The sequence below is a fragment of the Bombyx mandarina genome, chromosome 18 (assembly GCF_030267445.1).
Source record: "Bombyx mandarina strain Sakado chromosome 18, ASM3026744v2".
Taxonomy (NCBI): Eukaryota; Metazoa; Arthropoda; class Insecta; order Lepidoptera; family Bombycidae; genus Bombyx; species Bombyx mandarina.
The window spans coordinates 4,627,266-4,752,384 of record NC_143224.1 but is presented as its reverse complement, the minus strand read 5'-3'; the positions used below and the strand labels follow the sequence as shown (position 1 = coordinate 4,752,384).

The 125,119-nt window shown below is 36.3% G+C and overlaps 1 long non-coding RNA gene across 2 annotated transcripts; it reads right to left on the bottom strand.

Moving 5' to 3' along the window:
• Positions 1 to 22,177: 22,177 nt before the first annotated feature.
• Positions 22,178 to 112,021, bottom strand: LOC149500950 (uncharacterized). Of its 2 annotated transcripts, XR_016324609.1 has the most exons (5): positions 111,959 to 112,020; positions 83,030 to 83,089; positions 82,375 to 82,568; positions 50,757 to 50,905; positions 22,178 to 25,272 (listed from the first exon to the last, which is right to left on the bottom strand). It is a non-coding gene; the product is annotated as an uncharacterized LOC149500950 (long non-coding RNA). The 2 variants fall into 2 exon arrangements; XR_016324610.1 differs by lacking the exon at positions 83,030 to 83,089 and having other exon boundaries at positions 111,959 to 112,021.
• Between the last annotated feature and the right edge of the window lie 13,098 nt (positions 112,022 to 125,119).

Sequence of the window (125,119 nt, the reverse complement as noted above, 5' to 3'; positions counted from 1 at the left end):
CGATATCGAAGAAGAGGGCGCCGGTTGGGATTTGTTTACGCCTATTTAGCCCTATTAAGATGTGCTCCGTGAGGCGGTGCACTTGTTGTACGCACGAGTGCTTAGCGCGGAATCCAAACTGCTCGTCTATTAGAATTTTATTCGCGGTAACGAAGTCCCAGAGGCGTTTCCGAAGGAGCCGTTCGTAAATTTTTCCTATCGTCGGGAGGAGACTAATCGGACGGTAACTAGCGGTTTCGTTTTTCGGTTTGCCCGGCTTATGTATACCGATAACGTCCGCTTCTTTCCACACCGCGGGAAAGATGCAGTGCGTCATAGCGGCATTTAAAATGGTAGCCAACATTGCTATCAGTTGGACTGGTAAGAGTTTAAGCGCGCGGTTACGGATGCCGTCGGAGCCGGGTGCCTTCTTAGGTTGGAGGTTGTGGATCGCTTCTCTAACTTCGTCAGTGGTAATGGGGGGTAACGCGTCCGAGGGCGGTAGGGATGCTCTGCGCTCGACCTCCCTGTCGACTAACTCGGTGTGTTCGGGGTCCCCGTATTGAGTGCTGGTGGTGCACTGCTCTTGCAGTGCATCGGCCAGCAGCTCAGCCTTGTCATCGTCATCGAAAGCCGGTGGTTGGCCTGAAGGGCGTACGAGGGGAGGCATAGTAGCGGTAGTTTCGGATTTGAGAGTCCTAGCTAGTCGCCAGTATGCTTGGTGGGAGGGCGCGAGTTGTTCTAAATAACTATGCCAATTTTCGTTACGGGCGTCGCTTAGGCGGGAGTGGACTTCGCGTTGTAGACGACGCATCCGAATCCGGTTTGAATGCGTGGGAAGGCGATCGTAGGCCCGGATTGCCGCGTTCCTAACTCTTAAGAGATTCCTAAGTTCGGAGGATAGTCTGATGTCTGCTATCCTCCACATCGACTTCTTTAGAAGATCTAATGATCGCGGAAGAGATGTGATCGGTAATGATGTTTATGGATTCGACGGTGTCCTCGGGGGATAGATTCGAATACGGGCCGTAAGGGAGGATTGGCGGAGCGGCTTCGGCTAAGCACGTGCCCAGCTTATTCCAATCCACCATGGTCCTCGTAACAGTGACTGGGTTGTGAGGGCGACCGAGCTGCATAACGACAGGTCGGTGGTCTGAGTCGAGCTCTGACAGTGCTTCGATGGAATGCAAGCGCAGAGTTATGTTCCTAAGCAATGCCAGGTCTATAGTGCTCGGACGGAGCGCGATGTTATACGGATAACATGTTGGAGTTGGGGGGCCGACTACTTCGAAGGTGAGATCGTCTATAAACGCGTCGAGACGCCTACCGTTGACGTTAGTACGATGGCAGTTCCACCTAGTGTGGTAGCAATTTAAATCGCCTGCCAGGATGACAGAGTCTCCCATGCCGAACAGTGACTCGATGTCACTGCTCAGGAGGGGCTTGTCCGGGGGGAGATAAACGGATGCGATGACGATCGGCTGGTGTCCCGTCAGCGAGATACGGCACACTGACGCCTCGATATGTGAGAGGGGGAATCTGTCATGAATAGTTCATAAACACAAGTCGCTATACCCGAAATTGGCGCTATATCCAATCCCGCTATTACCGAATGAATTTCTTACGAAAGTACATATTATGCTTTAAATTCAAGGGACGTAAGTTTGACGTCGCTATAAGCAAAAAGTCGTTACAATCGATTAATGAAATCCACTGTGATTGAAATAGCCAAATATAAAACTTTTAAGGGAAATTGTAGTGCCCGCCACCTGTGTAGTTCATTCCTGCTACCTAGAACCACTGCGTTCATCCACAGTGCGCTTCTAGAGATTATTTTTGGCACGTACCATCCGGCTTTGGAATGAGCTCCTCTCTAGCGCGCTTCCCGAGCGCTATGACATGTCCTTCTTCAAACGAGGCTTGTGTACGGTAGGTTGCGGCTTGGCTCTGCCCCTGGCACTGCTGACGTCCATGAGCGACGGTAACCACTCACCATCAAGTGGGCCATATGTTAGTCTGACCACAGAGGCAATAAAATTTTTTTTTAACCTCATCTATCAGAATATTCAAGCCAGTTGAAACTGAGTCTTAAGCTTAACAAAATGCTGTATGCTAGTCTGACTAAAAAGGCAATAAAAAGAACATTTAAGCGGATCTATCAGAATATTCAAGCTGAATCTAATATTTAGTTTAATAAAATTCAATGCGTTCTCAAAGTGTTTCGAAAAAACCTGTCGATACTGTAATACCCAAAAACTGACCTGAATGAGATGGAATAGATTGATCTGCCTCTAACATCCTAAAACTAGGAGTACTAGAGGTCCCGGAGTAGTCGAAATTCGACTATAATTAATTGGAATTGTAAGTTTGTACACTATCATGATTGTATATTATACTTTTATAATCACAAATTTCGCCAAGACTATACTATAAAAAATGTTAATAAAGACAAACAATATTTAATCTATTCTCAATTTGACCACAGATGTCAAGAACAAAATTTTGACAATAAATATTATGCATGCGTGTGTGCGTCAAATACATGGTATGTAGTGTGTGTAATGTTTTCTTTATTGATTTAATGTATCTTTTATTCATTATTTTAAGAAAATATTAGCATTGTGCACTTCTTCTCTATATTCTCTATAAGTGTGGAAAATTTCATACTCCTCCGTCCGCGCAATTTCCGTAAAAAGGGATACAAAGTTGTTGCTTCACGTATTAATATATAGATGCCGTCAATCGCGTGATAAGATAATATAATAAGTAATCTGTCAGTACAGAGCGAATAATGCAGAGTCTGTTATTAGGGTGTGTTAATTAGACTAATATAAGTAGCATTAAAAAGTATTCCTATAATAATAGTAAATTTAACGTGAGCGACGTTGTTAACTCGCTAAGAATATCTGAAAGTATATTTTAATTATTTTAAATTTTTTATTTGTATTATTAACTAAAAATAGAGTTAAAAAACAGACGATTAATTCTTTTTAATAGTTAAATTTTAGGTAAATTTCGCCGAAGCAGTGGTGGTTAAAAAATTATATGTTTGTTTGTTGAAAGATGTAGGTACTAAAATGAGAAAATTTTATAAGAAACTACCTACCAATACGTACCAACAATGAATTGGTGTCATTCGGAACTTGAAAGAATATAATAATGATACATCGTTGATATGATAATTCAAATGATGGTCTATTTATTTGTCCTTTTAAGACAAATGGTCATATGGCCCACCTGATGTTAAGTGATTACCGTAGCCCATAGACGTCAGTAATGCCAGGGCCATAGCCAAACCGCTGTCATTAGAAAGGTTTGGTTAGAAAGGTTAAAGTCTTAAGTAATTCTAAACGCGTTCAATTTTTTTTAAAGACAACTTGTGGTTTCTTTCGAATAGATAGAATAAACTCATCCGTTGAAGCTATACGTGCGCCCCCTATCGTGCGTTGGTAATGCTGTAAGAAAAACTTCCCCGAAGTACCAAAAATAACGATACCAAGTGGCATCACAATCGGATGAATGGTTTAGAAACGCATAGAGGACAAACAAAAAAAACATACATAATTAATATGTATTATTTGGATTAATTCCTGATGTTTGCTAAGTTTTTAATGAAGTACGATTTTCAATTGGCGTCTACAAGAAGAAGAAGAAGTTGGTAATTTATTAAAAAATTAGTTATTGACCTAGGTATTGATGAATCTTGGAAAAAAAGGTAAATTCGTTACGTTTCAAATCCGTAACTGCAAATCGCTAAAAATCTCGAGCCCAATTAAAACCGTTGTTTCCATAAATACCTTTAAAGCACATTATACATGTGCAAAAAAATTATTACAAAGAAAACCCCATTTTTTATTTACTGAGCATACCTAAAACAAATTCAATAGCGTTCGACACGTTAGTTCAATGTAGGGCTCAAATTAAAAACAAATTGTGAAGTAGCGCCATCTAGCGCCGAGTAGCAAAACAGCTGAGAATTTGTTTTGGTGCTTGGTACAAGTTTAAGCAATTTTCATTTATAATCCCACTACATTTGTATTTAGTAAAATAAGTGAATGATCACAGTAATTTAAAGAGAAGTTTCGTTACATAAGTAAAGAAATGTAGGTGTTAAATTTAAGCCAGAGTGAAATTATATGCTCCATATTACATTGATATTTATAATAAAGTCGATGACAAATAGATACCGCTTATTTTCAAGAATGTTTTTCATGTTGTGCAATTAAGTCTTCCAGTTCTATATAAAATATTATATGAATTTAAAAAAGCTAATTTTATATTATAAAATAAAGTCACGAACTATAGATTGATTCTTATAAGAAAATATATAAATTTAATCTCATTATTTCATGGTTGGTTTGAAGAATAAGATTTTGTTGTATCGATTTATTGCAGTTGGTTTCGTAGTGGTTCGCTAGATGGCGTTAAAATGTTAGTATTTGTGTAACCACTTGTGATTTTACATTGACAATACTCCAATCACTGGGTATTTAGACAAAAAATGGCAGGTAAAAATCATAAATAAAAATACATTGTATTTACTCCATACAAAGCTACCAGAATTAGTACATATTTAAAAAAATTAAATAATAAATTAATTAACAAAGTTACGTAATAATGTTACTAAGTAAGAACTGACATTTTTTGTTTGACCAAAGCGTTTAGTCGATGTCAGTGCCTATTCGATACGTCACCTCATATCTCTTGTGTTCACGCTTTAGAAGAAGCTGACGGATACGTCAAATTTTAGGTATCCTACGAACGATATATGCGCTGAATCTATTAGGCTCTATGTCAGCAGTCGACTCAACTCTTTCTATCCATATAGCGTAGACTGACGAAATTTACTCAATATACAAAATCAGACTGCTTTTATTTTATTTTGTACTTACATGATGTTTTTTCCCTACCTAAACACTGGTAGCGGTAGCTGAGAAAAATCTTTAACACCAGTTCTAGCAAGATCAGTGCCTCTCTGAATCGGTGAGAATTAATAGTATAAAGCGCTAGGCAGCGGCTTGGCTCTGTCCCTGGCATTGCTGAAGTCCATGGGCGACGGTACCCACTCACCATCAGGTGGGCCGTATGCTCGTCTGCCTACAAGAGCAATAAAAAAAAAACCACCACCAGATCGGAATCGGTGAGAACTTCAGTGGATTGTATCTGTGGACTTGCGAATTGACGCGATCCACTGCGACTTATTAGTTTATTGACGTGTGTCGCCATCTGCCTTCTGATGAAGGCGACGCCCTACGAATAAATAATTATTTACTCGTCACCTTTTGTTTTCTAAGATGTGTACTTATAGATTAAATTTAACTGGATGTATTAGTAAAGATTTAATGCGTTAATTTTTATTTATCTCAATTGAAATAAAGTTATATAAAGTAGTACATATTCGAGAGGAACACAAATTCCAATTAGAAACTCCTTTTCGTCCATGTTTTAGATTCATTATTAAAATGTATTCATTCAGCAACATCATACATAAATAGCATACTAAACAGTTATCAAAACGAGCGAGAAATCAAAATATCAATATCAATATTAATACTCCAACTCATTTAAGATGAATGTAAAATATGTGGTGTTTTTATTTTAAAAAAATCAATTGGCTTAAACGTTTCGTTACCAGGGCATAAAATCTTCAAAAAAACATAATTTGATTTAATTTCAATTTTAAATGTTTAATTTTTAAAATTAGAACGATCTAGTTTCGAATAAGAATAGTCAGTGGGAGTCAATAATGAAAGCGCTCAGTCAACCGAATCCCCATAGTACGGTATAGTTGACTGACCAATGGACAGTGAGTGGCACGTGTGACCACGCCTACAGCTTGGACCGTGGTCACGTCGAATGTTAATCCGAGATTTGTTTAAATTTCGATCGCGTTCTAATTTTGAATTTTTTAAACTTTTGTTATTGATTTAATTTGAAAAATCACTAGGTATTATTATTATATTTGAGGAAATACAATGAAGTCTATTCGAATTTCAAATTTGTTTGACATCAAAATTTTTTTTATTGAAAATTATTTTGTTGTTGCACTTTTGATAATAAGCTATTATGTTTTTCTGAACATTATATGAGTGAAGTATGCTCACAAGTACTCACAGTTAGCGTTTGCTGCCACAATGTAGGTACGCCGCTTGCTACTTCACGTTTGATAGCACATTGCAAAAAAAAAATAAAAAAAAATATTACTGAACGAAATTGACCGTTATTTATGTCCATATGGATATTAATGTTACCATTATAATGTTTGACCATCTGCCTATATTTGACAATGCATATTTTTTTGCGAATGCATTTCGCATTTCCGAAAAGGGGTACTGAAAAAACTGGTTCTTGATTGAAATATTCTCTATACAGTTTAATAATAGAGATGTTCTAAACTTATTTAAGTAAAAACTGCCGTGCTTACGATAAATACAGTAAGTCACATTTTTGTCGATATTGAGTTAAGTATATATTTGGAATGTAGAGATTGAGATCTACATTTCTGTATATTTAAAATTTCAAAATGTCGTATAGAAACTTAAATAAGCTTAAGCATAGCTACAGTAAGAAACATTTTGCGCCAAAACATACTTATTATAATTGCAGTATGGGCACATACGGTTGATTTTTTCATAAAGTTTAAACCATTTCCTATGTATTGATACAGTAAGTAATTTTGCTGTTATTATTTTTAAGATATGAGTATTTTTCATCAAGTATCACTGAAACATATTAGCAGTAAGTACCACATACTATTATTATATTAATTGTTGAAAATAAAGCATTAGTTACTAAACTTTAACATATCTACAGTAAGTTGAACTTACTGTGTATATGATAAGTCAGCAAATTAAAATATTTATTTTTATGCATAGTGGTAACAACAGCAAGATTCACTACTGTAATTATATTAAGGAATACTTCATATTATGCGTAGACTTGCCCGGAACATGTTAAGCAAACACGTTACTTACTGCAAATATTATAAGGTGTTTAGTTAAAGTTCAGAGGGCTTATTTCATACTAATGTATAAAACAGATCATAATGAGATGTTGCAATCATTGGACTTTTTACAAGCTTAAATTGTGAAAACCCAAAAGTTTCCTGAGGTGAAGTTTAAAAATAGTCCCAGAGGAATCACTGCAGATCGTGAAGTAGATATTATACAGAAGCTTGTACCTCTGATGCCTGAGAATAGAAGAGATTTTTGGTTAAACATTTCGAATTCTGCAACAAATCTATTAACCGAAGAGTTTTGAGTTCAGATATATTTTTTTAAATAACAGGGGTTATTTAAATTGCCGTTTTGTTGTAATAGGTACCTACTTCGAATTGACATAGAACCTTCATGGCTTGAGATTTTTTAGTGAACATGTGTCGTTCGATTATCGACTTTCAGTTTTTTTTTATTATTCAGCTTAGACAAGAAAGATGGATACTTCGAAAATTCGAGTGATTTTTTTAATAAGAGTTCCGACGCGGAACTAACGCTACAAAAGCAGCAGGCAACATCAATGTTGCGTTTGGAGAAGGGACTACTAATGAACGCAGCGTGCGTTTTAGTTTAAACGCTTTCGTGATGGAAATTTTGATTTGAAGAACGAACCACGTGGAAGACTGCCCACACATGTGAATAACAATGAATTAAAGAGATGGTGAGAGCTGATCCGAGCCAAACTACCCAGGAATTAGCGATATGGTTTAATGTTACCTTATCAACAATATTGACTCATTTGCACCAAATCAATAAAATTTAAAAAAATTGGGAAAAATGGGTGCATTATGATTTGACTGATCTGCAGAAAGAAACGCGTGTTGCCTTGTTGAATCGATACAGAAATGAAGTAATATCATGTGATGAAAAGCGTTTCTTTACGATAACCGTAAGCGAAAAATGCAATGGCTGACCCCAGGTCAAACGCCGCAACAGTGTCCTGAAGCAAAGCTTACCAATATATGTATAGTAATGGTAACTGTTTGGGGATCTCAGCATGGTGTTATTCACTATAGGTTTCTCCGATCTGGTCAAGAAATAACGGTAAATGTCTACTATGCCGTACTCCGAGCAATGATAGTAAAACTTGTAGTGAAACAGCCCTGAATCCTGAATCGATCTTCACCATTATTGCTCTATTATGACGCGAGACCTCACACAGCACGAGAAACCGTTTTAACTCTACAGGAACCGCAATTAGAAACCATTGGTCACCCCCCGTATTTGCTAGACCTTGCTCCAACGGAATACCATTTTTTTCGGATTTGGACCATTTTCTACGTGATAAAAACTTTTCTTCCCAGGAGGCAGTACAAAATGCTTTCACACAGTTTGTAGAATCTAGATCACCAGAGTTCTATCGCAAAGGTATAAATGACCTTACTATGAGATGGTAGCAATGTATAGATAATAACTGTAGATATTTTGATTAAATAAATATGTTAAATGAAAAAAAAACTAATTTCAATTTTTCAGGTCAAATCGGCAATTTCATACTTTAACCCCTAATATGCCTATATTATATAAGTAAGCCTACATATTATTAGTCAATTAAAGGACATTTACTATTTTACCATAAACTGTTACACAGGTGCTAATATTATTGATTTGTAAGATTGACTGATTTGATAATTTATTGTATCGAGGATTTCATAATCTACATAATAGTTTAGTAGTACATAATAACCGCCTTAAGAGTTTAAATGACTTATTAAAGATTATAAAGTACCTTATTAGATCAGGGTTGTGCAGCTGCGTTCTGTCAATCTACGTATTATTATTTTTATTATAAAGATTCCAAAAAGAACTGTATTAGTTTTTTTAGAAACAAAGTGTTTATTTTTGGTGGTTTTTTTATTCTCAATGCATAAAAAATTCAATAAATGGAACTGATTTTAAAATTTTATAGTAATAACAAAGTTGTGTAATTAGCTGTGATTTCATAAGATCTCTTTTGTTTCTTTTATCTACAAATAATATCAAGGAAGAGTAATTAATTATGGTTCCAGTGCTTTATGGTAGGTGCCATAAGTTTACATATTGCTCCTAGCTATAATTACAGTAAGTGATTAAGTTTCATTAGGCAAATTGTGCAATTTTTGTTATTCTATTTAAACATTCACCTCATTCCGTAATCATAATTGCAGTATGTAGTTCAAACTAAAGATTGTTACAGTAAGTCACACATTTACTGTACCAATGCTAAAAAAATGTTTTTTTTTTAATTATTAATTCCTTAATATAAATATTTTTTCAAGCTTTATAATTTAAATATTATTTCTGAATAAAAATAATAATAGGCAAATTGTTACAAAAGCCTATATTTATCTTAAAAAATTATAAAAACTTAGGTATGCTTTATACTTCGCGAGAAACGTCAAAAGTAAAATTGAAATCTTTAACCGCATTTTTCTCAAAAGTGTCTCCAAGGCACTTACTGTATATATCACAAGCACGGCAGAAAAGTTGTTTGTATATTTTTTTTGGCATTTTGCCATAAAACTTACTGGTGGTAGGACCTCTTGTGAGTCCGCGTGGGTAGGTACCCTGCCTATTTCTGCCGTAAAGCAGTAATGCGTTTTGGTTTGCAGGGGGGTGCAGCCGTTGTAACTATACTGAGATCTTAGAACTTTTTTTTTTTTTATAGCTTAGATGTGTGGACGAGCTCACAGTCCACTTGGTGTTAAGTGGTTACTGGAGCCCATAGACATCTACAACGTAAATGCGCCACATACCTTGAGATATAGTTCTAAGGTCTCAGTATAGTCACAACGGCTGCCCCACCCTTCAAACCGAAACGCGTTACTGCTTCACGGCAGAAATAGGCGGGGCGGTGGTACCTACCCGTGCGGACTCACAAGAGGTCCTACCACCAGTAATTACGCAAATTATAATTTTGCGGGTTTGATTTTTATTGCACGATGTTATTCCTTCACCGTGGAAGTCAATCGTGAACATTTGTTGAGTACGTATTTCATTAGAAAAATTGGTACCCGCCAGCGAGATTCGAACACCAGTGCATCGCTCGATACGAATGCACCGGACGTCTTATCCTTTAGGCCACGACGACTTCACCTACCCGTCCGGGCGTAGTTGGAATAGTCCCTTAGGCTACCATCGAATAGGTAGGGAAAAAAGTACAAGTATACTAACTACTATACTACATTTGCACGTAACAAAAAGAGTAGTTTTTTTTTACCTATACTGATAGCCTTGAGAGGCTATTTCGGCGTTACCCTAAGATGTAGGTGAGCTCACGGGGCTCCAACCCAAACTAGAATTCCAATCACAATCACTACACCAAAACTAATAAGTCATCACACAACCAAAATTATTAGTGACATGTTTGTTACCTAAACAATATTTTTATTTATCACGAAAATACATTTTTCACCCCATAGATAGGTACTTGCTTGGGGTTTTAACAGAGAAACGTTGAAACGGGTCGGCGAGGTCACTCGGAGGGTTGTAATAAAGGGTTAAAACTGCCCTAATAACTGTCCGCTAGGGTTCCATTCAATGTGTTATGTACTTTCGTAGCTTTTTTTTTTAACGTCCATAGCGTTTATCAACTCTCCATCGGGTAAGCCGTACGTACGCTAGTTTGCATACAAAGACAGGAAAAAATTAACTAAGTCTATTTAAGCGGGAAAAAGGTAGGTTTTTTTAATTTTTTATTGCTTATATGCTGCCCCACCCTTTAAACCGAAACGCATTACTCCTTCACGGCAGAAATAGGCGGTGTGGTGGTACCTACCCGCGCGGACTCTCAAGGTGTCCTACCACCAGTGATATCACAAGAGGTCCTACCACCAGTAAGCTTCTGTATTCGTTTTGTACTTTATTACTATTTAAGCTCAATGCTTTAAGCGTAATGTCGGTTCTGGATAACACTCTAGATTTTTTTCAAGGTACACCTATTATGAGTTGATAAAAAATAATATCTATGAAATATATTTACTCTATTGATTTTTTAAAACAGTAGTTTAGTTAAAAAAATATTTAAAATGTAGGTGATTTTAAAATGGAAAATCTGTGTCTAAGATGCTAAAATAGACAAAACTTTACACTAACAACAATGGCACTTAAAGTCTCCAAACATCAAACACCACGTCTTAAACATTCAAAATCTTCATTTAAAGACCACTTTGCTGAATGTAATCAAAGCAATAGCCAGAATAGGTGTGCATAGTTACAATATAACTAACGGATCCTGGTCCCCGTACCAGTAACTCGATCAACCAACTAAACAGCCAACGGGGGGTCTAAATTAAACGGCCGAGTTGTTACTCGACAATTCGAATCAGAATTCAAAACCGCGTCTCTCTTAATCCGTGTTGGGGTTCACAATAAAAGGTAATACATTTCGACTTTTGTCTTTGTTTTGGGATTCTCGATCTTATTGTCTGCTCGATTATACCTAAAACACCTCGACGGGGTCAAAAATAAGATTATCCGAGCGAAAGTAGAAGGTGAAAGGGAGACATTTCGTTTTTAAGGCTCGACATACAGCTGCCAGATTAATTCTTGTTTTATATTTAATTTATAGGGAGTTGTAATGTATTCTTCTAATATATTTTCAGTGAAGTAACTTTAATCTTAGATTGAAGGTTATAATAAAAAATGTCATAGAAGATTAGATTTTTTGTAAAGTAAATAAAATAAACCAATATATCTAATTTAAAACGACGTGCGTCTCCCCGTTTTTGGCATTATTTTACAACAGATTAAAAAAAATTATTCAAGTTCGAGTTAATGATTTAAGGATTCACTTTTATACTTTTAATCCCTAGTTCACCTTTTTAAACAATAAACATTTTTGAAACGCCCCAAGTTACGTGCTTTTTTAATTATAACCAGATCTTCCGTCTTACTTTTTTTACCTTATTGCTTCATTTTAGAAATCGTTTGTGACTAAGTTTTGAATGTGTATTTACTAAAAAATTTTTTTAGCTACCGTTAGATTTGATCTCTGGCATAGTCGCATCAATCACCCCAAAACGAATACACCGGGCGTTTTATCCAATGGGCCACAGATTTTTGCCTCGTACCATCCGGCTATGGAATGAGCTCCCCTCCACGATGTTTCCCGAGCGCTATGACATGTCTGTCCTTCTTCAAACGAGGCTTGTGAAGAGTATTAAGCGGTGGGCAGCGGCTTGGCTCTGCCTCTGGCATTGCTGAAGTCCATGGGCGACGGTCCACCATCAGGTGGGTCGTATGCTCGTCTGCCTACAAGGGCAATAAAAAAAATTGTGTGTGTCGTAGGACACTGGATAAGAATGAAGTTCCTTATTATAAAAATATAGATTTTTAGTTCTATTCGAGGTATAAAGAAAATAATTATTCGGGTATACATTTTTTATTATGATTTTTTTATTGATAAAAATAAAAATAATCGCAAGGGTCAACCACTCCGCAGTGCAATGGAGCAGCCTCGCCCTTGGTGAACCGCCTGCGTGATCACGGTATCCCTGCGCCAGGTAAGTATAATTTATCCAGTTTTTTTTTTCATTTTTCCTACCTCCGCTGATAGCCTTGAGAGGCTATATCAGCGTAAGCTTAACTAGTAGGTGAGCTCACGGGGCTCAGACCTGACGACGTTGCTAACACGAACCCTAGCAAGAGCCGTGCTTCGCAGAATCTATCACCGGATCGGAAACGCGACCCACTGAGAAGATCCGGCGAGAAACTCAGTGGGCTGTGTCTGAGTGTTAATTTACTCGTCGAGCCCTTCGTCGCAAGCGACGAGTTCGAGGAGGACGATGACCGGTGCTTGAGGTACCTAAAAGCACCGTTAGTGGATCGGGAGGTTTATCCAGAGAAATACGAGAACGTCAATCAACTGTGTAACATCTCGTCAGCGCGATTCAGGAATTGTTGAATTTACGTGCAGCGATATCTGTTGATAACAAACTAAATAGAAAAAATCTTACGTTACGGACGTTTTTTCCCGGTTAGAGTAACTTTCATAACTTAAGGAACTTCGTTCCAAAAAAAAAAAATATTTCCTTACTTCAATTCATACCTTTCTATTTAAAGTGCAAGTATATGGCGAGCCTAAGCCCAGGTGTCGGTCGGCTATAAGCGGTGTAGATGGCGCCCGCTCATTTGTGCTCAGCAATTAACTCGTAGATTCGCGAGTCGAGCCCGCAAACACTTGGATCTTATCTTTGTTACACTACAAAGTTGTTGTTGCAATCAAAATATTTTGCGGACAACAAACTCCGTTGAATTATTCCGTTTGTTATAAATGTTAAAATATTTCTGAGCCGGTCCATGTTTGTTGTTATTTTTTTGTTCAAATTAAACGCAATGTTTATTTGTATACTAGCTGATCCGGCAGAATTCGTAGTGCCTCAATCGATAAATAAAAGTCCTAAGCTTTTGTATAAAATAAACATAAAACAAACAAAAGGATTCCGTCCGACGGGGGACACATCAAAGGAAAAACGAAGTTGTTATTTTTATTAAATTCCGATCATTTTCATATTATTTTACCTTTTACCTTTTAAGCCTTCTCTGGACTTCCACAAATAATTCAAGACCAAAATCAGCCAAATCGGTCCAGCCGTTCTTGAGTTTTAGCGAGACTAACCAACAGCAATTCATTTATATATATTTTAAAAATATATATATAGATAAGTTAATCTAGAACTGCCTATAAATTTATTTAAGCTTTGTACCACAAAGTACGTACTATATTAGGCAACGATCTCCATTACAAACGTCTATAATAATTTTGTTCAGCTCTTGCAAGCCTTGCAGCCGACGAGAATCGACGATGAAGCACCATTAAAACCGTTACCTACTAGTAACGTTTTAACCAAATTGAAGATGGTGTGAATCCCAGCGAATACAACATTACAAGTCTTAAACAATTACCAACGTTTTGAAAAACCTAAAAAGATTTTAACACATTCCCCAAACTTGCAGATTGTGAATACTTGAAAGCCAAACATTGACTTGTGTTATTAAGAAAACGAAGGAGAACAATTATTTTTCACAACGTTATTTATGTGTGCATCAATTCGACATACTTAATACATTATTAATCTGACGATTGTACTGGTGGTAGGACCTCTTGTGAGTCCGCACGGGTAGGTACCACCGCCCCGCCTGTTTCTGTCGTGAAGCAGTAATGCGTTTCGGTTTGAAGGGTGGGGCAGCCGTTGTAACTATACTGAGACCTTAGAACTGATATCTCAAGGTGTGTGGCGCATTTACGTTGTAGATGTCTATGGGTTCCGGTAACCACTTAACACCAGGTGGGCTGTGAGATCGTCCACACATCTAGGCAATAAAAAAAATAAAAAGATTTATTACATACAGAGATTTTTAAAAGACAAGCTGACAGTAGGTATAAGATTTGATTAAGAGGTTTAAATTTTGATATCTCCCGCCAATTTGTTCGATAACCTCACAACCAACCGATTGCGATACTAGCGCCACGCACTACAGCAGAGTGGGCAAAGCAAAAAACAAACTGCGATACTTTAAGACAAATAATTTTCTGTATGGAAACTAGCGACATCTTGTTGCGGATGCCCCTAAACTTATATGTTGTTAAAGTTAAGGCATTTAATTAGTGTATAACTAAACACAGAAAATAATAAAATAATAAATCATACAAGCTTTAATTTGTTATAGAAAAATTGATTAAATTTTATCAATTTGTGGTTTCTGAAAATTTACAAAATCCTTCATTATAAATAAAATATAGGATAGGTAATATGTTTATGCCGTCTACAGGAGCAACTGGAAACTAATCGAAGCGAAGACATCTAATGGCCGACGCCCGTAATCATTTTTGTTGAGTGCTTGAGTTGCTTATCTATAACTAATTTATATGTATTAGCTATGGTATGGCGGTGATTTTCTTAATTATATATAACTTTAAAATACATTAATACTGAGCTAACGTACAGTATTCATATTTCGATAAGTACATAGTACATTAAATGAACTATTAAAATAAACAATTTTGGAGCTCAATGAAATCACGCCAGGACAAAAAAGGATTATAAAATGCTATCAAGCCGCATGAACTATAACCGGCATATGTCGTTTGCCGTCATCAAAACAAGGAAGTACATTACAATGAGGTAAATAACAAAGAAATATATAACAAAAGGCTTTCACGGAGGGAATGTGGACAATTTTACACGAGTATTTACAGCCCGCTGTCCAACGGTCTGGGGGAATTGTCGTGTAGAGCATGCAACAACCATCGATATGTTTGTCGATGAAAAAAACGAATTAATACAAAAATATATTTTGAAAGATATTATTCTAGAAAATTCTTTTTACGTATGATTGGGTAATACAAAAGATAGTTTTATTTATTTATTGTATTCATGGAATTGTAATTTGAGAGCGTTAGATATTGTGTTTTTGATCTGTACATGGTATGTACTTATATACAGGAAGTTAATTTTTCAGTTGCAAAAAGTAATGATTATATTGCAGTGTTTATGCACTAAATTCATACCTTAAAGAAACAATGAAGAAGAAGAAGCAATGGCCTTTATTGAAAAAGATCTATGTAAATACACTAGTTCCATAACGATTTCTTCGAAAAAGACCTGATATTTTGATATTCTGATGTTTTGTTTATCGACATTGTTTTATTTCATCGATAAACAAAATTGTAGCTCTAGCAAGCCGTCATCAACACCGCATTCAGAAAATCTACACTTAACCAGAAGAGCTAGCCCTCCCATTTATCCTTACACTCGCATTGTCCGGAGAGGGGGCAGACTCGGTGGGGAAACGGGTGCCTAATTCGGGGAGAAAGGGCAGTCAGCATTTAGTGCAATTTACCGACAATTTTTATATAATTCACAACGAATTACTTTGACGTTTTTCCGTTTGATGTTTCAAATGTATTCAAGTCAGTGAAGTTGAATTAAGTATTATGTTACAAAATAACATAGCCTAACAACCAATAGTGGAATAGATAATCACAATAAATTGTGTTTTTTTTATATAGCTATAAAGTTACAATAAAAGTTTTATACAGATAATTATATACATGCATGATCTAACAAGTATTAAATTAAGGACGCTCCAAACAATTCCGCCATTTTAAGGACACACGAAAAAAAAGCAATTGCACACGAGATACGTATGAGATCTTAACTTCATAAAATACGTACGCAAAATAACCCATCAAAAACAAAACATAATTAAAACCCCACACGGAGGGCGCCCCCTCCTCCCTCGGAGGGAGAACGTTCCGGCCCATCAGTCTGGCCACGGCAATTCAGATGATGAATTAATCCAACAAATGTGACGCTATCACTTAGCCCTAATGTACGGGTGTAATGTTACACCGAAAATTCGGAGGCTGCGTCGGAAAATCTTGAGTTAATGCTCGACTTGTGTTTTGGCAGATTATCTCCGGTTTTTCTGTAGACCGCAGGACCTACTCGCAGAGTTTTTATTTTAAGAAAACATATTATAATATAACCTTCTTTATCTGGGTATAGATACATTTGTAGGTATACTCTAAAATATATCATAGTTAAGTAACTGAGTCGACTAGTATCAAAGCCGGCAATGTGACTTGTGGATAATTATTGGTAAATCAGAAAAACGAATTATTGACTTGGTATTCCATTGGCAGTCACAAAACTCTTCTGAACGACATTTTAGATAAGTAACAGGTTAAGTATTAACCTTTATTTAATGCAGGTTTTGAACCGTATTCTTTGAAGGAGACGATTATATTCAAATCAATCTGTATTGAAATATCAATAAAATTTTTTTGTCCTAATGCACAGATTGCCACCTTTGATAATAGACGACTCAACTATAATTTAACGCAAATTTATCTTCTGAGCCCATTAATGAATGTGATTTTTGACAACCGTTTACTTACGCATTTAAATTACGTTGTAGTAAATACTACTCGTAGGTACCATCAAACTAACTTATTATCTCTTTTCATACATTATTCGCCATGGCACCAATAGTCCTTTTACTGGCCTCTTCTTTGTTGTCGTTATTGTATGGTTGTGTGAACGAACTTATAGCCCATCTGATGGTTACGAGAACCCATAGGTACCACAACATGACCTCCACCATACCACAACCTTAAGAGATGTGATCGATGTCTCAGTTATCATTCAAATCGGAAAGCAAGACTGTTACACGGTGGGAATATGCAGGATGATAGTACAAACCGTACGAGCTTATTAATCGCCCTACCACCAAATTTGAATTAGCTTTTAGATCACAAGATCAGAAAAAAAATCAATGTTATACAGAAAAGAATAAAACACTAATAAGCTATACAATATAGTTTAAACAAGAACAAAAAATACAAGACAATAATTTTGAATATAATAATAGGAGTAAGTTATATGATAACAAAGATTATCCATTTCCGTACAAGAAATTAGGGTAATCACACAAAACGCGATCTGCTCATGAGATTCTCTCGTCCGCAGATATCAAACTAAAACTCGTTAGAAAATGTGACTGCTCTGAATAAAGGTGTTGTTTTAATTACATTATCAGGCGGGCACACGCGCCCCGGTTTAAGATGGGGGACATTTGCGATTGGAGATGCCAGGGCGAGTGTTTTGAGAAAATTTCCCGAATTTTAGGGAATTTCGGTATTTTAGTTTTGTTCTTATTTTAGCTGGTCGACAAGTTTACAGTGCATCTGGCAATAGGTAGTTACTACAGCCTGAAACATTATGACGTGGATACCGGTTGCTACCGGTGGTCAAAATGTCACTAAACGCTATTGGTTATCCCACTCTTAAAACCAGAATATATGACAGGTTTACCATAAGAATAGGCAAGACGATGTTATAATCGTGTGGGCTTGTAGTGTAATGGATTATAAATGGTAACCGGCCTGTAATGGTAAGATAACAAATAATCTACAATTATTTTTATTCAAATTATAGTCTCATACCAAAAATTAGTATCTGCGGTCTAATAGTTGAGATATTTGCGTTCTGGTGAGCTTGAACTTCTATCTCCAGCTATAAATATATATATATATATACACATCAAACAATCTGTTATCGAAAGATGTGAGTTCAGTAGCGAACATGTGGCTAGTTACGTTATTTTAAATGGTAACGAAATAATGCTTTATTTTCTATGTCTATTTTTTTATTAAATTATTTGGCATTCTCCAGTTATTGATGAAGAGGATTCTTGATAGTTTTTTTCGTATGGTAGAGGGTAGAGTAGGGAAGATAGAGATAGGGTAGACAACATCTTTATTACAAAGTGACCATAAAAAGCATTAAATTTAGACTACCTTCATGCTGGTGAAGAAACTACCCGAAAACTATTGGGAACTCTTTTTTTTACGATTGAAGGATTACTGGTGGCCCGGAGGCCTTTCCAGTTTCACCAGGACAGATGGGCGAGCAAAGGCTCAGCCAGAATATTGGGACTCACGTACGTTTCCTAAATATGCAAAGTCATTAAATTTTTTTTTTTTTTTCAAAAAGTTCTTTTTTTTATTTTACATTTAAAAATTTTGATATGTTTGCTATAACAATTAGGTAATGGTCCCAAAATTAGTTACACTTAACAAGCTCAGTTGTCCTTAAGCAATATAGATGAATTCCCACCGCGCAATTGTGGTCTCTCCGAATTGACCACGTTTTGATGAGCACTGTTTCGACCAACCATACGAGGCTGTCTACCTATTTACCCTTTAGTTTATGCTTTATTTTTTTTTCAAATGGCAACACAACGCTAGACCCTTCTCACGGTTTGAAGACATCCAAATAATGGTCTTTGAGAAAAGTGGGGCGTGTAGGCGTTAGGACAATGTTACCAGGGTTGGGAAGTTTTGATTGCGACTCCCCGTCATGGTTGACGCGTTCGATGAATTGTCCTCGGCCTATATACTTATGGGAACGTGTCTTGTGAATTTGACAGTCGTAGATGCAGCTCTGATGATATTCTGGTCATTCTATAAACTTATAAGTACTTTTCTCTTTCTTCTTGAATGTGGGTAGTTCTCAGGAATTCGACAACATAGCGCCTCCTACGTTGTGTTAAGAGACTTTCTGGCGGAAACGCGAGGAGTGATGTTGTGTGATTTGTTTTATTTTGTCTATTTAGTGTTTCTTCAGGCTTAAATGTGTAATAGCGGTGGCTTACTAACTGTCTAATATCTGTGTAATTACACAAATGTGGGAAAATGAAACAAAGTCGCTGGACGTAACATCTCGGGATCCTCCAAAAAGCCCACTGAAAAATTTTCAGTAAATGACCATCATTTTACTGAGATTATATTTCATCCCATACCATCTCTCAATATTTCATTTCATTTCACTCCATATTATAATTTTTCATAAAAATAAGAATATAAATCAAAATAAGACATGACTTCAAGGTCTTAGTAACCAGGTCATAAAATCCCTCAAAAAAAAAAAGTTGTGATTTAAGACTTATTTCACTTCTAAACTGTCCAGAAATTGTATAAACGTTTAAATTTTAAACACCAAATCAATTCATTTAAAACACACCTAAGAGCTTGGCTCAGCATCCGAACGAAGCTCTCACTACTACATAGACAAACTTCGCGACACTCACACCAACACAAATATGAACAAAAGTTTTACAAGGGGGTACGGTTGACCAATAGCATGCATTTAACCCTTTACGAGGATTAGAGGCATTGTTTCAAATCCGGCAGTTTCGCTTTTGAATTTGGAACGCGGCGCCATTTTGTTCATTTAAAATGGACGGTGTAACAATGGTGACCCATTGTTCACGAGAAAGCTAGACGGACTGACTCCGCATTGCAGTGAGTGAATACCGGCCATTGTTTTATCATTTTACATTCGCATTTTTTTTCATATGTGGACAGTTTTTCTCGGATATTTTAGATTGTTTCTTAGTTTTGTGATATTTAAGCGTTATTAGTTGTAATAGCCAAAATCATAACATATTTTTTTAATAATGAAACATTATTAATTTTTTTTATTGAAGCACTTAATTACCTGGTTAGTTTTGAAATTAATTTAAACTCATTATGACCGATTTTCACAATAATGACTTCGAGAGATGAAGCCGTGTAAAAAAATTTTTGAAACCGCATTTAGAGCTCTTGAAAGTATCGTTACCAGACTAGAGCTCAAAATCTGTCCGTCATTGAATAGTTGTTGTAATCGATGCATCCAGCAGTTACTGAAAGAGCCTTGTGAAGTGTCATTTATAAGGCCAGAAAAAAATGGAGTTGATCACCCCGTTCTTATTTTGCTACTTTTCTTTCTTTCATTTGTAATCGCTGTGCCCTGATCACATTTTCGCGATGTAGTGTTTTTTTGTCCTACCTAAGCTGGTAGCTTTTAGAGGCTATGCCAGCGTAACCTAACAAGTAGGTGAGCTCACGAGGCTCAAACGTGACGACGGTGCTAACACTAACACAAGCAAGGGCAGTGCTTCGCAGAATCTACCACCGGATCAGAAACGCGACTCACTGAGAAGATCCGGCGAGGAACTCAGTGGGCTGTGTCTGTGGGCTAATTTTCTTGTTAAGCCCTTCGTCGCAAGCGACGGGTTCGACGAAAACGATAAACGGTGCGAAAGAGGAACGATGATGATGTGCTTGAGGTACCTAAAAGCACCGTTAGTGGATCGGGAGGATCCGAAATGACGTGCTTAGGGCGACGTCGACTGTTGTTTACCATAGGATGCAATGGTGAAACTTACATAGATATCTTAACTCTGAAACATTATAAGCAATAATGTATAACGTTTTAGGCTACGTAAATCAAAGCAAATCTAGTAGGTGTATTGCGATTTTCGATAACATAAATGTTATTTCGAATACATAATCAATGTAGAAACTACGTAAACTGAGGAATCCAAGTATTGAAGATTGATTACAAATTCTTCTATATTTCGATTACAATATTACTCAGTATACCACCCTAGTATATTATCCTAGTATCTAATAAAATACAATGATTGAACATTATTTAAAATAAAATACTTCTTCGCACCGGGCACGTACCAAATCCACAAAAACAGGATATTCGTGTTTCCATTGTTGCGCAAACCCAATTTTGGGGTCACAGAACTAGATCATTTCTATTCAATGGCTATTCGGCCAACTGCATTTTGTTACGGAAAAAAAGCTGATTTGAGCCAATATTGTCTAATATTCGGTAATAAAGTTTTGTCAACAGGAGGCGCGTTAGACCACCACCATTCGGGTAGGGTTAATGTTGACAAATTATCGTGATAAAAATAATTTTCGTTGATGTTTCAATGACGCTGTTCGCTTTAGGGGTTACGTTTTGATGTATTTACGGGTTTTTGATTATGTTTTTTTTTTTTTTCTCGTGAATTAATGTGAAAAATATTCGTTGCCTATTCATAACGTTACCCGGTAACTGTACCGTGTTGTGGTTGCGTTTTGCGTGTTACAACTTAACAATAAATCTACAAAACGTTTCCAAGATCTTGCATCAGTGTAAGTCTTTTTTTTTATAGCTTAGATGGGTAGACGCTCCCCGCCCACCTGGTATTAAGTGGTTACTGGAGTCCATAGACATCTACAACGTAAATGCGCCACCCACCTTGAGATATAAGTTCTAAGGTCTCAAGTATAGTTACAACGACTGCCCTACCCTTCAAACCGAAACGCATTACTGCTTCACGGCAGAAATAGGCAGGGTGGTGGTGGTACATACCCGCGCGGACTCACATGAATTCATGTATTAAGATGATAAAGAACTAATTACACAAAACTGAATTTTCACAAATAAAATAATAAAAAGGAAATTTTCTAATCAAACTCATACGTCAATTAGTCAACTCGAGCGCTTTAATTACAAACTAAATGGTCTCAAAGGGCCGATCAGTAACTAAAGGACTAAACTGTGCGATCGTCTAGATTACGCCGTATTCGATTTCGAGCCTCTTAGAAAGCTCTTTGTCCGATTTGTAGGCTTCAACGCACTTTGGTTAGCACCTGGTCCACACTATAACGAGTTAGATGTTGCCAAGACAGCTACTATACAGTGGTCCAATGGTCAGAGGAATTTGGATACTCTATTTGGTTTTATTGCATATTGCATTAGTGTAGGATAGGGAACGTGGCACATAAAATAAATAATTCCATGGTTGTACTTTTAATCTTTTTTTTCTCCAAAATAATCTTTACCAAAGTAATTAAAAATTAATTGACACCTTATTACACTCTGCTCTTTTTTTTCCTACCTAAGCTGATGGTCTTGAGATACCACTTGCATACGTGATGACAGAAAGTCGCTTGCATACGTGTAGTCAACAATTGATGGAATGAATAATTCATGAAACATATCAGAAATTTTGTCAGCAATTATTATTATTGTATTTCAAATAAATTTACCATGGATTTTTACTAACGGCCAATACAGTTATCCACGTTATTTGTTGAAAACAAAAATAATTTAACCATTTAAATATAAATTTCTACTATAAAACTATATTATGTTGCTAAAATAACAATATTGTAAAATTATTTGTAATTTATAAATATAATTTACTGGAGGTTAATCTGAAAAATTATAGGAGTTTGTACCACAGGATTGTATAATTAATTATCCTTAAAACATTTTGGCCCCCGCAATTGCCCATAAGTAACGGGATGTATTTTGATCGAAATGCTGCTTGGATCCAATTTGTTTTAGATCCAATACTAGCACTAAAAATAACACCCAGATCTACCTACCCAAAATACAAATAAACGTAATATTTATCACCTTTACAACGTGTTGTTTGGAGCATTCAAAACATATTGTACAGGCGATGATGAAGTAAAAAATAAAAACAAATCAAAATAAAACTGCAAGTTTAATTGCATCGGCACAATGACTTAATTGGCATATCGACGCCGCACGTGACACTATATCGGGAAAAGGGGGGAAAGTGGATACAAAGAGGCGACAATTGGCAAAAAGTGGCAATTCCCGGCCACTCTGGGTTGCTTGTGTAGTAGCTCTAATTAAAGTGTTTCTATCGCACCGGTCGTGGCGCAATCCAGGCTGCTATCTGTAATAATATCGATATTTATATTCTCTGTTTTTATCACTTTTGTTATTCAAATTCAATTAGGGCTTACCAAATTAAAATCCAAGTAAAAAAATCTTGATTCTTACAAAGTTATCATTAGTTTAAAGATATCCACAAGGTAGATTTATAGTTTTTTACGAATAAATCGAATTATGTGGGAGTTTATAGAGACAATCTCCAAAAGCACTGTCTAGGTAGATGAGAGATAAAAACAAAAAATACATACTTTTATTTATTTATTACATAGATGGGTGGACAAGCTCACAGCCCACCTGGTGTTAAGTGAGAGTCGGGAGAGATAGACGTCTACAACGTAAATGCCTACACCCACCTTGAGATATGACTTCTAAGGTCTCAGTATAGTTACATGCCTCACCCTTCAAACCGAAACGCATGTATCCATCCAGAGCTCTTTAAAAGGTTGGTAATTTACTTAACAACATTTTAAGATTTGTGTGAGATATGCACTCTTAAAGCTGTAAATTTGTAATGTCGAATATGTAAAAATAGTTCATTACAACGTAATTATTATTCATATTACAAAATGCTTTTTGAGCGTTGGGATAATTTTCATTTTTGTTTTCTAAAATATTAAAGTGCCTTTGAATTGTAAACATTCATTACAACCATGGAACTCTTTCTTGTAATGACCAGGCTCTATATTTTCTGAACAATGACATTTTTAAATCTACGCCACATTGTTTATCACTTTTAAAAGACAATAAAGATGGAAAAAGAAAATCCATAAGCTTTCACGGTTCACCAGATTGGAAGTACGTCAGATAGAAATAATAAGAAGCATATTTATTGGAGCGATCAGTAAGCGGAAAGTAAAAATGTTGGTCGTATCCCTGTAGCAACGAACATTTCCGATAAAACCACGTATGGTTTTTAAGAAACGGGCGGCACTTAGAATGGCATGGTTTTATGTAACATTCATAAAACATCCCCATTCATAGCATAGCATCTGCTTACATAGAATGTCTAAACAGAAAAAAAACAAATCTAAAAAAAAATTATGTTAAAAAAAATTCTCTTTTTTTTTGGTTAGATCGATGCACAAACTCGCGGCCCAACTGATGTTAGTTAAGTGGCCACCGGAGCCCATAGACACCTACAACGTAAATCTTGCCACCCAACCTGAGACAAGAGTTTTAAGGTCTCAGTTTTAACAGTACAACGGCTACCCCGCCCCTCATGCCGAAATGCATTACAGCTTCACAGCAGAAATAGGCAGAGTAGTGGTACACAAGGGTCACAACACGACCACCAGTAAAGTATCTGCGAAAACAGCACGTTACGTAGTAAATGTATTATTATAAATGTGTTTTTGTTTTATTTTGTAGGCCCATCCAATGGTAAGTAGTCACTATAGCTCTACATTAGCAATGCCAGGACACAAAAAAGCCGCTACCCACTAAAGTTGCTTTGCGACAAAAAGAGGCCTCTATTCAAAGTAGATTTAAGAGAATTGTTTCATGGTAACTAGGAATGATGTCTATTTTATTCCACATTTATATCTTCACGCTGCTTCAGTGTATGTACGGATCTGAAACAATAGTTGATTTTACAATTAAATATAGTGTAGCTGTACTAATAGTAAATGTAATCAAAAGCAACTCTCATTAATATTGGGAATGCAAGAATAGTAAATAGAGAATTAATCAACAATTTAAAACCTTGAAGACAAGAACTGAAGACATATATATGCATGTATAAAAAATAATATTTTACAAATAACTTCGAAACATTAAAAATAAAAATTGAAATAAGCGAAACAATACGATACATAATTATTGTTCTGCGACACGATCAAACTAAATAATCTATATATATAAATAACAATGAATTGCTGTTCGTTAGTCTCGCTAAAAACTCGACAACGACTGGACCGATTCGGCTAATTTTGGTCTTGAATTATTTGTGGAAGTCCAGAGAAGGTTTAAAAGGTTAGATATATATGAAAATGCTCGGAATTAAATAAAAATAACAATTTTGTTTTTATATGATGTGTCCCCCGTCGGACGTATTCCTTTTATTTGTTTTAAGTTTATTTTATACAAAAGTTTAAGTCTTTTATTTATCAATTGAGGTACTACGAAGTCTGCCGGGTAAGCTAGTTCTGAAATATATATTTAAAACTGAAGTATTATTTTTCTTGGCTTCGTTTCGGTTGAAACCGTCCTCCCAAGCGGTCTGTTATTAAAAGGCTTTTAATTCTTGATGTTCCCGTTCGCTTCGATACATCGATCTGCAAAAAACATAAAATCGCTTTAGTATTTAACATCACGTATTTTGTAAATGGAGAATTTAGTGGAATGGAACATACTGCCTTTATGTGAAAATATTTGAGAATCTTTACGCTTGTGTTTATTTTAATTGAAACTTGGTTATTTAGTGAATAAGCTCCTCATCTCGATAAACAAACTAATAAAATATTTTTGAAGTATTGTTTTACAACGAAGGAAGGAACAGAAGTTAATTTTAATTGTAACAAAATTGTGTAATCCTAATTTTGTTCATGCATCTATGGCAAGTTTGTTCATATTATTACGTCAATTTCGAAACAATCCTAACAAGCCCCATACTAATACATTTCTAAGTCAGAGCGCGTTATTTTCCTTTGATGGAGATACTGTAAGAAAATCTTTTGTTAGGCAATATAAAGCTTAGTGTTCGATGATAAACTAAAATATATAATATAATAATATATATGTGGGAATAAATAGGTTTAACCATTGGCCCCAACGACCTGACAGATGAAAGACAGACTTATTAAGACGAAATAAGAAAATACGTAAATTTTTGTGACTTTTGAATAAAATTTAAAGAAATCGCTAATTTTATTAATACACCGCGATCCCACATATAATTATTCGGTCACTGGAGTATTAGTCACCTTTGGACGTGAGGTCGAAGATTCAGTTTTGTCTCATTCCTCAATGCACGACTGTTTCTTGGCAAAAACTTGTAACGCGAATTTACAAACTATTTTTAACCCAACATTATTGCTTCATCGTAGAATCTTCTAATGAAAATTTTACTTTTAGAACAATAACGAAAATCTACGTCATTAGTGTTTAGATAATTATTTTTATTTTATTTTTAACTTCATGCAGGTTGGTACACTGTATCTAGTCTATGTGTGTTTCTTGGTAGCCATCTTTGTATTCTATTCTAATGCTTAAGACATTGTCTACCATTAATATATTATAACATGACAATAACATATTATAACATAGTATCTCTTATCAACACTAATGATGGAATATGGCCCTCACTGTTGACACTCCGACTCCTGGTGTGCGTTGACAATGCTATGACATAAATATTCCCTGAAATTCCATTATCAATTGTATGAAACTTGAATAGTATCAGTATTACGCGAATAGATACATAGATCACGAAAATAAAACACCCTACTAATATAATAAATGTGAAAGTTTATAAGAATTTATGGATGTAAGTTTGTTACTCTTTCACGCAAAAACCACTGAATTTTGATTTTGATTTTGATGAAACTCTACAATAATGTAGCTTAAACATCAGAATAACATATAAGCAATACTTTATAAAGAAATATAAACAGATACAAAGAAGTACAAACATATTTTTTATATCTTCTACAAACCATTTTTCACAACCTACGTCGTCATATAATCAGCTCAATTTCTGGTACCTCTAACTTATTATAACTTATATATACTAAACATTATAAATCAATCATGACCAACCCTGATACTCAAATTATGTTCAGTCACCACTAAAGAATAGGAGGGTTATCAAATTGACTATTTAATTTTAAATCTTAAAAATAAATTACCGATATACGTTTTCGTGCGTGGCTGTGTATATAGCCTTATGTCGCATTCAATGCACTACAGTTCAGCTCATTAAAGTCTTTCCTGCATCATTTCCTCGAGAGATGGTGTTCTCAGTATGAAAACTAGCAACGACATCATCTATTGCACGAGTCCTTATTATGATACTCTTTATACATTTTATGTTGGGTTCACCCATATTTTACAGCGAGCGAGTTTACATCGATTTCCATGTAACAAAAAAAACTGTTTTAATCTGATGTATTTAATCTTTGTTAATGGGTGCGTTTGTATGTATATGCCAATGAAAGGAAAACGCAATGAAATCTTTACTTCCTTGCAATTATTGAAATTCGGTGCCGAGAAATCCAACCGGAGACATTCACTTCGTCGATTCGCGCGTTTTTAGACAACTACTCAGATGTAGGTCTTCTGCTATGCTATATTTTATAAGTTGGATTGGACATGATCATAAAAAATATATTGTCTCGTTCGTACATAAATTCAAAGCTTTACTACACTTTGTTACATTTTTTTTCGTACCTATGCTGATAGCCTTGAGAGGCTATTTCAGCTTCGCCCTAACGTTTGTAGGTGAGCTCACGGGGCTCAAACCGGAGAGTTGCTAACACTGACCCTAGCAAGAGCAGTGCTTCGCAGAATCTACCACCGGATCGGAAACGCGACCCACTGAGAAGATCCGGCGAGAAACTTAGTGGGCTGTGTTTATAGGTTAATTCGCTCGTCGAGCCCTTCGTCGCAAGCGACGGGTTCGACGAGGACGGTGACCGGGTTTGTTACAGTTACTTTGCTTTGCTTGTCCACTTTGTATCCGTGCTTTTTTGGCTGATGTAATGTGTGCTCAGTAGTTGCGGAGCTGCTCTCTCTCTCTTTCTCTCTCTCTGTCTCTTACTGTTCAAGCCCGAACTTTGAAGTCAGTCCTACTTAGGTCTTGCGTGCACTATTTGACTGAATTCGACGTTCTCCTAATAATATTTGATTTTATATTCTCGTAATTCACACTTTTTATAGTGTACGAACAGAAGCCGAGGTATGAACAGTTGAGTCGTTAATAGCAAACAGGTCGGGTATTTCTCAACAATTACTATTCATTAGTATATTCTTGCTTTTTTTAAACCTATCCACTGCTAGTTACCGCGAGGTGTTATACTAGCTTTTTTTTATTGTTACTGGAGCCCATAGACATCTATAATGTAAATGCGCCACCCACCTTGAGATATAAATTCTAAGACCTCAGTATAGCTACAACGGTTGCCCTACCCTTCAAACCGAAACGCATTACTGCTTCACGGCAGGAATAGGCAGGGTGATGGTACCTACCCGCGCCTACTTACAAGAGGTCCTACCACCAGTAACCGAACGTTCACCGAACGTGTAGCGAGCTCACGGGGCTCACTGGGAGACTTTGTTAACGTCTGTCCTAACAAGAGCATTGCTTGGCTGTTATATATTACAACATCAGTTTCAAGATTTATTTTATTTTATTCTAAATTTTATCTGTAATTTAACCATCATATCGTAGACTATCTTATATTCATTTATTTATAATAAAAAAGATGGGTGGTATCGTGGAACACCGGATAGGAACGAAGTTCCTTATTATAAAAACATTAATTTAAAGTTATATTCGAGGTATGAAGAAAATAAAACTGGAGGTTTCGCAACAACCCACGGTCATTCGGTAACGTACGAACTTATTGTGGTACACTTCATTCACGGTTGTTTGTATAAGAGTTAGTGTATTGCGCAAACGAACGCTCTGAGATCGTGGACAATGAATGATAAAAAATATGTTATTTTCTGTACGTTATTACAAAGTTAAGTCGTACACTGTGTGCATTACTAATAAAAATCTTACGTTACGGACGCTTTTTCCCGGTTAGGGTATCCCTCCGCATCGTTCCATAAGGAACTTCGTTCCAAAAAGTTTTTTTTTTTTTAATTGGGCGTATTGTTATTTTTATCCTAGTTTAGTGCACCTAAGTGTACCTAAAGGAAATAAATTATCCATATACTAAAAAAAACGAATGTATGGTTTTAAGGGCAACCTCATAGTTTCCAAACTTACAAATTACTATAGAGCACACGTGTTGAACTTTAATCTGTTATCAAAAGAACAAAACCGCACGTCGCGGTGCGTTCGTCTGCGGGCCCCGCTCGCTATGACACTTTGTGACGACTCAGTTTTTAATTAGCGCATTTTTCTTTGTGGTGGGCCGGTGTAAATTAGCCTGTGATGTCGAGTGAGCTTAGGGCTGTCAGATATTTATAAACAACAATAAATAAGAAAAGTAATAAAAAAACGCCTTAAAAAAAAAGTTCCAAAATAAAATAATATGCATTAAAAATTAAATTGCGTATTCTTTTATAACTTAATACTACGGTAATACATATAATGTACAATTATTGTTATTTTTGGAGTCGGTGAAATGGGACTACACGGAAAGCAATAGCTTCCTAATAAAAAAAGAATATTCAAAATCGGTTCACCCAGTCGAAAGTTTTGAGGTGCAAAAATAAAAAATACAGTCGAATTGAGAATCTACTCCTTTTTTGAAGTCGGTTAAAAAACTGCTTTAAATCCGTATATTTCTATATATGTGATACATACTCGTTTAATATACAATAATATCAAAATTAAAGTTAATCTTACATTGTAGTGTCTACGAACTTTTGTAAAGCTATATGATAAATAAAAATAACATGATAGTGAAAAAGCCGTCTACATTATTGACAAGTCCTTATTACAGGCAGAATAATTCACTATTTTAATACTGTAGTGTACCTATGTTATTGATTAAATCTCATAATGAACATTTTACTAACAAGCGGTATTTGATATCACGGTAAAAGCTGTAGTTTGTATGACTTGCATTGACTTGTAGTTTGCACGTTGACAAGTTTGCAAGTACGTGTAGATTTAAAGCCAATCTAATCTGCTAGGTACTAGGTGATTGTGTTACCAAAATGTTTTTTTTTTATTGCTTATATGGGTGGTCGAGCTCACAGTCCATCTGGTGTTAAGTGGTTATTGGAACCCATAGAAGTCTACAACGTAAATGCGCCACCCACCTTGAGATATAAGTTCTAAGGTTTCAAGTATAGTTACAACGGCTGCTCCACCCTTCAAACCGAAACGCATTACTGCTTCACGGCAGAAATAGGCAGGGTGGTGGTACCTACCCGCACGGACTCACAAGAGGTCCTACTACCAGTGATGATAACCACCAAAAATGATATGCGGTCATGTAGCCAATCTCAATACACGGGCAAACTATAGGCTATAAAATTTCATTTTCTGACAAGTTTTAGCGACAGTCTGCTCTGGGCAATGGGTTTAATAATGGTATCCTTATATTTCACACTATTTTCAATTTAAATTTATTAAAATTTATTTTCTAATTTTTAGTTGAATTTTGTATTATATAAAGCGTGTTTTTTATTTTTTTTAAACTATAATTTATTTTTCATTTTTTAGTTAAATATTCTATAAAAGCGTATTTTTAAAACTATTAAGTACTTTAACATCAATTCCTGCCTTATCGACTATAGATAAAAATTATATAAATTGGCAAAAATCTTATTTTGCAAATTGAATAATGGAATAATCTTATCAAATTAGGTTATTGTCATCGGTTCTCGATAAATCTAAAAAGTTTGAATGAAATCTGGCCGTTTAAAGTGGGTCAAAATCGCGTCTAAAGAAGTCAGTTACAAACATACAAACATACAAGTGAAGCTAATATAAAGCGTGTAAAAATCATTAAGTAAACTGTAAATTCCTTCGAGGTTGTGAGCCACACTGACCTAGTACCGAATATAAGATGGTACTATTATTTTTATTGATATTTTTAGGACGCATTTCAGTAATAAGGAGCAACCCTAGATGTACTAGGGTAAGCAAAGCCGCGGTTCAAAAGCGCGCTCAGAGGGACTACAACGCACGGCATCATTGCCCTCATTTTTATAGACGCCGCTTTTTGTACGCGGGCATTAGCGGATTGGTAGCTTTTGATTTTTCGTTTCTTTATAACGTAATGGAACGTACCGTATGTAAAATCGAATACGGTTCGAGAACCGTGTAAAAACTGAATTTGAAATTGGCACTGAAATAAAACTAAATTCTTAATATAATTTACATAGCATGCAAACGTGTACAGTTAAACAAATAATAATTGTTCGCACAGTTCATATTAAGTACACAGAGAAGCATAAAAATTAAATTTATTTTTTTATTTACGACGCTACATTGAAAACGATGACCAAAACTCCAATACAATGGAACGATGCTCGGACAAAAAGGTCCGCAAGCAGAAATACATTCCAATATGAAGGACGAGGCAGCCGTTGTACAATAGAACTGAGACTTCGAACTCTTGTCTCAAGCTAGCTGGCGGCTTTCACGTTTTTGATGGCTATGGACTCCAGTAACCACTTAATATCAGATTGGTTGTGACTTCGTTTGCCCGTCTAAGCAAAAAAAAACCCGTTGAATCCAGAATAATTAGAATATTCTTACGAATTCTATGAGCCTGAATAAGACATCAGAAGGCTTATATCACGCAGTTAAATACTTGATTGGGCACGCACGTTGCGAAATTAAACCATAATTCACAACTATAAAGTTCGTACTTATTCTCAAACAAACAAACAAACACTACCCGAAGGCATTGTAGCACATTAGGATTTTAACTTTAGCAGTTTCGCTGAGATTAACAAATCCCAATCACGGAGAGATTCGCGTATTCATACCAATGTTTTCCGCCCACGAGCGAGACGGCCGTTCGCAGAATGCTTGCGTGCGAGCAGGACAAAACATTCCTAGGGCTGGTACATGGGTCTGACATAATGATATATTAATTTCTGTCTTAAGCGCCCATTGTTTTGGGAGGTATTTTACGATGTGACGTATGGTCATTACGTTTTCATAGTTTCATAAAGACGTGAAAGGCGTGTGCCGTCGTCGGCATCGTTTCGTGCGTTTAATGACCGAGGCATAAACACGGCCGTGATAAATTATGTTGTTATTGCGTACCAGTATTTCAGAATTCAGAGGAAGTCTGAAAGTAGCCCCGCGTAATCAACAAATTAAAGAGCGGGCGGTTAGCGTGGCTTTTTTTTTATTGTTTAGATGGGTTGACGAGCTCACAGCCCACCTGGTGTTAAGTGGTTACTGGAGCCCATAGACATCCACAACGTAAATTCGCCACCCACCTTGAGACATAAGTTCTAAGGTCTCAAGTATAGTTACAACGGCTGCCCCACCCTTCAAACCGAAACGCATTTCTGCTACACGGCAAAAATAGGCAGGGCGTGGTATTGACATGTGATGCGTAGAGAGAAGATGCATTTGACTAGGAGATGTATGAAAATGGTAGTGCAAGGTAGAGGGGGAAGAGGTCGACCAAAGAAGACATAGATGGAGTGTGTGAATGACGATATGAGAGAGAGAGGAGTGAGTGTTGAGATGACGGCTGATAGAAGATAATGGAACAGAAAGATTATCTGTGCCGACCCCACCTAGTGGGATAAGGTGGAGAAAAAGAAGATTGCGTACCAGTATTTAAATCTTATATATTCGTATCCAATTCAAGGATACGAACTTGAAAGAAAAAATTGCGCGCGTGCCACCTGGTCCGCGTGAAAGAAATGAAACTTCTTTTGTGGTGTGTAGTATTGTGGTTTTCTTCATTTTTCATCCTTGAATCAAATTTCTCTTGTATCAGAGAATGCTGTGTATGAGAGAAACAACGTAGCTCGCTTTTTCCTTTCCCTCTTACCACGGTCGAGTGGTTCGCGAGACGCTCTATCTAATTTCTCACTCTCGCTCTTCCTAAATTGTATCTTTTCTCTCTGCTGTAACGAATCTGTCGCGAGTTAAATTTTACTCCCAAAGCGCCTCACTTCAAAAACTTAATTTTACGGTGGACTGTTTAATTTTTCTACGATCTCCTGACTATTGGGTGACGGTACACTGTGTGGGCTGGTACTATCGGTTCTCTCTGTTGTGATATAATCGCCGAAGTCGTCATGGCCTAAAGGATAAGACGTCCGGCGCACTCGTATCAAGCGATGCAACTGTGCCAATGTTCGAATCCAGCAGGGAGATATCTTTTTTTTTTACTCAACGAATGTTCTCAATTGCCTCGAATAACATCGTGTAATGAAAATCAAACTGTGGCAGTAGCCATCATTGAACACATCAAGATATTTGATAGATGACTGAATCTCGTGTACGACATTTTGAAGATATGCTTGCATATATACAAATTCTAAGCAACAAAACTTAGACCGTCGGTCTACCGAGCAATATCACCCGCTCGGCGAAAGATCTTCCCGGTGGAAGAAAATAATTGATCAAGAAATTATAATCACAACCGTTGATTATAGAACACGATACACGCCTATAATAATATTATAACTATATATCAATTACTCACTAAAACCTTTGAAATTGATATCATTATCAAATAATCATTTCATTAATAGCACGTTAGTCATTATAATGAAATAACAGGTACATATATTCCTAAATCTATATACTTAAATCAATACTAGTTTTTCACCCACACTTTGGTTTGACTCTTGGAGTCAGTGCTAATATATGTACATAGGTACATTACATACATATATATGTATGTATGTACATTAATTCTCACGGACATGCATTCACCTAGTATACATATACATGTATTGTATATAGCTTTTCTTCAATATACAGTTACATCGGATTAAAACTATTCTATCATATTCACTAATTGATGCTACTCTGACTAGGAAACAACTTTATGAAATAACCATAAAAAATTCAGCTCAAAAATGATTCAACTAGGGGATTCATAATGTCATAAAATAAAGTTATCAGCTTTTGTGCCGAGCACGCATCTACGCGAAATAATAATAACAATAGACAAAATTTAAAAAAAAAGTCTACACCGTCAAATCTATATATTAATACGTGAAGCAAAAACTTTGTATCCCTTTTGACGAAAATTGGGCGGACGGAGGAGTGTGAAATTTTCCACACTTATGGAGAATATAGAGAAGAAGTGCACAATGCTAATATTTTTTTAAAATAATGCATAACAGATAGAAAGATAATCAATAAAGAAAACATTACACACACTACATATCATATTGACGCACACACGCATGCGTACTATTTATTGTCAAACTTTTATTCTTGACGTCTGTTGTCAAATTGAGAATAGATTAAATATTGTTTGTCTTTGTTAATATTTTTAGTCTTGGGGAAATTTGTGATTGAAATATAATCATAATAGTGTAGAAACTTACAATTCCAATTAATTAAAGTCGAATTTCGACTACTGCGGGACCTCTAGTAATATAATCTATACTAATATTATAAATAGGAAAGATTTGTTTGTTTGTTTGTTTCGAATAGGCTCCGAAACTACTGGACCGATTTGAAAAATTATTTTACCATTAGAAGCCGACATTGTCCCTGATGAACATAGGCTACTTTTTTTTTTCTTTTTTATTATTTTTTATTTTTTGGTTTCATGTGTGTTTTAATGTTTCCGAAGCGAAGCGAGGGCGGGTCGCTAGTAATTTATAATCGAATAGAACAATTACGAATAATTGACATTTAAAAAAAGAACACAATAGTGATTAAATATTAAATTTAAAAATATAACTTAAAAATAACGTTGTTCCAAATTCAAACTCTTAGATTGATTATTGTGTACTTAGGGTTTGTGTACTCTAAGTTCATACCGACCGGTACCCGGAACTTAGTATAAACAATCACATTTATCCGAAAATCTATCAGAAATCTCATTTGCTATGTTTTTACCATCCCACTAGCTACCGAGAGCTGTATCCCCATAATGCGATCATCGTTATGACTTTTATGACCTTTATTGACATTCAGCTGAAGCTAGCCTGTACAGTTAATAGGGTTATTACTCTTTTAACCGTCTAAGTTTTTTGCTGGATATTCTCAGTGGGTTGCGATACCGATCCGGAGGTAGATTCTGCAAAGCACGGCTATATCAGCGTAGCGAGCTCACGGGGCTCAAACCTGACAACGTTGCTTACCCTAGAAGACCACTGAGAAGATCCGGCGAGAAACTCAGTGGGCTGTGTCTGTGGGTTAATCCACTCGCCGAGCCCTTCGTCGCAAGCGATGGGTTCAATGAGATCGATGACCAGGATTAGTCTTAACTGCATAGTGTGACGGCTGTTCCAACCCATCAACTCGGAAGGTATGAACGGATCGCGGCAGAAATATATATTGTTTTGGTACCCAGTCGCCGTATCATCATAAAAACCGTGTGCAATTTGAATGTAATATTTTAGTCTACGTAGCAAGATCATTGTCTAAGTTAATGCATGGTAGTGATCGCTTTCAGGGATAATATCGTACTTTTACGCAATCAATATTGTTTTGGTACCTATATAGCCTTACAGTATGCCGTATCACCATAAAAAAATCCATTAAAATACTAGAAATTACCTTACGCAATTTGAATGTAATATTTTAAGTACCTACCTTGTCTAAGAAGCAAGATCATTGTCTAAATTTATGCATAGTAGTGATCGATATCTATAGTTCTTTATTTATCATTTTTTTAACCTTATTTAGATCGAGTTCGATTGCTTGACAAACACAATAAATGTTTTCAGTCTCTTTTCGGCTCTTCTTCTTCTTTTCTTCTTACAGTGCCTCTTCAATCCTGAAGGTTGGCCGTTAGCTTTCTCTATTAATTTTTATCAGCAGCCAGCCGGAACAGTTGTTCGACGGAAGCAATACCGGTCCACTCCCGGATATTCCGGAGCCATGACTTCTTTCTTCGCCCAGCACGTCTCTTTCCTCTCTTTTCGGCTCACATTTTTTTTAACGAAAAACCATTCTAATTGGTTAATTTATCAGCTTCAAATTTCATTTAAGCCGTACGTTGTGATAAAATTAATGTATGAAGGGTTCGAAGTTGGATAATAACCGTGAATAATTCGTTTGCGTAGCATATGGCGTGATGCAAGTCATCGAAACATGAGCTTATGTTCTCGAAAAACGCGTTTTACTTGATAAACAAATAGATAAATTTTTAATAATATAATATATAATAAAAAATAAAAAATAATATAATATATAAAGCAATATATTGCTCATACCACACCGCATCATACCTGCTATATTTTTATCAGAATTTCAATACATTTAAATAATACCGTCTATTGTACAAATATATCTGCCTGTAAACTAATTTTTAATGTGAATTGTATTCTGGTGTGCATTAATTACATTACACTACATTCTCCCCCTCAAAAATCAATTTAAAAAAATGTTCTTACCAAATTTTTCTTGCTCTTTATTCATTATACTCATAGTTCGATTATTTAGTTAATAAGCTACTAATTAAATCCATATTCCAAAGCTAAATGTAATTTTAATTAAATTTTATTTTAATGTAATTCTTTATTTACTACCTATAAAGTTATCTTCTAATTACATTTAACTGTAAGTATTATTTTACAAACGCAACATAATTTGATTTCATGCTTATAAAAGATAATCTTACAAAAACCGTATTAAACTATATAAACTATTGATTAGCAATTACGCTCTGGTGCCAATTTAGTGTTAGCAGAAATATATTTTATTGTGTCTGAATTACTTTTTTTTTTATCCGTGGATACGGTATTTTCGTTGATTACAACTTTAATCAACGTTTAATTAAACAAAGCACAGCTCTAATTAACATGTGATAAATCAAAACGCAGATTATCCTCAAGCCGACCATCCAACGATACAAACTTTCCACAATAATTAAGTAAACAATACTGAAACAGGCTCACAAAGCGAAATATTTCACCGGAATATCCCACATTTCTTATCCCAACCCACTTAAAACATCCGAAGGGCAATGGGCCCTCCGAGTGTCATTCATCAACAACTCCAAACTTTATACTTATGTAGATACATACTTATTTGCACCCACACCCGACACTATAAAATTGGACCGAACGTAACTAAAAACAACAACTAACATCGGACCTTAATACTATGTTAATAAAGCTGTAAATTAAAATTTTCTTTCGTCGAAAACGGTCCTTTAAAAGGCATTAATTATCGCTCCCAGTTTAAGGGTAACCCCTTTAGGAAATTTTCGTCCCTGGCTGGTCACCCTTCGAGGTCCACGCGCGTGCCTTACAGTCATTAGAATGCGTTATATAAATAAGGTACGTAGACGGGTTCTCGTTTAAATTTGACAATGTTTGTTTTAGTTCGTGTCAAGCCTACAGTCAACAAAATCTTAAAAACCATTCAAATCCTTCTTTAAGTGTCACTGAAGTAAGTTTTTACGACTCTGCTAGAAATCGGAATCGGCGTTAATAATGATGTTTTGAAAATAGTTACTCTGAACAATTATCTAGTATATTTCGTTTGGTAAATCAAAGTAAGACAGTTAAAGAAAAAATGATAGTATAAAAAACTAAAAAAATTGGCTTTTAAGGAAAATCCAACTAAAAAATAATAAATAAATTATAATAAATTTGAATTAAAAATAGTGTAAGGAAAAAATGATTTTATTGTAAAAAAAGCGTGGGGTGCACGGTATCAGTAGTTATAAATATTTTATGAACAGATATGAGTAGAAGGGTTATTTTGATAATATCCTGAAAAGCACCCCACGCTTTTTTACAATAAAATCATTTTTTCTTAACCTATACATATTTAATTCAAATTTATTTTCTATTTTTTAGTTGAATTTCAATTTTCTCAATTTTATTTTATATTATATTGTATTTATATTATATGTTTTTTATTTTATATTATATAAAATATTGAATTGTCGGTTCTTAATAAGTATGCCAAATTTCAAGTTAATCCGACGTTTTGAAGGGGGTCAAAATCATGTTCAAAGATTCCGTTACATACTAACATACATACATCTGAAGCCTAATAAAATCGTATTAAAAAAGAACCTCAAAAGATGTCTTTCTACATAATATATAAAAAATAGCAGCTTTGTGTCGTTCTATTAAAGTTACTTATTATCACCTGTCATTATTAACGAGCCAGTACATTCGCTCACACAAGGGCTTATGCAAAATTAGTTTTCCAATACAGCACGCCCCTCGCTAAGCCGTATTAGCTTATCTTTCCACTTGGCACGCTATAAATTGGTCAAAATCTCGTTGGCTCCTCGACTCAGCCATGTTCACGTAAGTGTTGGTGTAGCCATAAATTCGGTGAATCCGTGTGGACATTAACTGCACTGTATGTGCGATGTCAACACTTTTTACGGCTTTTAAATTATTTTATAACGTGAAATATGGTGTTGTTAAAAATTTACGGACATTGGAGATGTTTTCTTCAACTACAACGTGGGTGGTATTAGGGATAAAGAAGTCATAATTCTAATGTTGTTACAAGACCTTTATAAATCTGGTAACAAGGCGTATCGTGAACCTAGCCTAGTTCACTATACATGTTATGCAGCGAAGCAAATAATCGTTCTGTTTTGAATGAAAAGAAAGTAGTTATACAATGCAAGTCAGATTATATTAACATATCAATCGCTTGGTAAACAGCTTACTAAGTGTGGGCCGTAAACTTGTCTATTTAGTTAGAGGAATAAAAATGTTCTACGTATCCAATTTGCCTCGTTATTCTTGAGACATACTTTAACTACGAATTTCTGAAATGAAATTTTTTACCGATAACTTTAATGCAAATTAATAAACAAAACTATGCTTATACAGCGCTACTTTAGTACAAAATATACACTGTAAATATAAACTACGTAGTAGGTAGTCAAATTATCCTGAGTATTCCTTTAATAATGTTTACCCTAATGCAAAGCTACCGAGCAATGGGTGCAGTATCGCGTACCACGTTCAGCGAGTAGAAAGATAACATCAGTGTATTCAAATTAACAATACGTTTCATTATTGTCACTTTAGAAAACAGTTTTGGCTTATGTACTTGACTGTACATGACCTGTCAGAAGTCGATTGGTTAAATTTGAAGAGGAATAATGATCATCCGAATTTAAAAATAGATCAGAGTTTACAATTCGTAACATATGAACGTTTAGTTCAATCATTACACACATAACATTTTATTAATATCAAGGATTCTCTTTGAAGTAACTGATGAAAAATATTCCAAATTATGTGCTAATGATAGTAACGTTTTTGGTATTATAACTAGTCTAAAGAATTAAGTGCTCAAATAGAACGGAAGATGTTGATTATAAATCTTTATAAATCATATTTAATAGGTCTCAAAACACTTTAATACCATCAACGCTAAAACAATAAAGATTAACAATTCGTAACATTCATAACACATTCTTAAAGCACAATACATTATCAAAAAGCAAACTAGACTGAGATAAGGGCCCCCATATAAAGTAATCTTTGCTACCCTAGAGCGGAGTTCGGAACAAAGTTGGAATAACTTTGGAAGACCAAGGGCTGTTTAGAAAGGACCCCAACTTATGCCCCGTCGCTGAAATATTAATGTAGTTTCGTAGAATCGTATATGAGAGGTGTGGTGTGAGGTACAGTTTCTTGATATTTGCTTAATGGTTTCTTGGGGTCAGATTTTGATATGAAACGCTCCTGTGTGTTTAGGTATGTAGATTTCCAAACTTTTGAATTTCGATTCAAACGAAGAATGTTGTATTAGACATACCTACATGTTTCCAAAATTGATACGGTAATTTCCTGTAATATTTCTGCGTCTACCAGTTTCGGTATAATCGGCTAACGCGGTAGTGCATTGCTGAATCTCTTTAAGTTTTTCGTCTTTTTAGTTAGTTTTAAAAAGTAAAAGAGAAATGTCCTAAGAGTCACTATCAAGAGAATCTTCTACAAAGTCTAAATTAAGAAACTAATTGCATTAAGCTGGAACAGATGCATTATAATGCATTAAATGGGCCAGATGCTGGAGAAGGACTACATAGACCAAATTCCAACACGATGGTGTAAAAAATTTACAGAGATAACAGGAGAAACTCTACAACAATCAACTCTACAACAACTGGTGTGGGACAGAATTAATTGGAGACAAATCGTCTAGGAGTGCCTTTTAAGATACCTACATTCAGCATGGAGTGGACACGGGTACAAGAAGAAATCGATTATGGTCACGATCCTTATTAGTCATGGAACGATAAAGAAGAAGAAGCATTGGTATCTTCAAAAAGTAGGTCCTTTCAATAAAAAGATAATGAATACAAATATATTGCGCTGACCACTGCTCTTAGGTGCTTAGTGAAATCCATAGTTAGGTAATGCCGTCATCCACATCGAGACATGACTTCAAAATCTCAAGTTTATTGCTTCATTGGACACATCAACTCCTGGTATCTTTTGCGTTAGGGAAATGCTATTCAAATTTAGAAACATTTAAAGTATATATTTGTATATCAATTAAAAAATACGAGAATAGTTGAATCAGCAGATCCAAACCAACATAAGTTTTATATTCTCTCATCACTCACCGACAAAACACTCGGAATATGCATGTGCAAAACACACATGCATAAAGCGGACACACATACGCAAGCGTCGGACAAATTTTCAACATGGCACACGAAGTTTGGGGTGGCCTCTCCTGTCCTTCCTTTTGATTGCAATTAATTCGGTGGGGAGGGGGTGTCGCCCGGGAAAGGAGAAAGGGTTTTCGGCCAATGCGCAGGGCCGAAGTTAGGAATGAATTGTCGGAGTTAGAAAGTTGGACAAGTCTTCAGTTTGGTTTGCGGTCGTTAGTGTTTTCGTGTGTGCGTCCCAATTTTGCCTTCGTTCTTGTAAATCAGGAATCTACATTGACTATGTACAATAAATATTAAATTGTTTTTTTAAATTATAGTTAATAAATGCAGCTTAGATATTGTATCTATAAGAATAATGTAATTGCGATAAATTAAGTGAAATAATTACGCAATTATGATTGATATTTAGCTACCCTGTTATCAGAAGAGTTTTGTCTACTAGCTTAGCGCACTAGTGTTGATTTAAATTCTCATTTTAAAATGAACTTTAATACAGGATATTCCTATGAAATCAGTTAAAAAAGAATATTATATAAATTTAAAACTACTTTTGCAGTTTATTCTCATATGTTTTACTAAAGAAAATTGTAAAAATAATTTTAATTAAGTTTATAGCTCGATTGTCAAACACGGCATGGAAATGGCAAATAATATTTGGCTGTTAATGTTTAAAAACCACGAAAACAGTAAAGTAATTTGTTATACGTCTCAAAATAAATAAAAAACATCCAAGATTAAACTATAACATTACTTATAATTTACGACTCTTGAAGTCGTCGTAGCCCAAAGGATAAGACGTCCGGTGGATTCGTATATAGCGATGCAACGGTGTTCGAATCTCGCAGGCGGGTAACCAGTTTTTCTAATGAAATACGTACTTAACAATTGTTTACGATTGACTTCCACGGTGAAGGAATAACATTGTGTAATAAAAATCAAACCCGCAAAATTATAATTTGCGTAATTACTGGTGGTAGGACCACTTGTGAGTCCGCACGGGTAGGTACCACCGCCCCGCCTATTTCTGCCGTGAAGCAGTAATGCGTTTCGGTTTGAAGGGGTGGCAGCCGTTGTAACTATACTGAGACCTTAGAACTTATATCTCAAGGCGTGTGGCGCATTTACGTTGTAGATGTCTATGGGTTCCAGTAACTACTTAACACTAGGTGGGCTGTGAGCTCGTCCACGCATCTAGGCAATAAAAATAAAAAAAGTTGACGAAAAAAACTAAATAAAGAAACGAGTAGGGTAAAAGTAAATAGAAAGAAAAAATAATACAAAAAATTACATTGAAAATATTTTTGTTAATTCGGCGCATGTAATAACTAATATGTTATATACACGTATAATGCAGAAGAACTGCAATACGCCCCTGTCTGTCAAACGCTAGGCCATTACCCCGTGAAAAATTTCCAGACATTTTTTATCCGGCACTTATAACCTGGTAGGAAGAAGCGGTCTCCTTTCAGCAATTAGTAACCTCAAAGATACGGGTTGAGAGATACGTTGGATTTTCATATTTAGAATACGGCAAAGCGAAATTGAATCTGGTGGATCCCAGGTCGGTTTTTAAGACCGGATAAGAATTATTGAAAAGTAACTTTGACCAAATGTCACAAAGTACATTCCACCAATTCACTTTTAGGTATCATCTTCGGAAGCCGGTAAAAATATAACCTCCAGACGAGGAGAGCTATCAACCACCCGTCTATACGCCCTAAACACGTCATTACGGATCTTCCCGATCCATTAACGGTGCTTTTAGGTACCTCAAGCACCGGTCACCGTCCTCGCCAAACCTGTCGATTCCGACGAAGGGCTCGACGAGTAAATTAACCCATAGACACAGCCCACTGAGTTTCTCGCCGGATCTTCTTATTGGGTCGCGTTTCCGATCCGGTGGTAGATTCTGCGAAGCACTGCTCTTGCTCTGGCCAGTGTTAGCAACACTTCTGGTTTGAGCCTCTCAAGGCTATCAGCATAGATAGAAAAAAAATCGACTATACTGTTAAGCATTCGACTCGCTAAAGCTTTAGGCTAAATATCACAAATAACTAATTCGTACTAAACACTTTCTCTTCGAGGTTTGAAAACAAAACCTTTAGTTGAAATAAGTCTATTTTAGTCTACGTGAATACTACACGCTATTACATGAGGAGTGTGTTCCCGGCGGCTCTTGCCAGCGTCGAATTAAGTCAGCTCATGCAATTAGCAACTTCCTTAGACATTCACATAAATGCATAAACACCACTGCACAATGTAATTTGTTCGTATTGTGTCATGAACATGTTTCTGTGTTAGTTTGTATAGCCGCTGGACTGTGTTCCCGGCATCGAGAATGTTCTTTAACTACGATTAACAATGACAATTAGCTAGCATGTACCTCATATCTTTCGTGATTTCGATGGATTTATTTTTAAATTTAATAATAAGCCAACTATTAAAAATAAAGTAATATTTCGGTGACGTTTCGTGTTTTGAAATTTTTATTTACTTGATTATATCAACTTATAAATAGGCGGACAAAACAAAACAGTTCAGACACTTTTTATCCTCAGCTCCTCACATATTTATTATTCAGTAAGTTAAAGTAAATATATATGTAAATGTTATTATCAATCGAATATAAATCATAGTACAAAAATTAATGAAGTAAGAGAAACACCAAAAGAAGAAACAGAAAAATCCTTCTCTATGGCACATTACGATGGATTTACCGCTAAAGATATAACTAAAGGAGGGTTGACTTCAGGCAGACTAGCGGAAAACTCCTAATCCCAATGCAGCATGATAAACAGGACGTATTACCACACACAATACGAGATAAATGCAAGAACTAAATCTAGCCCCTATTTCTTCTTCATTCCAAATGTAGCTCAACTTTTTCTTAATTACGCTAATTAAAACACCAGGGCTCAACCTGGACCTCTTCTATGGTTGTAGTCGGTAAGCCTATATACTGCACAAATAGATCCATTTTTATTTCCTCTCCAAAGTAATGCATGAATACAATATTATTTTGGCGACCGTTAATGTGGTAAATTCATTTTGAAGCCAATATTTTTACGGACTCATGAAAAAAAAGATTGTATGTAAGTACACGAAGAGTGTTAATATGAACACTAATTATATAAAAAAAATATCACCAAATATATTTGAATCGTTAGGTGAATAATTTATAAAATATCACCCTTCCTTGATTATATAAAAAACTTGCCCCCGGGTTCAGCATCCGTGTTTATAGGTATCATCACCATTACAAAGGTCAAGTGGTCAAGACCTTTCGATCGTGATATCTCAACAAAATATGACCTTTGACCTTCCGACAACACCTTTCCCATCTCATAATGACCCTTTGACAAGATCATCCCTATTCGAGATGAACCCTTTATTTACAGCATCCCCATGCCTGGAGTTATTCGAACAGGTCGACACAGTATTTTCAATTGAACCGGTTTTTATTTATAAAATAATTGAGATTAAAGTATGGAATGTTCGCCACACAAAACCATATATGAAAAACACAGAGTTCAAAATTTTCTTTATGAATATTTAAATGTAAAAAAGAATTAATAATTCTTGAAGTTTGAATGAATGAACGATCTCACGAAGCATCCGTTATTAACTGTTTACCGAATCCCATAGACATTACAACGTGTATACCGTCTATGTCTATATCTTGGTATATAAACCCGTAATCTAAAGCGCAGGAAACGCTTCCGTCTCAAACGATACGTGGACTTCTTTTCTTGGATTTATTTTCTTCGTTACATGATATCTTTTGAGTTACATTGCGTAGTATACTAACGCTACCAACTTGTATTATTCCAATCACAATTAATTGTATTGTTTCTGGAACTACCAGCGCCACCGCGTTTTGTCTTTATTTTCGAAAGCTGTACCTAAATATTCAGTACGTGAGAGTCACATCGCCTGCGGCGTCGCGTCTTGGCCGAAGCGAACTTACCAACATTCGTTACAATTATTGCTCAAACTTCCCTACGCTGGTGTTGTCTCGAACGTGATTCCAGTTTTGTTATTTGTTTCGAATTACGGTAATTTAGAGGACGTTTCATTCGAGTATTTAAGAATAAAACCGTTATATTAACATTTTAAACAACAATGAAGATTGGCATTGCAGTATTTCTTGAACTATTTGAACTTGAACTTGTTTTTGTAATTGTTACAGAATCACCCCAAAACGTCTGAAAAGATTTAGATAACTTTCGCAAAATAATAATTCATAGCCCTGATTGATAGTAGGATCTTTTTTCGTAGTAATTGACATGACCCAAGCGACGTCGGATATGTTTGCAATACTAAATAAAACAATGTGTTTCGATTAATTCCTGATGCAAAGTACGAATGAAACTTATACATCCACCAACATCGATCGAGCACAACGTGATTTTTGCTCTGAATTACAAATTAAAGGCTAGTTTTGAAGTCGTCGTGGCCTAAAAGATAAGCCGTCCGGTGCATTCGTATTGAAGCGATGCACCGATGTTCGAATCCCGCAGGCGGGTACCAATTTTTCTAATGAAATACGTACTCAATAAATGTTCACGATTGACTTCCACGGTGAAGAAATAACATCGTGTAATAAAAGTGAAACCCGCAAAATTATAATTTGCGTAATTACTGGACCTGTTGTGAGTCCGCGCGGGTAGGTACCACCGCCCTGCCTATTTCAGCCGTGAATCAGTAATGCGTTTCGGTTTGAAGGGTGGGGCAGCCGTTGTAACTATACTGAGACCTTACAACTTATATCTCAAGGTGGGTGGCGCATTTACGTTGTAGATGTTTATGGGCTCCAGTAACCACTTAACACCAGGTGTGAGACGAGCTGTGAGCTCGTCCACCCAACCAAAGCAATAAAAAAAAACTTCAGAGGTATCAAGGGACACCCGGGTGGAACGAAGTTCCTTTCGATTAATTAGTGAAGGAATTGTAATTTTTTTTTTAAGTCATAATAATAAATTACGGCATTCTGAAGAAGAAAAAAACAATACTATGAACTAAATTACTATTGTTGAAACGCTATCTCGAGAAACTGTACTCATTACGCGGACCAATCGGATACGAGCAATGTCACGCGATAAGCGCCTACATGTTGATTGGTCAGAATGACGGATCTAAAAAGTGTCATGACAACTTTTCGTAAGAATTTTTTCCGTCTAGCCCCCTTTCACAACGCGCGATAAGGAACTTTGTTCCAATAAATAAATAAAAGAGTGAAATCGCACCTACACGTTTAATATCGGTTTTCAGCTTTGTAGAAAGCGGACTTGCAATCCAAATAAATTCCAATGCGTCCTATTCGCATCCGATTAAAATCGCTGTGAAAACCAAGACAAATCAAATTTTCTTTGTGTAGCCTGACATGTTTAGTCCAAAGCCTTTTCGAGTATTCGCTTATGTGAATCCACAATGTTTTTACTGGCGATAGGAGGTCTTGTGCGTCCGCACGGGTGGGTACCAACACCCTGCTTATATTTCTGCCGTGAAGCAGTTATGCGTTGCGGTTTGAAAGGATGGAGCAGGCGTTGTACTGTAAAAACTGAGACGTTAGAACTTATATCTCAAGGTATGTAACGGCATTTACTTTGTAGATATCTATGGGCTCCATTAACCACTAAACATTAGGTGGGCCGTGAGCTCGTCCACGCACCTAAGCAAGAAAAATAATAATAATAATAATAATAATATATTCAAACGAACTCAAATAAAAATAATGCTCAAACAAAATTATCAATAGTCGAAACTTTTTAACGTCGGCACTAAATAACTAAACTCATAACGAGAACCGAAAAGCCAATATTGTTCTGATACTGAAGAAACTCTCATAAAACCAACACACAGTTTGTTAGTAAGTCGTCAGAGGAAGATAATTGCCGTCCCCGTTTATATTCGCTTCAAAGGTTCCCTTAGTAATTTTAAGCAGTTTGATAGCTTATGTTGTTGTATTGTTCTAGAATTCAAGTAAAAACTAATACAAATCGGTCAGTAGAATAGTATCACTACATAGTATAAAACAAAGTCGCTTTCTCTGTCCCTATATCCCTATGTATGCTTAAATCTTTAAAACTACGCAACGGATTTTGATGCGGTTTTTTCAATAGATAGAGTGATTGAAGAGGAAGGTTTATATGTATAATAACATCCATTAGATAGTGGAAAAATCAATAATAAATTACAGTTTCCGAAGCGAAGAGAGGGCGGATCGCTAGTATTCTATAAACGGACTTATTGGCGAGCCAGTGTTGACCACAGTGTAATAATACGGCTTTCTTTCTACTGAGTCTTTTCACAAGGTCATTTTTCCGATTCTCCTGATCAATCGATCTCATTTTTTAGCCAGTATATAAATAAATATTTAAAAAAATAATGTGACCTATTCAAATGCACATATACAAACTACACGATATACATAGTCCAGTTCAGACATATCTATGTATTCGCAGACCCTAACCACAATGCTGGGGATCCGCATGAATACGATCTAACCCTTCAGGTCCACGCGGCAATTATTCAAGCAGACTAGTTTAACAGAAAGGATTGTAAGGACCTTTCGTTAGTCCAATACGAAACGTCATAACTCACGAGCTTGGCGCACAAGTCTGGCTTTTAATCCTTCAGTATTAAAGATCACAACCGGTTGTTTTATTTTGTGTATTTATAAGATGTATGCTAGAAATTTAATTTAAAATATTCATTCATTCTCACTACACAAAATTGGAACTTAAAAGCTCGACGTTAAATACTACATTTCCATGCATGTGTAGGGACACAGAGAATGTGATGTAGTGGCGAAATCTCTGTGTATCTGTTATATTTGTACCTCGTCCGCGGTATAGATGAGACCTGGTATTAAATAATAGGTGCGGTGATTTAGTACGGTGTTCTGCCGGTGATTTTAATGTAATTAGTCTGGCCGCGTGTAGCTTCCGTTTCCTGTGTGATATGTGCGTGTGTATAATGTGTACATGCACAATAATATTGTGTTATCATATATATTTTTTAATTCAAATATATACTTTTTTAAATCTAGATTTGCATAGCGTGAATACTAAAACCAAAGCAGGTTGTGTTGGCAAAATAAATAAAAGCTTTTTAGAATAAAAAATACATTTCAGTCAGTTCATAGACTTAATCTTGACCTTATACTATAACCTAAGTCCGCTGAGTTTCTTTTATCATCCAAGCAATTCCGATCCAATGGTAAATGCACTCGCAAAGAAAATGCCTTTGATCTGCTAGACCTCTGGGGATGCTTAGGCAGTTGTTAGCAATCTCCACTCCTTGTTGAAACATTGAGTTCGCCCATCCACCTACCTCAGCGACAAGGTCATTGCACAAGCCGCGATACTTGAAAAAAAAAGATGTGTGGGGTCGTGGGGCACCGGATAGGAACGTATTATAAAAATATTAATTTTAAGTTCTATTCGAGGTATAAGGAAAATAAAACTGGAGGTTTCGCAACAACTCACGGTCATTCAGTAACGTGTGAACTTATTGTGGTATACACTTCATGCACGGTTGTTTGCTTAAGAGCTAGTGTATTGCGCAAACGAACGCTCTGAGATCGTGGTCAATAAATTATAAAAAAAATGTTATTTTTTGTACGTTATTACAAAGTTAAGTCGTACACTGTGTGCATTACTAATTTGTACGTTATTACAAAGTTAAGTCGTACACTGTGAGAATTGCTAATAAAAATCTTACGTTACGGACGTTTTTTCCCGGTTAGGGTACCCCTCCGCATCGTCCCATAAGGAACTTCGTTCCAAAAAGATTTAACAAATAAATCAAGGAATGTTTTTGTAACAAGACGTATTATAGCGTTAATGACTGCCAACTAGGAACTACTTAAGAACGAAGCGCGCGCTTACCGCCACTTCATCTATATTCAGTATCACAGTTATGTGTTCTTGTTTCGTTTTTTTATTTGTTATTAATTAATTTAGAAATAGAAGAAAATCCTTAAAAATAGATAAGCCATGTGACTTTCTTACTACGGTTCTACTTAAGACTGTGACTATTTTTTTAACCGATGGTAGAGTTTTATTTCCCTGTGTTGTTGGGTGGGTATAAGATGTTTGAAGGATGAAGAAGGTTTGAAAGGTGGGGCAGCCGTTGTAACTATACTTGAGACCTTAGAACTTATATCTTAAGGTGGGTGGTACATTTACGTCTATGGGCTCCAGTAACCACATAACAGCAAGTGGGCTGTGAGCTCGTCCACCCAATCCCTTCTAAGCGATATTAAACGTGTTATTATGCGTTAGCAGTAATTAGCAGTAATGCGTTTCGGTTTGAAAGGTGGGGCAGCTGTTGTAACTACACTGAGACCTTAGAACTTATATCACAAGGTGGGTGGCGCATTTATGTTGTCTATGGGCTTCAGTAACCGCTTAACACCAGACGGGCTGTGAGATCGTCCACACATCTAACCAATAAAAAAATTAGCTAATATAATATTTACGACAAAGCATGTATTGTTATTTGCTTTGTTGTTGGAATGATTTACGTAAATAAACAATGACCAAGCGAAAGTAAGCATCAAAATTCTAGAAGCGCACTATTAGTGAGAGAGTGCTCGAGTTGAACGGTTTCCGAAGCCCACCCCTTTCCCACCCTTTGTCTAATAAGATAATGGTCAGTCCGCTTGAACGGAATTTTCATTTTCTTGTAACATTGAGAATTTCAAAATTGAATTTAAATTGTTTAATTTTTTCAACGATATAGTTTCCTTAATTAAAGCTTTTTGTAATGTTTATTCTCGCGTTTTTTTATTGTCATTATATACCTATTATTTTGTTTTTTTTTTTTATTTATTGCCTACCTACGTTGATAGTCTTGAGAGGCTATGTCAGCGTAACCCTAACGTGTATGTGAGCTCTCGGGGATCAAACCAGGAGGTGTGGCTAGCACTGGCTTCTAGAAAGAGCAGTGCTTCGCAGAATATATCACCGGATCGGAAACGCGACCCACTGAGAAGATCCGGCGAGAAACTCGGTGGGCTTATATTTTGTCCGACGTTTTAAGTATTAGGTATATAGTTTTTGTGGGCATGGACAGGGGCTCGTTCTAAGGCTAACGAAATCATAAGAAAATACGATGAAGTTGTTACATATTATTGTAATATATAAATTCGTAACTTAATCCCAAAACTAAATTTGGTTCATTCACTGAACATTCGAAACGCATCGTGCCAGGATCAATGTCGATATATCTGTTTGTTGATGAATTTCATTAAAAAATACGTAATAACTAATATTACTAAGGACTATTACTTAATAGATTCACACAACATTTCGGCGCTGTTGTAAGCGCCATTACAACGCGTAGAATTGTCATTTATAATGTCTATAATACATATCGCCTTTTCGCATTAAAAATGTACAATTTCCTAAAATATTCGAAATAACTCATGCGTAAACATTTGGTATCACCAGTATTTTCCCCATAAATACTGTCAAAAGAACGTAGTTTTAGTTTTTTTTTTTAGTTTACCTATGTTTTGACTACTATTAAAAAAATTAATACATAATTTTATCTTACTTTAAAAGACAGATAATGTAACTGGTAAAAAATAAAAAGTAAATGTTGCAAAGCTGATTAGTATTAAAGATATTACATGTTAAACCTTTAAAACACTCTCCTGTAGAATTAGTAAGTTTTGAGATTATACAGTTTTAATGCGAGAAGACGATATATAATATCATTCTCATTAATTATAACTAGTGGCCCCGCAGTAGTCGAAATTCGACTATAATTAATTGGAAATGTATAATAAGTTTGTACACTATTATGATTGTATTTTATACTTCTATAATCACAAATTTCGCCAAGGCTACACTATAAAAGATATTAATAAAGACAAACAATATTTAATCTAATCTCGATTTAACCACAGACGTCAAAAATAAAAACTTGACAATAAATAGTATACATGCGTGTGTGCGTCAAATACATGGTATGTAGTGTTTGTAATGTTTTCTTTATTAATTTAATGTATCTTTTATGCATTATTTTAAAAAAATATTAGCATTGTGCACTTCTTCTCTATATTCTCTATAAGTGTCGAAAATTTCATACTCCTCCGTCCGCGCAATTTTCGTAAAAAGGGATACAAAGTTTTTGCTTCACGTATTAATATATAGATTTATAACTAGTAACTTTTACACAAATAGCTATATATACTACCTTTCAGGGTTAAACTGAGGGCAAGTTTAAGTTTGCACAACACGTACACTACTAAAATCTCAATTAAAACGTAGCTTTCCCGAATAAAATCTAACAGATTATGTGCCCGGACAAAATTCCTTTCAAGCAGGAGAGCTCAAGAAAACCATTACCTCCACATACCGAGTCGTGTGCCGTCTGAAAATTATGACTTCGAGAATGACCATGCGGAATGTAAGCCGCCGAAATACTCGAGGAGAATGGGGAGAACACGAACTCCCTCTGGCCGACGAGGCACCTCGACGTAGAGCCGGCGTAGAACCTAGAAAGGTATTTAAATTAGAAATGCAATCGTGCTCCGGAATTTTAGTTTCGTTCGTAATAGTTTTCTTAGTACAAGTAATTTCTTGTGTTATTATGATTACATTTTCCATTTAAAATAGTCAATTTCATTATATTTTTTTGAATAGTTTTTATTTTACGGCTTTAAAATGCTTTACTAAAACCTAATTGGTTCGACACAGAGTCGTTAACTTTTTCAGAGCGTTTAAATCTCTTCGGTTTTCTCTAGTCGTGGAAACTTGTTCACGGCTTATTCTCTAGTTTATGAATTTCATCAGGTGTACTGTTTAAGAGTCTGTGATCAGAAAAACTGTAAATTGTTCGAAGGGTCGTAAGTCGTACGTTGCATATAATATTAAGCGCGGTTTTAAACCATAAAAGTATTTTTAATTATACTAGAGGTCCCGCAGTAGTCGAAATTCGACTATAATTTATTGGTATTGTCAGTTTGCACACTATTATGATTGTATTTTATACTTCTATAATCACAAATTTCGCCAAGATTACACTATAAAAAAATATTAATAAAGACAAACAATATTTAATCTATTCTCAATTTGACCACAGACGTCAAGAACAAAAGTTTGACAATAAATAAATAGTATGCATGCGTGTGCGCGTCAAATACATGGTAGTGTGTGTAATGTTTTCTTTATTGATTTAATGTATCTTTTATGCATTATTTTAAAAAAACTTGTGCACTTCTTCTTTATATTCTCTATAAGTGTGGAAAATTTCATACTCCTCCGTCCGCGCAATTTTCGTAAAAAGGGATACAAAGTTTTTGCTTCACGTATTAATATAAAGATTCTTTGCCAATTGAGATCTGGCCTGATGAACAGTTTTGACGTACATGTATCCCTCCTATAACACTGTAAATACGTTCCTACAATTTCCCGTTTGTACAAAACCGTGCTATATACTTCTAGAAGCCAATACAAAAAGGACAGTAATTTTTCTGAATGCAACACCTCAACTATATCTTCATGTTATTTTTTTTACCTAAAATATACATAAAAAATAAACCGTAAAATTTCGGTTTTTCCAGTGTACTTGTATGTTCATAGTGCATAATTGTAATGTTCTAAATGATTTTCAACAGAAATATCATTATCGTGTTGTCGAATTACCGTGTTATAAGAGGATTGCGGGAAATTTTTCTTTTAGCGGAACCGTGTTGTAAAATACCGTGTTATAGAAGCGTTTCCTGATTTTCGCTTTTTTTTTTATTGCCTAGATGTGTGGCCGAGCTCACAGCCCACCTGATGTTAAGTGGTTACTGGAACCCATAGACATCTACAACGTAAATGCGCCACACACCTTGAGATATAAGTTCTAAGGTCTCAGTATACTTACAACGGCTACCCCACCCTTCTAACCGAAACGCATTACTGTTTCACGGCAGAAATAGGCGGGGCGGTGGTACCTACCCGCGCGGACTCACAAGAGGTCCTACCATCAGTAATTACGCAAATTATAATTTTGCGGGTTTGATTTTTATTACACGATGTTATTCCTTCACCGTGGAAGTCAATCGTGAACAATTGTTAAGTACGTAGGTATTTCATTAGAAAAATTGGTACCCGCCTGCGGGATTCGAACACCGGTGCATCGCTACACGTTTTTAGAACTAATACGGGATATTTCGACCGTCTTAGGTACATAATGGAGTAAATAAAAAAATCTAAATAACAAATTCGAAACGCTACTAACATCGCGGCAACAGCAAACAACTATGCTCTGCCATTGCCAACTAAACTCCTACAAGCATTTTTGCAGTTTACCTAATTTAGCTCTGATCGCAACCGGGTCCGCGCGTATATAACGTGATGATTTGATGCGTAAACCCTCACACGCAGGCGGCATGCTCGCGTATTAATCATTTGATACAACGCCGGAATGCGACAGTCGTTAATCATTGTGCGGACGGCCCGCCCGCAATCTGAACAGGGAGAGCGGGGCGATGCTTTTTGTTTAATTAATCTGTACTTTATTAATGTATGTGCTTCTATGTGTTCATATACACAACTGTCCTTAGAACGTGTGTCAGGTCGATTTATTTTATTCGTAAATTGTATGTAGTTTTTTTATTGGAATGAATTTCCTTATGGGATGCGGAGGGGTACCCTAACCGGGAAAAAACATAAGGTTTTTATCAAGATTTAATAAAAGAATCAAAAAAATGTATAGCCTAATAATTATTTTCTTTATACCTCGAATAGAACTTAAAATTTATATTTTTTTAATAAGGAACTTCGTTCCTATCCGGTGTCCCACGACACCACACATTTTTTGAAATTTTTGTATTCTATATGAAATGTTATTGTTAATGAATATAATATGGATGCAAAATTTTAAATTTACGCTTTTTATTTATTTAATCTGTACTTTATTAATGTATGTGTTTCTATGTGTTCATATACACAACTGCCCTTAGAACGTTTCAAGTCGATTTATTTTATTCCGAAATTGTATGTAGTTATTGTTTTTATTGGAACGAAGTTCCTTATGGGACGATACGGACCCTAACCGGGAAAAAAACGTCCGTAACGTAAGATTTTTATTATTTATGTATACTCTTAGTATGATGGCTATACAGTGTCTAATGTCTAGTCTACGTGATGACTGTTATTATTCTTATTCATATAAATAGCTGTTTCTTTGTATTTTAATAATAAATATTTTTATAAATAATTGTGAATAAAATAAAGTTGATAACTTTGTAAAGTTTTTTTTTTATCAATAAAAAAATCATAAAATTCATTTCATTTTCTTTATACCTCGAATAGAACTTAAAATTAATATTTTTATAATAAGTAGCTTCGTTCCTATCCGGAGTCCCACGACACCACACATATTTTTTTAATTTTTGTATTCTATATGAAATGTTATTGTTAATGAATACTAGATGATGACCGGTTTTTTGACAACGCCATCTTGTTGTGTCTTTAAAGCGGTTAGTTGCCCTCAATTAAGAAAAATTGTATTATTATTCGTCAATAGATGTCGGGAAGAGTTGATTATTGAAAACACGAATAAAACAACATTTTCTGAAAATAAATCGTAGCTAGATCGATTTATCGCCCCCGAAATCCCCTGTGTACTAAATTTTATGAAAATCGTTGGAGCCGTTTCCGAGATTCAGATTATATACATATATATGAATATACAAGAATTGCTCGTTTAAAGGTATAAGATAATATGGATGCAAAATCTAAAATTTACGCTTTTTATTTAATTAATCTGTACTTTATTAATGTATGTGCTTCTATGTGTTCATATACACAACTGTACTTAGAACGTGTGTCAGGTCGATTTATTTTATTCCGAAATTGTAGTTATTGTTTTTATTTAATTTTTGTATTCTATATGAAATGTTATTGTTAATAAATGTAATATGGAAGCACAATCTGAAGTAAATTAACCACGACAACAAATTTCCGACCAGCGGCAAAGAATCTTAAGAATCTTAGATAGAGACACATACCTATATAATAATATTATAAAGGGGAAGGATTTGTTTGTTTGTTTGTATTGAATAGGCTCCAAAACTACTGAACCGATTTGAAAAATTATTTTACTGTTTGGAAGCTACACTATTTCCGAGTGACATAGGCTATAATCTTTTTTGAAAAAAATTAGGGATCCTTACTAAAACTCCAATAATGTAACCCAAGGTGTAAAAAAATTACCTAAAATATTCTTTACATCGCGTGCCCTGCGAAAACTATTGATAATAGAAGAAAATAATGTATAACAACTTTGTAGAACACATTATTATTTACAAAAAGTGTCGCGACAGCATATGTCTAACTATTGTAGTTATTTTTATTTAAAATAAATAAAACAACGGCAAATATCGTTGAAATTTTTGTTAAAGACCCAAGCGGAGCCGGAGCGGGCCGCTAGTATATTTATATTTTTGTTTTACATTTTATTCTGTGTGGAGAGTCAGTTGAGCCTAGTCTTGTCTAAAAACAATCGCTGGATGTTTCTGTGTAACCAACATTAAGCTATGTCAGATTTATGGTGGAAGACGAACGTTGAGTAGAGTCCTTAGCTGTAAGCTATAGCCTAGCTAATCTCCAGGCAATGCTGATTAGATACTGATCTAGGATCGGTCACCACTCATCATCGAGGTGTCTTGACGTGTGATGAAAAAACTTCATCTATTACCATTAAGAGCAGTTAGTAGTGTAAAATCTGCTTGCTCCATAAATACATGTTTATCTTCTTCTTCATCATCGTTCCCTCACTGCTGAGGAACGTGACCACATGTGATTTTGCTCCATAGTGTTTTCCTCCAAGTTTTATCTATTGATCATTATTTATGAAGTACATATTCCACCTATTTTTTGACATTGATATTAATAATTACTGACATAGCAAAACTTAAATTCATTTTTAATGTTACGGTTTCCTCGTTTGTTTTCTGATTGAGATATTAAGAAAACCTGCTTTTTTATTTTAAATCACGTCAATAACTACTAACAAAAAAACAGTTGATGAACAGAAAAGAAAATGGTATTGAGTCGACTATGGCTTATACGATACGTAGATTATATTTATTCTAACTAGAAATATGTATTGTAAGTCGAATAAGAAAGGAGCGTCATTAAAAATAATGTTTTATGTACATTTAAATATATTTTTTACTGAAATATCATTCTTATTTAAAGTAGCGTAATTATCCGACATGTTGTATGTTTCATCCCTTTTAATGACCGGGGTTGGATGGGGGTGGCGATGTGTGAACGAGATAGAAATACTCTAATGAATGGACATCACAATGGCGTCACAGCCACAACGAATGTGCAAATGACTTTTGTTAAATCGGGTGTTCCATGAATACGATATGTAAGATTTTTTTCGCGTCAGGCCCAATAAAGTCGACACACAAACATAAAGGCGTGTCAAATCAAAACAGATTATAATTGCGAGTTCCATTTACTGTTTTTACGACTTTTTTCATTATTTTTTTATTGCTTGCTTGGGTGGACGACCTCACGGCCCACCTGATGTTAAGTGGTTACCGGAGCCCATAGACATCCACAACGTAAATGCCGCCACCTACCTGGGCATATGAGTTCTACGGTCTCCGTTTTTTTTACAGTTCAACGGCTACCCCATCCTTCAAACCGAAAAGCATTCCTGCCTCACAGCAGAAATAAGCAGGATCATGTTATCTCCTCGTGCGGGATTACAAGACACCCTACCATCTATGATTTTGATTACACGATATTATTCCTTCGCCGTGTAAGCCATAAAAAATTTCATTCAATAATTAAATCAAGATTACTTGTTTGTAATCAAAATGTTTTGTTACTACAGCGTGAATTTAGTCATACTATCAGACGCACGACAAAATTGCTAAGAACGCGTATATTTCAGTGGGCATACCCCGAATTCAATAACAAAAGTGACACTCAAAAAGAAATAACACGAAAGAAAGGCGGTTAAGCTCACAGCGAACTAAAGGAAACTTACAGTCGACAACACAGAACTAATGGGGTATTCGTTCTATTGTAGTAGTAAATTGGAAGCGTACTCCGCAAACCGACGGATAGTGTCCGTCTCTATGCGTCTAAAGCATATTTAACAAGTATACACCATCCGGGCCAAGCCAAAATCAGGGAATCGGCCATTTTTATTGGAATGTTGAGATTTTCATTAAATTTTTTATAAAATGCGATAATTTGCCCGAAAGATAAGAATTAGCCACGCACTTCACTGTGCCACTGACCGACATAAGTGGCTTCAAATTACATTCGGTTTGAAGGGTGGGACAGCCGTTGTAAATATACTTGAGACCTTAGAACTTATATCTCAAGGTGGGTGGCGCATTTACGTTGCAGATGTCTATGGGCTCCAATAACCACTTAACAACAGGTGGGCTGTGAGCTCGTCCACCCATTTAAGCAATAAAAAATAAATAAAAAAATTACAAAAAAAGGTCACAGGCGGGCGCATCACGATGCTCAACTATGAGCGATCGACTGAAGGAGGAGGACGACTAGTTTAGATATTTTAAAAGGCTCACGGGTGACCCTCATCACCCGAATGGATCAGTAAGATATTACACCCATCCACATACTTCCACATTAATCCATCCATTATCAGGCTCACCGGTGAGCACCGTGACCTGAATGAAAATACTCGATTTTCCATATGCCATTCAACGTGTCAACATCCGGTCTTCGGCTTCATTTCTTTAATTCAAAAGAAAAGAAAAAAAAAACGAACTAATAGCTCTATAACTCAATATTTAAGTTTCCGTAGAACCCCTCCGGGCTGTGGCTAAGCAGAGATTTAGTAATTTCCTAGTGCAGACAGCGGTTGTCGGCGAGTTAAAATAGGCGGCGACATCGAGCGGCCCATATCCGGAGGCCGACTCGCTTCCTGACTGATCGATTGATTGATTGCGAAATTGAAAGCATGTGGAGATTGCACGGAGCCATCAGGAAACGTTTCTAATCGATTAAAACAGCGTTTTTAAGGATGCCTATTTCTGCAGAGAAACACTGGTGATAGACCTCTTGTGAGTCCGCGCGGGTAGGTACCACCACCCTGCCTGTTTCTGCCGTGAAGCAGTAATGCGTTTCGGTTTGAAGGGTGGGGCAGCCGTTGTAACTATACTGAGATCTTAGAACTTATATCTCAAGGTGAGTGGCGGCATTTACGCTGTAGATATCTATAGGCTGCGGTAACCACTTAGCATCAGGTGGGCCGTGAGCTCGTCCACCCATCTAAGCAATAAAAATAAAAAGGTAAAGGTATTTAGGTTGTGTGGTCAATGGACTCCGATAACTATTATATACCGGGCGGCTACGTTCTTTAGTCTACGCAATAAATAACAAATGAAAATCAATCACGAACATTTGTTAAGTACGCATTTCATTAGAAAAATTGGTACCTACCAGCGGGATCGGTGCATCGCTCGATACTAATGCACCGGACGTCTTATCACGACGACTTCAACTTCTTCTTCAACTTCAACTAATTCATCTTGAGCTAATTGCTCGAAGTCTCAATTGTGTTGTATTTCGTTTCGACCAGAATGCATGACTGCTTGCTGCAGAAGTAGGCAGGTTTGTGGTAGCTACCCGTGTGCGTTCACAAGTCGCTCTACCACCAATATATGTAATAAAATTAAACATAAACTACGACTTTCTCTCTTCCAACCCTTTAATTTCCTGTCGTAAAGAGCTTAGTTAAAAGAGGCGTAGTACATTTGATGTTTGAATTAAGTTTTCTGCAGTAAATTCTGTTACTGTAGATGTTGGGTTGAAAAAAAAACCAAAATGTTTCGAATAAAATCAATATGGATTCAGTGTGGTTTCTTTAAAATTCAAACGCATTTTTACAAAGTGAGTGATTATTATCAAATAATATATTTAAATTTCGCGCGCTAAGTTTTTTAACGTTCTCGATAGCGTAAAAGTTAGCATAATTTTAAATGCAGTTGGAACAGCGCCCCCTAGCGGCAAACGTAGGCAAACGATCCCATTCCATACAAATATGAACTAACTTTTACGCTATCGAGAACGTTAAAAAACTCGCACTGAGCACACTGAATAAAATGTGAAAATGTCTTTGGGTATTTCGATGTAAAACTTACTGTTGTTACTAATTATCTCATATTCGATAAAATAGTGGTAGAATTACTAATAACGCCGTGTATATTTCGGTTAAATCAAACAAATCGTGCAAAATTTTGGCGAACGAATTTTGGAAAACGTTGGCGAAACTCATCAATTTGATACACCTCAAAACGCCGGCTGAAAGTGAGCCGTGAAACTATAAAGACATAGCTCACTCTCCCTCTCGACGGAACTTCGTTGCATTTTTCAGTTGGCGCGACCCGACAACTTTCACTGAGAACTTTGTAAATAAATATTTATTTTCTTTAAGAACTGAGTGTAGTTTTAATAACACAGATTTGTGTACTCTTTGTCTACGTAGGTATATTTGCGTGTGCATTGTGTGTCTAGGGACACGACGAACATGATTACAATCTCTTTTTGTTTTCCCTACCTATGCTAATAGCCTTGGGAGGTTATTTCAGCTTCGCCCTAACATGTAGATGAGCTCACGGGGCTCAAGCCGGAGTGCTGCTAACACTGGCCCTAGCAAGACTAGTGCTTCACAGAATCTACCACCGGATCAGAAACGCAACCCACTCAGAAGATCCGGCGTGAAACTTAGTGGGCTGTGTCTATGGGTTAATTCGCTCGTCCAGCCTTTCGTCACAAGCGACGGGTTCGGCGAGGGCGGTGACCAGTGCTTGTGGTACCTAAAAGCACCGTTAACGGATCGGGAAGATCGCAATGAAGTAGTCACAATTTTGACTCGTATCCCCCATGTCTAAGATCAAAATTAACTAGAAATTTAATATGAAAAATAAGTATTTTACTACTGGAACAAAAGCTCATAGGTTTAACTAATTGTTTTGACAACGTACTTATGACTAATTCAAGAAATGATTTTTTTATGAAACCTTACCTTAAAATTAAGCAATAAAAATTTTTGAAACGGAATAAAATGGTTTTGGTCACTTCGTGGTTAAATTATAATTGATTGAATAACACTTATCATTAAATGACAAGCTAAGAGGTCATCTTATTTATTTATTTTTATTGCCCTTTTAGACAGACGAGCATACGGCCCACCTGATGGTGAGTGGTTACCGTCGCCCATGGACTTCAGCAATGCCAGGGGCAGAGCCAAGCTGTTGCCTACCGCTTAATACTCTCCACGAGCCTCGGTTGGAAGGACGTGAAGGACATGTCATAGCGCTCGGGAAACACCGCGGAGGAGAGCTCATTCTATAGCCGGATGGTACGTGGCAAAAAAGACCTCTGAAAACGCACTGTGGATGACCGTAGTGGCTCCGGGTAGTATGGATGAACTCTACTCCGGTGACGGGCGGTGCGATGGCAAAAACGAGATGACAATATCAAAACGGTATCTCGTGTTAGATGTTTGCCAGCGCTCATGGACATCTCCAAGTCTCCATTGTTACATAGAACCAGAACGATTTACTGCAACGCTGCATAAATAACAAAGAAACTGTGAGACATAAGTGCGAACGAATTATTTGTCCTTTGAAGAGTACATTTAATTTTGTACTGTAAATTTGTACCAGTATCCTAATAAGAATATTTTTTTATCTTATTAAAGATTGCCCACGCGCTTAGTACCTGTATTTTGTTATAAAATTGAGACTCAAAGCTTAATAATTTGCTTTGTTAATAATGTAAGTACCTTTCAGATATTATAATTAAAGGATTTTGTATTCGTATCAAAATATAGTGGAATTATAATCTCAATTTATGTTGATTATTTAGATTAACTAGCCAATACACTAAATACCTGTTTTTAAAACATTATAAAACTTAATATCAGAAATACAAGTTCTCACATTACCGTTTCACAAGATAAACTAGCTCCCTCTATAAGCTATTCTGTTTTCGCTTTAGCTTCTTGCTACTCCGCAATAGATGGCGCTTAATTGAATTCTGATTGGAAACTATATTTTCCTATAAGGCGATTTTGTCCTTTTCCTTTACCCTTTTATCTTACTTAACAACATAAAATTATCATGAATATTTGATAGAAGACAATTGGAAGTGTTCGAAAAATTAAATATTAGTATATTAGTTTTTTCTTCCAAAACGTATGATCTACTAAAATTTAGTATGAATAGAGATTTTGTGAAACATTGCTTTTGCTAGGGCTAGTGTTAACAAATTCTCTGAGGTTGAGCCCGTGAGGCTTAGGCTACCAGCAAATAGGTAGGGGTAATATGAATACAACACGAGACAAAATCATTTAGTACTATCGAAAAAAAAAGATAATCAATTACTTCAATAAATTCACTAAGATCGATATTGAGATATTAAAAAACCAACATACAAAAAAAAAAAAACTCAAACCCTTTTTTGTTCTCACAGCCTTTTTTTTACCTTAGTCGATTTAACCTTATAGGCGTATGGCTCTAATAAAAAAAAAAAAACATTTTACCTTATAATATAATAGAAAAATTACAAAAATCATCAAACGCGACAGACATTTTCTGGAGCCGGCCGAATAGATAAGCGACTCGTGGAACGAAGCGAACCGCAATTTCGCAGAAACGGAGCCAAAAGCTACAGTCATGTACATAATTCGTTTAGAAATGCCACAAATAACGACGACAGCCGGCGAAATATCTATTTCGGACCGGGCCGGACCCGCGTCACGCTGTCACGGACGCCCCGGAGGCCCCAACGCCGCTCCAAGTCACAAGATACATTCCGAATAAGACAAAGCGATATTATAATGTTAAATTTTGCAAACGGTACTTGTTTGAGACGTGCTTTTAATTCATTAACATTGTTAGTTTTCCGTAGGCAGCGGTTTGGCTCTGCCGCTGGCATTGCTGAAGTCCATGGGCGACGGTAACCACTCATCATCAGGTGGGCCGTATGCTCGTCTGCTTACAAGGGCAATAAAAAAAAAGTCTGAATCAAGTTCACAAGATCTGGTATGAGAACTCCTCTAGTCTCTTCGTCATTAACTAATCATTTCCATTTAAGTTGCTATAAGAGTTCGTTTTCTGTAAAACGTAAAACGTTAGCACAATATTCTCTCTCTCTCTCTCTTCGTCGCTTCCTCATTATTGAGGGTCGTGACCACCTTGATCTAGTTTTTGTACAAGCTTCCTCCAATGTTGCCTGCATTCGGCCTGCTTAATGGCGCCCGGGACGCTGGTGTTTGTGACCTCTTTGACAATGTCCGTCCACCTGTTCTAGTGTCGACGAATAATACTTTAGCCATCCGTAACAAGAAAACTGTATAAAGTATTTGAAACCTTGAAAATAATATGATGAGCCCAAAAAAACACGCGTGATTAAATCGTAAAAATAATTTTAGTTATGCCCACGAATCGTGGAACCCAAAGAAAATACTAAACTGCTATGAGTCATTGACCCATTAAAATATCTCATCGGAACGTAATTTCGGATTGACGGATGGAACTGTGGTATTGAAACTTTGGCCCCTCGCTTACGTAAGACGACGAAAACAGCCAGATTCCCACCTTTGCACCACTAGCAAAGCAAAGTTAACATGTACACACGCGGGGGCATTCCTTCAACTTGCAGGTCTACGTGTGTAAACACTGGCGCTGTCATGTCCCGAAAAAAAAAAGAGGGTAAAATACAAAGCAATTCCGAATTTCGCGTTAGTGTAATTTAGTGAGACCCGTCAAGGAATACTGAGTATATTATACAGCGGCGTCGCCTATGACTGTGTGTAAACGAAATTTCCGAATAGATCAAAATTTAAATAGAAATAGCTCCGGTACTTTATTGTCAAAACATTCCTAAAAAGCGGACGTATTTTTTTTTCAATATGTTATGAAATAGAAAACGATTTCGAGGCATGAGGAAATGACGAGAAATTACATTTTAATCAATTACAAGTCGTTTAAATAACAAGTAATCAACTAAATTCGTATATTCAAAACGAATTAAAAATACAAAATGAATTTAGAAAATATCAAAACTACACAATCGCTCTACAGTAGCCACGGGTCGATTTGCGACCGTCCCCCCTTTGTTTGGGTACCACTGCCCACTAGCGCTGCCCCATTAAAACGTACACCGTAACTCTGCGGCGCAAGGTTCAGATTTCAACGTTAATGTATCGCAGTTATAATGTTTTTTGTCATCCAAGGTTGCTTGGAGGGTGTACTGCCCACAGTTAGGGAGAACTGCCCGCAAAGGGTCGGCCGGCGGTGCTGCGTTTACATGTGTACACCAACTTGACTGGTTCAAATTACTTATAAGTAAAATGGTTTACAACGTCTCAAAGTAATTATATAACGACTCGTAATAATAATTTTATAAAATTCTCCGAATTCAATATATGGTAATGATTAAAATTAAAGTGGATTTTCGTATTTTTATTTTCAAAAGTAGTCCAAATAAGTACTTGAAAAAAAAAGATTAAAGGTATTTTTACTCTTATCATATATTAAATAAAGCTAAAATGGAAAACTTTTTTTAACAAGAAACACAATGATGAAATACATGTAATACATATTTAATTTCTCTGAATTAAAGTTGATTTATAACTAAGACACAAGAAATCATCAGAAAGCAGTGAAAGCACAACACCATTCAATGTTTATAAAATAGACGAATTGTCTAGAACAAGCAAATCATTTTTTAGTGTTACAGTGAAATTTAGTCTGAAAATATAGATACCAGATACATTACTGAAATAAGCATTTTATATTTAGGTACCTACTTGATTAAGTGGGTAGTGACCTCATTGCTTACCTAGGCAATATTCAAAAATAAAATTAACATAGTCGACGATGATATTCCTATTATGATATAATTGAACTATACTGTGTCATTGAACTATACTGGTGGTAGGACCTCTTGTGAGTGCGCACTGGTAGGTACCCACCACCCCGCCTATAGCCTAGCAGTAATGCGTTTCGGCTTGAAGGGTGGGGTAGCCTTTGTAACTATACTGAGACCTTAGAACTTACATATCAAGGTGGGTGGCGCATTTACGTTGTAAATGTCTATGGGCTCCAGAACCGCTTAGCACCAGGTGGGCTGTGAGCTCGTCCACCCATCTAAGGCATAAAAAAAAAGTTCTATAACATTTTGTGTAATGTCACAGCTAAAACTAAAATACATGTTTTCCTGATTTTATTTTTATTACTTAGATCGACCTACGGCGCATCACATGACAAACAGATGGTACCTATTTGTGCAGACGTAGAGTATTTCCTACTAGATGCCCCACTATAAACTTATTTATTTCATTTTTTATAGCTTAGGCGGGTAAATAAAACACGGGTAAATAAATAAATAAATTATACCTCGTGTTAGGTTATCAATGTCCATGGGCTTCAACGACGATAATGCCGCCACCCATCTTGAGACATGAGTTCTAAATCTCAGTTCTGTAGTACAACAACTGCTCTCTTCAAAATGGAAGGCATTAATGGTTGACGGCAGAAATAGGCAAGGCTGTGTTACCTAGTCATTACGCAAATTATCATTTTGCGGGCATGAGTTTTCATTACACGACGCTCACCGTGAAAGTCTTTTCGTTCGGGAGCATGAGCTAAGTACGTATCGTCAGTAAAATTGGTACTTGTGTGCAGGATTCAAATACTGATACAGATACGAAAACCCTGACCGTCTTATGCTTAAGGCGACGACTACTTAAACCAATACGATCTTTCCCAACTGTGCCTAGCTTTTTACATGTGCAAACGAGGCACGAAGGGTATATCCGCTGTGCATACATTAGGCACAGATATCGCAAAGCTTTTCGGTGGGATTAAATTAGTTAACTTATTTGCTTAGTTGTTTTGTTATCAAAATGTTCAGGACGAAACAAATGTCTTATCCTATTAAATCGAAACGTGTTAATTATGTTAGTTAGCGTCGTTTTGAATTACGAAATAAAATTGTGAATAGATTGATCTAGTATTGTAAATGTGCGCTCGAAGTGTATAGAAAAGCAATCACTGTAATTGAATATGCAATTTCGGAAAGGGCAATAATATAATTAGCAAATATAATCCGAACAAAAACAGTTTCACTGTAAAAAATTGCGCCAAGTCCACGTTTATAAAACTCATCTCAATAACATTTGCACTTTACAAAAAAAAGAAGACTTCAATAGCTTTCATTCTCTACAAAAATATGTGAAATACAAAAAAATACCAAGAAACCGTCATAAAGATGAAAAAATTAAAAAAAAAATGTTGAAAATTTAAAAATAAAAAAATAAAAATTTTATCGTACTTGGCGCGCGTCATTGAGTACCCCAAATTTTTCAGGATAAATGAACATCCTTTCAATGTTTAGGAATTTATAAGTAGGTCAACCTATGAAATGCATAAATGTAATTAATGAATTATTATTTCATAATAAGTTTTACAAAAGTTAAGTAAAATCGACATCTCATACGTATGTATGTTATTTGAATTTTTTTCATTTCCCACTCATCTTTTATGATTTGAACTAAACACCCTCTCGTGTTCGCTTATACAAATACAAGCTACTTACGAGTCGATACGTATGTACACGTTGGCTTCAAAACATTTGAAAAAATTCTCAAAGATGTTTTTCAAAGGGTAGAAAAGAATAATAAAGTTTCAGCTGAATCTAAAGGGGTCGAACGCAAAAGTGGTCGATTTGGCATATAATAGCCCATAGGTATATAGTGAGAGCTGTTGAAAATTACCGTAGTTCTGTCTCAATTTCTCATAAAACGCTAACAAGAGCGAAAAAGACAACCTGGGTAACTTTTTCAGCTTTCACTGTATATTAAAGCAAAATGGTTTTTTTCTCGGGTTGAAATTCTTCCGAAAAATTTTGGGGTACTCAATGACGCGCGCCAAGTACGATAAAAATTTTATTTTTTTATTTTTAAATTTTCAACAATTTTTTTTTAATTTTTTCATCTTTATGACGGTTTCTTGGTATTTTTTTGTATTTCACATATTTTTGTAGAGAATGAAAGCTATTGAAGTCTTCTTTTTTTTGTAAAGTGCAAATGTTATTGAGATGAGTTTTATAAACGTGGACTTGGCGCAATTTTTTACAGTGAAACTGTTTTTGTTCGGATTTCATATCTTTTTGTTAAGTATTATTTTTTGCTCATTTATTACTTAATAAAAATAAATTATAAATACAGTCAAAATCTGTTATAACGACACCGAAGGGACTGCTCATATTCAGTCGTAAAAACCGATAGTCGTAACAACCGGTGATGTTTAATGTGTATCGTGCAAGTACAAACAAATCGATAGGGAATTATTGGAAAAATATATTTATTCAACTATGTGCATTTTGTTTATTAAACATAAGTACAATGCATATTATTTTTCTGTGAGCATAAAATCTGTAATTTTGGTGTATTTGGAGCACTTCTGCTGTGCATAGGTATTTTGTAATTCACGTTGGATTTTAATTAACGTATCGTCATAATTGCTGTGGATTTTGAACTGTTCATTAAAAAGAACAATCTTTCTTAATACACTAACAGCATTGATACCATCATTCAAAGTTGGCACAGTAAATTGTTCTTCAGAGTCTTCCTGTTAGTCATCTTCCTCTTGAACATCTCGTACAATATCTTCCGTAGCTCGTGCACAACTGTACTCTCTACTACATGCACATGTTTTGTTTCTAAGAAAAAAAAACCCTACACTAAACGAAATCCTATTGTTTTCTTTCCTGATTTTAATAGTCATTGAAGACAAATGTGGGTACCTATTCAAATTGTTTACAATACAGCTTAGCCGGTCGTTCTAACAGATCTAATTCTCCGAAATATTAGTTAAATGTGGTCGTTTTATGAGGTATGTCGTTATTACCAATGTCGTAGAAAGCAATATTTTTAATAAGGCGGTCATATGGCATTCAGCCGGGACCTTTGTTCTAGGTTATTATAACCGGCATGTTGTTCTAAACGATGTCGCAGTAAACGGTTTTGACTGTAGTCACTCAGCTTAAAAGCTAATGAAACGCTCAATTAATTAGTGTTTTAATGTTAGGTGCCCGACTGGCATGAGACTCTCGGGTTGTCAGTTCCGGTATCGACCGGGGACGCGTGTATTCCGCTTCAAAGTCTGGCGCGCACTAATTGGGGGTGCGAATGATGCAACAGATGCGTGGGCGCGGGTAGCGCGGGGTGGGTCGTCGCGGCACGGACCTGAGTCACATTCTCTTTGGCTGCTGTTGCCCCGCGAAACGGAACGTTGCGTTACATACTCCCCCTCCAAGTTGGGAACGCGTTCCGAGTCCAACTTGGGACTGTTAGTCTGAAGACGCGGCGGCCTTCCTCTTTGCCTCTTTGGCATAATTGGATCCGTACTTGAATTTGACGGAGAGTGGGTTAAATCCGTGGTGTGATACTTGCCGATGACATTGTTTGACAAGTCTGCTATGAAGTACGTTGTAGGACTAACTATTTTTACTACGCGATACGGGCCATCCCGTCGTGGCATGAACTTACGTGTTACACCCCTAGACGCATAAGCAAGCTATAACGAAGGAAATACTCTTCCAGTAGGACTCGGGAGCAAGCCACGGCGGTGGCATCAACAAGTGCGTAGAGTTCTACCCATCTTGTAGCTACATCCTCTACCAGGAGTACCCATCGCTCCCCCTGCTCTCCTTCTGGCAGTGGCCCGAACAAATCGATTGCGAGAACCTCTCCTCGCTGTTGAAGCACAGGAGTGAGCCTATACGGCGGTACCGATATAGGCGGATGATCACCGGTATCAATGTGGTGCTCGGCGTAAAGGGTTGGGGCTCCCCCCACCCTAAAGATGTCTCCATTCTGCTGCAATAAATGTGATAGCTGCTGCCGTTCATCGGAGCCAAGCATAGAACCCTTATCATCACGCAGGAAGTCAGCAGTAGAAGCAAACATGCATGGCTTAGGGCACTCATATTCAATTGGATAGGTAACCCGTTTTCCCGAAAAATGCCAAGTGGATGAAGCAAAGTCAAGCACAATACCTGCCGCCACCAAAAAATCCATGCCAAGCAAAGTTTCATTATTTTGAGCATCTGGAAAAACAGTAAATTCAAGGGTTTCTGACCTTTCGGGACTTATCCTTACTTCTAGAGTAGTGAGCAAAACTCGGCGGGTGCGCGCGGAACCGTCTGCAAGCCTCACCCGACGCCTGGTTTCCTCACACGGATGGTTATGCTTTAACAGCAATTCATAAAGCAACGCACCGGCAACGCTACTCTTAGCTCCCGTATCCAACAAAGCATTACCTCGTATACCTAAAATTTGAACACTTAAAATTGGTCTTAACCTAACCTGGTGCTCAGTAGAGTTACTCTGGGCAACACTTTTCACATTAGAATTAATCGTCGAAAAATGTCCGACGTTTTCCATGGTCACCCTATTTTCGTTCATCATGGTCACCCACCCTATCGCGGCCACTTGGTACCTCGGAATAACTATGTTTTGGTTCGGTACCACTCGAGTAACGCATCAGGGGCCTATTCCTAGAACTAATATTATTGTTTATATTATGATTAAGTCTAGAATAATTTTGAAGTCTAACCTTGTTATCAGTACCGAAAAAGCGCGGAGGAAGAATCGCCTTAAAATCGGTAGGATAATAATTATTTTCATTATCAACAAAACATTGTTTACGATTATTAATATAAATGGACGACTTTACGGTGTTTGAAGTGCAAGCTGTATGCAACGAGCTGTCGCGATGAATAGAGTTCACTGAACTTGACAGCTGTGTATTTACTTTACCAATAGGTAAATCGGATGTGACTGATCGGGTCCGTGCAGCGTCGACGGCGTAATAACTTGCGTTACACTTTGTACACTGAGACCGAGTACCACCTTTGGTACCACACCCGTAACACGAGGATACAGCTTGCGTATTTTCGTTGTCGAATTTCGTTTTTGACGCTTATTTTAAACACTCATCACGAATATGTCCGTACTTTTTGCAATAAACACAGAACAGTCTTTTAACAATCGACGTAGATGATACATTATCAGTGTTCGTGTAGCGAGGCGCGGGGACTCGAACGGTGCTCGGCGCAGCGCTGTCGTCGCGTGGCGGGCCGCCACCGGCGCCCGAGTTGAATATTTTCCGCGGCGTCATCCGCGCGTATGTATGCTGCGAAGTCGAAGTACCGGCGGGAACTTCGCCTACGGTACTACCCGATGAACGTGGCGTCGCTCGCTAAGGATGATGAATAAATTCAGGCGGACTGGTCTCGTAGATGGAGTCCTCGATATGGCGCGTTTTCTTTAATAACGTGTCGTATGAAGTTATTTCGTCTCTTCTTAATCTTTTACGAACACGACGGTGTAGAAGGCCGTAAAGCATATCAATTTGAACTTTCTCACTAAGGTCACCAGGTGGGAGTCGAGCTAGTAGAGCTCGTGCTCTGGCAACGAAGATCTCCGTCTTCTCTCTTTGTCCTTGCGACATTTTGAAGAGCTCTAAGTAGACTCGATGGGGCGGTCTGCAATCACCGAAAGCGCTTCGTAACGATGATAAAGCGTCGTCCCAGGAAGTGATGCTAGCTTTAACGCCTTGCCACCACACGGCTGCATTTCCGGTTAGTAACATCGATGGCGTGTCCTACGTCAGCACAATCTTTGTATGATTCGACCGCGTCAAGGAAACCGTCGAGTGAGTCGCCGGGCGCTCCGCTGAACCGCGCCGTGCATGACGCGAAGTTCCCAGAATGGTGAGCGGGCGTCGAGGAAGGCGGCGATGTCGGCTCCGACGTCGGTGTTGCTGATGATTCGAGTTGAGTTTTATGCTCAAAAACTCGGTCGAGTAGGCGTTCGAATGCTGCCATTTGACTTTCTTGTAATGACGCCATGTTGTTTGCGGTAAATGTTGGCGTCGGTCCCGCGGTTGAACCAATTTCTTCTTCAACGTCTTGAAAATCGGATTGACGCCGTGACTGACGACGAGTACGTGTCGTAATTACGTAGATTCACTCCGAAATACTAGTTAAAGGGCCCGCGCTTGGGCTGCCAGTTTAATGTTAGGTGCCCGACTGGCATGAGACTCTCGGGTTGTCAGTTCCGGTATCGACCGGGGACGCGTGTATTCCGCTTTAAAGTCTGGCGCGCACCATAGCATAGATTATACACTTAATATATATAGATTATACACTTAATTGGCGCGCACTAATTGGGGGTGCGAATGATGCAACAGATGCGCGGGCGCGGGTAGCGCGGGGTGGGTCGTCGCGGCACGGACCTGAGTCACATTCCCTTTGGCTGCTGTTGCCCCGCGAAACGGAACGCTGCGTTACAGTGTAATAATAATCAACATCAACTTTTACAAATTTAAACCGAATAAAATTTTGTTTCAAATGTGAAGGGTAGATGACGCTGTTCTTAATTATTTCAGAATTTAAAATTAAAATCTGAAAGCCTTGAAACATCAATCCGCATAAATGTAATTTAAAAACTACAGTAAGAGGCTTAAATAAAAAGCTGAACTTAACTCAGCCTTAATTAGAATTTTCTTCGGAATTCAATAGTAAAGTTCAAGTTATTTTGATGAAATCAAAACCGAAATATTCATAGCATCTTAAACAATCACCTACGAATAAATATTAGTTATTATATTATTTATTATTCGTAGACAATCACAACGGTTTTATAGTTTTGGGAAGGGATTTTTTGTAACGCCATCTCGTAAAGTATTTCGGTATTACATTACAAAACAAAATTGTTTCTCCAACAGTAACAACAGTACTTGCTTCGGCAGTACTTAAACTAAAATACTAACAGTAACAACATTAACGTTATTTATTGTATAAACCGTTCAATAAGAACTGCAAACTATCCCCTTGAAGCTACAGTTTATGTAGGAATAATGACTTTTTGGCGGGAACGCGAGGTGTGAAGTTGTGTGATTTGTTTTAATTTGTCTATTTAGTGTTTCTTCGGGTTTAAATGTGTAATAATAGTGGTTTATTAACTGTTTAATATCTGTGAAAGTGCACAAATGTGGGAAAATTAAACAAAGCCGCTGTACGTAACTTCTCGGTTTCCTCCAAAAAGTCCACTGAGATCTTAGTAAATGACCACCACCATTTTACTGAGATTATATTTCATTCCATATCATCTCATCTCATTTCATTTCATCCCATTTGATTAATGTCTCAAATTAATCATCTTCATTTCATTTCACTCCATAATATCACATTTCATTTCACTCCATAATATCATTTTTCATAAAAATATGAATATAAATTAAAATAAGACATGACTTAAAAGTCTCAGTTACCAGGTCATAAAATCCATTACAAATAGGAATAATTCCAGCGCACCCTGGCGGCCGTAGATTACCATTCTCGAATATTTATAGTCTGTGGCATGTCACTTTTTACATCGAAAAAAGTCAGGATCGAAATTTTTGAGCGAGCCATAGTTTGTGGCGATAAAATTAATAATTTCAAGTAGATTAATTGTTGTAATTGATATAACTAGTTAATATCAGTAAAATAAAGTTGTGAGTGATTGATATAATATACAATTTAGGAACCAGAAGTACCGTAGAATTAAATAAAATTTCGCAGCCTCAAAAAACTGTTCTGCTCACAGTAAACACAGTCGGTAGTCTGGCGCTCCGTTTACAACGTCAACGGGATTTTTGAACGGAACTTGGCGCCAGATTCTACCGAATCTGTGGATTAGCAATTGAAAATTACAGGAATTATTATAAAATGGGTGTAGGTAAGCCTCAAAACTACATGTATATGAAAAAACGTATTTGACCAAATATGCGACATGTGCCCTTTTCGAAATTGCATATTCAATTATATAAAGTATGACCAGAAACGATATTTTTGTATCACGACATCATCTAGGTGAGATCTGGTTGATAATTAAACAGAAAAATAATAGGTACTGTTCAAAAAAAAGTTCTGTTTCTGATTCTGTTTTCTCTTGAGTCCGGGCTTACACGATTAATACAAAGTGTTTGGAAATGACTCCAAGCACGAACCAATATTTCAAGATTAGCTGCATCTGTCCAGTACGTAATGTATTGTTATTAAAAGTCAACTTACATAAAGTTTAAATGAACATATAAAAAGTGCAAATATTTTTAATTTTAGACCACAGTTTATTTTCCGTGTTGTCTTCGCGAACATATTTGTAAGGTATTCAAAGTACTCCCAACCAACAAATAATTTTTCAAAACTATTGTTTTTTGCATAGCGCGCTATTTGACGCACGAGATCTAAGGTCGTAGGGGACGTGGGTACTTTGTGTTACATCGCTGGCCCACTAAATACGAAATTGTATGTAATTTTTCGGTTTCAATAATTAAGTTATTTTCAATTGCGATTCTTTGCGTCCCGTATATCTAATGCAAGGCTCTTTAGATGTTATTAAAAACACATGTATTATTCTTCCAACGAGGTTTGTAGCTTGTACCGAGTACCCAACGATAGGCAGCGACTTGGCTCCTCCCCTGGAATTGGTGACGTCCATGGGCGACGGTAACGACTCAAGATCAGGTTGGCCGTATACACGTCTGCCTACAAGGGCAATAAACAATAAATAAATAAAAAACTGGGAATTTCTTTCGCAAAATTTCTAACTCTAGGCGACACAGCATAATCCAAACGTTCAGCATAATAAAATCTGTCAGTGCCCGTTACGTTTTTCTTTTAATAAAAACAGCATGTTCTGTCAGGAAATGAAAAAGGTCCTCCGTCGTGGATACATTGGAAGCGGCTACCGTAAATAATACAAATGCAGGCTTCATCGGAGTTTATATTGCGAATTGAAAAGCCAATGCTGTTATATATATATATATATATATTTTACAAATTTTTTTTTTTTTGAAGCCATGTAGGTGAGTTCAGGTTGCACTGATATGGAATGCTTAATTGCTTTGTTACCACAATCACCACAGTTACCACAGTCTTACCAGACTGCTATGATGATGCTACCACGTCACGCCACAATACCACCAGTGCTTAGCAAACGCTTGACATAGAATTGCAACAAACATATATGCAAATTTAAAAAACCTAACCTAAAAAACCAATAGATAATTCTAGAATAAATGATTGATTTGTTAGTGAAATAATATTGTTCCGAATTTGAAACCATATAAATATTATGTGTGACTTCCACCTTATGACAACCCAAAAACTATTAAAACACGAATCGACGTTTATTTCAGTGAAATGAAGGGTCTATTTTAAACTACAAATTTAAATTTATGTTTTGGATCTTAGTTAAAATAGTATTTGATTGTAGAATTTCTGTTGAAAATCTCGACATTCCAACATTAATAACAGGTATCGTATAAAAGAAAATTCCGAGTCAAAAACTGCCTTATTGGTAAATCAATAGAACTCTGTCGAAGAACAACCCGTAACAAGAAGTCAATAAATTCAAAATCCGGCATAATAAGGGACAGACAAACGAAATTCGAAATACAATATTGCGTACAAACAAACGATTGGACAGTGCAATTTATAAGCGAGTCGGGTCCGACCCGTCCCAGTGAGGGTACGCCTGTTATTGTATCGGAAGGTAGCCTCGGCTTAACGGACTTCTAGCCTACAGGACTTAGAAGAAAACAGAAATGACATGGTTTTTCAATATATATATTTTTTACTGCAACCTGAATAACCCATAGTTATATGACAGGTTTAAACACGAAAAGCGTGACTGCTTCGTAACACGAATGGACAGAATGATGATACTTACACATGAGGACTTCGAATAGCCCCCTCACCAGTGTTTGTCAAATCTATAAAGTTTGCGGATTTAATTGAATTTATTCGAAGCTATTTATTATTTTATCTTGAAAGTTCTTCGTAAAGTATTCCGTAGAAGTTGCACGAAAACGTATAGTGAAGTTTCATCTCGATTCTAATGAATTATTTGGTTTTATTGGTTTTGATCTAAATTCGATAGTCGATAGCTCGATCGCTAAGGTAGGATAACTAGAATATATTATTATAACTCACAGCACATATACAACTACAACTTTTTTTTATGAATTCGGGATTATTAGTGACCCGGAGGCCTTACCGGCTTTACCAGGAAAGGTGGGCAGGCAAAGGCTCAGCCAGGAGGGGTGGGATTTGCCCGACAAGTCAAGGGCAGCTGTTTCGCGAATGAATCTACTACCCGATCGGAATCGCGACCCGCTGAGAAGATCCGGCGAGAAACTCAGCGGGCTGATGCTTAAGTTAGGTTGCACGTCGAATTCTTTGCCGAGTTCGACAAGTACAGTTACCGGGGTCCCTAAGTCTGTTCCTAGTGTTAGAGCTGACGGCGTCTAATGCAAGTATTATTGGATCTGATGGATCAGTAAGGACGTGAACTACAACTACATATAAAACTCGGTAAGCAGAAAATGCCCTCAAGAAAACCCAAAAAACGATTGTTAAATGTTTAAATTGTAATTATTTTTAAGCTATTGCATAGCTTCTATCGCGGGCCTTGAGCGCGGCGACTGAATCAAGAAATTCCGTAACGAAAATAACCTGACACCCCCACTACGCCTACTATGTAGCTCGCGTTCAACACATTCACACGTTGCGCTGGTGTAGTGTTTGTGATAAGCGCGCGGCGTGACGTCGCACTGCATGAGCATCATGAAAAGTCTGCCCATCTTTCTCTCACGCGATCTAGCTTATGAGTGTGAAGGGGACAGTTAATGTTTTGCTTTTGTTAATGTTTATAAATATAGCGTGGTCTTATTTTTATTATTGTTTTAATATTAAATTATTATTGTCTAATTGTAATTGCATAAGTTGATAAAAAATGCTTTGCAATAGCTTTACTGCGGCAGTCCCCGAGTGCCACACGTCTTTTTTTATATTAATTTCTCTATGCATTATTATTATTTTGATGCAAGTTAAATAATGTATTTTTATTGTATTGTAAAATTGCTGTAATTCAATTCTAGAACCCGCAAGATGTCAAGATCGATCGATTACTTTAATCTTAAATTTTGTATTAAAATTAAATCATTTGAAGTTTATTTAATAATTGCTTTTCTTATTACTGATCAAAGGTTAATAGTCCAACAGGTCTTATGTAATTACCGTATTGCCTAGACTGTCCCCTTCTTTTAAGCCGAATAGCTGTTTTGCAACATTTATCGTTACTAGCAAGAAAATAATAACGTAGATCTATTTCGTGTTAACTCTACCGAGCCCCATTTGCAAATATAGCCGTTGTGATAGTGTTAGTGTGTACTTATTGCAGTCCCTTACGCACACATCCAAGAAAGGGACAAAGGTCACCGGCCACAATGTTCTTATATTTGTTTAAGACGGGTATTGTAACGTAGTAACCCTGTTACAGACCTGTGTTTCGTAAATAGAAATCGGCAGGGCGCATCTGCGAGGTACGGATACAAATAAGAAATTTGAAAGTGTCGTTTCATTCGTACCCATTAATTAATAGACTAAAATTCTAAGTCATAATTTAAGATTAAAGATATCGTGAATTTTAAATTCACCTAACTAAAAATGTTTTAGAAGTTTACGTGATATTCGGTCGTAGTTTTCACTTTCATCACCATTCACCAATCACCAGCTTCAAGACATAACGCCGAGGCTTCGATGAACAGTACATCGGCTGAAAAGATGGATCTTCATATTCATTCTTCATACTGCTTTGTAAGAAGGTCGTATTCACCCGTGCGGGAATCCGTGCGGGCTTGCGCCTTGACAGCTGTAGGCTTCAGCCAACGATATCTTGAATCAATTACTTTATGACTCGCGAATAGGGAAGATATTACAATGACTTTAGTTTAGCCTGTACTTGAGAAATATTAAGGCTTTAACTTTTAAAATTATAAGTAACTAGCGACCCGCCCTCGCTTCGCTTCGGAAACCGTAATTTATTATTGATTTCTCCACTATTTAATGGATGTTATTATACATATAAACCTTCCTCTTTAATCACTCTATCTATTTTAAAAAAACCGCATCAAAATCCGTTGCGTAGTTTTAAAGATTTGAGCATACATAGGGATATAGGGACAAAGAAAGCGACTTTGTTTTATACTATGCGGTGATAAAGCTTGGATAAAACATAGCTTAGGCTTAACGACGTCGAAAACAACCTATAGCAATTTGCTCTATAACCAGCACTTAAGATAGAAATAAGCTTAGGGACTTATGAAGTTAGGAGAGAAGTTTTCATGATTCTTTGTCGTTATGAAATCCAAAATGTGTGTGATTATTTCTAGCTATATTTACTACAAAGCTTTCCAGCTTAAAGGGTAGTATAGTTATATAGCGTATACTGGCGTATAGTATAGTTATATATCTATAGCGATAGGCAGCGGCTTGGCTCTGCCCCTGGCATTGCTGAAGTCCATGGGCGCGACGGTAACCTCTCACCATCAGGTGGGCCGTATGCTCGTCTGCCTACAAGGGCAATAAAAAAAGTTATTTAATAAATGGAACTTCGATCACAAAATCTGTATCATAATCAATGAGCACTAACAAACGTTTATGAGTACGTGGGCTGTCTCACCAGCCAGTATACACTAATAAAAAAAAACATACATTTCGTCATAGCCTATTCGAAATTTGAATTAAAAAAACATACATTTCGTCATAGTCTATTCGAAATTTGAACCGATGGATGAATACTGATCCTGATTAGATTCATATTTTATGTTTGTAATCTTCCGGGGTTCTCCACTGGCCCGTGGGATGACCCTTGCTAAGCCAAGTGTGAGCCATATTAATATACCTACCTTTATGTTAAACGAAGGCTATTCCCATGAATAGTAAACAAGGTATTAAGAGTCTTAACCAGAATCGTGAATAATAGATCTGAACGTTATCTATTTTGCTACGGCAAATCGATACAATGAATTTATCTTTGCAGAGCTTGAGTCTTATGATTGTCGAGCTATTCAAAATACTAGTGCTTCAAAAATCAAATAGTTTCGTTGTGAACATTTTAGATATTTTTTTTTGTCTGCCGTAATTAAATAATCAAAAACACGTTTTTTTTTATTGCTTAGATAGATGGACGAGCTCACATACCACCTGGTGTTAAGTAGTTACTGGAGCCCATAGACAACTACAATGTAAATGCGCCACCCACCTTGAGATATAAGTTCTAAGGTCTCAGTATAGTTACAACGGCTACCCCACCCTTCAAACCGAAACGCATTACTGCTTCACGGCAGAAATAGGCGGGTTGGTGGTACCTACCCGTGCGGACACACAAGAGGTCCTACCACCAGTAATTACGCAAATTATAATTTTGCGGGTTTGATTTTTATTACACGATGTTATTCCTTCACCGTGGAAGTCAATCGTGAACATTTGTTAAGTACGTATTTCATTAGAAAAATTGGTACCCGCCTGCGGGTTTCGAACACCGGTGCATCGCTACATACGAATGCACCGGACGTCTTATCTTTTAGGCCACGACGACTTCTGAAATGTACCACTGTCAATACAGCAATCAGGATTATTCGTAAAATATATCCGCACGGTGACAGTACTGCTAATTCACGTATGTACGTACGTACGTAAGTTGAAATGTTTTGCTCAACTTAAATTTTAATGACGCATGACAAAAAAAAACATACATTTTTCTTAGGCTTTCGCGAGTCGTAGGTACATAATATGTCTATAATATAATCTACTTTAAAGGTTTAATATCGTGTTTGTTAATTTATATATACGTTTCCGATGGTTCGGATACTTTACAGTATTCTAGATCGCGGATGATAAAGGTTTTATTACCTTTAGATATTGTTCTTACTACCGTCAAATTTACTATATAAATTATTTCTTCAAGTTTGTTTGCATACAAAAAGAATTAATACTACCTCGAGGTCTGGAAGTTATTTCGAAGACCTAGCGTATCGTTCGTCGACTTAACCTGTTTTCTTTAGTAAGTATTTAGATTTTATTGAAGAAAAAGGTATTCTTAAGAAGCGAAGTTCGACTTCGCCTATCAAACGTTCGTAGTAATATGTATATTTAGAAGGCACAGAAGGCATTTCCTATCAAATACATATTATATAGTTTAATATTTGTTATATCTATATTAATATTATAAAGAGGAAAGATTTGTTTGTTTGTTTGTTTCGAATAGGCTCCGAAACTACTGGACCGATTTGAAAAATTCTTTTTCCATTAGAAGCCGACATTGTCCCTGATGAACATAGGCTACTTTTTAATTTTATTTTTTGTTTCATGTGTGTTTTAATGTTTCCGAAGCGAAGCGAGGGCGGGCCGCTAGTTTATTTAGTAAAGGCACGCATATCTTTTCTATGAACCGTTTTCGGATCGAGTCAAGTAAAACAAGATTACCGGTGGGTCATCCTCGGGAGGCGGAACTCTAGAGATACGAGTGATTCGCGATTAATTAGAGACCTAGGGGTTACGTGGTCTTTCGTAAAACAAGTACAGTCACATGAAGACAGTTTATTTTTGTTACATTCACATTTTTCTTCGCCATTTCTTACTCTTGACAGAGTGATCGAGTCCTTGCGTAGCATTGGAGAGGGCATTTTTGATGCGAAGCTGTGTTGTACTGATTTAAATAACCATCAAAGACATTAATTACTACTGTTTTTTTTTAAATAATAATATTTTATTGCTTACGTTCGATCGAATTATTGATGAGTTTATTTTTTATTTCTTGTACATGCAACGGCTATCTGAATGAAAACGCTTTTAGTGATAAGATTGTAAATTTTAAATAGCATCAGTAATTACTGGATATCATGATTTTAAATGCCGCATGGCCTGTGTCCCTGCAAAGAGGTACCAGAAATAGGCGGGATATTGGCAATTACCCGTAACGGCTTACAATATGCTCTACCTATTTTTTAATGATGATAATGATCCTTTTATTTTCCAGTAGCTGAATTACGAATGAATCATCTATACTAATATTATAAAGAGGAAATATTTGTTTGTTTGTTTGTTTCGAATAGGCTCCGAAACTACTGGACCGATTTGAAAAATTCTTTTTCCATTAGAAGCCGACATTGTCCCTGATGAACATAGGCTACTTTTTTTATTTTTATTTTGATTTCATGTGTGTTTTAATGTTTCCGAAGCGAAGCGAGGGCGGGTCGCTATCCTAAATAAAATAATTGTAAATAGACATGCTTTAACAAAAACCGACTTCAAATAGAAAAAAATATATTCTAAATCAAATTAATATACACTAAAAACAATAATCATCGAAATCGGTTGGCGTGATATTGAGTTATTGAGTTATTCATCTATTTGTAGCGCACGTACTTAATGCAAATTTAAGACTTATATGGTTTTCTCATGGATACCATTATTAGAACTGGACGGGAAATAAGACCACATGGGAAGCGTCAGTTTTCTAATAATAAATGGAAATCAAGAATTATCAAAATCGATTCACCCAGTCAAAAGCTATGAGGTATCAAACATAAAAAAAAAACATACAGTCGAATTGAGAACCTCCTCCTTTTTTGAAGTCGGTTAACAAGCGACTGCTTCTGTTACCAATAGTACAGGAAAGGACGGTATTCATTCAGATGTGGTTCGATAACCGAATTACCTATCATTTTGATAGAGCCTTTGAGAGTCTCCAGAGATTCTATTAGTTCGAGCCTGTATTTGCCTGCCGAGTTAGAGTCCTAACAGGAACCGCACTTTTATTGATTTAACTTTGCAAGATTGGTTACGCGTCATAGTTTACGCGAACTTGAATTCAACTCGGTCGAAATAAAGTACAATTATGGTGGTACATTTATTTCCTGTTAAGCCTGTTTTAACACAACTACTACCTATCCATTTAATACGTCAAATTACAGGTTTAATGGTGATGTCCAATTCTTTAGGTGCAGCGGAATTTATAATACGTCACTGCTCTGTTATCTCACACCTCAAGTGGTGTTATCTGAGTCCGTATACATAATAATCTGAACTATCTTGAACGGTAAGATATAAGGTTGAGGTTACAAAATTGTACAAAAACTTCAGTCCTTCTGTTTATATACATCTATCACTGATGCAATAGATGCGATATTGTTTTTGCATCCTATAACTTCGTCCATGCACAACAACAGAAAGATAGTTAAAATTTCATAATTATTAACGACCAGCAGTGTACAACCGCGTATCGTAACATTATGGTGTTTAGTTTAGTCTAGTCCAATGATGGTGGTGGTAAAACCTTATACAACGTCGTAAACGTTGTGTATGATGGTAACGGGGTAAGGGTAAGGGTAATTCAAGATTGATTTTAACTGCCGTGACGCAATCATAGGTTTTGGTCCGATCGATCCAAACTATAAAGTTCAAAATCACAAGACCCATTATTTAATACATATAAGTGTCCAACGTAATCCTCCTCCTCGCGTCGTTTCCTCACTGCTGAGGGTCGTGACCATTATAATTCGACATGATTTTACTCCTTGTGATGTCCCGCCAGCGCCTCCGATCATTGGCCGCATGAAGGGCGTCGTGGAATGGGATCTCTAGTGTGGTGCGGATTTGGTCGAACCACCTTGTCGGACTGCGCCCGCGCGGTCTCTTTCCCTCGATCTTCCCTGTCACGAATAGTCTTTCTAAGCTATCCGGTGTTTTCCGAGCAATATGACCGAAGTACTCGAGTGCGCGGCGAAGGCAGAGTGTGGACAGTCTAGTCTTGATCTGCAGTTGATCTAAGATAGACTGATTGCTTCTCTTCGCTGTCCAAGGTATCCGGAGCATTCTTCTCCAGCACCACATCTCAAAAGCATCCACGCGTTTGCGATCAGCTGCTTTAAGGGTCCAGGTCTCCGCTCCGTATATAAAAATGGAAAAGACCAGAGTGAGCACCAGTTTTGTCTTTGTTTTCTGGGTAATGTTATGGTCCTTCCAGATTTTACCGAGCTGGGTCATGGCTCCCTTTGCCATTCCAATACGCCGTCGTACTTCAAGTTCGCTGGATCCAGTGTTGTTAATGTTGGAGCCTAGGTAAATAAAGTTGTCAACAAGCTCAAGGTTTAGTGTTCCACTAAGCTCCAACTTTTTTGTGCGATCAACGACCATGATCTTAGTTTTGGATCTGTTGATGGCGAGTCCCATCTCCAACCCTATCTGCTCCATCCTGTTCAGAAGCTCTGTCATCTCTGCTTCTGTTGTGGCAAGCAGAGTGGTGTCATCTGCGTAGCGCAGGTTCGTCACTTTGACACCACCTATGGTTATGCCTCCATCCCAGTTTTCTAGGGTCTTGCGCATGATGTATTCGCCGTATATATTAAATAGAATGGGTGACAGAATACACCCCTGGCGAACTCCTCTTCTGAAATTAAACGGGTTTGACGTAGTGTTGTCGACCCTTACAGTGCCCTGACTGCCATAGTAAAGGGATTGGAGAAGAGCTATGAGGTGCATGGGTACTCCGAGTTCCTGAAGAACCCGCCATAAGCAGCTCCAGCCAACGCAGTCAAACGCCTTGCTGTAGTCAACGAAGCACAGGATAACAGGTGTATCGAATTCGTAGCATCTTTCTATTAATTGTCGGATGTTTAGGATCTGCTCACGAGTACCTCTGCCTTTGACAAAGCCAGCCTGTTCCTGAGGGATTTGCCAATCCAGAAAGTCCAACGTAATAAGACCTATCAAAAACACTTTTTTAATACGCACAAAACTAATCATTTAGGCGTCAATACGTTTTAACCCTCTAGAGACAACTGGATAAATTTTGCAAAAAGCATCGCGCTCTGGTACTTGGAGCCTGTCGAAGTTAGCGAGTGTAATCGATACGGCCTTAGGGCTTTGAGTATAAATTAGAAGTTCCATCGATCACTGACGCCCTTTGCCCATCGGCTCGTACTTTATTGATAGTGAATGTTTGATGAAAGTTTACTAAGGTTAAAGCCTTGCCAATTGCCGGACATTCCCAGGACAATCTCGAATAAATAATCATAAAGTATTTTTTTTTTATGATTATTCGAAACATGGCAACATTCCAAATATTAGCTTCGAATTTACCGTGAGAGATAATGTTCTTATAATTTCCATGGTTCTAACCATAGCATTTATAAAGACATTTGTTAATAAGACTAAAAACAGATATAAATACAATAGAAATTTACTTAAATTACAACATAAAATATATTAACACTGCAAAATGTATAGGTATTTTTTATTTCTAACATAAAAAATATATTACTATTTACGTAAAACTATTTGAAGCTAGCTACTTGCGCATCCAGGTAAGAAGCACTTAACGTATCCAAGTGGATACATTATTGAAGAGGGTCTAAAAAACAACATTTTTGCCTTCGTAATGTCCCGCCACGAATATTTTATTGCGGGCTCCTGGATGACCCTCGCCTTGGACTGTACAGAGTCCTGTAGAGCTAAGAATTCTACGCAGAAGTTTTGTAATAATGATCGAATCACTAACAACATTTAGTACATGAGTTTTTCTATTAAACCGCATTGAATTATATTGTCAAATTATGAATAAATATTAACAATTGTTCGATCGATTCAATCAACAATAACCAGGCATACAAACTTGTCGTTACCTTAGAACTATGTCATTAAAAAATGAACGCCTTGTTGCAAAAACTAGAGTACGTAATCAAATAAGTTTTTATTTTATTTTTATTGCTTAGATGGGGGGACGAGCTCACAGCCCACCTGGTGTTAAGTGGTTACTGGAACCCATAGACATGTACAACGTAAGCGCCACCCACTTTGAGATATAAGTTCTAATGTCTCAGTATAGTTACAACGGCTGCCTCACTCTTCAAACCGAAACGCATTACTGCTTCACGGCAAAAATAGGCAGGGTGGTGGTACTTACCCGTGCGGACTCAAGAGGTCCCTACCACTAGTTCGTTGTATTTCGGACTTTATTTTACTTAATAGGTAGGTAGCAACATATTTTAATATTGGTAAATACCTTAGCTTATGAAGTCAGCTGAGTCTTGGCCTCAGAGACAAACACTATCCACGGTGACCGATTTGGTAACCCAAATAGTGGATTAGGGACTTTTAGCTTATCACCATTATTATCACTTGCTCCAGCTAATCAACAACTTAAGGAAATCCAACCATTTTTCATTCGAAAATTGGTTCTTCTTTTTTCCAAAATATCTGAAACAAGCAATGACAAAAAAAAATTAAATACTATACCCACAATACTAACAATTGATTGACTTTTCTGATCTAGATGTTGTAATGAGATTATGGTCCATTTGTTGTATAATGGTTACTAAACCTCACAGAGATCACAATTAAAATTTTAGCACTACACCTAAGTCGACGAAATCTCAATAGCATTAGTTTATGTTTTAGTATTAGTATAGTTTTTATCTATCAGATTAGACTATGTCTGCTTCCTAGGAGAAAGAGGTAGTATCTTTAAATTAAATAATAGTATACAGCAAGCCGGCTCACAAACTTGCCACTAATGATTAAGCAAAATGTACACATAGGTAGTTACATTTGCATAATGACGGTTTAATTCAACTGACACGATATTTATTACTCCTCTGAACATTTCTTCATCGTCACAATAGAAGTACGACTCTAAGTTTTCTTAAGTCTGAGCGTACCTGTCCGGTCCCGCGAGGCCACCGGGTCTGATGGACCGCCCGAGCCGCGCAAGGGTTAACCTAAACCAATATAAATATTTGAACACGTTGTACGTTTAACTTTGCTACACTTAAAACTTGCATTAGACTTTATACGAATCAAAACTTTGCTATTAATTTGCTATAACTACTCATTCTTTATATTGTACTAGCCGTACTTGCTGGGCATGTAAAATTAACATTATTATTAGTTGTCATTATTATTAGAGAGTCCAACACTCATATAAATATTATCTATCCATCCTATCCATTCCATTAAGTACATATGGATACCAGGTTTCAAGTAAATCGGATGCATGGTTCAGTAGTTATAACGGAACATCCGTAAAAACCACTGTAGATTTATATATTAGTATAGATATAACAATTAAGATTCATTTTTGAGTTCATTATTGAGACTGGTGTGTGTATGGGTTTTTTTTTTCATATTTAAATTTCAATTCTTCTTCTTGTTCATTATGTCGGGCGAGAGCAGCTTCGTTGTGCTTCTAGTATTGTTGACATATTATAATAAATAAATAAAAGACGCTGACCACTCCATCAAGCGGGTCATATTTACTGCCTTCGAAAGCAATAATAATCGTAGTTCATTTATTCACAACTTTAATACTTTCATTTTTTAAGATCGATTTTCGCGTGTACACCTTTTTGTAGATTGTAAAATATCTAATGTACTCCCGGACCCCCGAAAACACTTAATTTTAGTAAAACACCGAACACACACATAACACTCCGAATAACATACCGTGCAGATACACTAAATTACAATTCGAAGGGTCGTTTTGGGAAAACAAAAAACATTTATATCAATGGCTGGCTGGTTCTAAATTTTACTAGTCATTGACAGGACGTAAAGGCGGGCCTCTGTCTCCGGGGTCTCGTTCAGCGAAGGAATGTTTCGCAGTAAGTAGATAAGAAAACAGGAGAACTGGCCTCACTAGTGACTGTGAGTATTGAAGATTTTATAGAGAGGCTACATACTTCGTTTCATTTAATTATCATTCTGGCGAGGCAATATTGTAAATTCAATATTGCACTAATTGTTACGTTTATAATACTCCTTGCAAAAATGAATATTGAAAAATAAAGTAATATTAAAAAAAAAAAGACATGCCCGCTGAGTTCCTTGCCAGTTCTTCTTAGGGCGGAGGCTAGTTTTTGTGAATTGGCAGTAGTTCTTTTTGACGTTCAACAAGTATGTACTTTTATATAAGTTGAATTTTTTTTTTGATTTGATTTCATTTGATGTGCAGAGGCTTGGTGTAAGTCTAGTGAAGTGTAATGTAGTTTCTACCTGTGTGGATAGAGATCGCCTAATTGGTGGGAAGCAATCGAAGCTTATATGCAGTCGAAGTTTCCAAGTAAGCCTTCCGGTCTAAAATAAATGTTATGTTACTATTCGTTATGTCGTTATAATCAAATAGCTACATTGGTAGCTACGTTTAATCATTTATTTTAATACTAGCTGACCCGGCAGACTTCGTAGTGCCTCAATGGATAACTTATTCCTCTATATCGTTCCCTCACTACTTAGGATAGCGACCACATGCGACGTAGTTCCAATGTGCTCGATCATGGGTGGCATGGACTGCATGGTACAGACTACCACCGAGTGCTTCTCTTGCTAGATCTGACCATCTGGCTGGTGTTCTGCCCACGGCGCGCTTGCCTTCTATTCGACCCGTAATTATGAGCTTCTCTAATTCATGTCTGGGAGACCGCATGATGTGTCCGAAGAAGCTCATAACACGTTCCCGGTAGATGGAAAAGAGCCTTTTTCGGATGTCTAGCTGCCTTAGCCTTAATGGATAAATAAAAGACCTAAACTTTTGTATAAAATAAACTTAAAACAAAAACAAAAGGAATCCGTCCGATGGGGGACACGTCAAAGGGAAAACAAAATTGTTATTTTTATTTAATTCTGAGCATTTTCATATTTATCTACCTTTTAAACCTTCTTTGGACTTCCACGAATAATTCAAGACCAAAATTAGCCAAATCGGTCCAGCCGTTCTCGAGTTTTAGCGAGACTAACGAACAGCAATTCATTTTTATATATAGTTATATAGAAGATTACTGATTGCATTTATCATGCATTTTTGTATTTCTGCAAAGGAACAATCATGCGTTTCGATTGTAAGAGCATCGTAATTTTTAGTGGTACCATCACCATTATCCATATTTAAACCGAGCTGCTAGCATACGTTCGAGTTAAAAAGAGGAACCGCCTATAAACATTGACAATGACATCTATGGGTTAGGGGGTATTCACTTAACAGCTGGCAGGGTTGGTAGACGTTCACTCAATTCAGTACAGCACTGTAAACAAAAATAAAAAGGGCAGCCAAAATCAAAATTAGATTAAAACTGAGACTTTTTATTTTATTTTTTATTGCGTAGATGGTTGGACGAGCTCACAGCCCACCCATCTTGAGATATAAGTTCTAAAGTCTTAAGTATAGTTACAACGGCTGCCCTACCCTTCAAACCGAAACGCGTTAATGCTTCACTGACGTTATGAACGCTTTTCCGTAGAAAATGTAAATTTCCAGAGTTAATATCATCAGCTCTCTGAAGCTCTCCTTGGCAAGGGTCAAAGGCAAAGTTTTCGGACGGCGGTTACCCTGGGGACGGCCGGGGTTCGAACGCGGGATAAAACTCCGGGTAATTCGCACGTACTACCCCGCATTTGTCTCCTGGACCTACTTTAATATATATTCAAAAGGCACATTTCTATCTAACGATATTCTCGGAGCGACAATAAGTGAACAGGCAACAAAACCCTTGCGTGTTTATTTAGTAATCGTTCGACTTAAAATTTAATTAACAGCGCCCTGTAAGCTTATTATTTTGACACGTTTTTATTAGCTTATGTATTTATATAACGGAACGTTTCAACATAAGTTTCACTAAGTCAAGACGTCCGATTACCTTGAAAATTTGTTCACCTATCAAGAACCGATGACTATACAACAATTTTATTACCTTTTTTTTATTGCTTAGATGGGTGGACGAGCTCACAGCCCACCTGGTGTTAAGTGGTTACTGGAGGCCATAGACATCTACGACGTAAACTGCGCCACCCACCTTGAGATATAAGTTCTAAGGTCTCAAGTATAGTTACAACGGCTGCCCCACTCTTCAAACCGAAACGCATTACTGCTTCACGGCAGAAATAGGCAGGGCCTTACCTTAGCCTAATGTCCTGACTAGGATGGCAAGAGTAAATAAAATATTTATTTCGGTTTACTAATAAAATGCGTTTATGATATTTTATAATATATCGGTTTTGAATTAATCCAAATAATTGCATTTGCAATAACAATTTGGGATTTTCTAATTCGATTATATAAATGTCCTTAGTGAACCGGAATTTCGAGATAAGTGACTATACATACGGACTTACCTCATCAACTAATTTAGCTCTTAAAAAACCTTCCCAATAAAATTGTGATGAACTGATCTTACATGACAAGGGATATTATGCATAAGGCACAAGTGTATCAACGCAGATTTCTACAGCTAACTCTATGCATCTTACCTTTCATGTGTAAGTTTAGCCACTCGTTAAATTTTAATAGGGACTTGTAATAGTTGTCACGGTAGGTTAGTTAATACGCCTAGTGTGCTAATATCAAGTGATGCGACTGAATTCAAACCTCACAGATAGGTATCATTTTTTATCAAATAAAATACGTACTTAACCTCATACTAGGTGTACCGTAATCACGTTCTAAGCGAAAAAAAAAGTTTTGACGAATTTTATTATTCTACACATAAATTATATTGAATAGATTCTGACTCGAAACAAAGAGGCGTTCTTTCTGATTAGCGAGATATTCATAATTTTAATGTAACTAAATTGATCGATTAACATTGCTAACCTTTTAATGTTGGCGAATAATAATAAAAAACTGCGTATGAAGAATCCCAAATATTCAATATCGAATCGAATGATTCGCAGTAACGATTCGAATCGTTCCAACTCGATTCGATTCTGTTGCACGCATGCATATTTTAGTGAACGCAGCTCGCAACATATTAAATTTCAAACGGATTTATTCACATTTGATGCACGGTGGCTTGCTTTCGACCCTTGCTAAATTATTTGATATTTTTATGGGTTCGAACTATAGAAATACAGTTGCGTTGAGTTTACAAGTACAGTTGCAAATGCATTTTATTTATACAATGCGTCAATCTAGAGAAAATGTACCAATTTCTACCAATGAATACCAATGATTTTAAAGAGGTTGATTTAATGACAGAGCCCTCTTTTGAATATAGTAAGTCATCCATCACATCCTCAAGTATACCCCCAAAGTATACTACCTCCAAAAATAATAATTCAAACGAACCATATTCTAGACCAGTAGTTGTAACACAATTAATTTTAATTAATATATAAAAAGGTGGAGTGACGAACTATGCAGGGTGACTGGGAAGAGCCGGATGAGAAAAGCCGAGGATCGTGCTCAGTGGCAAGCAATTGGAAAGGTCTATGTCCACTGCTGGACATAGGCTTTTCCAGCCTAGGCTGGAAATGGAGACGATGATGATAAAAAGGTAAATGGGAAACCTAATTAAATGTTTAAATGTAATCTATATATTAATTCGTGTAGAAAAAACTTTGTACCCCTTTTTACGAAAATCGCGTGGACTGAGGAAAATGAAATTTTCCACACTTACAAAGAATGTGGAGTTTCTTTTCATAATAATATGGGATAAATAATTCGATTTTTAACTTTTGGTGTCTTGTTAAAGTTGCATAAATTCAAGAACCCGCAGCGCTGCATACGACATCAACTTTGAAATTCGCACCTGGCGAATTTCGAACGACCAATGAGCATTCAACGGAAATTCTCCCCGACTGACCAATGGCCGACCGGTTTCTCCCCAAATCGGCGCGTGCCCTGTCCGGTCCGGTCCGGTAACTAAGTAGGGGAGCTACCCCATCCACGCGCAACACCGGTCGATAAAATCAAACTTATAGCGTATAAATTGATGGACCTCGGATGTTGGCTTTTCAAATCAGATAAATATTTGCCTTTTGTACATCCCGAACAGGTACTTAAGCGACAAAGGAAGTTTGACACGGGCCGTATATTTGACCACTTGGTGGTCGCGGCTTGACAGGGGACACAGTTCGGTTTTTTTGAGATTCCTCTCCCTAAATTCGAGTTTATTTTGTGACGTGTGGTCGCGCATTATAAAACCTGTTTTTGGCCTGTTAACGTACAATAGGTTAGTGGTTTATAAATAATGGGATGAAAGAGATATTGAAAGATAGATATTTACATCGGTAATGGATACGAAACTGTTGTTATTATCGGCTTTTGCTATATTTCCAATTTCATAGTTTTTATTTGTAATGATATAGAGAGAATTAATTACTTTAAAATCTTTTTTTATCTATTAAATAGAATTGAGTACAGATTTTAAAGTACCAAACGCGTTGAGTTAAGCTCTAGATCTCTGTGCCCATAGAGACTGCAAGCAGGCCAAATACCTCGTAATCCCACCGCCCACCCTAATGCCCTGTCCTCTGCATGGGACATTTCCATTTATTATTGAGCACTTAATTTATGTGTTTTGTTATGGACGACAACTGGTGACTTTACCCCGAAGAGTACCAAACGAAAGACAAATTTAAAAACTCACGAAAACAAACTTAGTGCTGAAGCAGTTAGGCTCAAAGTTGTTCGTGCTTAATTTGCTATTACTATTGTTTGAAGAGGAACAAAAAATCGCTTCATCTGACATTTTACAGATCATCGCAGCAATGTAATATTGAACCCTACTGCAGTGTTGTCAGAGTTCAATTCCTAAATTAGGTATGAATCATTTAGAACATTTCAAAGTTTCAATGAAAGTATTCTCTAGAGCAATACAAAACAAAAATGAGACATAAAACTTGGTGTTTAAAGTTTAAATTATACTGTCGATTTAGTTGATCATTTTAAGGTTGTTTAGAAAACGAACGCAGCAATCCGCTGTCTTCAGTTCAAGGTTTTTATATAAAATGGGGTTGAAATGACATTCAGAGTAATAGCGAATCCCCGACAGTGTGAGGTCATTTTTCAAATTAAATTATTGGACATCTTGATACCCGGTAATTTATTTATTTATTCTAAGCCTTAGTTTAGCACTACCACCGCTAGTTTAATGAAAATGACAAATTTAGAAAGTGTTAAATCAATTTGACTAAAGAAAAGTAAGCATAATATAGTCTTAATTGAAAACACAACATCGGCATACTTAGTCTTCGTCATTCGGCTGTCAACCGTAAAAACCATTATCACAAGACATAATCATATCATAAAGCACAAGATATATGCTACAGTATCATTAATTTAAATCAAAATTAAACTAGCTATTTAGTAATTACGCAAATTATAATTACTAGTGGTAGGAACTCTTGTGAGTCCGCACCACCGCCCTGCTTATTTCTGCCGTGAAGCAGTAATGCGTTTCCGTTTGAAGGTTGGAGCAGCCGTTGTAACTGTACTGAGATCTTAGAACTTATATTTCCAGGTGGGTGGCGTATTTACGTTGTAGATGTCTATGGGCCCCGGTAGCCTTAACACCAGGTGGACTGTGAGATCATCCACCCATCCAAGCATTAAAAAAAAAATTTTTTTTGGGTATTCAAAGTATTACGTAGAAAAACAGCAAGCGGTATCTTTGTACCGAATTTCGAATAAAAAGGAGAATCCTACAAAAACGAAACGTAACAAGCCCAATGTGCTCGGAACTAAGTACCAATAAAAGCAACTAAATGACTCAGCTCAAAGTGGCATAATATTATATTTTATGTGTAAGCGTAGAGCTCTCAGACGAGGCGCGCACATAAAGCCTATGAAAGCATAAAAAATCAAGAAAATTTTCATGTGAACCGAAACACATGGAGAATAAACAGACGAAGTAGATACTTACAAAAATATGAAATTCACCACAACATTTGCTGGGGACGGCTGAACTGTGTACGGTTTGTGCAAACGCAACAGAAAAATATTTAGTGGCATTATTTGTCAGATCGTTTATTTTAATTTCCAGTCCTTTTAAATTGTCTTATCGTAACTTGCAATTCACGAACTCACTTAATAATACCACTAAAAAATTACAAACCGACATTAGAATTTTTAGAAATATGAGTACAGTAATTCGTATTGCGAAGGTTCGACAGAAAAATGTAAATAAAAAGTATTGTAATCTATATTAATATTATAAAGAGGAAAGATTTGTTTGTTTGTTTGTTTCGAATGGGCTCCAAAACTACTGGACCGATTTGAAAAATTCTTTTTCTATTAGAAGCCGACATTGTCCCTGATGAACATAGGCTACTTTTTTTTTTTTTTTTTTTATTTTTTTTTTTGGTTTCATGTGTGTTTTAATGTTTCCGAAGCGAAGCGAGGGCGGGTCGCTAATGTGTTATATGTTTTTTTTTTTTTATTGCTTAGATGGGTGGACGAGCTCACAGCTCACCTGGTGTTAAGTGGTTACTGGAGCCCATAGACATCCACAACGTAAATGCGCCACCCACATTGAGATATAAGTTCTAAGGTCTCAGTATAGTTACAACGGCTGCCCCACCCTTCAAATCGAAACGCATTACTGCTTCACGGCAGAAATAGGCAGGGCGGTGGTACCTATCCGCGCGGACTCACAAGAGGTCCTACCACCAGTAAACTCACAAGAGGTCCTACCACCAGTAAACTCACAAGAGGTCCTACCACCAGTAAACTCACAAGGGGTCCTACCACCAGTAAACTCACAAGAGGTCCTACCACCAGTAAACTCACAAGAGGTCCTACCACCAGTAATGTATGTTTGTTATTTGATAAAAATGCTTTAAAATTAAATTTTAAGCATAAAAAGAGCATTAGAGCGATTACTTAAACGGTAATGTGTGTAATATATTTCTCTCTCTCTTCGATCGGTCCCTCACTGCTGAGGATCGTGACTCCGTCCGATTCCGTCAACCAGCTGTCTCCATCGATCCCGCCCAGCAACCCGGTGGAGTGCGTCGCTGACAGGTATCCCCAGTTCCTCCGCTATTTGGTCCGACCATCGTTTGGGACCTCTACCCCAATGTATAATTGATATTATATTCACTGATTATTTCTATTTTACATCAGGAGAGCTTATAAACGCCATAACTCGAGTCGAGTCATTGATATTAGGATACTAGGCTTTTTGCTCACAGCTTCGCCCGTGCGAACTACACTTTACGGCGTTGGCGAAGCAGTGGTACGAAAGGTAGACCAACGATAAATATATGAAATTAATAATAAAAATGATTAAATAATGTTCTTTGTTAATATTTTAATTTAATATCATACTCTTCTTGCAATCAGTACTTGTTCGCTCGTCCATAATGCGAGTTGATAGGTAGATGTATTAAAAATACTATATGTTAGACGTGAACACGACATAATATTTATTATTTTTGCTTTTTTTTAGTTTCTGTTGATGCCCAGGGGCCTTATAGCACATCTCAATAATAGATAGTTAATTTTAGATTTCAGAGACTGAAACTGCAATATGATTCCTTAATGCATTCGCAGAAATAATCCTAGACTAGTGCTATCTGCTTTTTGTATTAACTTCACTCGAAGGTGTTTTCTAAGCTCTGTGACATATTCTTCTTAAAGCAGGCATTACAGGAAGTCTTTGTGGTAATCAAAAGCTTGGCTGTGGTCTAGCATTACTGATATCCATATGCGAAGGTCAACATGCAACTCTTGGTCCACAATGCAAAAATGTTTAACTGACTAAGATGTGAGGAAGAGCCCACCTGGTGGTAGGACGCAGTAATGCGTTTCGGTTTGAAGGGTGGGGCAGCTGTTGTAACTATACTGAGGCCTTAGAACTTATATCTCAAGGTGGGTGGCGCATTTTCATTGTAGATGTCTATGGGCTCCAGTAACCACTTAACACCAGGTTGGCTGTAAGCTCGTCCAACCATCTAAGCAATAAAAAATAAATAAATAAATAAACCTGTGATCTATAGATATTAAAATATGTATAAATACTCTCGTCTCATAAAGTAAAATAGTTCATATAGTATCGATATAATTTTCACAATAGTCTTTGTAGGGACCCAGCTTAGTAGCATATGCGGTTTGTACATCGCTTGATATACTCAGTCGTACATAGCCGTGATCGTCGGGGTCACGACTGTACCGTTTCTTATACGAAGTAAAGGGTGTTAACTGCCCTTTATAAATAAAACAAGCTAGTTCCAATTTTACTCAGTATATTGTCACAAGTGTCTGACTATGTACGACTGACTATATCAAGCGATGTACAAACCGCATACGCTACTGAGCTGTGTCCCTACATAGTCTTTATAAACCTCAGAAACGTAAACTCTAGTCGATTATACAACAGTCTCAAAACGTCAACAAAATTACCGTCACAAAAGAATGAACGTAACAGAAAAACAGCGTGTGTTTCGAAAAATCATTGTGTATACGCGAAATAAAAGTGGAATTACACAAAATGCTAAAAGTCTTCTTGAATTTATCTGACACAGGGTGAAAATAAATATGAACTTGTTGTACAGTTACAGAGGTAATTTTATTGACATTGTTATTATTTGTTGGCTGGCAATAACAATGTACATACATCAGAGGGACGCGAATTTGTTAATTGTTAATGTCATTTGTTAAGTAATCACCTAGCTTACGATTTATCTGGTACTAAGCGGTTTCGTGGTAGGACGTCTTGGGAGTCCGCACGGGTAGGTACCACCCCCTGCCTATTTCTGCCGTGAAATAGTAATGCATTTCGGTTTGTAGGGAGAGGCAGCTGTTGTACTGTAAAAACAAACCTTTGAACTCGTGTCTCGTGGCAGGTGGCCGCATTTACGTTGTAGATGTTCGGTAACCACTTAACACCAATGGGCCGTGAACTCGTCCACCTATGTAACCAAAAAAATCGATAATGCAGATGAACATATTTACCGCTACGTGGATACAAACTATTTAAATTAATACTACACCAAAATGCTATTCCATTTAAGTGCTTTGTTAAGTTTAATTCACTTTAAACATTCAAAATATTTCTAACCCGTTGCAGTTTTGATGAGTAAATACTAAAAAGGGTTTTTTAAATCAATTTTTTTATTTTTAAGTTTAGATTTATAAGATTCAATCTGAAATTCGGTAAATTTAGAATAACGTAAAATTCGTAAATTCGGCGGCTTGCGTCCATTAGTCAGCTATTGACGCATCGAGAGACAGATCACTACGTGCCACTCGCTTCTCGCATCCAGCCCCTACTCGCTGTTCTCGAACGCACCAAAACATGAATGCAGAATAAAATTGCACTAGAATATAATATGTATTATCTCTAATGGGTACATATTGTTTTTTGATAGTATACTGTGCTAATTAAAGAGAGAGAGAGAGAGAGAGAGAACGAGAGAGAGAGAGAGAGAGGAGAGTATTCTTTAATGTACACCAAAAAAATAAAATAAGCAATGCGATACATTAAATACAAATAAAAGTAAATTTGGCAGTCTTATTGCTAAGAGCGATCTCTTCCAGACAACCATCAGGTGGACAAGAATCGTTTGGAAAAAAAACTGATTTTACGATTTAAACTCGCGTTTCCTGTATTAATTTTATCATTTCAATATTTCCAACATTTCGAATACTTACACCTTTCGTGGTAATTAATGTTTAATGTGTTAACCACGGTTTATTTTTCTGTAGGTAAAGCTGTATTGTCTTATAATATTTAAATAAATTTCATATAGATTAACTCCCAGGCTACTTTTAAAGTGAACAAAACCATAAGTAATTCCATCAGTTCCAAAATAATATGCACTGTATTATCACAATATCAGATTGATTAAGGTTCAATATGTAGAATTACATATTGATATTAAAAACGCGTGTATTTATATCTTTTATAAAAAGATCCCTAAATAATCACTTCAAAAAAGATGACTGCTTCGTTGTTGCGTGAAAGAAACACAAACAGATCAACAAACTTATATTGTTAAGATTGCAATGCTCTAACAATATTGCCTATAGATAAAACATATGCTTTATATTAATTTCGAGTTGTTTCGAACACGAAATATTTTGTTCAAAATCAGAATTACAATCGAGTATTTATAGTAGGTACTCTAAAACAGAACAGTCGGAAAGATTAATGTGGTTTAGAGTTTCAGTGGAACTGTGACTGAGATAGTGACGGAACCATTTCTTCTGTCTCAAACACACTTTACTTTATCCATTTAAGTGATAGTTTGAATCCACGAATTGCTTTATTTAAATTAATGTTCATATTAATGCAGTAAAAAAAAATGCATCTGTGCATAGACTACTAAGTAGTTTATTTTCTCTTTTTGTCAACCGATTCACTTTTGTGCTTAATGTATTCACTTTGCTTTTTTAATTGCTGTTGACCAGTGTTATGAATATGGTTTTTTGTTTTTTTTTTTAGTATTCAATTTTATTTCTTGACAACTAAAGAAAACTGTTAAGTTACCACTGTCTGATCTGCTATTCAATCGTATTTATTTACATAATCAAAATTGGTAATATAATATTGGTAATATTTTTTTTCCATTTTTGTTTTTGCAGGCATTTGATAGACTCTGGTGGTGAGTGGCTACCGTCGCTTATGGACTTGGACAATGCCAATGGAACAGACACTGAGTACTCCGAAAACCTCGTTTAAAGATAGACATGTCATAGCGCTCAGTGGTGTTTCCTATCAGTAAATAAACAAAACAAAAGAGAAAATGCATCAAATAAATTTAGTCTAAATCTTGAGGTATCAGTGATTATGGTCGATTTTCGATAGTTCAATGAATACTAGTAGTAATAGATACAAGAAGTTACAACTTTATTAAACTGATTAAACAACAAGTTTTTACGTGCAGCTTTTTGCTGTCGCAAAAAATTCATCTGTTACGGTCTGCAGAGGTTTCCCTTTTTTCTTTTATCCATTTTTACACCAAATTGAATGATTTCGTCATCGTTTGTCGTGCCAATCGAAGTTTTTCAAATAGAATTTATAATTTAGGCCCTTTTAATTTCTTTTTTTCAAATTTGAAAACCGGTGGTAGGGGCTATTGTAAATTCGCACGTGATGGTACCACCATCCTATCCATTTCTGCTGTGAAGCAATCATTTGTACTGATTTTTTAAGGACAGAATAGTAGTTATATAATAAAGTTGCGGTTTCGACCTCACGTCTCAATATGAATGGCGGAATTCACGTTATGATGTCCGTACGTTCCGGTAGCCAATATGCTATGATAATATAAAAACTTCAGATCACATATTTATTAGAAACAATATGAAGTAAAATTTAATGGGTCTATTTCATTACATCCTTATATATATTCCTCTTATCGCAATAAAGTAAGCTTCAACCGTTCTCTAACAAAACCAAAAGTCATCTCCACATCGGCATGACAAATACCGTCATAAGGCGAAACCCAAAAAACTGGACCCCTGTAACTGTCTGCGATTTATCTTCGGAGTCAACGTCTCCAGTTTAACCCAATACACTCGGTCCTAAGTAAACTTTAGGTAAACTTAAACGGCTGAGTCCCATTTTCGGCCACATTCTAAATAAATAACATTTAATGGGGGACATTCATCAGTGTTTCCACGTTTTTAGGTGCCCACCTCACTCCCTAGCCCGTCTGATATTTTGGAAAAGTCCTTTCGTACACATCCCAAGGTTTTACTGTTCGATTTTGAGCTTTACGGCCTAGTTTTAATGCGCAAATCGCGATGTGAGTGCGTCGTACAAATTACGTTTGTTAAATGTGGAGATTAGCGTTGGCGAGTGCGGAGATACGTGGGGGAAAGAATAGTGGGTGGGTGGAGGCAAGGGCCCACCCAACACCCCTTTGCTATTTTTCGTTGTTGCATTTTTTGCGTGAACGCGTGCAAGATTTTGGATTGCATAGGTAAGTGTTTTTTTTTATTAGTGAAAAGATTAATCGAAACCCGTCTGATTATATCTCTGAATAATCTAGACGCATGTATTCGAATTTTAAATAAAATGTTCTACGCATTCATTATGTGTTTGTTTAATTTGTATCAAAGCTTGATATAGATTTTTGAGTGCGCCAATTTTAGAACAGTTTTGAAATTCAATTCTCGAAAGTTCTCTTTAAGAATTATAACCGAATGATATTTTTCGTTCGATAATAAGATCGGTAATGCTAATGATGACAGAATTCTAAGCTTTCGACCGGAAAGTGAACTTTCGAGAATTGAAATTCAAAACTGTTCTAAAATTTGCCTGCTGGGAAATCTCTATAAAGCAATACCAAAGATATTTCCGATGATATTATTTATGCATTATACTGATGATTATTTATCTGTTGGTAATATCATCATTAACGTTAATATTACCGAAAGAGAGGCATCATTGGGTAATATCACCGGTAATAATTCGTAAAGTGAGCATTCGAGAATAGCAATAGCCATATCCTCGAATCAGAACTGAAATATTCATATCTAAACCGAAATGAGTACAAAACATTTTTACGAAATAATTTTTTCACGAAAATTTTCCATGGAAAATGCCCTTTTTTAATACAAAACGATACATTTGTACCTCGTTCGGACCGCTGTTACACGCTTGGACGTGTCTGATACTAGCGAACGTGAAAAGGGTCAGTGAACAACCGAAGGGTATTTTCGACTTTTTGCCGAAAATATTAGCCATTCATGATTTCCACTCTTTTGGGTTACCTTCGACCGTATATCTATAAATATGATGTACATTTAGGTACATATAATAATAGCGATACAGGATAGTTTTCAATGAGATTTTTCTGCCACGTTAAGCTTTTCTCGTGACGAATTAAAATGTATTCAAGGGACTCTGACCTGGACTACATATTGTCATTAAACATCGTCGAAATGACGTCACAAAACCACTATACGATAAAACTGAAGTGGCAAGGTGGCGTCTCACGTGCTGTTGTCTATGGGCTCATGCTACTATTTAGCACTAGATGGTCCGAGAGGTCGTTCACCTATCTACACAGCAAAAAACACTATGGATTCACTTTGACACACATTAAAGAGTGTAAACTTTATTATCACCTGAGAATTTCGAGAATCGTACATATATTTATTCGAAATTTAGCATATAATAACCGTAAGCCAGAAAAATATTTCCTCCTAGTAACGATTGCATATCAAATCATTTATTTATTTTTAAACCGTCAACAAAACAAACTTATGTATAAATTAGAGATTATGAGGTTGAAAACGAATGAAAGATTTATTTTTGTTTAAAATAATGTCAACATTATAATTAGTATTGAATTGATATTAGATGTACCGCTTACCCACTTTACTAAAAAGCATAACGTACAACACTACACTGCAAATGCTGTGAAAATAACATGTCCTTTGTATTTTGATCCAAATCACTAAATTCATAAGTATCTTTAACATATTTAGTAGCATATATTAGTCTCCGTTTCCTATAGTATGAAGCAAAATAATTTGCAACCATGAGAAAAATAACCCAAGCTTATTCAACATAGACGTTCACTGGTGGTAGGACCTCTTGTGAGTCCGCGCGGGTAGGTACCACCGCCCTGCCCATTACTACCGTGAAGCAGTAATGCGTTTCGGTTTGAAGGGCGGAGCAGCCGTTGTACTGTTAAAAGTGAGACAACTCATGTCTCAAGGTGGGTAGCACATTTACGTTGTAGATGTCTATGGGCTCCAGTAACCACTTAACACCAGGTGGGCTATGAGCTCGTCCACGTAACTAAGCAACAAAAAAAAAAAAACGTTGCTTTGTAGCAGGTATGTACTTTAGCAAAATCGTTTCACGTTAAAAATCGTATACATGAAAATCGAATCGTACGGTCGCATACGATAATGTCGTGAATTGTATATCGTAACTTGAAACTATCGTTCGTGTAAAATTACTAAAGCATCTATATATTAATACGTGAAGCATATTTTATATAAATTCTTTTTATATAAATTGGTGTGTCTCGACCCTTATAAATGAGGTATTGGTAGCTTACGGAAGGCGCTGGTAGCAGACGACATTATCTATATATTAATACGTGAAGCAAAAATTTTGTATCCCTTTTTACGAACATTGCGCGGGCGGAGGAATATGAAATTTTCCACACTTATAGAGAATATAGAGAAGAAGTGCACAATGCTAATATTTTTATAAAATAATGCATAAAAGATACATTAAAAAAATAAATAAAATATTACACACACTACATACCATGTATTTGACGCACACACGCATGCATACTATTTATTGTCAAACTTTTGTTCTTGACGCCTGTTGTCAAATTGAGAATAGATTAAATATTGTTTGTCTTTGTTAATATTTTTTATAGTGTAGTCTTGGCGAAATTTGTGATTATAGAAGTATAAAATACAATCATAATAGTGTACAAACTTACAATTCCAATTCATTATAGTCGAATTTCGACTACTGCGGGACCTCTAGTTTTTTAAAATGCGCAATGTATTGAAGTAGACGCCTTTATATGCTAATATACCATTTAACAGTTAGTAAGAACGAAGAGCACACAACGTTACGAATTCGTACCGAAACCGACCGGTAACAAGTTGCACTGTATTTTAGCAAGTTACCGATTCTAATTGTGACCATGAAATATGAAATATTTGGATATTCAGCTTACGTGAAATATTAAGCATGAGCGATAGTGCGGAAAATCCACAACGGCTAACTGCTTTGCAGCAGGAGGGGTTTTCCTCTGATTGCCTAAATTAATAACACAGACGTAATTAAAACTTGAACCTGAGCTCTTTGGTATGAGAATTGCACATGCTCTTAATACCGATCGTGTATCTACCGTTATATTTTTCTACAAAAAGCATAAGGCCAGACATACGTCATTTTAAGTGATTAATTATCCGCGAGGTGGTCGAAGTGGTCGATCAACCATAATTACTGACACTCGAAGATTTTGAAATTTCTGTATTACATTTTTTCTTTTGTTGTATACTATTGACCTTTGGGAAAAAATTGAGTACACATTTCCAAAATCATTGATAAACACTAAAACTCGTCAATGACTACTACTAACCAGAACGGCCATAGACAAAAATGTTGACCATTTGACAGGGGAGAAAATGATAATTATTGACTTATTAAACGAATATTTGAATCTAGTTTATTTGAATTTAATTTATATATCAACGCTTTTGTTTATTTACTGTAATGATTTTATGTTACTATACATTCTAGTTAATGAACAATATAAAAGAAAATTCAAATCAAGTATAGTTTTGTTTTTCAATAATTTTATAATATTACACAGACCGAGAGCTAATCTGACCGTGGACTGCAGGAAAAAAAAAAATTTAAGTTTCGTAAGTCGAAAACATTGAAAATCCAAAGAATATTAGAAATCGTGGACACAGTACAAAGAAAACAGCTGCCAAAGGCTAGGAGAGGAAACGGTAACTGAATGGAACTAAATTCCAGTCGACTCCAGCGTACAGTTCAGATCATTGCACTGGCTGGCTGGACTCGCAAGAATGTTCTTACCAACTTAATACTGTGTGTGACTGTGACTAATGGTTTTAATTTTGAATGCGTGTGTGTGTGTGTGCAAAGAAATTGTTACTTTTCATATCTGCTTTTATACTGTAGCTTTTGACCCACGACTCCGTCCGCGTGGAATAGTTAATTTGGCATAACGCTAAATTTTACCACCCACTTCATTTACGTAGAAAGTGAAAATATTTTTGAATTATATAATGTTAAGGAGCTATTTAAATCCCTATTTTGAAATATTCTTTATTGGTGCTCCACTTGTATTGGTCTCACCGTGATGTTATATAGCCTATAGGCTTCCTCAATAAATGGGCTATCTAACACAGAAATAATTTTTCAAATCGGACCAGTAGTTCCTGAGATTAGCGCGTTCAAACAAACAAACAAACTCTTCAGCTTTACAATATTAGTGTAGATTAACAAACGAAATTGTATCTGGACTTTGACAAACATTTGTTTTCGAGTACAATCAAAAGCAATGGTAATTATCAAATTGATTCATTGAGCAGAGGTGTCAACGTCCTAACTGATTTTAAATGATCACGAAGCCCCATATAAGATACATTACAAGTTTCATGTCACGCGCCATGGCTGTAATTAATCACTGATGGTACACACAAATTACGAAATGGTAAACTAAAAAAAAAATTTCTAATACCATTTGTAAGCATTTTAGTTATTCCTATGTTACTCGAGAATAGTGAAGTTTATAAACAGTGAAAGATTTTTTCAAATCGGTTCAGTAGTTTCGGAGCCTATTCAATACAAACAAAAAAACAAACTTTTCCTCTTTATAATATTAGTATACTTAGTCTGGACATAAATAATGTTAAAATAAAAAATAAAAAAAATCTATTGTAAATAACATTTATTACTTTTACAGTGTGTTAGTTTAATACATAAATATAAAAAAAAATAAAGTATAAAAAGCTTTTTCGAAGTGGTCTCCATTGGCTGCAATACAGTCCTTTAAACGTTGAGGCCAGTTATCAATAGAAGCACGCACTCTTTTCATGGAAAAAATGTTCACTGCCAATCGTACGGATTGTTTTAGGGACTCCAAATTATCATGGCGTTTAGAGCAAGCCGTACTCTCTAAAACTGACCATAAATCATAATCCAGCGGATTAAGATCGGGACTAAACGACGGCCAGTTTTCAGCTCTGATGAAGTCCGAAACGTTCGTTTCCAACCAAGACTGCGTAGACCGAGCTTTATGACCTGGCGCCGACTCTTGCTGGAAGGACCATTCTTGATTATTGAACATGGCGTTGTTAGGGGCTTCACTACCTTCTCAAGAATGGTATCTTGATACACTTGTGCCGATGTTTTGATACCTTTTTCACAAAAGTATGGCTCAATCACTCCTTCATAGCTAATGCCCCACCAAACCATCAGTGAAGTCGGATAGTGCCCACGTTGCCACTCTGTCGACTAATTGGGAAGCAGTAAGGGAAAGTACTGCTTTGACCACCTTTTTCGTACGAACACTACGTGGACGGCCAGATCTTTTTCTGTCACAAACAGAGGAGGTCTCATTGCACCTATTAATAGCCCGGTACACAAACATTTGTCTAATACCAAGCGTATGGGGAGTTTTAAAAATTGCATTTGGCTCCATACCTACTTTGTGTAATGCAATCACAGCGATTCGGTTCTCTTTATCACCCCACTCCATTTTAATATCGCAAAATATTCTACAATGTATTGGCGCCAAAATGAAAAAACTCAATGAGCAATCATATAAAAATGACAAATTCCAAATTCAAATGTAATATTTTGTTTATTTTTAATTGTAACAGTATTTATGGCCAGTATTAAGTAGATATAAATTCTACGGTGTGCCATACACTCGAAGTCGCAACTAATATTTCAACAGACTCCTTCATTCAAAATCCAAAGTTACTTGATCCTCGTGCCGCGGGTTTTTTCTTCGGAATTTTGCAAACAGCGCACATAATAACATAACGTATACTATCCAAACCCGCGGGTAAAAACACTGAAATAAGACACCGCCTTTTGTTTTCATTGTCTACGTACCTATAACGAGACGCGAGCAACGCAACAAAAACAAAAGAAAATAGCTCTATTATGTGAAAACAACCCAGAGACTACCACGGTTATATTCACCCGTGGGCTGAATTTATACGAAATATCCCGTATCCCCAGCACCAAGCTACTCAGATCCCTTACATGACATGCGAAATATCGTCGTCCAACGTTTCTGCGGGGATCGCGAACGCGGCGACGGTTCTGATTGTAGTGGACGAGAGAACATATTTCGAATATCCAAAAGTATAAATTTCTCTGGTAAGCTATCGACTTACTTTTTATATTCGAAGGAATCGTGATACAACGAATGGCCCGCTGTTTTCAACGCAAACATTGGTTTTGCGCGTCGAGTTTTTAAAGTAATACGTACGAGAAATCTGCGATACTGATGTTTGTGCTTTTACGATAAGACGATAAACCTATAATGGAACGTTGAAGATATTTTTTTTAACATTCATAAAGAGCACAGACATTGAGTTCTGTTTTGTCAAACAAAATTATTATTGGACACGCATGTATAATATTATTTGTAATGAACATTAACTAACAGTAACAACTCATTTGATGTCCATCACAAAATTCAACGACGCTTAACACCTATGCTAAATAACTGGTGGTAGGACCTCTTGTGAGTCCGCACGGGTAGGTACCACCACCCTACCTATTTCTGCCGTGAAGCAGTAACGCGTTTCGGTTTAAAGGGTGGGGCAGCCGTTGTAACTATACTGATACCTTAGAACTCATATCTCAAGGTGGGTGGCGGTATTTACGTTGTAGATGTCTATGGGCTCCGGTAACCACTTAACACCAGGTGAGCTGTGAGCTCGTCCACACATCATTGCAATAAAAAAAAAAATGTTTCAATAAAGTTTCAACAATCCCATATGTTATCTATTTCAAATAAACGTACGATATTCTTGATAAAGAAATAACACTAGAATTATTCATCTGACGAGGCAAAGGTGCCCAACTCTGCGACTCCATTACGCTTCACATTACAAAGTGTAACCTCAACAAAAGCAGTTTCCTTAGCCTGCGTCCTCAGAAGCTTTAATCTTTTTGTACCTCTAATTAAATTAACAAAACCCAGGCGCGCGGAAACTGGCCACACAGACACAGACAGCCTTGTATTACGCGATACTCTTACATGAATTTTGTGTAGAGTTAAAGGAGTCGTGCGTGTGTGTGAGTGAGTTCATCGTGTGCGTATGTGTGTGTTTTAGTTAAGGGTCGTCATTTCTCTTGGACCCTCCCCCGTACTGTCCGCAGAAAGGTGAATTAAGATGGACGGACCGTGAGTTGATACAAGCAAATTTAATGAAATATATTTTTGTGAGGTTTGTACAAAACATTAAAATTATAACATTAGCATAGCTAAATACTATTTAAAGTGCTTTGTAAGCAATTACAGTTAAACAATATAGTAGGATTACCTAATGAAGCGCTTAAGTTAATTAAAAATAATCGACAGTAAATAGGAAGCTCATTGAGCAAAGAAGTGTATAAAACAATTAATTTTCATTTTGTTAAAGCTTTTTAATAGTCTGTGTTTATTGAACTATTCTTAATTTCAAGACTCGTTAGTGGTGAATTTTCAAACCACTTTTGATAATTTTGTACTTTATAATTACGGACATTTCAAATAAAAATGGGCAATATGTAAGAAATACATTAATCGCTTAAAGCGGACATAATCCAGCACACTCAAAATATTCTTATACTTTGTGTGTAGAATATAAATTAGACTAGTGTAAATATAAGTGTTAATACGGAACAATGTTATAAAACTAAGGAATACGTCATTCTGAAACATATTTCAAAACAAAGTGAACATTTGTATCAGTAACGCGCAACTAAGAGTAACGCAAGTTTTTTTTATTGCCCTTGTAAACATACGGCCCACCATGGTGAGTGGTTACCGCACCCATGGACATCAGCAGTGCCAAAAGCAGAGCCAAGCCGATGCCACCGTTACCGTTACTTTTTTATTCTACCTATGCTGATAGCCTTGAGAGACTATATCAGCGTTACCCTAGCGTGTAGATGAGCTCTCGGGACTCCAACCGGAGCGGAGTGTTGCTAGCACTAGCCCTAGTAAGAACAGTGCTTCGCAGAATCCACCACCGGATTGGAAACGCGACCCACTGAGAAGATCCGGCGAGAAACTCAGTAGGCTGTGTCTATGGGTTAATTTACTCGTCGAGCCTTTCGTCGTTAGCGACTAGTTCGGCGAGGACACTGACCTATGCTTCAGGTACCTAAAAGCACCGTTACCTACCGTTACATGCCTGCAAGTTGATTAAATATGAATTTTTGAAAGATTTACTTTTATCAGCTCCATACAAATAGCACAGACAAACAGACGTCCCCCGGCATCCTCCCTCGGACTTTAATATTGATCAGTGTCCAGCCGCGGTCAGGTAGTCTCGGCCACGGGGCGGCGCATGCGTCATACTGTCCCTTAATGCGACATGTGTTTATACTTTTGTATTTCTATGTGTTTGCGCTTGTGTGTGTAAAAATTTTCGGAACTTCTTGTATGTGCGAGTTACATGTTTCGTAATATGTATTATTTGTTTTTCGTTTCCAGAACATTAGTCGTTGTATGACCTAGTTAGCATTAATTTTATCTCTACTGTCTAGAATAGAATATCGAGATTATTAGAAACTAGATGTTAAGATAATGCTACGTAACAATAAACAAGAGTGCTGAAATAGCATACGTATTTTTTATACAATATTACGTAAATTGTTAATTTACAAGAGTGTATTGACTTAATAATTGTTTTTAAAACATCAAAATATTATGTTTTCTAAATATTCAACAGCTAAATTAACTCTTCATTAACCAAAAGAGATTTAATGATCTTGCTCGTGTATGTTTTAATACATAGTCCCAAAATTAAACATAGTAAACTACTAAGAGTGGAAATTCTGGTTTGTGAAGAGATCAGGAAAAGGTTGCTTCAACGGTAAGACTGTCTACTATTTTCTGATTGTTTGGGCATGCATTACGAGATACTTAAATCTAATTAGAACCAAATGTAAGTTATATCAATAATATGTAATTTATATTACAAGCTTCTAAATAAAACACAATCCCTTACAATATAACATCATATCGCTTTATGAAAGTAAAAAGATTTTTCCGGATTTAATATCAGAGAGAAGTCCCTTAAATTCCATATCATGTAAAGAACACTTTCAATATTGGGATTGGTATCCCTTTGCCCGTAACAAGGTTTTATTAGATCCCACTAAAGGGCATCCCCGCACAAAGGTAGCACAAGAAACCCTTTTTCTACCTTACTTCAAATATATTAACTGTCCCACTACCTTTGGTTGCTCGGATGTTAAAGAACTAGATAGGGCACGGGGAAAACGAATTGATTACAATTTTCAATTGATTACAAATTTCATTACAATTTATTGGGGTATTTTCTATAATACAGTTTACCGATGCTTAATTATTATTATTATTTTTGAGATTGAGATCAAAATTGCTACAATTAGAGAAAGATTAAGAGGAGTCGTAACTCGATAAAAAAAAATATTGCCCTTGTAGACGAGCATACGGCCCACCTGATGATGAGTGGTTACCGTCGCCCATGGACTTCAGCAATGCCAGGGGCAGAGCCAAGCCGCTGCCTACCGCTTAATACTCTCCACAGGCCTCGTTTGAAGAAGGACATGTCATAGCGGTCATGTCATATCATGTCAATTTATATTACTGTGGTTTTTCAGGCTCAATTTTTGTACTCAATTAGCAAAATTATCTTGCGCAACAATCAAGCGTGTGTCTGGAAATAAGAATATCAATTATAAATTATCAATGATAAATCTAATCATCTCTAAGCCCCACTAAACTGGATACTTTCATAGATTTATAGTAGGGTTATTTAACTGTTTTATGGAAGTGCTTAAAATTTCACATGCGTGTACGTATTATTTACGGATGTAATGGAATCTCTTATTTTAATTGAAAACGAATTGCAACAATATGAACCTACTGTTTTATCAAGACGTTATGATTTGGTTTCATACAACATATAACCAAACTCCTAAATAAAGTCATTGAATTTAGTTTTCTTTTTTATTAATACTTTTCGCATGACACAGCTATTTAATTTAAGCTTTTTATCCCAAGTAAATTACCTAAATGGTCTAAATGACCAATTAGCACACAATGCTCGTGTTTTTTCTACTAATAGACGTGTTTATTTTAGGAATGAGCGTCTGCATCTTAAAATTCTTAATAAGTGTCATCTATCTCGGGTAGTAACTTTGTTTATTAGATAGTACTTATCTGGTTTTAATTTAACAGACCCTTTCTTTTTTATGTCCACTCCAACGAACGCTACATCTATGTCCGGCCAGCTATTTGTAACCGTACTTTTGTCAAGGGAAATCATGCTTTATACTTATAAGGATATAGTTCTAATGCCGCGTTGCTAGGCTATCGTTGCGATGGTGACCGCCAGCGAAGCTTACGACAGGATAAGTTCGCTCGATTATTGAATCGGTTGCAGACTTGACGTTGTATTGCAATTAATTTCAGAAGTATCTAGTATATTTTGGTCGGAATTTAAATGTATGTTTTTAAGTACCTACCTTAATATGTAAACTCTAGATAGTATTGAAGATCCCGTATAAAATGAAATTGGGCTTTTTAAGATTAGATAGAAGGAGAGCCCACAGCCAAATGAATGCTTAGCAGTCAATAGTGGATCGTACAGATAATAATTACTTCGTATAAGCAAGATCTCTGTTATGAGATATAGTGTGTGTATGAGAGTTTTATATTTAAGCTTAGATGGGTGGACGATCTCATGTCCCACCTTTGTTTTTTATTGCTTAGATGAGTGGACGAGCTCAAAGCCCATCCGGTATTAAGTGGTTACTGGAGCCCATAGACATCTACAACGTAAATGCGCCACCCACCTGGAGATATAAGTTCTAAGATCTCAGTATAGTTACAATAGCTGCCCTACCCTTCAAACCGAAACGCATTACTGCTTCACGGCAGAAATAGGCAGGACGGTGGTACCTACCTGCGCGGAGTCACAAGAGGTCCTACCACCAGTAATTATATAATATAATTACACAAATTATATATTTGCGGGTTTGATTTTTATAACACTGTTATTCCTTCAACGTGGAAGTCAATCGTGAACATTTGTTGAGTACACGTACTTTAATTAGAAAAATTGGTACCCGCCTGCGGGATTCGAACACCGGTGCATCGCTCAACACGAATGCACCGGACGTCTTATCCTTTAGGCCACGACGACCTGGTGTTAAGTGCTTACTGGAGCCCATAGACATCCACAATATTGGCTGACGAATACGGTGTTCTTTAGTCAACAATCGTGCAGCACATTTGTTTGACATGTAAATGTAAAACAAATTATATAATAACAAAATGCATTAGCAAATTTCTAATAAAAGTCTTAGCCAAAAATCTTGCATGAAACTAATGCTATCCGAACAAACAAGCTTACGGTATCATAAAGCTAGTTCCATTTTTTCTTGAACCGTTCTCTCTTTAATTCTATTATCTAGGACAGTTCAAATAGAATGGTAATTATACCTATAAGCACACAGCTACTTAAGCAATAAAAGTATTGATAGATACTGAAAATGTGTGCTTTTCTAATTTATTCACTGTTCGTACTTAGGAATCCATTGTTCGGAATAGGAATATTTCAACTGTATTTTATGTGAGTAGTCTTATTAATCTTTTGATTCTAATTTATGTAGATAATCATACTTACTATATTGTTAACAGATATTGTTACGAAATTATTGTAGGTTATGATCTACAATAATTTGGTAGAGCACATCTTTATGCAATTTCTTTGCATTAAAGTGTCCGACTTCAAATACTTTCAAAACTCTATGAGGCCTTGGGATTGTCTGTAATGTCCCAGAGGATTAATTACAAAAAGATCCAACCACAGCTTTTAAAGCCAATAAAGTTACAAGCCGTAGCAGTCTCGTAGCCGGGAGAGAAGAAGCGGCTACGTCGTAGGGGGTGGGTCGCCACAGGAAGGGGGTACTGACCGCGACATTTGTAGCTGTCCCCCCGAACTCACGACTAACATTACTTATTTTATACACGTGTGTGCGATTTTGCGTGTTTGTATCGGTATTAATCATTATTTTTTGGTTTAATTAGGAAATTTGCGTATTGTGATTTAAAAGGCGGGAAACGTGAAATCTGGATACTTTGCGAAGTCTAGCTTCACTTTGGAATGAAATAGCAGTAATCATGAATACTTAATATGCGTTATAAGAAAAACTAAAAAAAAACGATTTATTAGGTGATCGCAATGAAAAATTAACAAATATATTAAAGTAAATTAAAACAATATATGTTTCTTTATCAGAGTAACAATTCGTTAATTCAGATCAGATGTAATATTTCTGATAATTTTTTACACTAATGGATCGAGGAGCGAAACATTTCATCATAGGTCGTTTTATATGTGTGCATTACAGAATATTTTAAAACCAATCCAATATGTTAGAAACAATTTTAAGATTGTCAAATTCCAATCACCGTAAAAGGTTATCGACCTTAAATTGATCGAAATAATTCCTTAATAATGCCAGACCATCGTTACCGACAACCAATCATTCGTTTACATATAATCAAGTTAATAAAACACATCGCCATTTGCTGAAACGCACAAAAGAAAATTACTTATTCGACCCCAACCCTGCGAATGCCGCTGGGGTGCTTTTGTCCAACGTTGCAATCAGTACAATGACCCTCGTTGGGGCGGGACCAGAAAAAGTGACCGGCACAATTCGGCCCTACGTTATTTCCACATTTAAACAGATTTTCGAACTAAATATGTTCCTACTGAATTGATACTACACAAGACTTAATTTCATAGAAATGAACAATATTTAATTAAGCTTTTAGTTTCGTAAAGAAATATGTTTTTGGTGACCAAACATTTTGAATAAAAACCTTTTTTTTTTTATCAGGAGGAAATCGCCGGACTTCCGCCCTCCACTGGGGATGGAGGGCCGGGCATGTCAGAGTCGAACTGACTAAAACCTCCTGTCACTCAACAACCAACGTCCAAACCTCGCATGAGGCAGAACTCATGAAGAGGCAGAGGGGGGAAAGTGAAGCGTTTAGTGCGGAGCACATCTCTCCCATCACTCTCCCTGAATAAAAAAAAAAAAACCAAGATAAATAATTACATAGAATTCTCTTCTGTATTCGCGAGTCGTAGAAATAGTGTTTACATCTATATATTAATACGTGAAGCAAAAACTTTTTATCCCTTTTTACGAAATTTGCGCGGACGGAGGAGTATGAAATTTTCCACACCTATAGAGAATATAGAGAAGAAGTGCACAATGCTAATATTTTTTTTAAATAATGCATAAAATATATATTAAATTAATAAAGAAAACATTACACACACTACATACCATGTATTTGACGCACACACGCATGCATACTATTTATTGTCAAACTTTTGTTCTTGACGTCTGTGGTCAAATTGAGAATAGATTAAATATTGATTGTCGTTGTTAATATTTGTATAGTGTAGCCTTGGCGAAATTTGTGATTATAGAAGTATAAAATACAATCATAATAGTGTACAAAATTCCAATTCCAATTAATTATAGTCGAATTTCGACTACTGCGGGACCTATAGTTATAATAATTTGACATCATTCGAAAATTTCCATGAAACTGCTGCTTTATGTTAGCTATTATTTTATTTTAGATTTATCGTACATATATATACACGTTATATTTAATGTTATGTTCAATGAAACTTATGGCGATTGTGACATTTAAAAACCGAGCAAAAAACAGTTATATTAATTTCAGTTATCGCAATATTAAAGTGCTCTCGAACATCAAGCTCATCAGCTCTCGAACAAGTATTCATTTTATAGAAACAGATAAAGAATACGCGATAACCCTTTTTTTTTTTTTTTTTTTTTTTTTTTTTTTTTTTTTTTTTTTTTTTAGCTTGGATGGGTGGACGAGCTCACAGCCCACCTGGTGTTAAGTGGTTACTGAAGCCCATAGACATCTACAGCGTAAATGCACCACCCACCTTGAGATATCAGTTGTAAGGTCTCAGTATAGTTACAACGGCTGCCCCACCCTTCAAACCGAAACGCATTACTGCTTCACGGCAGAAATAGGCAGGGTGGTGGTACCTACCCGTGCGGACTCACAATAGGTCCTCCCACCAGTTAAATTAAACCAGTTAAAAATAGAATCAATTAAATTGATAATTATACAGAATAACAAACCTGTTATATGCGTATAAACGGTTTTAGATCCATTAACTTTAATTTTTAAACTAGAATATTTAAAAACTGCCATAAAAGCTTGTTAACAATTAGACATTTTTTGGTAATGTGTATTCGATTCTTCAGTCCGTAATTTATTTATATTATAGAAGAAATAGAAACTTATTTGTAAATTGGTAACCCCGTACAACATACTTTGACGAACAACCAATTAAATAATTTCTCTACATTGATCACGATATGAAAATACAATTAAACGAAATAATTTAATTAATGAATTTTTATTTTATTTTTTATTGCTTAAATGGGTGGACGAGCTCACAGCCCACCTGGTGTTAAGTGGTTACTGGAGCCCATAGACATCTACAACGTAAATGCGCCACCCACCTTGAGATATAAGTTCTAAGGGTCTCAGTATAGTTACAACGGCTGCCCCACCATTCAAACCGAAACGCATTACTGCTTCACGGCCGAAATAGGCAGGGCGGTGGTACCCACCCGCGCGGACTCACAAAAAGTATCATGATAGTCAATTACTCGTCGTGATTCATATCACTTTTTAAATTACAAGCTGCTAATACTCGTTTATTTGTTTGTATATTATTTGTGTGCCAATTTTGTTTGCGCCATTTAATATATATATACTCTAAATGGAACGAACTTTTTGATAATACACGAAAGATTTTTTCATACACGTTACGTCTTTTCGGCAAATCGGTACGTCTTATATACGCAATATTTGTATAGCACCGTCACCGTGCGTTATGAACATATTTAATTTGATAGTGTATTTATTTCTAAAAAGAGTTAAGGCATGTCATAAAAATCCGTCAGGGCTCAATCTTTGTAAAACGTAAAGTAATTAAAATCGAAAGTTTTCTTAGTTCAAATAGAAATCGGCACAGCTTAGCTTACTATATAATAATACTATAGTATTATTTAGGTATATGTAGTTAAGGGCGGACCCGGCGAATAGAACTGACCGCCACCCTCTCACCCTACGAATAGAATTAGGCATGTTTTATTTGCACAAAAATGGCCGATCCCTGACTAGCTTCAGTTACGTTCCAAATTTCAAATTATTTTCAAAACGTTTTTAATTGCATTAGTTTTAACAAACAAATTCATAACACCGCTTATTTGCACACAAATACCCTTCCAACACTACATGACGATCACGACCACTCTGTCAAGAGTGACACGACTGAGAAGAAGAAGAAACTAGTGATTAGTAAATTACGAATTTAATTTAACATTCTATATTGTAAAGTTAAAACTGAATACTTTTATTAAATTCAATAAAACTGAAATAAATCCGATATACTGTAAAAACTAAATTCTATGGAGAAATTTACTTTCGTCAAAAAAAACTGCTTGCTTACAAAAGAATGCTAAAACGTGAAAGATTTAATCGTCATTATTACCGAAAGCGCACATTTTATTTTTGTGAAATAAATAAAAGAACTTATGCCGGCAACTCGAATAACTAACAAACCAACATCGCAAACATTCTCATGTCGAGAATAATTGGACCCGCTCGAGCAACTCGACAAAAATATCTCGTGAAAAATATGTAACGTCTCCGAGCCATTGTCCTTTGAAAAAAGAATATCCCATAACGAAGTTGAGTTCCGACTTTATATCAAATATCACGCATGACGCGACGCCCCACTCCCCCCCCCCCCGGACAGGGGGAGGGCAATAAAAAATAATATATTGGAATATGTTGGAAATAGCGTATCATCCTTTGCATGGATACCGGGATACAGAGGACATTCGTAGACTGGTCCGGTTCTTTTTTATTGTTTCGTCGTTACTGCTGACGTGCGAAATGTGCTCTTGTTTGTTATTTGGCGTTTCTATTGTATAATACCACAATTGAGTTAAAGAAGAAAATGAATTTGGCTTATTAACACGCACGCAATGTAAGTATAAGTCCCGCACTGACACTTCTGAACACGTTTTGAAACAAACCGAACATACCTTTATTAAAGATCACAGAACACATACACAGAACTTGAGCACAAAATTAAGAATCGAGAAGCGATCTTACGCTGCGCACACGCAGTCTGGAGTCTCGGAATTAAATGAAACAGGAAATAAAGTGAGCCCAGCGAGGTCAGGTAGCTAGCTGGCTTAAGAATTACCGGCGCGTTAAGGGGTTAACTGACAAAAGGTGTAATTATTATTAGAGGGTTAGGGGCGCATAAAAGATGCCCTGAGACACGGGTCTTGGTTTACATTGAGGTTGCACGCGCGTTACGCGAATTCAAATAACTACCTAAATTTAATGTTACCTCAGAGTTATTTTCGTTATATTTTGTAACGAGACTATTCTTTCCAAACAAAACTAATCTATGATTCGCTAAATAATAATTTTGCGATTGTTTTGTACGCCTTTTACTGGTGGTAGGACCTCTTGTGAGTCCGCACTTGTAGGTACCACCACCCTGTCAATTTCTGGCGTGAAGCAGTAATGCGTTTCGGTTTGAAGGGTGGGGCAGCCGTTGTAACTACACTGAAACCTTAGAACTCATATCTCAATGTGGGTGGCGGCATTTACGTTTTAGATGTCTATGGGCTCCGTTAACCACTTAACACTTGGCACGTCCATCCATATATGCAATAAAAAAAAATATATAAAAAATATATTTAAAACGCAACAATAACCATGCTACGTCTAAATTCGAATTAACGAATATTACTCACATTGAATAATTGCTCTTTGGGACTACCAAGAAAGTGTTATTCCACATTTTATTATGCATACTATACATACACTTCAATACAAACACTATATCAAAGGAAACTGCAAATTTTAAAATATAAAATGTCACTGTATCGCGTCTACCTGACTGCACGTTCACGTGTGAAATTCTCGACTGACATTTTGCACAATATCGACCTAACCCTTCACATGTTATTTAATGTACCTGAAACGTTCCGACCCAATAATTCATTACCGAACAATAACACTAACTTATTTTTCTAGTAATAGTAATAACCAACCCTTTTACGGCGGTACCGTTGTCTGTACGACCCTTGCGAATATTTCGGCGCAAATAACAACACCCGTTCTAAACACAAATATTAAGAAAAAAAAAAAAAAAATGTATATCTCGTCGCTATTGAACTTTGTCTCTTGTCATAAATCAGTTTTGAAATCACAAACAGTAGTAGTAATACGTTCTATGTTGAAAAAAAAAAATTCAATTTATTTTTATAGCAAACTTTGAGAATCAGGGAATTTAATATAAACATAGCCTTACTATCTTACGTAGTTGTTGTGTTTTTGCTAAGCTGTTCAAAATAATACTGCAATTAGAATTCACAATTGGAACTAATTTTATTCGGTAAGATTTCGATCGTATGTGAAGAGCTCTCGGCCCGCGTGCAACGATCTTAGATTAGATTCGGCTAATGATTATTTACTTGACGTGTGCCCCTCGCGAGTGTACTCAAATTATTCACCTAATTTAATTTATTATTTAGATCGATCAAAGATAAACGGAGTGGCCCTTGAGCTATCTACGCTTATATCAGTATCAAGGAGTCACGAAATGAATATTAAATTACGACATTAAATCGTAAAGGTTAGCTTAACAATCGGGGATGTAAAAATTAACTTACCATCGCAAAATATTCGTCAAATGATCGATTTTTCGAAAGCACATACAAAAATCTATTTACAAACAGTATGAACTGAAGTGATAATAAATCTATATCTATACTTTAATGTATAAAGCTGAAGAGTTTATTTGTTTAAACGCGCTAATCTCAGGAACTACTAGTCCGATTTGAAAAATTCTTTCTGTGTTAGATAGCCCATTTATTGAGGAAGGCTATAGGCTATATATAACATCACAGTAAGACCAATACAAGTGGAACACCAATAAAGAATGTTTCAAAATAGGGGCTTAAATAGCTCCTTATCATTCTATAATTCAAAAATATTTTCATTATCTACGAAAATGAAGTGGGGGGTAAAATTTAGCGTTATGCCAAAGTAACTATTCCACGCGGACGGAGTCGCGAGCAAAACCTAGTTATAAATATCGTGGTATGCAGAATGTTTTTTTTTTAGAACAAAAATAATCTCTTCGATAAATTTGATTAAGCTTCTACTAAGATATGATATGTCAGCAATAGCCGTTTTACCTTTTCAACCGCGTATATGTATGAAACAAAACTTAACGTTTGATTTAATCTGGCGCATCTGCCGCGTTCTAATAAAATAGGGTATTAGAACTCTATGCAAAACCGCGCGAATGCTTCACAATCTATTGTAATATACTCAGGTACGCAAAAATCGCAACATTCAAATTAATAATACAATAAACGTGATCTATGCAAGGGTTGGACTCTATTGTCGGTTTTATAATGGGGTCTTTGCATATAACGGGTATTTTAAGCATGCTATTCATTTCCAACAAAATTCTGATATCCGTACATATGTATAATAGTGGAAAAAAGTTATCCTTAAGTTGCGTATCTCGCAAATTGTAAAATACTATTTACATATATACGATTATATAGATATCTATTAAGATATGAAAAGTCTGTTGAGTCACATGTTATAAATAAAACACACGTCATAGAGATGTAGCGTAAACAAAAAACAATTGAAACAGATAATAGTATCTAAAGTTTTTTTTTTTGGAAAGTTTGTTTAACCGTTTAATTGATTTGGCAATAAATATTAGCCAAATAGCGAAATTTTAGGGTCATGAGAACTCTCGAAATTCCGCATTGCTCCTTTGTGATTGGGAAAACATTTTCGATTCCGGCAATTGACGGCAAAAAATGCCCCATCGGCGGAAATGGGGTTAATTCGACATGTTTTTGGGGTAAAAGAGTCAACGCGATATTTCATTTTGAACAACACTAATTATGTTTGTATGGATACGGAATTTGAGGTCATTTGTTCGGTTGTTATTTGTGCTATTGACTACGAATGTGCTTTGTTTGTTTAATTCACATAATTATGTTGTTTGTTTACAGAACGCGTATAAGGAATATATATTCGATCTATATTATATTATCTCGCAGTAAATTGTTTCCAAAATTGAGCCATTTTGATATTATATTTACCTACATATTAGATTTGTGTATGCAAATAAAACAGTATCAAAATTAATGTAGTCATAGCGTGATAAAGCACTAAAACTTGTGTTTCTAAAATGAAATTGAAAATATTTCTCAAAAATATAATCTTATCTAGATTAAAGGCCTAAGTACGGTTATCCATGAAGTTGTACATTTTAAAATTTTATTACTAACAATGTAATATATCTAGATATTAACATGATGAAACACTATTACAAACTATCTATTAAATATATTATACAGATCGAAACTTTAAGAAACAAAAAAAGAATGAACGTTACAAATGCGTAATTTGTAAATAGTAGATACGACATTATGCTTCTAAATTCTGAAGTGTATTTAGTGTTTTTGGCAGTTTACACTGCTACTGTCGTTCGAATCCATTTTTTGTTACCCTATTGTACATTTCTGCAGGAGTCAATGAGCGTATTTTTTTTGGGTCCCATTTTTTTTTTTTTTAAATCCCATTTCTCGGATTTAAGGGGATTACGACACTTTATTGTGGCAACAATGACGACTCTGGAGATAGATGTTTGTTTTGATTTAGTGTCCGGATTCTCCAGGATTTCCCACGTCGCGTGTTCTACTAACATCAACTGTATAAAATGAGATAAATTCTAGTCGATAAGTGAGTATGCCACATTATATATACATAAGTGTAACTGATAAATGGATTACTATAGCCCATAGAAAAAGTTAAGGCCACCACCTACATTAAGGCACAGAAATCGAAGTCTCAATAAAAAAATATTGCTCGGACTGGCGAGCGAGCTACCTGATGATAAGTGATTAAAGGACCCACAGGAACAGAACGTGAATACGAACTTCGCGCCAGAAAGAGGAAGGGTGGTGACACTTACTCACAAGATACCCTATCGACAATAATTACGCAAATTATTTTTTATTGCGGGTTTCATTTTTATACCACGACATTAGTATAATCTGAGCCCTTAGCACGTCTGGTATTCTGATGGTGGGGATTACGACAATAACATTGTTTTGATTACCAGCAGCCATTTAGTATATTGACTTATTGTATTTAGTTAAAAAACAATCAGTTAATTGTGTAGTAAAAAATACTATTACATTATTATCATAAACTAAACATAATGACAGCGATGTTAATGTAATTAAAACCATAATTAATTATTCGTAAAACTAATTTGTGAAGATGCGTCGAGTACGGCTTTCATTAGAAAAAATGGTTCTATCTGCGGGACTTGAACATCGGCATAGTCGCTTCGCTCGATCTGAGTGCACCGGGCCTCTTAACCTTTAGGCCACGACGATTTTAAATTTGGCTGTTGGTTAACGATATTTAATTTTATAAATAGATAAAATTTAGAAGCAGTTCTTTTTCTGCACTTTACAAGGGAATCTATCAATCACAAAACATTTGAGTAAATTTAATACGAATACATAAAAGAGTAGAAATCTTGCGATGAGCTTCTTGTGAGTTAATCGTCGAATTTTGACCGCTGGGCGAACACAAGTGTCTATGACTGATCGCATTGATTTCACTCCGGCGATAGTGTTATTTATGTGTGTAATTGTGTATGTATATGGTCTGATTATTATATATTAGTGTTTTATTATTATTATTATTATTGTTATTGTGTATTGTATCAATAAGTAAATTGATTAGATTGTATTCTTCTACCCACTTATGTAAAGCTCTCCCTCCAAAAGAACGGTTAGCTGGTAGATAACTGAATTGTTAAGTTAAGCTCGCCATTTTATAACTTTTCGCAATTATTGTATTGTATTAACTGTGTGTACAATAAAGAATAAAGAATAGTCAAATCACTAGTCAGCACATCTGTCTTCTGCTTCTAACTGACTATAACTAAATTTTACTGTATTGTTCATATCTCTGTTTCAGATAGAATCACAATATAAGAAAAAATCCTAACTTTGAATTGATGCACATAGAACTTTAAATTGTCGGCGGGTCACAACACTACAAGCGTATTAAGATTTCTGAATAAGTACCTACTGCAATACGTAAGGTTAGGTAAAAAAAAATCTCAACTATATTGGGCTTGGCATATATACATGGCCTCTAGTATACAACTTATGCAGTTTTAATTAGTCCTTATGCTTAATGTTATAAAATCACAAATACATTTCTGACGTTCGTAAATTTATGATAATGAAAATTTACGAGAAGATTACCTACGTCTGGCATAAAATCGTGCGACAAATCCTTATTCCAATCGGGCTCCCCTATTATTGGCATCCAATCTCTCGCCCCAATACTTGGCTTATCAACATTCGGACACCATAACAGGCCTTTCCTAGCCTCATACATATTTTAGGGGGCGCACACCCCGTTTTGGTCAACTGTCAGTAATGATTTGCAGTCGTTTCCCAGCTCTACGCCCCCGTCCAACCAGCCAATTCAATGTCGACCCCAAATCATATACACATGTTTCCGAAATTTGTTTTAGTTCGCAACTACGAAAGGTCAACTTAAATTGGACTACGACTAGACCAGGGGCGTATGAAAAAGTTAGATTATCTACTCTTCTTTTCGGAAACTAGGGTGGATATCGGCGAGAAATATGGCTTCCTATTCGTATACATTGCGAAGCTAAGGGAAACTCAAACTATCTGGACGTTTCACTTGTAAATCCTGCAAATATTAAAAGTAAAGGAAATACTTTCTGAAATCGTTCTTAGACTTGACTAATTAAAAGTATAGTTTATACGTCGGACCTTTAAAATTAAAGTGGCTTAACTAAAAAATTACTGGTTACTGGAGCCCATAGACATCTACAAGGTAAATGCGCCACCCACCTTGAGATATAAGTTCTAAAGTCTCAAGTACAGTTACAACGGCTGCCCCACCCTTCAAACCGAAACGTATTACTGATTTACGGTAGAAATAGGCACGGTGGTGGTACCTACCCGCGCGGACCCACAAGAGGTCCTACCACCAGTAATTACGCAAATTATAATTTTGATTTATCATAACATCTATTGATTTATTCTATCTTTTAAAAAAAATAAGACTAGAAAAGTCTAGAAGCTTAGTCTAGAAAAGGACAAACGTACTCTTTCCGTCTCTTTTATATTAAGTTCATACCTTAAAATTACACGTTCTTCGATTAAATTTTTAGCATTTCCCAACAAAAAAACAAGAATTTTTGATTAAGCCACTTCAATTCTAACGCTGCGACGTAATATTATTTTATTTTTCTCTAAGCGGATTGTAAAATTAATTTATTTATTTTTTGTATTCTTTATACAAAAAATTAAGCAAAAAAAATTGGGCAAGACTCATTACTTACTTTTCTTTGGGTCAAAGGTGAGTTCAAATTACAACCGACTTACTTAAAATTAGCACAGTCCCTCACCAGTAATCAGAGCATTAACAATCAATAAGCGAAATGATATATAAATCTACGACCTATTTCTATCGAGCGTATACTTCGAGGGAATTCTACTGTCGTGACGTCATCGCCAGAAATCTCGCTCTGCAAACAAGCATTTAGGTATATTTGGTTAACGATCGCAACGTGACACCGCCAGTGGCCGACGAATTCGGCACAGTAAATAGCATTTGTCGGTTTGCAAACAACTTGCCATAACTATCGCATTACTTTCGTCTGACTCAACGAAAAAAGCAGCAATCCACATACTACCCTCATGAAGTGTTTTCACTAAGAGACCGCGCGACCAATCTGGACATTATTTACAGGTGGAGAGTAGCTTGCGTGCGGTAGCTACCCCCATCCTGTCCGTTGTTGCCTGTTGCCGCAAAGCGTGCATTCTAATTCAAAGAGATGATCAGCCTAGAGATACAAGATAGACGCCTTCAGCTCTAACGATAGGAGCGGGCTTAGGGACCCCGATAACCGTACTCGTCGAACTCGACAAAGAGGTCGACGTGCAACCTAATCTATGCATCAGCCCACTGAGTTTCTCGCCGGATCCTCTCAGCAGGTCGCGATTCCAATCCGGTAGTAGATTCATTCGCGAAGCAGTCGCTCTTGGGTTGTTAGGACTTCTTCGGTGGCGCTCGGGCAGCTGTTAGAAAATCCCACCTCTCCTGGCTGAGCCTTAGTTCGCCCACCCGTCCTGTTGAAACTGAAAAGGCCCCCGGGCCACCAGTAATCCTTTAATCATAAAAAAAGATCTAAGATCCTAATCAAAAATTATTTCATCGAGCTATTAATCGTAACCTTACTGAAATATTCTACTAAATTCAAACTGTTTTCATAAAATTACGCGCATGTGATAGAAATCTAAATTTCGACTTTTCAAAAATAATAATCAAATTACACACGTACGTGTCATTTCATTATGTCTCTTCATTTCCATCATTGTGACTCTTCATTTTCATAGTAGAAAATAACTAATACAGTTAAAATAGCCCACTGAGTTTCTGGCCGGATCATCTCAGTGGGTCGCGATTCCGATCCGGTGGTAGTTTCTTCAAAGCGCTGCTCTTGCTAGGACTACTGTTAGCAAATTCTCTGTGGTCAACCACTCAAGGTCGTAAGCTCAATACCGGTCCGGGCGTAGTTGGAATATTCTCATAGACTAAACGCGAATAGGTAAGGGAAAAAAAACAGTTGACAAAAATGCATGTGTAAATTAGAATGTTGACTATAATGTGTATACGTACACGTGTAAGTTTAGTTATACGTGAATATGCCTACAATAACTGTTTAGTAAACAATTTACGAAACGATCGGTGTATCAATATTATTTGTACAATCCAGTTTGCTGAACCTTCACAAATAAGTTATCATAAATTGTTATAACGTAGTGAAAGAAAAAATATGCTCATGTTTGTTCGTCCTCGAATATACCGAACTACGTCACAGATCACGTACTAACCAGACCAGACACTTTGCTCTCAAAATAGTAATGTAATAACAATGCTATGTTATATTAGTAAAAAAATTAAGTTTAATATAATTTTTTTTCGATATAAAAAAACAAATACTTTTTAAATTATTATCATATTTTATAATCATAATATAATTTATTTATATAATATTATCTAAAGTAATTTTACTACAAATCAGATAATGCTGATTGAGCTCCAAATTATTTAAAGATTTGAACGTTTTCATGTTGTTTCGAACACCAATTTTGATAACAAAAGTCTCTCAGAGACTATTAAGTTATGGCACGAACATTAAAACCGTACTTGTCCGTTCTAGATTTATTTGTTCACGCACGCCCGACGCGACTTTTCCTCGCTCCGTCTACCGGAATAAAAGCCCCGCATGACCTGAACACAGACACAGTTTTATGGATATCTTTTGAATATCGAATGTACACTTCGATTTATGATAGTCGTTTGTTTGTTATTATTGGCCAGTAATATCGAACGATACAGAAAAAAAAAAAGCGAACTCCAATTCCATATTCAAATTGCCCGGGAATCCGTGTCAAAAAAAATTTTTTTTTTTTATTGCTTAGATGGATGGACGAGCTCACAGCCCACCTGATGTTAAGTGGTTACTGGAGCCCATAGACATCTACAACGTAAATGCGCCACCCACCCCGAGATATAAGTTCTAACGTCTCAGTATAGTTACAACGGCTACCCTACCCTTCGAACCGAAACGCATTACTGCTTCACGGCGGAAATAGGCGGGGTGGTGGTACCTACCCGTGCGGACTCCCAAGAGGTCCTACCACCAGTGATTACGCAAATTATAAGTTCTTCAATATTTGTGTTTTTATATGTGAAATTGAAAACAATTATGTACTTACGTTTAACTTAATATATCCACTCACTTTTAGACATGAAATCGTACTGTCACTATACAATAAATACTCTTCGGAGCTTTATTCTAAAACGAACACATATTTTTTTTTTGTAAATTTTATCGAAGAATTGTTTTTTTTTATTGCGCTAGTAGGCAGCTCAGCGTGTCGCTCACATGAGGGTGAGTGAGTGGTTACCGGCGCCCATGGACTTCAGCAATGCCAGGGGCAGAGCCAAGCCGCTGCCTACCGATGAATTGTTTTGTGCTTTAATCCTTTAAGAGAGAAATAAATAACTTTATAATTATAATACACATGAAAACACTAAAAACAGTGCGGCTGTTCCGTTATTTAAGTCGAAAAACATGACTACATCGCAGCTACAGCTACAGCATACTCGTTAAAATACGTCCCATCTATTTAGTAATTTTCATTAAGTACAATCCTCTACGCTTAAGTATCATTACACGAAGCTAGTTGTTGATAATCATCATCATTTTAGGCCTTACAGCTCAGGGTGGGCCTTAGCCTGGTCCAGGATGTCTCTCCAGACTGCTCTGTTAAGGGCTTTCTCCTTCCAGTTCCTGACACCGATAACTTTGAGGTCGTGCTCTACGCCATCTAACCATCCAGTTGTTGATAATGGAAGTCAAATTTCTGTGGAATATGGTAGACAGCGACTTGGCTAATGGCGACCACTTACCGTCTGCCAACAGTTGTAATGAAAACAAATAATAAATAAAGGTTACTCGACAAGTTGACGTATAGGTACTTTAAGTTGACGTATATGTACTATAAGTTGACAAATAAGTACTATAAGTTGACGTATAGTTACTATACGTTGATGTATAGGTACTATAAGTTGACGTATAGGTACTATAAGTTAACGTATAGGTACTATAAGTTAACGTATAGGTACTATAAGTTGACGTATAGGTACTAGATCACCAACTTGTACAGAAGCCGTAATGTACATTAAAGTATATCGTTCCTAAAACATCCTCCCTAAATAAATCATGACATCGTAATACTTCAATAACGATTCACCTAACAGTACTTACTTCATTACAAAAGAGTCGCATTAACCCTCGCGCAAAAGTTGCATTCCGCTATCTCGTGAGAACGTCTTAACTTAACCCTATCCACCTGGTGGGACGCCGTAATAACTGTATCCAGACAAAGACGAACCCTTTCACATCCGCCGCGGGTCGATAGAGCCCCGAAAATCAAAAGGGTAATAATCAATGTAAGACAAATGACAGACGCCGGCAGATGCTTCTTGATTCGCGTGAAATTATTTATCTTTTCATATATATTTTTAATGTCGGCTTTTGTAACGTCATCCGATCCCACGTCGACCGATGAAGTGTAAAAATTAATGATTATCCTTAGAAATTGAAATTATTAATTTTAATAGAGAAAATGTTTTATGATCCGTTTTTATGTTACGGTAGTTTTCTTCAAGTTCAAATAAAGTCACGTCGAGATGAATAGAGGCTTGCTAACATTTTTCGGAGTCGGTGCATACAAAATTGGGAAACGAGTAAGTTTTTGCAAATTTCTAACTCAATTTTCTTGCTTGTTGTATTCATTAAGATTAAAACCCAAAAAAATACAGTAAACTTAAAAAAAATCACTGCATAGTTCCATTTGATTGAAACTATCCACCGCCCACTATTCACGTCAGAACTCAAGTACAAAATCCCACTTCAAATAATTAATTCTCATTGAGAACATATCGACCCTTCAAATGTCAAAAGAGACCGGATATAAACTAACCGCCTTTTCTTTGCGCTTCGAAATGAAAGAAAAAAACCAACAATACGAACGGTATAGGGTTAGCGGTATGGAAAAAAATAAAATAAAAAAGTACGCAAGGCAATGTTACGCCAATTTTGCTTTCAAGGAAATTAGATATCTCCTTACAATGGGCCTTTTAACCCTTTTTCGATACGTGTGGGAAAAACTACGGGATCGGATTAGGTTAACAAGGTGGCTTAGCACCTGATGCGACATCTGCTTGCGCAATATACCATAACTGTTATTTAACGGAACACAAATTTAACAGAAAGTATTATGTGGGCTAAAATTTTATTGCAACATCATATAATTCTTAAAAATATCCTAACCTTTAGTTATAATACAAACAATAACATTTTAGAAGTCAATAGGCCAAGCTTAAAGGCCTTTGAATTGGCCGTCGAAAATTTACCGATTATCTAATTAGCACATTGGTAAACTAATAAGGGCATGATAGAGTGTACAAGACCGCGCGGCAGATCACCATTACGATGAACCGACCAAATAAAGGCAGCCAGCTCTAAACGGTCCCGTTAACGAGTGCACAAGAAGGGCCGCGGTACGCGAGGAATGGCGACGTCTGGTGAAGCGCACTACCACCCGAAGTGATGACCACGACCACTCTGCCAAGAGTGCATGACGAAGTGAATGATGCGATTTCGTGTGTGGTTCATTGGTTCCGTATCAATAACCTATTATTGAATAGTAAGAAAACGAAATGTATTAAATTTACTTTAAAATGTATTAAATCATCTTTAAATGTGAGACAAGTAGATAGTAATGTAATTGTTTCTGAGGAAGCATTGGAGATTGTTGAGTCAACCGTATTTCTTGGTATAACAGTGGACTCCAAACTGCAGTGGGGACCTCATATTCATAAATTGGCGAGTAAGTTCAGTTCTGTAGCATACGCAGTAAAAAAAATTAGAATGTTAACAAATGCGAACACGGCTCGTTTAGTTTACTTTAGTTACTTCCACAGTGTCATGTCCTATGGCATTTTGCTATGGGGCAATGCGGCCGATGTAGAAATGATATTTATTCTGCAGAAAAGAGCTATACGTGCTATTTATAACATGCACTCAAGGGAATCTCTGAGGGATAAATTTAAAGAAATTAAAGTTCTCACTATGCCATCCCAGTACATCTTTGAAAATTTGATGTATGTTCGTAAACATATTGAGGAGTTTCCTAAAATGTCGGACATACATAATAGAAATACTAGGAACAAACACAAGCTTGTTGTGCCGATGAGTAGGTTACATAAGATACGAAATTCATTCGGGTGTTTGTCTGTGCGCCTGTACAATAAAATCCCACAAGATGTTCAGAACCTACATATACATAGATTTAAGAAAACTATTAAAGAACATCTGTGCAATAAAGCTTACTATAAAGTCAATGATTATCTAGAAGATTGCACAAAGTGGGAATGAGTTGCTCGCTCCGGGCATTTCAATATTGTAATAATTGTTATGTTATAATTACTTACTGTAAACATAATATTTAAAAAAAAAAAATATTTAAAATAAAATAAAAAATCTAATATTTCAAAAAAAAAAAAAGACATGCCCGCTGAGTTTCTTGCCAATTCTTCTCAGGACGGAGGCTAATTCTTGTGAATTGGCGGTAGTTCTTTTGACGTTCAACAAGTATGTACTTTCATTTATGTTGTTTTTTGATTTGATTTGATTTGATTTGATTTGACTGAGAAGAAGAAGAAGAAATCAATAATTAAAATTATGTAAAACTCAATAAATATGATGAAAAGTCGAAGTTTCTATTTTAGAACAGCTTTATTAATTTCAAAATGACATTATTATGAAATATACAAGACGCAGGGGTGGGTGACTATCCCACGAGATGGACCTTTGAGTGCTCTGAATCTGGGTGGACGCCCGTGGACTGATGATGATGATGATTAGGCTGTAGGATGCCTTTTACGTGGATGTGCCTACTAATTATTGGTTTATTGAAGAAAATAGTCAAATGCAATAGATATTGTCCTTGGTGACCACTCGTGGCTTAACAATAATTGATAATAATAAATGTCCATAATATATTAATAATAATAAAAATAAATCCTCGATACTGCGCGCATTTTGAGGAGGTTTCTCACTGTGGAGTCCTAACCACTGGTGGCTTGTGTCGTAGACACCGCCATCAGCTGCAATCTATTTTATGTTGTGTTTTTAAAGAATTGTATTTTTAATATCTTCTTAAAAAATATTGTGTAATTAATGAGATTTTAAATAAATATAAATAATAATAAATCAATAATAATAATAAGAAGTAAGCCTCCTGCTACATGAACACCCACAAGTTCTATCTGTAGACAAGCTATAGCTTGAAGAGTGTACGTTAGACATAACATAACTGCTATACTCCTCATCTTATTCCTTCTCTAATTGTAGCAATTTCGGTCAGTAGTACAGTGAAGAGGGTCGCGCAGTATCGCATCCAAGCGTTCTGATAATTTATCTATCTTTTCGGACTCCAACTCCTGGT